This window comes from Cibotium barometz, chromosome 55 (assembly GCF_041138505.1).
Source record: "Cibotium barometz isolate CiBa-2024 chromosome 55, ASM4113850v1, whole genome shotgun sequence".
Lineage (NCBI taxonomy): Eukaryota > Viridiplantae > Streptophyta > Polypodiopsida > Cyatheales > Cibotiaceae > Cibotium > Cibotium barometz.
Genome location: NC_141100.1, coordinates 41,038,910 through 41,183,088, shown reverse-complemented (window position 1 = coordinate 41,183,088; position 144,179 = coordinate 41,038,910). Strand labels below are relative to the sequence as shown.

At 43.7% G+C, this 144,179-nt stretch overlaps 2 protein-coding genes across 2 annotated transcripts; both read right to left on the bottom strand.

The window, feature by feature from the left end:
- Window positions 1-40,719: 40,719 nt before the first annotated feature.
- On the bottom strand, window positions 40,720-115,404 carry LOC147607741 (aldehyde dehydrogenase family 3 member H1-like). The gene is made up of 10 exons (XM_086790208.1): window positions 115,096-115,404; window positions 95,911-95,979; window positions 95,536-95,632; window positions 43,788-43,994; window positions 43,450-43,565; window positions 43,115-43,219; window positions 42,758-42,930; window positions 42,504-42,594; window positions 41,302-41,451; window positions 40,720-41,166 (listed from the first exon to the last, which is right to left on the bottom strand). Exons 1-10 carry the CDS (start codon window positions 115,294-115,296, stop codon window positions 40,930-40,932), a joined length of 1,446 nt encoding a protein of 481 aa, XP_086646334.1. The 5' UTR covers window positions 115,297-115,404; the 3' UTR covers window positions 40,720-40,929.
- LOC147607742 (uncharacterized) lies at window positions 68,552-71,535 on the bottom strand. Its single transcript, XM_086790715.1, has one exon. The coding sequence runs from the start codon at window positions 70,763-70,765 to the stop codon at window positions 68,822-68,824; it is 1,944 nt and encodes a 647-aa protein (XP_086646841.1). The 5' UTR covers window positions 70,766-71,535; the 3' UTR covers window positions 68,552-68,821.
- Window positions 115,405-144,179: the final 28,775 nt, after the last annotated feature.

Genomic DNA, 144,179 nt, shown 5'->3' with positions numbered 1-144,179 from the left:
AGTAAAGCCAAAAGGATGGGAGAATAGCTCTAGGGTCATTCTAAGGGTCTCCATAATTTATTTGAATCAATCTTGGGGGTGAAGATAGAGCCAATATTGATGAGGGGACTAAGAATGGCTCTAGGGCTATGCATTTCGTAAGAGTCATGCTCCAAGATCTCTTATATTGGAGAAACGGAATGACTATATGGCTATTCTCAAATTTTTAGAGAATTGGTTAATGATTAGCCTCCATGATTCAAAAAAATAAACAAAGAGCCCTTTAGTTGAGCCAATATTAATGAGGGGATGGAGAATGGCTGTAGGAACATGCCTTTGGACATCTATTGCGTAAAAGGAAGGCCTTTGGGATGAGGAGAATGGCTCTATGACCAGTCTCTAATGGTAGAGAATGGCTATAGGTCCTTTATTTGGGTGGAGAACGTCTCTAGAGCCATGCAAGGCTGCTGGGATGCAGATAATGGCCCTAGGATCATTCTTTAACGGTGGAGAATGTCTCCAAGTCTAATCTCATGGTGGATAATGGCTCCATAGCTATGCCTTTGGACATCTAGTGCATCAAATGAAGGCATTGGTGGGGATGGAGAGAATGGCTCTAAGGGCATTCTTGGAGTCTTCATGATTTGCTTGAGTCAATCTTGTGTTGCAAAATGGCTCTAGGGCCATTATTGGGGTGGAGAATGGCTCTGGAGTCATGCATTTGGACAACATTTGCATACTAGCAAGGCCATTGAGATGGGGAAAGCCAATATTAATGAGGAATTGAAGAATGGCTCTAGGGCCATACCCTTGGTATGATTTATGCTCCAACGAAAAAGCTTTCACATTGGAGAGATAGAATGGCTCTAGGGCCATGCCTCAACAATGGAAGGACTCTCACATATTAAAGTCGAATGAATCTAGAGCCATTTTCTCACACAAGAAACGATGATCAAGATAATTAAGAGACTAAGAGACATATATTAATGATAGAATGTCTACGCTATAAATCAACATAGTGACAAAAAAAACTTTATGAAATTACACAAGTTATAAGCTAAACCATTAAAACAATGTTTCAAAAAAAGCATACATTTTTTCATTACATATAAACCAATACTTTCTATGATACATAATACATAATACTAGTCATTCTAATGGGGAGAAAAGATTTTTTGTCGAATTAGTAGAGCAATTAAAAAGTTATTATTTAGATGAAAAAATAATCAAGTCACTATCACAAAATAGATAACATGATTCAAAGTTCGTCTTCTTCTTCATCCGGAAATAGTCGAGCTGTCGTGTAAGAGAGTGATTGTCCCACTATTTGTGCTGTGGCGAGCACAATCTTGCCAAGTTATTTCATAGGGTATGAGGAGTTTTTAGCACATGTGATAGTGCCTCCTTGGAGAGAAGACCCAAGAGACTCAAATAACTCACAGTTAGAAGTAATGTGCTTGCTACTAGCACCATTGTCAAAGTACTTGACATGAGCATAAAAAATTGATAGGCATACATTATGAGAGAAGGATCGTAGTTGTAATGCACCATGAATGCTCAATCATCATGTGCATAATTTGTTGCATCCTTCTTTTCAACACTAGGTTATGTTGAATCAGCTGCCATGCCTGCATCTTTCTTATTCTTCTTCTCCAGTCTTTTCCTGCATTCACATGTAACGGGGTCATGATTTTTGCAATAGTTGCATTTTTCCTTTTTCTTAGGCTTGTCGCCCCCTATCTTTGCATCTTTGTCAAAAGACTGGGTGGAATCTGCCTTAGACTTTTAACCCCCCTGTGAGGAGGCTTAGCCTTTGCCTTTTTACTAGATAGGCATCAAAGGCTTGATCTCCAATATGCATAATTGACCTGTTTTGCCTAGACCACTCTTTCTGCAAAAGCACAGAAACTAGCTCATCAAATGTCAAGGCATTTGGACCTCCCTCTAATGATGGAGGCAAAATTTTGATACGAGTCTAGCAATGCATTGAGGACTGTGGGGACCAAAGAACTGTTAGGATATGTAAGAAAATACAAAAGCGAAAGTAGAATCTTCACAAAACAAAGCAATGAATTGCATAAAGAAGAGGAGAGTAAACTGTATTACTACTTGCAAACTTTTTACAAACTGATGGGGCTGTCCGCCCTCCCGTGCGCTTTAGTTAAGGAGCTTCAATGGCGATCTAGACTATAACATACCAACTTCAATAATAGTGAATTCACTCTGAAATTATGATCGTTTTTATCAAACTTTGAAAAAGAGTGATTTTTGCTTATTATTTCATAATTCCAAAAATGGATTTTGTGCGCAATTTTACCCTGATATAGTATTTACAACACTGAAAATGGACATCGAGAAGGGTATTTTTGAAGAAAATTAGATTTAATGATACCTACCAACTAGTGGCTTTCAACATTAATATCTAACTGACCGGGAGTCTGTTCGACAAACCGTCTACACCTGCACGATTAGGGAAGCGTCTCGGACATTTTCACCAAAATATTTTATCTTTGCCCCTCGAGCACAACAGACACACAAATCGGGGGTTTTTAAGCCCCTAGGATGGATTTTCTTGTTGGGAAACGTGTATCTAAGGGTCCCCCTAGGTCATTAAACACCCTAGGATGCCTAGCTCTACGGCCTCACCATAGACAGGGACCGCTCATACCAAATTTGGTCCAATCGTGCCCGACCTAGACTACTTGTACACCACATTTGGTCCACCCGAGCACCATGTGGACGGCACACAAGTGTTGGCCAATACATGTCGTACCCTTCAAGGACAAAGCGGTACCGCACCTTTTTCATGGAGAGCATGCACCGTAAATAGCCTGTGACCCTATCCATGCATGGACATGCGTGCCGTACACCCTTGCTTTTTGAAGTGGTGCATGCGGACCACAAGCTAGGGCTAGAAAAGGAGCATACCGTACTGTACTTGAAGGTACACGGTCGCTTTTCCACCCCACCCCAGGCCTATATAAGTAGAGGCACCCCTACCTTCATCTACAGTCTTCCAACCCCGAGAAGACCCTACTCGGGCCGTACTATCCATACCGTCGTACCGCCACTTTGTTGACAACAACCTTGTCCGTACCGTTGTATCGCCCTTACTCTCCAGTGGCTCAAATGCCTCTATCCGTACAATGTGAACTGCCATCTGCAACAACAACTCCATGTTGTGAGCTCTCCACAACAAGCCCTTGATGACCCCTAGCACCCTCCAGCAAGCCTCAATTCCCCACTCCACGTTTAGGCCCTTCTCCAGCATTCCCAAGGCTTGGTGTCCTAGACTTCTCCCCCTCGCCCCCGTTTGAGGAGACTTTAGGCTAAGAGGCCATCTCCCCTCTCCCCACTTCCTTCATCCCTCCACTTAAGGGAACCCCCTCCCCAAAGCCCCCCCCATATAAAGAGACTTTACTAAGGGGTTTTCGGATTAAGAAGTGGTTCATCCACGAGTCTTCCCCTCTTCATAAATTGAGTAAACGGGCTAGGAAATCGAGCACTGTTTCTTCCGTTCGGGGTCAGCATCCTTCGAGAGGCAACTTGCGTAGGGAGTATCATGGCACCTCGGAGACACCAAAGTACTGCCTCAAAAAATTTGCACCTAAATAGCGGAAAAGGAAGAAATGGCAAAAACGAAGGCTCCCCATCCCATGTGACCCAGATGGCGAGATGGCGAGTAGGCGAGTAGGAGAATAAGCTGCCTAGTTCTGAGGGCTCAAGCTAGCATGGTGATCATAGCTCGCCCTAGCGAATAGACATCCCTTTGAGGGGTGGAAGGATCAAGTAACGGGGCTTGAACAGCAACAAGCCGCGGCGATAGGTTGGCTTGAGTCCTTACTGGCCTGAACGATGAGGTGTATGGTCCCATAAGGTTTACCCACTTGTTAGAGTAAATTGGAAGGCTAAATTCTAGATTATTAGCAGGAATAAGAATAAGAGCATGGGCTCACTGGACTTCTTTTGTCGTTATTCTTGGATTTTTAAATGGCCATTTTCCACTGTATTTGTTGCACTCTAAGTTGTCCCAAAAATTAAGAATGCAGGAATTGTCCAATCTATTTTATCGCCCATGGGTGGCCGACCTTAGATACTTAGAGAACACGTTGTCCGTGCAAGATAGAGATACACCTCCCTAATCACACATACCCTCATATCTTGTAAGGTTGTGATGTTGTTAGTCAAGGATGGATTATGGTTTAGTTGACTATCAAAAAGGATTCCCCTATTGTAGGGGTGGGAACCTTACACTTAGTATTATAGCCTAGGTTGAGTTTCCTATCTAGGTGTTGATCTTCACAAGAATTGTTTTCTCATGTTTTTTTAATATGGTTGATTGTGGTCACCGTTGTTAAAGGAAAAATTACTAAAATTATCAAATTATTGAATGAATATAGGAGACGAAAGATGCCTACACTCGGTTTTTAGTCTTTCAGTGCATCTTTGAGGTGGCCTGTAACTCCTCAAACTTCACGTTCTACAAGATAGTGATGCAGATCTTCGAGAATCTAACACATCCTCATCCCACGCGTATCTAGAGAGGATGGAGTAGAGACCAACTTTGGATCCGTGGCTCCGGATACTTTTACATTCGAGCAACAAAATTGGAAACCTCACTACCGATTTGAACTGAACTCGTTGGGTCGAGAACTCGTTGGGTCGAGAAACTGAAGATGGTTTGCCTATTCTGGTTCATAGGAATCCGTATACCGAATAGCTGTGTGACCATAGATGGAAATCAATATTATAGAATCATTGGGTGTATGACAAAGTGATTCAATTTTTACCTGCCGATAGAGTGGTTATTATGGGTCATAGAGAAGGTGGTCTACCCCCCTTACCATCGGTTTATAGAGTTTTAGAGACCCTAGAAGAACCCCCATACTTTACCCCTATTGATGCCACGAGCCTTACCTATAGTTAGAGCACACCAGTCTCTCTTGTGAGAGAAATAAGACAAACTCTCTGAAGTCTTAAACCTTCGTAATAAATCTTGACTTTTTGGAATAAGAAATAAAGGGATTTCAAGTTTTTACTTTTGTATTGTGATTCTGAAAAGTCTTGTAATAATGATAACTAGGACGATCAGCTCCTCCTTCCAATGCCTTGTATATGCAAGTCTAGGAGAAAAATCTCCTACTCAAACAAATGTAGTCCCCCTCTTTCAAGGGGGAGGGTTGAAATATTGAGAGGATGTGGAATTTTGGATAGAAGTGATGGAAAACTACTTCTCAGCTCCAGTACTGTACCTGAGAACAATTCCATGCTCGCTAGGTTTCATCTCACTGGAGATGCCAAGCTCTAGTGGAAGCAGTGGTGCCTTACTACTCCAAGTTCATCACCCTCCACAAGTATGCCCCACCCATGCAAGTGGCCCGTTTTTGCCAAGGTTTTAACAAACCCTTGGACTCTCGCCTTGAAGCAATGAGGCCGACCACACTGCAAGATACTCTCATCCCGAGCAAGCCTCTTGTCAAAGAAATGAAGTTTGGAAATGCAAAATCCCAGAAGAGGTCTCACCCTGAGCCAAGCCTAAGAGGGTAGTTTTACAAGAAGCCCCAAGAAAACCCTCCCAACCACGGTCATGCTCGACCTATCAACCAGTATCCCCCCTCGCACTTATTCAACCTCTGTCAGGGAGCTCGGCATGCTTACACTGTAATGAACCCGGTCATTTCAAGCTCAATGCCCCAAGCTTGCAGGTTCCTTTCTGCAAGGTGGTCGGACAAATCAAAATCGTGGTGCTCCAAACCGCTGCCAAGGTGTGCAAGGTGGTGGACGTGGCCGAGGTCACGGAGCAACTACCCGCATGTGTGCTTTAAGTGAAGACCCAACCCTAGAAATTGAATAAGAATAGCATTCCACCATTCATGCAGTTGTAGAACACCAAGGACCCAACCAGCAATCATTTGCTATTCAAGCCCTATAAACTTATCATGGTAAACCTTTCCAACTTTTGATTGATTGTGGTAGTACCCATTCATTTCTTTCTCCAAGATGTTTAAGAAAGATACACTTAGATTATAAACCGTCAAAAGAAATGGTTGTAGAGTTAGCTAGCGGTAGTAGGGAGATAGTGTGTTTTCATTCTTTAGGAACCCTTGATTTTAAACTAAATGGTGAGAAAACTCATGGTTACTTTAGCTAGCGGTAGTAGGGAGATAGTGTCTTTTCATTCTTTAGGAACCCTTGATTTTAAACTAAATGGTGAGAAAACTCATGGTTACTTTAGAATCTTACCTTTATGCGTTCTTGATGGAATCCTTGGGATGGATTGGCTAATTTCCAATAACATCAACATTCATTGTACCCCAGGAACATCACCTTTAGGAATGACCAAGGCCAAGTAGTATTAGTCCAGGGAGAGTCAGGGAAACCCAAATCTTGAATAGTTAAAGCAAAATATCTTCAAGGGAGCACGTAAGGGACAACAAGTTTTCCTTATCAAGCTCAACAAGATGGATGAGCCCAGTAAAGAATCAGGTCCCTCCTAGCTCCAAGAGTTCTCCGACATCTTTCCTTTTAAGAGCTTACAGGACTTCCACCCCCATGGGAAGTCGACCATGAAATAAAGTTAATTCCTGGTTCTCAACCTGTTTCAAAGAGGCCTTATAAGATGTCTCTTCTTCCAGATGCCTTTTTATAAGGAACAGCTCCAACAGCTCATTGAGCAGGGATTCATTCGCCCTAGCAATTCCCCCTAGGGAGCACCCCTCCTTTTCCAAAAGAAGAAGGATGGCACTCTTCGCCTCTGTATTGATTACCGAGTCTCAATCAAGTCACTGTCTTCACAGACTTCATGGGGCCAAGGTATTCTCAAAGATAGATTTAAGGGTCTAGTTACTATCAGATCAGGGTCAAGGTCTAGTTACTATCAGATCAGGGTCAAGGAAGCATATATATTCCCAAAACAGCATTCAATACCCGTTATGGCAATTATGAATTCATTGTGATGTCATTCGGGTTAACCAATGCCCCTGCTACCTTCAATCGCCTAATGCAGGATATATTCTATCCTCCTTACTTGGATGAATTCCTCCTTGCCTTTTTTGACGACATCTTGATTTACTCCAAGTCGGAAGAAGAGCACAAAATTTATGCCAAGAGAAGTAAGTGTACCTTCTTTACTCCTCAAATCCCTGCCCCCTCCGCGCAACGAATTCGGGGGTGCTAGCAGCGGAAGTAGCACTTCTTGCGTAGGGCAGAGCCTCTCACTCGGGGCCTCGCCCCCCATGGATATCCACACAAGAGACTAATCCCTCAGTTCTTCCAAAACTAAACCCGGAAAAACTTCCCTCACCCAGAAAGCACGGGCGATTCCTCTAGGATATTTTTACTCTAATGTAGTCAATATCATCACTAACCAAACTGATCCGACCAAACCTGTAAAGACACTCGATCAGATCAAGGAAGAAACTTGCGCTTTGATCATAGAGACCAACGCTTTTTTCCTCATTGAGAGCCATTGATTCTTTTCCATAGAACAGTTTTTATCCGAGATTTACTTCATCTATCGTACCATAACAGAATTGAGTCTCATTTTAGGGATCCATCAGTCCATCCTAACCCCATCCCCAGTAGTCCTATGGGTTAGCCAACTGCCCAACCATTGTAGTGATGGGTTCCATTTAAGAATTTGGTTAGGTTTTGTCCTGGGTACCAGGGAAAAGAGTTCCCATGCCCCCTAGCCGGATATTCATGCAAACTTAAAACTAGTCACACCACTTACACACCTAATATGAAATTGCCTTTTTCACAGATCCAACTATCTTTAAAACAATCATTTAATGAAACCATAGTGTCACTAATCATAATCCTCCAAAATGTTCGGTTGAATCCTAATTTCCAATCATTCCTTCATCGGTGTACCTATGGCATCATTGGTAACCAGAACGCTCACCACCTGTCCACTCAGGGGCCTTTTCAATAGTTCCTAGCTCATAGTACTCGGCAATATATTCACTTATAAAAATCCAGATGGGAACTGCATTGAAGATCAGTAAGATCAACAAACAGATTCATATAAAAGAGCCATGGACTCATCCGTTGAGGATCAGTAAGGTCAATCAACCAGATCCATGTCCGAATTCAGAAAACAACTCTTACTCCTTGTTCCAATATCTTCCTCGACGCACGTGTGGGTATTGTCGGTGGCCCAGAGCCCGAGAACCGTATGGTCAGCACCCTCTAGGATCCTTCTCATGTGACCTAGCGCTTCACTCATAGGCCGCTTCCTTGGTCCCTCATCCACCGTACCAGAAGCTCACCATTTAAATTGAACCGAGGCTAGTCAACAAGACCTCGGCCGACCTTGCTACACACGAGGCATCCTCTGTTGACTCTCCGTCTGATCAGCACTGTTGCAACTTTATCAGTTAGGTCTCCATGACCTCATTCACAAGACGGTCAAAATGCTTCCCCAGCATTCATGACATAAAACAATCATTTAAAACAGGTCATAAATACAGTTTGTATTCCATTCACATTACATCTCATTCATTCACATCTATCCTGTTTCACATCACATATCATCCATTCACATCTATCCTAATTTACATCACATCTCATTCATTCACATCCCAATTCACAACACATTACATCACATCCACATCATGTCTCATTCATACACATCTCATCTCATTTATCCACATCCATCCAATCGTTCACATGTATGACTAACCACATCTATCCATACATTCATATCTATCACTTCACATCCACATATATTCATGTCACATCACATATCTTTACATCATATCACATTCTTTCACATACACATCCACATCAATTCTTCACATACACATCCACATCCATTGTTCACATACACATTCACATCCATTTTCATCACATACACATCCACATCCATTCTTTCACATACATCCACATCCATTCTTTCATATACACATCCACATCCATTCTTTCACATACATCCACATCCATTCTTTCATATACACATCCATTCTTTCATCCACATCCATTCTTTCATATACACATCCACATCCATCCTTCACATACACATCCATATCCATTCTTTCACATACATCCTTATCCATTATTTCACATACACATCCACGTTCATCTTCACATACACATCCACATCCATTCTTTCACATACACATCCACATCCATTCTTCACATACACATCCACATCCATTCTTTCACATACACATCCACATCCATACTTTCACATATACATCCACATCCAATCCATATCATACATCTACATCTTGATTCACATGACATCTCATCACATCACATCCATTCTGGCGTATGACGGTCCTTTAAGAAAACAGGGCTTCTAAGCAAGTTTTCAGTTTGATTTTCTTTTGAATACAAGGAGTATTTCTTGAATCGTATCCCCAAAACTCCTTGATCGGAATTCTAAATATCATACTAGAATTCCTCAAATTCTATAACCTTGATCCACATATCACTTGGAAGGGTTTCAAACTTAGTTTCAGATTTCGTAGAGTTTTGAGTGTATTTTTCTAAACTGGTCACACCTTCTTTCCCCAAAACTGACGAAAGAGTTTGGTCTTGGTCATACTCTGATTCACGGTTCGAGTAGGATAAGATTTTTCCTTCACTATCTTCCTCAAAAAGGTTTGATAATTCAGTTACTATTTTATTGAATTTCTTTCTTTGAATATTCACTTAACTGATTTTAAATTAATTACGAATTCTAATGAGGAATAAATTAATCATTTATCTGAGTATTTCGATCTCGATAGATCTCCTGAATTTTCTTTTTACAATTCGGGTGAGTATAAAACGATAGAAATTTCTCTCTTAGAGTATTTAATTATTCATTTATCATATACTTATAGAATTTAAACATAGAATTTAAGAGAATTCTAATTTTGATATAAAAATTCTTTATGCATAAAAATCAATGGGAATAACACTTTTATAAAAAATCCTTTTATACATCTTTTTAAAATCAAATTTAATAAGAATAACACTTTTAAAATAAAAAAAAATTTCTTTATGCATCTTTCTATGCATAAAAATAAAATTTAATGAGAATAACACTTTTGAAATAAAAATAATTCCTATATGCATCTTTCTATGCATAAAAATCAAATTTAATGAGAATAATACTTTTGAAATAAAAATAATTCCTTTATGCATCTTTCTATGCATAAAAATCAATTTTAATGAGAATAACACTTTTGAAATGAAAATAATTCCTTTATGCATCTTTCTATGCATAAAAATCAATTTTAATGAGAATAACACTTTTGAAATAAAAATAATTCCTTATGCATCTTTTGATGCATAAAAATCAATTTTAATGAGAATAACACTTTTGAAATACAAATAATTCCTTTATGCATCTTTCTATGCATAAAAATCAATTTTAATGAGAATAACACTTTTGAAATAAAAATAATTCCTTTATGCATCTTTCTATGTATAAAAATCAATTTTAATAATTAATATCAGTGATATCCATGCATATTCATTCATAGGTGAATATGTACATGGAGTAATTAGAATATTTCTTTTAGATGCAAAAATGGTGGGAATCACTCTTTTGGAATAACATAAAAATAAACTTTCTTTTTCACAAAATTCTGGAAAATTTTGCCATAACCTCCTTTGTATGGTTGCCTTTTGTCATTTTTATCATTCTATTTTAACTGAAATCAATCCAAATTAGATTCATAGAACTCTAATCTACACAATTTTCTAAAATTCAAGAGAGTAAACAATAAGAAGAGTTTAATTAATTCCTTAGTTAATCTTTCTAGGATTAAGAAAGTCTGGAATGTAAAGAAGAGAAGGGGTGGCCTTTTCATCAAGGCATAGCATTTGAATTTAACTCAATTAACTGCAAAACATAAAAATTAAGAAGACCATAGATTCTTCATTAAACAAGTAAGAAAATTAGCTTACATGGAGCTTGTAAGCTCTCCTTTGGCTTGAGGGATTGAGGGTTCTACTCTTGTTTGAAGCAAGAGTGGCCACCAATTCACTTTGGAGAGGATTAGGCCAAAAATAATTGAATTATTAAAAAATTCAATGTAGATGGCTCAGGACAGGAGAGCAGAGTAACAATGCATAAACACCATTAAGCTTTTACAAAGGGGGAGGCTTCTATTTATAGGAAAAAGTGAACCTCTAACCAAGCAAACTGATTCTAGAATTTTTCAGATCAGTTTGGTCAATTTTTTACCATTTTTGGGTCAGTTCAGGTTACTTTTTGGATCTAGATTTGAAATAGGAGAGAGGAGAGATGAGAATATCTCATTTTATTGATTAAAAATTGGGGGTAATGATGAGAAAAATGCGCCTACTTCATGAGGGGAGATCCCTACTCTGATGTCAAAATTCAGTTTTTTTATTCTTTTCTTTGGTCCTTAGTCCACTCTTCATCTTATGTGAGCATTTACTCATTTTTGGGGAGTTTTTCTTTTATTCTTCAATTTATCTCCTCCCTACGTTTGGATTAATCTTATTGGTCCATAGGAACCTTAATCCGAAATTTTTTAGAAAATCTGGACCCTTAGGCTAAGGTCTTTTGTGCACATTATAATTTATTTCTAATGCACCTTGGGAATTTCTTTTTGAACTTCTATTTCAGGGAAATTTATTTTAATAAGAAGGGATATTTTTCCATAGGATTATCTCTCTCCAAAATATTTTCTCTCTCTAGGCCAAACAGATAGAAATAAGATCTGTTATTATTCTGAAAAGGGGATTGATTATAGGGGAAGAAACTGGACATCTTGAGGAGCTGGGGAGGAATCTTACAACATAAGACAAAGAAGATGGGTTGAGATCCTACAGGAATATGTCTTTGACATCAAGTTCCGTCCCCCGGAAAGGACAATGTGGTAGTAGATGCCCTCAGCCACAAGTCCTTATTGAATGCCATTTCTATGCCAAATAACCCCATGCTAGAGAAGGTAAAGCAAGATTCACTTCATGATCAAGACTACCAAAGGATAGTGAGTCTAGTCCAAGGAGGAGCAACTATAGAAAGGGAGAAGAACCTCATGAAGGATTACACCGCTCATGATGGATGCCTCTAATTCAAGCATAGGTTGAGTATCGCTAAAGATCCCTCCCTAAAGAAGTTGATCCTGCACAAGAAGCTCATGATAGTCCCATAGTAGCAGGATACCCAAGTTATGCAAAGACCATGAATGCACTAAGAAGGAGCTACTGCTGCTAGGCAAGCCTGAAGAATGACACTCGTCACTATTTGAGACAATGTCTCTCATGTCAGAGAATTAAACCTGAGAGAATAAAGATGCTTGAAAACCTTCAGCCCCTAGATATCCCTCAAAATGAAGTCAAAATGCATCAGTATGGACTTTGTTACAAGTCTCCCCACTATACAAGAAGGATATGATTCTATCTTAGTAGTTGTGGACTTACTCACCAAGGTAGCCCATCTCATCCCGATGAAGAAGACCTTTAAGTCTTCTGACATTGCCCACTTGTTTGTTAGGGAGATCCTCAAACTTCATGGGTTACCAAAGAGGATAGTCACTGACCGAGATCTTAACTTCACTTCAAGGTTATGGACGTCCTTATTTCATGCCATAGGGACATAGCTTTACTTCAGTACTTCTTATCACCCAGAGATGGATGGCTAGACAGAGAGAGTCAATCAAGTCATAGAGGACATCCTTAGAGATTATTGTGGGCAAACCACGAAGATGGATTCAGTACCTTCCTCTGGTGGAATTTGCCTATAACAAATTGTACCAGTAGAGTATAGGCATGTCCCCATTCAAAGCACTATATGGGCAAGAATGTTTTGCCCCTCTAAATTTCTCCAATACCCGACCTTAAGAGTAGAAGCCTCTAGGGAAATGCTCGAAGAGATGGAGGAGCAAACCATGGCCCTTCGCCAAGAAATTAGAGCTGCCCAGGACCGAGCCCAGGATCGACAAAAGTAATATGCCGATATACAAGAAGATCTGAAAGAACCTTGAAGGAAGGAGATAAGATTTTCCTAAGGGTTTGGCCCAAGTGTTGCTCTTTATCGCTTGGAAAGTACAAAAAGCTCAGCCCAAGGTACTCTGGGCCTTATACCGTCATCAAGTGTTTGGGCAAGAATGCCTATAAACTTCAGCTTCTTGCACATCTCAGGATCCACAATGAATTTCATGTCAGCTTATTAAAGCCCTATGTACTTGGCCTTGATCATATTCTTGAGATGATGAACAAGTTGTAATCCCAAGTCAAGGAGTCTTTGAGTTGTTGCAACCTAGCAGGATTATAGAATCTAGAGAGGGAAACTCCACAATAGGACCCTTATAGAGCATCTAATCTAATGGAAGGACTACCCCGAAGAGGATGCAACTTGGGAAGATAAGTCTACCCTCATAAAGGATTACCTAGAGTTCATGTCAAGATGAGGACATCTTGATTTCTTTAAGGGGGAGAGAATGTAACATACCATCTTCAATAATAGTGAATTCACTCTGAAATTGTGATCGTTTTTATCAAATTTTGAAAAAAGAGTGATTTTTACTTATTATTTCATAATTCTCAGTCCAAAAATAGATTTTGCGCGCGATTTTACCTTACTACAAGATTTATAGCACTGAAAACGGACATCTTGAAGTGTATTTTTAAAGAACATTAGATTTAACGATGCTTGCTATAATTGGTGGCATATCCAGCATTAATATCTAACTGACTGGGAGTCCGTTTGATGAACCGTCTGCACTTGCGCGATCAGGGAAGTGTCCGGACATTTTTGCTGAAAATTTTTTTTCTCTCGGATGCAATGGGACACAAATCGAGGTTTTTTAATCCCTAGGAAACGGATTTTCTTGGAAAACGTGTACCTAAGGGTTCCCCCTAGGTCATTACATGCTTAAGATGCCCAACTTTGCATGTAGATACATTTTCATTCATAGAAATAAAGTGTTTGAAACACATAAAGACCTTTGACTTTGCCTTTAATGGATTGCCCAAAATGAACCCCTCACATGCATGCTTGATAGGGTTCTCAAGCAATGGTGACTCTAACACCATATCATAACTATTTAGATGTAACAAACTACTAAAATTCAAGTGACCAAGCCGAGCGTGTCATAGCTTTGCGTCACTCATAGCATGTGTGGCAGTAACTATACATGCATCATGTGCCAATCTCTCATATACATCTAACATGTACAACCCATGGCATAGTGTACCAGATGTAACAATGATATCTCCATCACTCCGCTCATGAAGCATGCACCTCTTTCATCCAAAAATCTAACAACAACCAAGTTTGCCTTAGCAATGGCAAAAACTAATAGTAGGTTCTTTTTTATGCCAAGTACATAGAGTACATCTAAGAGAGTGATTGTCCCACCATTTGTGCTGCGGCGGTGAGCACAATCTTGCCAAGTTCTTTCACAGGGTACGAGGAGTTGTTAGCACATGTGATAGTGCCTCCTTGGAGAGCAGACCCACCACGAGACTCAAACAACTCACACTAAGAAGTAATGTGCTTGCTAGCACCATTGTCAAAGTACCTTACATGAGGATAAAAATTTGATAGGCATACATCCTGAGAGAAGGATCGTAGTTGCAATGCACCACGAATGCCCAATCATCCTGTGCATAATTTTGCTGCATCCTTCTTTTCAACACTAGGTGTTATTGAATCAACTGCCATATGCCTGCATCTTTCTTATTCTTCTTTTCCAGCATATTCTTGCATTCACTCATGTAATGGGACCAGGCTTCCTGCAATAGTTACATTTTTCCTTTTTCTTAGGCTCCTATCTTTGCGTCTTTGTCAAAAGACTAGGCGGAATTTGCCTAAGACTTTTAACCCCCCTTGTGAGGAGGCTTAGCCTTTGCCTTTTCTAGACTAGCGGGCAAAGGCTTGATCTCCAATAGACAAAATTGACCTGTTTTGCCTCGACTGCTCTTTTTGCTCTACAAGATCACAAAAACTAGCTCATCAAAGGTCAAGGCATTTGGATTGCCCTTTATTCATGAGCCGAATGATGGAGGAAAAACTTTGGTACGAGTCGAGCAATGCATTAAGGATTGTGGGCAAGCACCAAAGAACTGTTAGGATATGTAAGAAAAGACAAAAGAGAAAGTAGAATCTTCACAGAACAAAGCAATGAATTGCATAAAGAAGAGAAGAGTAAACTATAATACTGCTTGCAAACTTTTTACAAACTGATGGGGTTGTCCGCCCTCCCGTGCACTCTAGTTAAGGAGCTTTAATGGCTATCTAGACTGTAACATACCATCTTCAATAATAGAGAGGCCTAGAGTGTCGGCCCAATTTAGTCCTCCTACCACTGGGGATTTGAGGGGTGGAAGGATCAAGTGATGGGGCCTGAGAGGGCAACAGGCCGGCTTGAGTCCTTACCGGCCTCAACGATGAGATGTATGGTCCAGTAGGATTTACCCAATTAGAGTAAACTGGAAGGCCGAATTCTAGATTATCGACAGGAATAAGAATAAGAGCATGGGCTCACTAGACTTCTTTTGTAGTTATTCTTGGATTTTTAAGGGATTGTTTTCCATTGTATTTGTTGCACTCTGAGTTTTTCCAATGTGCAAAGTTGTAATCAAGGAACTATTTTTTTAATGTCAAATAGCGTGGTAGGATAATTAGATAATAATTGATGGATATATCAAATGAAAGAGGGTGGATAGATGCCCCAATATGGCACTATCCTATGGCTGGGTGGACTCGATTAGTCGGGTAAAAAACTTTCTAAATAATTTGAATGACCATGCCACGTTAGATCTTTGGAATTTTAGATGCCGGACGATCCCATTTTAGAGGATCGGGCCAATGACCGTGCTTTGCGTTGATGGAGAAAAAGGCGTTGGTGTGAAAATCAAGAATGCTAGAATTGTCCAACCTTTTTGATCGCTTTTTACAGGTGGTCAACCTCCTTAGATACTTAGAGACCACGCTCCCCCTGTGAGATAGAGCTATACCTCCCTAATCGTACATATCGTCATATCTTGTAAGGTTGAGGTATTGTCAGTTAGTAGGAGATGGATTATGGTTTAGCTGACTATCATAGCGATGTCCATAGAATTCTCTATTGTCGGACAATACACCAACTCCATCTCTTCATCCATGATCTCGCGGGGACATAATGATGCTGAATCTCAATGTGCTTTGTGCGTGCATGGAATACGAAGTTCTTGGAAATCGCCATGCAACTTTGATAGTCGCATAGCAGACTATCGCTCCCTTTTGAGCAACTCCTATGTCTCCCAAGATTCTTCTCAACTAGACTGCTTCACATAAAGCAAAGCATGCTGCCTTGTACTCAGCCTTTCTCTGTTGAAAGTGCCACTATAGGTTGCTGACTACAAATCTAGACCTAAGCAAAAAACAATAACCATAAATTGACTTCCTGCTATCACAATCTAGACCCAAGAAAAAAACAATAAGTAGAAACTTGTGTGGGCAACAAAGTAGTCCACCATTAGCACAACAATACCGCAAGAGAAAGAAATCGGCAGGCCGGTCGGTGGCACTAGAGAGAAAAAATCAATGGTACAATATTCTTTAAAAAAGCTATAAGAAGGCTATTCAAAAGCTTTTTTTTCTAAGTTATGGTTTTAAAACCTTAAAACCTCTCTTAGAGGCTGTTCACATATAGCAATCGTGTGTTGAGAGAAGCCACATGGTGGCATTGCAGAGAAAACCCGATACATTCACGAGCACGAAGAAGCAACAACCATGCAAAGAATTATCGGTAGAAAAAAAAACAGCTTTGGAAGTTTTTTAAGAAGCATAGACTATCCAAAAAGATGTCACCCTATTTTTTGAGCAAACACAATGAGGAGCAAGAATCTACATCAACAAGTTTACCAAAAGAAATTCAGACGTCATCAACATCCGCCGGAGCTTTTTTAAGTGATTTTTAAAATCACAGTTGTATTTTTTGCCTTGCAAGATAAGCCATTGAAATTCTCGTCAACCCCTCTCATCCACCCTATTTGCTTTTCTTTAACCTTTCACTGCTTTAGAGAGTGAAGATGAAGCTCGTGAAGCTGCACAATATGAAGACAAAGTCAAAGAGTAACAAAAGAATGATAAAAGGGTGATGAGTATTATTGCTCAGATGGTTAGTCAAGGAATAATCCCACACATAGAACATTGTGAGATAGCTTATGAGTTGTGGAATACCTTGACCAAGATGTTTGTTGAAAATGTGTCAAGAGCCTGAAATATTCAACTTAGAGGAGAGTTGAACAAGATTGAGAAGAAGAACTTGTCAGTATTCGAACTCTTAGAGGTGCTATTTTACCACATTGTGTCAAGTCTCATAGGTTATCTTGGAGACTAGATTCAAGGACAAGAAATATAGCGTGGGCATAAAGGGTAGGCTTATCAAGATCTTTATGATGCAAATCCTACTAGTGCAGATGGTAGAGTTAGCTTTAAGATTGAATATGGAAGTCCCATAGTTACTCTTTTGAGATATAGGCTTAATTTATAGACATGATCTTAATATGTAGTCTTATATGTGATTTATGAATCAACTCTAAGTCCTAAGTCATAGAGGTTTTGTATAACTCTGGTCTTGGAGATGTATGTGGTGGATTTAGCACTATAAAGTCCAAGGGGTGCTATTTTACCACATGTTGTCAAGTCTCATAGGTTTTCCTAGATTTTGGAATCAAGGATAAGAGTTGCACCATTTCTTCATTTCTTCATGGAATTAAATAGTGGAGTTAACTAGAGCTCAATAAGTTAAGTCTTGAATATAGTAGAGTTATTTCTAGGATTCAAGTCTAGATTTACTGTTCTAAAATATAGATTCAAGTTCAAGATGTTATCTTAGACCCTATCTTATAAGGGTAGTTCTAAGATTGAAATCCTAGAGTTGTATGTGGTAGGGTCATATATGTTCTATTTTACCACATGGAGTCAAAGTCTCATACATTGTGTTTGAGCTTGGACTACTCAACGAAGAGTTGCATCATGGACTCTAAGGGTAATATTAGCTAGAGTTATATGACTGAAGTCTTGAGGATGCAAATGGTAGATTTTCCTCTAGGACTTAAGTCCTAGACCTTGTTATCTAATATGTAGACGCAACCTCTAAGTTCTATTTAAGACTCAAGCCTAATAACCATCAAGTTTAACATGAGTGGCTTCATCAAAAATCTTCAAAAATTTCCAAAAATTATCTAAATGGTTTCCTTCAAATTGTAATTTTTAGCATTTTGAAAGTTTGTATTTAGTGTGGCTATGTAAATACATCAAGGAAATGATGTTTGTAATAAGAGGAAGCTGGCACAGTCAAGGCCAAACACATGTAAAAGAGCTAAAACTTGGAATATGCACCCTCTATCACTTACTCTTGGGCGGTCTAATGGAAAATGACTTGGGAGTATAAAAGTCAATTTCCTCTGGTATTGTGCTCACATTTTTCATTTGTGCAATTGAGATCTTGAGTTCTCTCTATTCTTGCTCTTAGTTTCTCTCTTGCACTCTTAGCTTGTGAGTGTGTGTGTGTGATGCATGCTATTGCTAGGAATGGGAAAGGCAAGTCTATACTAGATTAGGGCTTCCATATCTTCTTTCTTTTTGCTTGTCTTGCTACTACGATAGCACAGCCATAGCTTTAGAGATGCACTTTGCACTCCATAACTTCCTACACCTAGAACCCTCCATTGGTGATGGCTATGCTACTACGATAGCATAGCCATAGCTTTAGAGATGCACTTTGCACTCCATAACTTCCTACACCTAGAACCCTCCATTGGTGATAGCATGAAAGTGTTCTCTGCTTGAGAAGCAACTCTTGGTACGTGGGAAGGGAAGCTCTTCAACGAGCTTGGCCATCGGTAAGATCCTACTACAACAAGAGCTTGGATTGAGGTAAGTGATCTAAACTTCGGCTTAATCGGCCGGGGAGTAGCCCCATGGCTTGCAAATCGCGGGTGTGTGTGTAGAGTTTCTTTTTGCCACCTGGATTAGTTGCTTGCCCCATGAAAAGTGTGTGATTTGAGTGCTTGTTTATAAGATTTTTGCATTTGTTGCTATCTTTTTCTTTTAAACATTTCATAATTAGGTGCATTAGAATGAATTAAGGAAGAAATTGCATGGTATTTTTTATTAGAAATAGCATGTAGATGCATTTGAGAAATAAATGTTGTGATTTTGGTGCTTTTTCATTGCTTCTTTTGGAATCAAGCAAGGTTAATTAGAGAGGTAACCTCGTAAAATTCATGTAGTTAGAGTTGCATAATCATTATAATGAGATTAGCATTTGAATTTTAGGCATCCTTAGGACTTAAATTAACATATGATGCACTTAATTTTAGTGTATATTCCTCAATTTTCGGTATTTTTAGTAATTTTTTTGTTGAGTGAGATTAGGAGCAAGATTAGAGAGATTGGTAAATTAAGAAGGCTCAAGAGATGAAAAATATGCTGTCATTGACTGCATTAATTTTGTTTTCCATTATCTTGAGCATTAGCATGATTAGAGTGCACAAAAAGCTAGATTTTCACTCCTAGGTGAGATTAGGAGCAAGATTAGAGAGATTGGAAAATTAAGAAAGCTCAAGAGATAAAAAATATGCTGTCATTGACTGCATTAATTTTATTTTTCATTATCTTGAGCATTAGCATGACTAGAGTGCACAAAAAGCTAGATTTTCACTCCTAGGTGTAGTCATTGGATATACTTTGGTACATAGATTGTGAGTGATTAGGTTCTGATGAAGACATTCTGTCATCAGCCCCCAAACAAAAACAAAACATGCACAATTATCAACACTCAAATCCAAAAATGTTGCCATATATATAGGCAGTGTGATGTGTGTGAACACACTTAGGACCGCGGGGGCACTTTTTCCCTCTTTAGGAGGTTTTTCCCCCGGCTTGTATATACGCCCATCATTCTAGGGCTAACTAATCTTTGAACATTGACACAATCTAATACACTTTGTGTTGTGTGCATTCTTGCTTCTTCTTCTCCAAGCTTTGTGTGCTTTCCTGCAACCCTAATTCCAACAATTGGTATCAGAGCAGGCATCGGCTCCCAGGGCTACGTCACCAGCACCCTCTGACTCACGTTCTCCGATTGAGGTGAGCTTTCACGACGAGCGCTTCCAGGTCCTTATACTCTGCAAATAAGCCCATAGGGCTTGGCGTTCTCAGAAATCGAATCTGAGGTCGTTTCGGGCTCCATTTTTGCATTTCAAGTTCTGCACAGGTGTTTTCGTCATTTTCTGCAGAAATTTCGACAGTGTAGTTTTCTGCAAAATAGGCATACGTATTCTATTGTGGCCCGTGCTACATAGCACGAGTTGTTTTTTGTTCAGTCTTTGCTTCATTACAGGTAGCTTTTGCATCAGTTTCAGTCAGTGGCCATGGCTGATAACAGCAATGATGTATTTCGCATGTTGTCCTACTGAAGACAAACTGGATGGAGACAGCAACTACCCACTTTGGGCATACATGATGCAGCATGTTTTGGTTGCAAAAGGAGTGTGCAACATTGTGCAGGGTACGGATGTACGTCCAGGTTCTGTGGATGTAGGATCTATCTTGAGGATGTTGCAGGTTCTAGCAGCTCTACTGTTGCTGCTGTTTTACCCACTGCTGAACAAGCTCGTTGGGATGGTAAAGATGCGCAGGCTCATGCCTTGATTGCACTTTCTGTCAAACGTAACATCACCCCACATATTCATTCAGTTAAAACAGCAAAACAGGCTTGGGATATTCTAGCTGGTTTGTATGCAGGTCGTAACGAGGCAAAAATCGCTTACCTGCGTAAAGAGCTAGAATTGAAGATTATGCAAGAAGATGATGACATGAATGTTTTTCTTGCTGAGATTAAAGATCTCAAAGAACAGTTGATTTCTGCAAGTGAGATTATTCCTGATCATTCTCTTGTGCAGACTGTTCTTGATGCTTTACCTGAGACATATCAGACTTTTGCTTCCACGTGGAGACTTCTTAATGAGGACAGACCTGATGCTGTCAAGTATGATACTTTAGTCAACAAACTCTTGCAAGAAGCGCAGTCTAGGAAAAACAAGGCCAGGCAGCGTGCAGTTGATCAAGCATTTATTGCTGCCCAGCAACAGAGAAGAAGTGGTAAGGCACCCCCTTCCACTGTTTCTTCTCCTATTAGTAGGTCTGCAACTTCTTCTCCTTCCACAGGAAGCAACAATAAGTCTGAGAAGGCTCTTGATAAAGGCAAGAAAAAGACCAGGTGCAACTATTGTAAGGCAAATGATCATGTCATTAAGAATTACCTAAGCTAAAGGCTAAAGAGGCAAAGAAGAAAGAGTCAAATGCAGCCACAATAGCGGATGCTTCTACAAATGCAGATTCTGCAAATGTTGTGCAGGATACAGAATGGGCGTTTAGCGTGTATTGCCAGTATGACCCATCTGTACATGATGCATGTTTGGCAGTTTCTGTTGACTCTCATGTATGGTATTTTGACAGTGGTGCTACAAAGCACATTACCTCGCATCGTGATATGTTCACTTCTCTTGAGGCTGTCCCTAATGGGAATACTGTCACATGTGCCAATAATGCTTCTTACCCAGTGAAGGGCATTGGTAAAATTATACTTACTGCTGCAAATGGCAGCGCTTTCACACTTTCAGATGCTTTGTATGTGCTAGGGATAAAGAAGAATCTATTGTCTGTCTCTGCGCTTGCTAGACTTGGACTTGTAGTCAAATTTGTGGATGACAGATGTACTGTTCATGATTTGACTTCTGGTGATACGATTATTGTATCTGGCACCTTGTTTCGTGGGCTGTATAGGCTCAATTCTTATGATAAGTGTGTGGAAGATTCAGCGAATGTAGTTTCTGATGAAAAGGCAGTTTCAGATGCAAAACTATGGCATGCTCGTTTTGGTCATCTGAACTTTGCTAGTTTGCTGCGTTTGCAGAAATTCGATATGGTTGCTTCATTGCCCCCTCTTGAGGCACCATTGAAACATGTTTGTGAAGGCTGTATTTTGGGCAAAATGCAGCGTTCTGCGTTTCCAAAGGATGGTTCTGTGCGGGCCACTCGCAAATTGCAACTTGTACATAGTGATGTATGTGGGCCTATGCAAACTCCATCATTTGGTAAACACTTGTACTTCGTGACTTTCATTGATGATTACTCACGGCATGCATGGGTATATCCACTGAAGGCAAAGTCCGAAGTGTTTTTGTGCTTCAAACAGTTTATGCTTATGGTTGAAAATGTATCCAATTGTACTGTGGGCACCCTCCGTTCTGATCGAGGGGAGAAGTACATGTCTAAAGAGTTTGATGCATTTCTGACTAGTCATGGGATAAAACACCAATGTACAGTGCCGTATACCCCTTAGCAAAATGGTGTTGCTGAGAGGAAGAACAGGTCACTTATGGAGATGGCACGATGTATGGTCAAGAGCCAAGCTTTGCCACATGCGTTTTGGCTTGAGGCTATCATGTGTGCTACATATGTACTCAACAGGTGCCCCACTAAGGCCTTGCAGTCTATTACTCCATATGAAGCTTGTCATGGTAGGAAGCCTTCTATTGGTCACTTGCGTGTCTTTGGTTGCTTGGCCTATGCTTTAGTGCCTGTGCAACAACGCAAAAAATTGGATGATAAGGCTGTCAAATGCATTTTTGTTGGTTACAGTGCTGAGAGCAAGGGTTACAGATTGTATCATCCGCAGTCAAAGCGTATCTTGATTAGTCGAGATGTTGTTTTTGTGGAAGATGCTGTGCAGCCTTTGTTATCATGTACCAAAGAGACAGGTGTGAGCTCTGTTTACAGGTGGGAATTCAAATGTAAGTCCTAATGAGGCAAATATTCAGCCTATGCAGATTTCAAACGACATCATAGATCAGCCTATTTCTGATGCAGATTTACAGGATGTAATTCATGAGGATAGGACTGAAAATGAGTAGGCTAGAGGTATACCTAAATGGCTGGTGCAAACCTTGCGTGATAGTAAGATTGATGCACCTATGACTAGTCGTACTCGTTCAGGTTTTCAGCATGCCTCTTATACATCAGATTGTTATGCTTTGGCTGTGTCTAGTATGTGTGAAGAGGAAGAACCTCTTTCATTTGATGAGGCACAAAATTCAAAAAATTGGTTGGCTGCAATGCAAAGTGAATATGATGCTATAATGAAGAATGGTACATGGTCTTTGTGTGATTTGCCTATTGGTAAAAAGGCCATTGGATGTAAGTGGGTTTTTAAGTTGAAACGAAAGCCAGATGACAGTGTTGATCACTATAAGGCTAGACTTGTTGCAAAGGGTTATGCTCAAGAAAAGGGCATTGATTTTGATGAGACCTTTGCTCCCACTTGTCGTATGACTACCATTCGTAGCATTTGTGCATTGGCAGCTCATAATGGTTGGAATGTACATCAGCTGGACATAAAGACTGCGTTCTTGAATGGAGATTTGCATGAGGAGGTGTATGTATCGCAGCCTCGTGGTTTTGTTCAAAGAGGGCAGGAAAACAAAGTGTGCAGGTTGAAAAAGGCTTTATATGGTTTAAAGCAAGCTCCACGAGCTTGGTATGAAAAGATACATGCATATTTGACTGCACATGGGTTTCAGAATAGTCCAACAGAAAGCACTTTGTACGTTAAACGTGTGGATGGTGTACATCTAATCATTGCTCTCTATGTCGATGACATGCTACTCATAGGACCAAATGAGAGTCATATTGCTGATTTTAAGGCTGATTTGAATGCCTCTTTTGAGATGTCAGATTTGAGGCATTTGCATCATTATTTGGGGATACAATTTAAGCAGTGTGATGGAGGTATTGCTTTGTGTCAGACAAAGTATATTGAGACATTGTTGCGGAGATTTGGCCTTGAAGACTGCAAGCCTATTGCTACTCCAATGGAGACAGGTTTGAAGTTGTCATCATGATGCTGGAGATCACTTTGATGTCACACTCTATCAGACAGCTGTTGGTTGCCTCATTTATGTATGCATTACGAGGCCGGACATTTAGTTTGCAGTCTCACAGGTGAGCAGGTTTATGCATAGCCCAGGGTCTCAGCATTGAAAGGCAGTTAAACGCATCTTTCGCTACTTGAGTGGCACTATACATCTTGGGTTGTTTTATCCCAAGGGGGGATCGTTGCCGCCAAATTTACATGCTTTTTCAGACTCAGATTGGGCTGGTTGCTATGGCACAAGAGTGTCCACAAGTGGTTTTTGTTTCATGCTCGGTAGCTCATGCATATCTTGGTTGAGCAAGAAGAAACCTACTGTGGCCACTTCTAGTTGTGAAGCTGAGTACAGGGCAGCTTTCACAGCTACGGTTGAGTGAGTGTGGCTCAGACGGCTTATGGCTGATTTGGGTGTTGGATAGGAGTCTGCCACCTCTATCTTCACTGACAGTCAGAGCGCATTGGCAGTTGCGAGAAACCCAGTTTTTCATGCTCGCACAAAGCACATTGAGGTGCATTATCACTATGTCAGGGAGAGACTCTCAGCAGGAGAGATCAGCTTGGCCTATGTGCCAACACAGGACAACCTCGCCGATCTTTTCACAAAGGCACTTCCTCGTGAGAAGTTCGAAGCTTTCCGCAAAGCTTTGGGCTTGCTCCCCTTTGTGGATTGATCTACTTCGGGCATGGCACTCCCCTATACATGAGTGCCAGCTCTCGTTCACACCATCACTCCCAGGGGAGATTTGTTGCCATATATATAGGCAGTGATGTGTGTGAACACACTTAGGACCGTCGGGGCACTTTTTCCCTCTTTAGGAGGTTTTTTCCCCCGACTTGTATATACGCCCATCATTCTAGGGCTAACTAATCTTTGTACATTGACACAATCTAATACACTTTGTGTTGTGTGCATTCTTGCTTCACAAAGGCACTTCCTCGTGAGAAGTTCGAAGCTTTCCGCAAAGCTTTGGGCTTGCTCCCCTTTGTGGATTGATCTACTTCGGGCATGGCACTCCCCTATACATGAGTGCCAGCTCTCGTTCACACCATCACTCCCAAGGGGGATTTGTTGCCATATATATAGGCAGTGATGTGTGTGAACACACTTAGGACCGCTGGGGCACTTTTTTCCTCTTTAGGAGGTTTTTTCCCCCGGCTTGTATATACGCCCATCATTCTAGGGCTAACTAATCTTTGTACATTGACACAATCTAATACACTTTGTGTTGTGTGCATTCTTGCTTCTTCTTCTCCAAGCTTTGTGTGCTTTCCTGCAACCCTAATTCCAACAAAAAAATGGTGGTACCAAGTGTCATTCCTATGGACTTCGATCTACATTGGTTGCAATACATAGAGGAAATTGATACTCACCACACTTTTGCAAAAGCATGGAAAAAAGAGCTTAATTCTGTCTTTATTTGAGCCAATGCAGTGGCTATCCCAAGAGATATTAAATCAGTTGACTCTGAGAGATTAAAGGTATCTCGATCGACAAGAAGAAGAATAAATAAAGCCAAAGCTGAAGCTAAAAGAGAAGCAAAACTTAATCGGCTCAAAGATCAAAAGGAAGAAGATGATCTTCGGAAGGTTCTGGAATATTTCAAATCTTATAACATTGGAGACCGGATCATCCACTTTGAAAAGAATAAGAGAAGTGCACGTGGTGAGTCACATACATCTTATGATGGCCCCGCTGAAGTCACTGAAGTGAATCTTTTTGGACCTAGAGAAGATCCTAAACCACCAGTGTACATTGCAAAGGATCTCACCCCAGAGCAAGAGAAGGATCTGATAGCCTTAATCAAAGATTTGGAAGATATTTTTGCATTGAAATACACCAATATGAAAGGTATTCCACTAGAAGTTGTGAAACATACAATTCCTCTTGTGGAAAATGCTAGACCTTACAAGCAAAGACCCTACCAAATGAATCCGAAATATGGTAAAATGGTTCATGATGAAGAAATTCCAAAACTAATTGATGCAAGATTCATTTATGAAATTGAGCACACGGAATGGGTCTCACCAATAGTGGTTGTGGCTAAAAATAATGGGAAGGTCATAGTGTGTGTTAACCTCAAAAGTGTTAATGTAGCAACAATCCATGAGACCACTACCCATTGCCTTATACAAAACATGTGTTGGAACAAGTTGCTCTACAAAAGAAGCTTATAGCTTCTTAGACGGTTTTTGAGGCTACAACCAAGTCACCATTGACCCTGCATACCAACACAAGATAGCTTTTGCCACAGAATGGGGAACATATGCATACAAAGTTATGCTCTTCGGCATAACTAATGCACCGAGCACATTGCAAAGACTAATGTGTACGGCCTTCAAGGATTTTCTCAAAAAATTCCTAGAAGTATTCATGGATGATCTATGTGTGAACTCCAACTAGAAGGAACACCTAGCTTGTCTAAGGAAAGTGTTTAAATGATGCAGGCTTTACCACATCGCATTGAACCCACTCAAATGTCAATTTTGGGTTCAACATGGTATCATCTTATGACACATTATCTCCAAGAATGGCATTTTTATAGATAATAGTGAAATCCATTTGATTCTAGAATTGTCACCACCCACAAACTACAAGGGTGTACAACGATTCATGGGACGTGGGATATTATAGAAGATTCATTTTCCTTTATGCTATCTATGCCCAACCGTTGTATAAAATACTTGATGTTTTTTAATGGAGTGAAGAATGCCAATGAGCTTATGAGAAGCTAAAGAAAGCACTAGCAAGTGATCCAATCCTCAAACCTCCTAGGTGGGACATTATCTTTCATGTCCACATTGATGCCTCAGCTTTTGCTATAAGTTGTGTGTTGGCACAACCAAGTGAATACAACATGGATTTTCCTGTAAGCTTTGCTAGCCAACAACTCAATGATGCCGAGTGCAACCACACAACTACTGAGAGAGAAGGTTTGGCCATGGTTTATGTTGTCAAAAAGTATAGACATTGTCTTCTTGCAAACAAATTCGTATTCTTTGTTGACCACCAAGACTTTCTCTACTTGGAAAATAAACCATGTGCAACTGGTCGTATCACGTGATGGTTGTTGATGCTAATGGAGTTTGACTTTGCAATAATTGTCTGAAAGGGATCTGTGCATGTACATGCTGATCACTTGTCAAGAATTCCAAATGGAGAACCTCCAATTGGGGTTGATGAGATAATCTTCCATATGCTCCTTTGTTCAATCTTGAACTTGTTCCTAAATGGAGCAAAGATATCGCACATTTTATTGCTAACTTACTATCGACATAAATCTTATTTGATAAATCTGAAGCTAGAAAATTAATCAAAAAGGTTGCATCCTATCAATTGATAGCGGGAATGCTTTACAAACAAGGACGAGATGGGATTTGAAGAAGGTGTGTTCTCAAGAGGTATAACTCCAATCCAATAGCATGAAGCTATCGTGTGAAATTGTAGGTGAGTAGATATAGACCTCTACACAAGAGACCATAGCCTAAGCCTCCCCCAAGCCTCCCCCAAGCCTCCCTTGAGTGTGCCCCATGCCCCTATTATATAGGAGGGCCCTCAACAAGTGACTCTTGACTCTCCATTTCCCATGTGTGACCCTTGGATGCCTGACCCTAACCTTAACCCTAAAGGTTAGTCCTAACCCATGCTCACAAGCCTAATGTGGGTTAGGCTCCTAGGATATGCACACATAATGTGTATATAACATACTTCCCCTCTCTTAAAACATTGCACTCTTGCAATGAAAAGAAGGAGAACTGCACTAAATAATATCAACCGACTCCTAAGTCGAATCCTCTATTTCCCTATCTTTTTCCTTTATTTTAACCTGAGGGATTAGTCAACTACAAAGTTTCCTTTCCCTAAATTCAAGTACCTTATCAGGTTCATGTGTGGAACATAGGATAAATCTTCAAATTCAACGAGTTCTTGAGGAGTAACTGTGTTATCCTCACCTCCCAATTTCTCTTTTAATCTATCTGTCAGGACTATGGTCCTACGGAAGTCGAACCCTAGCATAAGTTAATAGCTTTCGGAGTCTCGAGAGTATTATTAGTGCTAGCGGGGTTCAGGGGTTAATGGGCGTTAGGGTTTGGTCCATGTGTGTACACATCTAAGTTAGCACGGCTCTTAAGTAAGATGGGCGGCCGGGCTAGGAGGTGTGGACACAGGCCAGGGTTTTGGTATAAAACCCAACGAGAAACCCTAACTCGTCATTATATGGTTGGGAGGTGAACCGACTTCCACCCTCTCTTCTTCTCCACGCCTAGGCTATGGCGGCTTGAAGAAGATGCAGCCGTAGCGGAGGCGTTACACTGGTATCAGAGCTAGCGGCGACCGGCGTGACCTGCACGAGAAAAAGAGCTCAACGCTGCAGCAAAAGAAACGAGCGCCGCCGCCCGTACGGTGACCTGCACGAGCGCAGCCTACACGCGTCCGCGTGAACAGCCCACAGTGAGCGCCGCCACCTACCCGTCGTCCGTACAGTGACCAAGGCAGACCGGCAGTCCTCGAAGGCGATCGGTGAGCGATCGTTGGCGCGCCGTTGGCGAGCGCGCGAGAATTCTCCCTTACTTGAGTGGCACAAGGGGGAGGCTTCACCATCCAAGGAGTGGGGTTTTGAACCCACAACCTCAAGCTCCAAGGCAAGTGTGCTAGCCACTTCACCTTTTCACTTGTGTTGTTCTTCTCTTCAAAAGAGCTCTACTTATTCTTTCAAGGGAGGACACAAACTACAAGGAAAGTGACACAAACTACAAGGAAAGTGACCTTTTCACCTTCAACTTTCCTTCTTTCAATTTGTGAGAGGAGTTTTCTATGCTCCAAGTTTGGAAGTTTTTGGTGGACGGATCTTCAACGACATGCTACATGCAACACACTTTTTTGCATGCATGTGTTGATTGACGACTCAAGTGGTGATTTCTTCTCGATTTCCGTGCATGCAAGCGGAATTCTTCTACGATGCTTCAATTGGAGTTCGCTTTTGAAGGTAATCCGTTCTCTATTTGTAAGCACGTGCATACCATGGCCTCAGCGGAACCGTCTCATGTTCACTTCGATTTTGAGAATGATATGCATGATGTTAGTGAGGCACACCCTTTGGGTGGTGGTGTGGGTGATTCGCGACGACAGGCCGTTGCGCCTGATCGGGATGACAACATGACCGATGCCGAAGGGGGTGCGAGTCCAATAGATGATTATGGTTTGGTAGACACGGTAGAGTTTGGGCGTCTCACTTCAAGGGTAGTTGCACTTGAGCGCACTATAACAAATGTCAATACCAATCTCACAAACATGAGCACGCTTTTTACTGAATTTATGGCTCGTTTTGCAAGTGGATCGGCGGCAAGTGGAGGGCCTATTCCGATAGTTATGCCTCCTCTTGTTCCAAATCCTATAGTAGACTCTATTGCACCATCTGCAACGCAGGAAGGGGCTATGTTGAAAAACGTGAAGCCGCCTGTGTTTAAGGGAGAGGAGCGCGATCGTAACAAGGATGCGGTCCATACATTTTTACACAAGTGGACGGACTTGCATCGCTTACGCCGCACTCCCGCTGCTGTTATGGTCACTGAGACGAGTCTCACACTTGAAGGTAAAGCCTACAAGTGGTGGATGAGTCTACCTATTGAAACTCGCCCTAAGACTTGGGAGGAGTTTGCGACAGCATTTAAAAAGGAGTTCTTACCACAAAACGAGAAAGATCGGAGTTGGACAGCCTGGGACAAGTGCAAGATGGAAGGTCTTACACTTAATCAGTATGTGTCCAAATACCGTGAAGTCATTCTCAAGCTAGATGGTTTGGACGACTTTCAAAAGGTTCGTGGGTTTGTTAGAGGCCTTGATAAAGAATATCAGGCAAAGGTTAAAACCCAATATCCTAAAACTTTGGAAGCGGCTATCCAAAGTGCCCTTATCTTTGATGACACCATGGATAAGAAGGGCATGGATAGACCGGCCAAATTCAATGGCTCGCAATTTAATGCTAATAAGCGTAAACTTGCCAGCAATTCTACTGAAAACACAAAGAAGTCTAAAGGGTCAAGTGGTCCGTTGTCTTCACAAGACTTTGAACGGGCCAAGAAGGAGAAACTATGTTATCATTGCTTAGGTAGTGATCATGAGAAGAAAAATTATCCACAGTTGCCTCGCAAGAATAAGGATAAGGAGAAGGTCAAGGAGAAGGCTGTACAAATGGTGCAAACACTTCCCTTGGATGCTGATCCTAAGTATTCTGCGGTAGAGGTTTCGCACACTGCCGAGCTGCATGAGTGTAATCTCACTGCATCTATGTGGCAAGAGACAGTTGGACCACATGATTTGGTCCGTATGCATGGCTCCATTTATGGTCATCGAGTACGTATTCTCATTGATGATGGTGCCACGCACAATTTTTTGAACTATGCATTAGTTAAGAAATTAAAGTTGCCGGAGACAAAGAGTTCTCATCGTTATGTGGTGTCCACCATTCAGGGGGATGATCACGATGTGTGGGATACTCTAGTACGGCAAGTGCCTGTGTTTGTGCAAGAACACACTATGGTTCTTGACTTCCAAGTGATGAATATGTCTCGTGCGGATGTCATCTTAGGACGGGAGTGGTTATATGGGTTAGGGTCATCACTCAAAAGGAGTTATGAACATAATACGTTTACGTTTGAGGCCAATGGTAAGCATGTTTTACTTATTGGGGAACGTGATGTACCCCCAACACCACTCATATGTAATGCCGAACTCTCTTTTTTGGAGCATAGTAATCAAATAGAAGAAGTCTATTTTTGTTATTCTGTGTCTCAAACTAGTGGGTTTGATGTGCATGATGTTTCTTCTTCAAATGAATCTTCCTCAGCGATGCCTTCTTTCTCTTTACCTTCTTCTAAAATCTCTTTAAATAATCTTAAGCAACCAGTTAATGCTTTGTCTTTGCAACAACTGTTACAAGAATTTAAAGATATTTTTCCTAATGAATTACCAGAGGGTTTGCCACCCGAACGAGCTTTGCCTCATCGCATTGATGTCGTTCCGGGCACCAAACCAATTAGTAAGCCATCGTACAGGCTTAGTGCGACTGAAGCAGCTGAGGTGGAACGTCAGCTTGCTGACTACCTTAGTAAGGGCTTCATTCGCCATAGTGCTTCACCATGGGCATCGCCCATTCTTTTGGTGAAGAAAAAGGATGGATCCATGCGCATGTGTGTGGATTATCGCTCCTTGAATGCGGTAACCATTAAGAACAAATACCCGCTACCTAAGATAGATGAGTTGTTTGATCAACTCAACAGTGCGAAGTATTTTTCTAAAATTGATTTACGTTCAGGATATCATCAAGTGCGTATTAACGCTGATGATATAACCAAGACTGCGTTCCGAACTCGCTTTGGACACTATGAGTTTTTGGTTATGCCGTTTGGGCTTACTAATGCCCCGGCAACGTTTATGACGCTTATGGATAGCGTACTAAGGCCGTCCTTAGGCAAATTTGTCATTGTCTTTCTTGATGACATTTTGGTCTATAGTTCGACTTTAGAAGAGCATTTGGAACACTTACAAAAAGTTTTTCAGTTACTACGCGAGAATGCACTTTACGCGAAAGAAAGTAAGTGTGAATTGCTCAAGGATAGCATACAATACCTAGGTCATGTAATTTCTGCAGACGGAATTGCTATGGATGCTAGTAAGGTTGATGCTATTATGCGATGGCCAACACCTCGAAGTAAGGAAGAACTTCAAATCTTCTTGGGAATGGCAGGATTTTATCGCAAATATGTGAACGGTTATGCAAAGATTGCCGCTCCCATGACTGATCAATTGAAAGGTGCGGCAATTACCTTTCAATGGCGTGAGGAGCAACAACGTAGCTTTGATAAGCTTAAAGTTGCTTTGGCTACAGCTCCCATCTTGGCAATTGTGGATCCTCAAAAACCATTTGTGATTGAAACGGATGCCAGTGCTAAGGCAGTGGGTGCGGTTCTCATTCAAGATGGTCATCCTGTTGCCTATGAGAGCAAGAAGCTCAATCGTGCTCAACAAAACTACTCAGCTTACGAGCGTGAGCTCTTTGCCATCATATATGCCTTACGAAAATGGCGACATTACTTATATGGTGCACAATTCGAGCTTGTTTTTTATCACGAAAGCATAAAGTGGTTTATGAACCAAACAGATTTGCAGGGTCGAAAGGCCAGATGGGCTGAGATCCTTCAGGAGTATGATTGCAAACTACGCTATCGCAAAGGACGTTACAATATTGTAGCTGATGCCTTGAGTCGTATGCCGGAGATTAATTCGCTGCTATTCACAGAGTTGAAAAGCGAATTGTTAGAATCTTTACGAGGCAAATGCAAGCAGGATTCAACATACTCAAAGGTGTGGAATCATGTTCAAATGAGGGGTCCCTCTCACTCAAACGGTAGTGTTTCCAGTTCTTCCACACATGGTTCTTCTTTATCACAAGATGAACTACAGCGATGGAAAAACTTTTCCATCGATGATGGATACTTACTCCACAAGGGGAGAGTTTGTGTTCCATTGGACTTAGACACTAGGCGCCAAATTCTTTTTGAGTGTCATGATAGTCCAAGTGCAGGTCATGCGGGCATTCGCAAAACGTATGCTCTCGTAAGAAAGCATTTCTATTGGCCTGGACTTCACAAGGATGTTACTGACTATGTTCTGCAGTGTCAGAAGTGTCAAGTGAACAAAGCAGAACGTCTTAAAGCTGGCGGGTTACTGCATCCATTAGAGATTCTTGACGGAAAGTGGGAAAGTATCTCTATGGATTTTATAACGGGCTTGCCCACAACGAATCGTGGACATGATGCCATTTGGGTAATCGTGGATCGATTAACCAAGCTTTGTCGGTTTGTGCCTACTAAGAAAACAGTTACAACTCCAGAATTGGGACGCCTTTTCGTGGAGAATGTTTACCGACTTTATGGCCTACCATCCAATATTGTCAGTGATCGCGATCGCAAGTTTAACAGCCATTTTTGGCGAGCAGTATTCAGTAAGTTGGGTACTATGTTGAACCTTAGTACAGCTGATCATCCGCAGACAGATGGTCAGACTGAACGGGTTAATCAAGTGCTGGAAGATATGCTTCGGGCATATGTCAGCAAAAAACAATCTGATTGGGAGTCTTATTTGCCTATTCTTGAGTTTGCTTACAATAGTGCAAAGCATGTCTCGACAGGCTTTAGCCCTTTCATGTTGATGTATGGTTTTCAGCCACGTTCACCAGTGTCTCGGTGGGACTGGCGAATGAGAAAATCAGTCAGGTTAAGGATTTTATCCAAGACCATATGGATATGTTGCGCCTTGCACGATTAAATGTTCGTCAAGCGCAAGATCGTTACAAGAAGTTTGCGGACCAGAAACGTAGGCCACTTCACTTTCAAGAAGGTGATTGGGTGTTTCTGAAGGTACCAGAAAACTCCATCAGTTTAAAAACGGGTCCCGTACCAAAATTGTCGCCCCGATTTTGTGGACCGTTTAAGATACTCAAGAAGGTGGGCCCAGTAGCCTATAAACTTGAGTTACCAGCACATTCCAAGGTTCATCCCATCTTTCACGTAAGCCGTTTGAGGAAACGCCTTATGGGTCATGAAAGGCCGGTGGATGATTCTTTCTTGGTAGAATATGTGGAACCCCCAATACTGCCTCATGAACCAGAAAGAGTATTGGATTATCACATGTTACGTACTCGCCACCAAGTTCGGAAACAAGCTCTTATCAAGTGGAAGGACCGTCCAGAGGAAGGCTCCACTTGGGAAAACATTAGTGTCATGAGGAAACGTTTCCCCACTTTTGTTTTCGAGGACGAAAACTCTTTTCGAAGGGGGGAGTAATGTCAGGACTATGGTCCTACGGAAGTCGAACCCTAGCATAAGTTAATAGCTTTCGGAGTCTCGAGAGTATTATTAGTGCTAGCGGGGTTCAGGGGTTAATGGGCGTTAGGGTTTGGTCCATGTGTGTACACATCTAAGTTAGCACGGCTCTTAAGTAAGATGGGCGGCCGGGCTAGGAGGTGTGGACACAGGCCAGGGTTTTGGTATAAAACCCAACGAGAAACCCTAACTCGTCATTATATGGTTGGGAGGTGAACCGACTTCCACCCTCTCTTCTTCTCCACGCCTAGGCTATGGCGGCTTGAGGAAGACGCAGCCGTAGCGGAGGCGTTACACTATCGATATGAAAGACTCGATGAACTCTAACAATTGGAGGTAGTTTTAGTTCATACGCAACCGTTCTAATGTATAACTCGAAATTGATCACAATATCTAGGAGATAAATTCGAGGATTTTCTTTTTGACAAAGTTTGAAAATCTTTATGAACTTTTAAATAAACCAGTGCTCCTGGTTCAAAAGACCAAGATGAGCATCCCCTACCAGCATAAAACCATGCCCTATCTTGAGCACTCCTGATAGAATCCCAAGCTTCGATCAGCATTTCCTACGTATCACACAAGAAATCCCTCGATGCATCAAGCTCGATGTCCTTTTAAGACAGACATCAATAGATGCCCTAGGTTAAAACCTATACATAAGCATGAACGGACTAAAACCAATAGCCGTATGTTTAAAACTGTTATAGGCAAATTCCATCATTGGAAGACATTTTTCTCAATTTGATGATTTTCTAGAGACATACGCACGAAGCATATACTCTACAATCTGATTCATACGCTCTATTTACCCATCAGACTCTGCAGCAATTCACATTCAAAGTAACCTCCTCGTTGTAAACCATCTGGAATAAAGTAAGAAAACATGGCATTATAACAGCAGAATCCAAGGATTCATCGGCGCCTGGACATACCCACATCTGCATATGGAATAATCGACGTCCCAAGTTACCCATATCAACATTAGAGATTCATCAGCATCTCAATGAGTCACATATGTTCATCCGTAAACCATCAGGTTGACTATATAAAGCACCTAAAGTATGGAACTAGAGAAAGAAATGCCAACAAAGAATCCAATTTTCCTTAATCCGAACACAACAAGATAAACTCGTTGAACTCTTTTTTTTTTTTAATCAACAAGTGAATATGCCGACGAGATTACCCTCACATCAAAACATGCAGGCTATAGATAAAAGAAGTTTATCTAGAGAATGCCCACACTATAACTTCTAGTGAATTTAGAAAATGAGATTGTCTTTAAATGTTGAGGTCAACATGCTAAGCGATGTAAGCAAAGCAACAATCTTGAGCCCAAATTATCCCATAAGATAATATATGTGAGGGATCACTAGCGTCCCATACCACCATGATACACCCAAACAATTTGAAACTCCCTAGTATGCCGTCTAGGAAAATATGAATAAAATCCTATATAAAAGGAATAAGATGGCCTTATCTAGACTTTCACATACTAAAACCTGTCTCTATATACCTGAGACTACATCAAGGAATAACCCTTATCGAGTACATCATTAGAAAAGAATTTCGAATTATTGACGCCTTTCTAATGATAACTACCCAAAACACAATAGAAAAATAACTCACCAGCAACTAGGTATCCGAGTTGGAATATGTACAAACGTACAAGCAATATACTCCAAAATTATGTGCAAAAAACGAAGGTAAATGCAGTTGATCATAAAAATCAATGCATACCATCTAATAAACATTAATCATGCCAAAAGAAGCATTAAAATTGGTGGCTAACTCATCAATCTTCGGAGTATTATATGAACGTGGTGTCGTTCAAGCAAAACTCCAAAGTAAGTAAGTGAAACACATGTGTGTAGCACTCAATAAGAAAACTCTAGACACAAAACCCTAGACACAAGTGATCTAGGCAGAACGTGATAAGTCCATATAGAACTTAAAAAACATCCAATAAAATCTACCAAAACAAACAAATCAACTAACCCATGATAGAATTTGTCTTAAGCTTAAGAAATTAAGCACAAATCACACTTAAATAAGTGCAAAATAAATTATCATGAAAAAGTGTCAAAGGTGAAACACACTTTGAACGCAGATTATAGCCATCAAAAGAAATTAAGGAACATGTCCAAAAAGAATGGCTAAACAATGGTAAAAAATCATGAAAACATCGTTTAGAATTAATCCAAACATATATAGCTACTAATACGAGGTACAATCGTATTAATAATATGCGAATAACCCGCATCTATCTAATGTTAGCACGAGGAAACGTACTTCAACATTAAATAACCCTCAAAAATATTAAATTCTCGAGAAAAAGAATTATCATGAATGGTCACGGGTGCCCGAATGGACACACCACATGCAAAACACCAACCCCGCATTTTCTCAAAATTTAAAATAACCTTTGTCTAATTTTCATGAATTTCTTGAAATTTTTAATTAGCCCCGAACGCATTTAGAATACGAACGGTCAAAAAATTTCAGAATTCCAATGGTTTTCTCGGAATACAGAAAGCCAAAAGTTTTGGGACAATGAAAAGACAAAAAAAAAATCAGAATGTGAAAGGTCAAAAGTTTTCGGAATACGGAAGGTCAAAAGTTTTTTCGGAATTCGAAAAGCCAAAAGGTTTCGGGAAAGTGGAAAGCCAAAGGTTTTCCGAAAGATGAAAAGCCAAAAGGCACCAAGCAAAAAAATTCCAGAAATTCTCAAAGAATTTTCTTTTCTTAAATTTTAATTTTTCTCTAATTTTTAGGCTTTTTCTCCAAGCTTTTTTTAAACAATTTTAAAAGCCTTTTTTAATTAAAAAACTCATTTTATTAAAAATAATTTAAAAAAACAATTTAATAAGCTTTAGCTAAAGCTTATATTTAAAAAAAATAGGGGGGTGGCGATTTTTTCGCCGCCTGCACAGCGAAACCGCCCCCCTCCCGGGCGGGTTTGCGCGCAAAAGATTCAGAGAGAGAGAGTGTGAAAAGACTCCCTCTCTCTTCTCCCCTCTTTCCTCTCCTTCTTCTCCCTTCCATTCTCTCTCCTCCCATCTCTTCTCTCTATTAACAGAGAGATTAATTTTTGATTAATTTTATTAATCATAATTAACTCTTAATTATGATTAGTATTAATAAAAAATAAATTTAAGAGTATTCCATGCATCATCATGCTGTCCCCTACTGAATTTCAGTGGAAAGTCAGCAGAAATTTGATCGCATACTCGCGAAAAAACCATAAAAATGCTTTAAAATTTTCTATAAAAAGTAGGAAAAATTTCTAGAAATTTAGGGAATCCATTCTACCAAAAATATCCATAATAAACTATGTGGTATTTTCGTAAAAAAATTCCATTAATGCTTATTTTAAACCATAAAAAATAGAGAAAAATAGCGTTAAACTCACGAAATTTCCCCGTAACGTCGATTCATCCATTGAATAGTAGTAACGCGCATTCCAATCGCCATATCGACGATCCACGTGCAAATCATCAACAAAATAATATTTTTATTAGTAAATATTAAAAGACCACCTAGCTACATGGCCCACCTTGGTTGACAGTTGGGCTAGCTAGACATGGATCTCATTAGGCCACCCACCCTCATACCATCTACAACAACCATTACTAAATTAAATAATTCTCAATCCATGATCGTCATTTGTTTAGAAGAGGAATTTCTTGTTAGACCTATGTTGTGCCAGTTTTATGTGACCCTCGTAGGTACATTGAAAGAGAACATCATCCTCAGGAGGAGATGGATCACGGCCATGGATTGCACTGGTGAAAGAGGACCGCAACACTTGAGCTCCCCTTTGGAATGATTATTGTACCCTGGATGAATGAGGGCACCCTTATCTCTATTCATCATGCTATGAGATCCGAACATAACACCCTGTCGCGCAGATAAGATGTAGGCTAACATGGTTTCACCCGCTCGACCTAAACTAAGGCTCTTTGCCACCTTACCCACTCAAAATGGCCACTTAATCTTTAAAAGAAAATGATGTAACATATAAAGCAGCCTTACCATGCACTTAATATCAAATAGAGAAAGTCTACGAACTTAGCATACATTGTTGCTTAAGACTAGTAATAGAGGTCGGACCATTTTTAAGTTTGGCCAACCTAGTGTAAAAATTATATATGTCATTTTTTACAATAAGCAATACACAATCAGTCCCTTACAATAAATTGCTTATGAACTCTCCTTCTTCTCTATTCTTGCTTGCTTATATGCTTTTGAATTCATGCTTGGGACTTCCTTGAGGGTACTCTTAGCCATATGGGCTTCTCTCTCAGAGATGGATCAAGGGAGTTTCATGCATGTATCGTGATGCCCACAGTAGAGTGCTCGCTTGCGGTGATAGAGGAGAGCGGTTTCAGATTTCTCGCTCAGTACGGTAGGGCTTCCCCTTAGCCCCCTATTATTATATATCATAGTTGCAGAGGCCATGAGCATCTTTCTCCGCTCCACTGCTGGTATTTCGAGCATGGAGAAGCATGAGATCTTTTTTGCAACAAAGGCTTCCTAGGTCTTTCGATGAGGCTGACCGACAACCTATTATGTGGAACGAGCTCATTAGGGATGAGGTTGGTCGGCCACTTGGTGCATCTCCTTATATGCAGTGGTCAGGATGGGAGAGATGTGCATACACAGTTCTTGCTTGGAAGACCTTTAAGAGTCTTCCGGAGGATCGAAGAGCTGCATCCATTCAAAATCTTAGGAATTTTCGCATTCGTATTGATCAGATTGATGCAGCTATTCCACATGAGTGGCTTTCTAGGACCTTTCATGGAGACTATCATCCGAATTGGCTGTGAGTTTTTTCGATAGGCATACTTCTGCAAGTCATTGCTCTCCCAGGCTAGGAGGCTACAGATTGCATCATTTACTCTATCATGCCTAGCGGGAGATTAAGGAGATGTAGTATGGAGGAGATCATCCCAGATACTAGGCTTAGTCCAATGAGGATTGCTGATCGTTCGAGGAAGCATTGGTTGTGGGAGTGGATTGATGCCTTCAATCCTTTGAAAAGCCCTCTTGTTCTGCACAGGCGAAGCGCGTGATATTTATGCGGGAGTGGGGCCATGGCGTCTTCTTTTCCTCTAGTACCATAGGTCTTAGATGACATCATGATGCTCCTCAGTGGTTGAAATCACCTTACATATTGGAGTGATTCTTTTCGGGCTTATAGCTGTTATTGTTGTATGTTTTTCTCGTACTTAATAGAAGTCTCTTTTTGAAGAAAAAAAAATCATGCTTGCTAGATGTGAATGGTTTGATCAAACGGAGTGAGAACATGACGAATGAGCTAGTGCACCCATATGGGAAGTTACACATTACGGCTCTAAGGAAAAACCCGACGACACATGCTTTGGCAAGGCTAAGATAAGCTCTTGAACACTAAGGATATGAAACTCCTCTTAGGTCATACATGGAGCACCTCTCTCTCTCTCTCTTCGAATAGCTCATTAGACCTTGTGGGATTAGCATACTGTTTTTATCTATCTTTGATGTTTTGCCTCTGATGTTCCATCTTATCTAGTATTTGTTTTGATACCTCAACCCTGAGCAACGGATCTAACCAACGAGTCTTGGTGATATCTTTGATGTTTTGCATATGATGATCCATCTCATCTAGCATTTGTTTTGATACCTTGACCCTGACAAACGGGTCTAACCAAGTCAGTGTGGGGCAATCCTATCCATAGAGCGCCTTGAGACTCCTAATTAGACCTCCTAGGATCAACATACCATTTTTATCTATCTTCGATGTTTTACATCTAATGATCCATCTCATCTAGCATTTGTTTTGATACCTCAACCTTGATCAACGGGTCCAACCAAGTCAATGGTGTGAGGCAATCCTATCCATAGAACACCTTGAAAGGGCTCATCTCGCGCGAGATAAGAGAGAACCACTCTTGTTAATATTATGTTTTGTAACAAGCGAAATGTGTTCAAGTGCTTAATGATATATTTATAAGAATGGATAGCCATACTTACGGAAAAAGACTAAAATGGAAGCTAACACTTGTAATGTACATAGTCTAGATTAGCAACGGATAGAGAATAAGGCACCACAAGCATCCTGTGGGCAGCCACCTCATTTGCAGCTATATGTACATAAAGAAGGAAATCTATATAAAGCAATTTTAAGAAATAAAGAACAATTAGCTCTATCGTGCAAAATGTGTGTTGTTTGTGTTCTAAGCTTTCATGCTTGCTTCTTTCCTCTACATATGAGTGGGAGAGGAGCTAGCGTTTTGAGAGTGAGTGTCTACGACTAGTCTTCTTCTCCTTAACAATCTTCTTCCATCATATGCACAAGAAATAGGCTATGCATGGTAGTGGAGGACTAGAAGAGAGATTTCCATTGCATCACTTATCTACCTTACAATGGCCTCGGCAAAGTTACACCATTGATGGTTAACTACATCTCTAACTTTTGTCAACACAGAAGCAGTGTCATTGGCTCTTTGGTAAGTTCTCCAAGCAACCCTCGAGTATCAAGTCTAAACATCTTTGGCACGATTCCTAGGAAGCGCCATTGAGCCTTAGTTGGTTTGGTATTTTCCATTGGGTTCTGGTAGACTTTTAACATTAAACAGAGCTTGCAGAAGCTACTAATTTTTGGTGTGTTGAATTTGCACTTCTTATCAAGGTAAATTGTGATATAAGCTTTATAAAGAGGGGTGTGGTAGGAGAGCTAGGAACCATGGTAGAGAGGAAAGAAGACACTCTCACCATAACTGGGCAAGGATGACTAAAATGAGGAACACATTCTAAGCAGGATATCATTCAGACATCTGGGACAAACTACACGTGTAACCAGTGTAGAATGTCTTCATTTAACATGACGACAGAGCTGTTGGGAATGTTCAATAATTAAGGAGAATGTGGTACAGACAGTAGGGATTGAAAAACACTGGGAGCAAGATCAATCAGCATAATGTTGGACTTCCAAAAAGAGATATATATTGAATTTTCATAAAGTTGCGATATGCAATTCTATATGGTCTGTTGTAATGCATGAAGTTAATCACAGATTCAGTAAACTGAGATACATAACACTAAACCTTATCTTTAAAACTGACTTAGTGATGACTTTTCTGAGTCAATCGGCAGCTACTACCGTTATTTCTTGAGGCCAACAACAAACCCTTTACTTTTTCAGCCCTAACAAAACTAGCAGCACTCTGAGATAGTCAAAACGAATTATACACCTCAGAATACTTTGCTTCGCTGGTGTGTAAGGAGGATAACGAACCGTGGCATCACCCCACAAGGCTCTATACACAACTGGCTTCATGTGGCTGAAAGTGTCAAAGCTATATTTCCCATGATAAGCTCCTGTTCCGCTCTCTCCAATTCCTCCAAAAGGGACCATGTTCAGACCAAACTGCAGTTTAGAGATGCCCTTAATATTTCACATATATAACATTCTACTTTTCTAATCATAACCCAAGTCCCAAAAAATAAAGAAACCTATATATTCGCTACAGGAGCATGAAACAAAATAGCCTTGCCAACTTACGTGTATAACTGTATCGTTTACAATGAGGGATCCAGCAGATGTTTCATTGAGCACTCTGCTCTTCAGATCTTCATCATTTGTGAAGAGATATAAAGCTAACGGTTTACCCCTTGTGTTCACAAAATCTATGGCTTCGCTCATTGTTTGGATCTGTCCAAGCATTCAATAACAATTAATGATAAGCTTGAGAAGAGAAGGAAACGGCAGCAATACGCTTCTTCTAAACAAGAGAGAGAGAGAGAGAGAGAGAGAGAGAGAGAGAGAGAGAGACTTTATTGGTGCCAGCAAAAGACCCGAAGGGCCAGCTATGATGATTAGACTAAAAAGTCTGAACATGGAGAGAGATTGTATTGAAGATCTATGAAAGACCCGGTCTATGCCAACAATGAAATTATGATATATCTATATATATATATACCTAGATGAATCCAAGAACATGCCCAAATTCACCTTTTAGGAACGTCCATGTTATATACTCGTGGTAATCAGCCCACAAGACTATATAACTATCGACTCCATTATGCATAGTATGGACTAGATACTACGGCATCCCCACTAACGTCATCAGTGCCCAATAGTGGGTGTAGAACGTTGTATCAAGATATGCTCTCACACACACACACACATAAGAGCATATATTCACACAAAGGCCTTCGTACTGAGTTTCTGTCAAACCTCCGAAGATGCAGGGCAAACTCAGCCATAATGAAGCCTAGCACTAAGGGAAGTAGCAAATAGAAAGAATTAATACAGCAAATAAGTAGTTGATAGGCAAATGCACCGCTAAAGATAGAAAGAATTAGCACAATATCAACTGGCTGCAACTCAAATGAAAACTTCACAATGTGAAATCTGCATGTCCGCTAATATGGCTGAATTATATACCTAGATGAATCCAGGAACATGCCCAAATTCACCTTTTAGGAACGTGCATGTTATATACTCATGGTAGTCAACTCCATTATGCATAGTATGGACTAGATACTACGACATCCCCACTAACGTCACCAGTGCCCAATAGTGGGTGTAGAACTATGTATCAAGATATGCTCACACACGCACTCCACACACACACACACATAAGAGCATATATCATCCATGAAGAACTGGATGTCAAAACTTGAAGAAAAGAAATACATATACCAAAGAAAAAGGTGTTCACGTAGAGAGAGAGAGAGAGAGAGAGAGAGAGAGAGAGAGACCGTTACTATCGGGAGTATTGGGCCAAAGATCTCTTCTGTCATAACTGCGGCATCCAATGGAGGATCAAGCAAGATGGTTGGTTCAATGAAGCTGTAAGAAAGAAATCACGACTGAAAAGAAATCTCTATGCATGTGCATTTTGCCAGCACCATAACCTTGCATAAGTTTCCTTACTTTTCTTCATTAAGAAGAGGAAAAAGGAAAAATGTACATAGCCAAGCTAGCAATGAGTCGAGGAAAATTTGGCTCATACAGTGTTTTGTCGTTGCATTGGCCACCGTAAACAACTGTTTTAGCTGTGCTTGGATCCTCCAAATAGGCTTTCAGACGTGAAAAATGGCGTGTATTCACAATTCTGGTAAGATCAGAGCATTTCTCCAAATCCGTGCCATAGAACTCCTTCAATGTTGTTGTCAGTACCTTGATCTTCAACCAAAAATAAACAGAAATAAGCGAATATAAACTTTGAGTCTGTGTGCCTACATTTGCATGCAAATATCAAAAGCCACACACAATCAAACGAAGATCGTGGCTTTGCCACCACAAGCTGGCACATACTCAACATAGACAAGGACATATCTCACACTAGCTACTTCGACATATAGCTCACCAGCCTCTGGGCAGCTTTCTCTTCAACAAGAATGTAGTCAGGAGCAAGGCACGCCTGACCACAATTGATCCCCCACTTTCCACTAGCAATTCGCCTTGCTGCAACCTAACGACGATTGCAAATACCCAAGGCATCATGATATAAAAATAATAATAATTACCATTGTATAGGACTGTCGAAAGGATGGAACTCGATGGAAACCTTTCTCCACTCAAAATTTATCAAATTTAAATGTTTACATGCAAGGATGCTGTATGATGTGAATCATTCACCCTGAGCAAGAACACAACTTGAACAGCTAGAAATGCAGCAATATTGGACCTGAGGGAATTCACCTCGAAATTTACTGCAGAATCCAGTATTGTTGGACATTTCCCACCAAGTTCCAATGTAACAGGCGTAAGATGCTTTGCAGCAGCTGTCATCACGATTTTTCCTATTTGGGTACTGCCTACACGAGAGTACACATGCATTTCCACTTTGTTAGGGTGGCACTGTATGTACCAAGGAAATTACAATTCTGTATGTACCAAGGAATGCTTGGAGGAAACCGAAATTCAGCAGTTCTTGTCCATAGAACCTTTCACACTCCATATGGAAACCAAGGAGTGCCAAAAGGCCTACCCACTACTCACAAACAGCTTGCAAATATCTTGAACAGGAATCTGCACACCTGTGTAGAAAATTTTATCCCATTTCTGTTTCAATAAATCCTCACTCTCGGGAATGCCACCCTCCACCACTTTAATTGCATTTGTGTCCAAATACAATGGAATTATTTTTGCAAGTAAAGTCGATACTGCAGGTGCAACTTCTGACAACTTCAACACAACAGCATTCCCTGCTGCAATTGCTCCTATTAGGGGGTCCAACGCCAGCACTACACAAAAAAGTAACCATAAAAATTTACACATCGTCTTGGATGAAACATTACAGCAAAAACAAACATTAGAATTTACACCATGGTCCATGTCAAATTAGATGAAGTATTATCTGAGGTGCAACAGCTGCAAACAATAGCAAATGACCTTTACAAAGGTTAAAAATAATCTCATTGATCATCTCCGCAGCTCACAAAGAGTTGTTCTATTTAAGCAGGAAGGGCAGAAAATCACCAAAAAGAGGCTCCCCTTACTACCCCTCCTGCCAACAACCCATGTGGTTTTCGTGTTTTCTAGACCCATTGTCACAAGGCATTGTTGGGTTTCATGCTGTGTATGCACCCAGGGGAGTGCTAGTGATCATCAGTAGGTTACTGGGGCACTTTTTACTTCAGTTAGTGGAGGTTTTTTCCCCCAGTTTAGCTTAGTTTCACTTATAAAGATTTATAAGTGATTTGGTCCACCTGGCACAGTTTATGGCCGGACCATGTGAACACACTTTTAGGTCACATCTTTTATGTGGCTATTGTACTTCATTTCATCATTATCAATATATGAGCAGTCGTGTTCCTCTCTCTCACTCTCACGCCTACTGTTGATGTGCCTTCCAAAACCCTAACCCTAACAGCCATTTCCCACATTCTGGTATCAGAGCAGGTTGGCCTGCCCTGCCCGTACAGTTCCACGCCATCAGCTGCCTTCGCCTGTCCTGCCCATACAGCTGCAGCTCGCCAATCAGTTGTTCCGTACCCTGCAGCTACGTACAGACAGTCGCCTCATCAGTGCCTCATCAGTGCCCGTACAGTAAGTCGCCTTCAGCTGCAGCCACTCCATCAGTTCGCCTGCCCATACAGCTGCAGCTCGCCATCAGCTGTTCCGTACCCTACAGCTGTCCGTACAGTTCGTCGCCTAGCTGTCCGTACAAGTCCTCGCCACCAGCTGTCCGTACAGGCCCTCACCAACAGCTGCCCGTATTGGTTCGCCTGCACTGCCCGTACAGTCCCTCGCCATCAGACTGCTCTGCTTCGTACACTGCTCTGCTCCGTACAGCAGTCTACTCCGTACACTGGTCGACCAGCACCTGCTGCATATACCTGCAGCACACCAGCACCTGTCTGTCCATACAGGCAACAACTGTTCCGTACAGCAAACAGCAGGCGACCAGCACCTGCTGCGTATACTTGCAGCTCCGTACAGTACCTGCAGTTCCATACAGCCGACCAGTACTTGCTGCTGTTCCGTACAGCCTACAGCCGGCAAAATCTTTTGGGTAAAAATTTACAGCTTTACATGTTTTGAAATTTGGGCGTTTTTCCTGTGAAAATTTTTCTGGCAGATACAGAGAGGTTTTCTTGCAAAGAAACCTCTACAGGCTTTCGCAAGGCTTTGGGTGCAAAAATTTTGGGCATTTTTTGGGCATTTTGACACTGTGTGAGCCACCTTTGTTGCTGTACTCAGTCAGTGGTGCATTGTTTTGCACATTCAGAGGATTGAGAGTGCAAGCATATTTGGGTCAGTTGTACTCAGTGGAGTACAGTTGCTTTCAGGGTTGTTGTTTTTGGGTTTTTTGATACACAGGTACAACATTGTGCACTGGCATAATGGCAAATCAACAGCAGAGTGATGTGTTCACATACTTGTCTAAGGAAGACAAGCTGGATGGCATGAATTACTCCTTGTGGAGTTTTATGCTGAGAAATGTGCTCGTGGCAAAAGGTCTTTGGGATTTTGTTAGTGGTGATGAACCACGTCCAGGTCCATTGGCTCCAGAGACTCCTCCCCAAGGGGGTGCTCGTGGAAGAGGACAACAGGCACAGGCACCAGGTCCGCCACTGCCTGTTCAAAGAACAAATGCTCAGAAGACGTGGGATGCCAAAGATGCACAAGCCTTATCACTTATTGCATTGTCAGTACAGAGGTCTATTATACCTCATATTCGTTCAGCTGGCTCTTCACGGAATACATGGGTGACTTTGGAGCAAATGTATGCTGCTCGTAATGAGGCACGGATCTCATTTTTGAAAAGAGAGATGGAAAATCAAAAGATGCATGAAGGAGATGAAATGTCTAGCCACTTGAACAAGCTGCAGGATTTGAGAGAGCAACTCATCAATGTGGATGAGATTATTCCTGAGACACAGCTTGTATCCACCATCTTAAACTCTTTGCCAAGATCCTACTTGGCTTTTCATACCTCTTTGAACCTCAGCATGAGGAATGCTATTGAGCCCCTAAAGTATCAGGAACTTGTTGCTCTCTTGTTACAGGAAGAGCAAATCAGGAAGAACATGAACATGAACACAAGTGCTGAACAAACATTTGTGATAGGTCAAAAAGGGAAAGGCAAATCTCAGCCAAAGAGTTCAAATCAAAATTCAAGTGATGGTGGTTCATCTCAGGATACCAAGAAAGGTGATGGACAGCCCAAGAAGAAGGGCAAATGCCATTACTGTAAGAAGCCAGGTCACTACATCACAGAGTGTAGGAAGAGGATTGCCAAAGAGAAGGCGAAGGAATCCGGGATGTTTGTAAATGATGCCTCTAGAGCTCCTCCGGAGACTGCTTCCTTTGTTGAAGACAGGGATTACTGTTTCTACACATGCAGTTATGATGCCTCTTGGTCTTCACAGGCACTCAGTGTGACTGAGCATGCATGTACTTGGTATTTTGATAGTGGTGCTTCAAAGCATATAACATCTCGGAGGGATTTGTTTTGTAATGTATGCCCTGCCCCTATTGGCAAGACCGTTCAGTGTGCCAATAATGCTTCATATCCAGTTCGTGGCATTGGGAAGATTCAGCTCACAGCCATTGATGGCTCTATTCTTCGCCTTACAGATGCCTTATATGTACCAAGGATAAAGAAGAATCTGTTGTCCATTTCTTCTTTAGCACAGTGTGGTATGCAAGTCAACTTTGATGATGACAAATGCATGGTCAGAGACAAAGCTAATGCTTTAACCTTGATGCTTACTGGTACATTATGTCATGGACTCTATCAGTTGGATGCATTTCAGCCAGTGGATTAGTCTGCTTATAATGCATTTACTCTTACTCCAGCTATGGTTGATGCGGAGTTATGGCATGCTCGCATGGGGGATGTAAATTTTGGTAGTCTTATGCTTATGCAGCGACATAACATGTTGACAGACCTACCTCTTATGGAGAAGCCTCCAGATCACATATGCGAAGGATGTATTTTGGAAAAAATGCATCGGTTTTTCTTTCCACGTGATCAGGCTCTACGAACAACTGCAAAGTTGCAGCTTATACACAGTGATCTTTGTGGTCCCAAGCAAACGAAGTCATTAGGAGGTTGCTTCTATTTTGCTACATTTATTGATGACTTCTCTCGTATATGCTGGGTCTATCCGTTGACACAGAAATCACAGGTATATGATCCATTTTTGGCCTTTGTAGCACTTGCTGAAACAGAGTCAGGATGCAAGGTTAAGACTCTCCGTTCTAACCGAGGGGAGGAATATGTGTCACACATGTTGAATTCCTTTCTTGAGAGTAGAGGTATCAAGCATCAGTATACTACTCCTTATACTCCACAGCAAAATGGGGTTGCAGAAAGGAAGAATCGGTCACTCATGGAGATGGCCAGATGTATGTTAAAGGCAAAGAAACTACCACATGTCTTTTGGGTGGAAGTTGTTATGTGTGCTTGTCATATTTTGAATCGATGTCCCACAAAGGCATTGGTTTCCATTACTCCTTTTGAGGCTTGGCATGGCTGCAAGCCTTCGGTATCACACTTTCGTACTTTTGGGTGTCTTGCATATGCACACATACCCAAAGAGTTGAGGAGGAAGTTGGATGATAAAGCCACAAAATGTATTTTTGTTGGGTATAGCCTTGAGAGCAAGGGCTACCGGTTATATGACCCACTATCCAAGAAGATATTCACTAGTCGGGATGTGATTTTTGATGAAAAATCAGAATTATCCATGGCTAGTTATGATGCAAATTAGGCTGAAAATGATGTGTTTGAAGGCCTACTACCTATGGAGTTTCATTCCACAGTTGGTGATCCAACCCATGAGGGTGCAGGGCAGCCAGCTAATCATGAAGGTGGTGCAGAAATTCAGCAGGAGATTGAGCCAGAAGTTGAGCCACATATGGGACAACAGGCTCCACAGGTCAGACATATACCTAGATGGTATTTGAGGACATTACAGGACAGCCATTATGGCAGCCAGTTTACAGGATGATGATGAGCCTGATTCATTTGTGGATGCACGAGACAATGTGCATTGGAACAAAGCCATGCAGGATGAACTTGATTCTATTAAAAAGAATCAAACATGGGATTTGGTTGATCTGCCCAAAGGCAAGAAAGCCATTGGTACTAAGTGGGTCTATAAGTTGAAAAGACATGCAGATGGATCCATTGAAAGGTACAAAGCCCGTCTAGTTGCAAAGGGCTATGCACAGAAGAAGGGCATTGATTATGAGGAGACATTTGCTCCTACATCCTGTATGTCGACACTTAGGAGTGTCATTGCATTGGCTGCACATCGTGGTTGGGTTGTTCATCAGTTGGACATCAAGACTGCTTTCCTACATGGGGACCTCGAGGAGGAAGTTTATGTACATCAGCCCATAGGTTTTGCAGAACATGGTCATGAAGGGAAAGTATGCAGGCTGAAAAAGGCCTTGTATGGTTTGAAACAGGCTCCACGAGCTTGGTATGCAAAGATAGATGCTTTCCTGCTCACTCAAGGTTTTGTGAACAGTCCATCAGAAGCCACTTTGTATGTAAAGAAAGAAGAGAAAGATCTGCTGGTCATCAGTCTTTATGTAGATGATCTTTTGCTCATGGGATCAAATAATGATAAAATTGCAGCTTTTAAAGAGATACTGCAACAGACATTTGCCATGTCTGATTTGGGGCTCGTACACTACTATTTGGGCATACAGTTTGTGCAGGATAACAGAGGCATTGGGTTGTTGCAATCTCGGTATGTTGCTAAACTTCTGGAGAAGTTCAAATTTCAGGATTGCAAGCTTATCAGCACTCCTATGGAGCCTGGGATGAAACTGTCACTACAAGATGACAGTATTTTATTTGATGCCACTACATATGCTCAGGCTGTTGGGTGCCTTATTTACTTGTGTACTACACGGCCAGATATTCAGTATGCCGTATCTCAGTTGAGCAGATTCATGCACAGCCCGCGATTGTCACATTGGCAAGCTGTGAAGCGTGTATTTCGGTATTTGCAGGGTACCTTGTCTCTTGGATTGCTTTATCCTGAGAGGAGTGACATGCAGCTATATGCTTACAGCGATTCAGATTGGGTTGGTGATTTTGATACTAGACATTCCACTAGTGGAAATTGTTTCTTTCTTGGCTCTTCATGTATTTCATGGCTAAGCAAGAAACAGACCACAGTGGCCACTTCGTCTTGTGAGGCAGAGTACAAAGCAGCCTACACTACTACCGTTGAGTGTGTCTGGCTGCGTCGTCTTATGACTAATATGGATATTTCAGTGGAGGAGCCTACACCTATCTATACTGATAGTCAGAGTGCCATTGCCGTGGCCAGGAATCCTGTGTTTCATGCTCACACGAAACACATTGAGATTCACTATCACTTTGTTCGGGAGAGACTCCAGGCAGGTGATATCAGTCTGATTTACTGCCCTACAGATCAGAATGTGGTAGACATCTTCACCAAGGCACTACCACGTCCAAAATTCGAAGCATTCCGCACTGCTTTGAATTTGTTTCCTTTTGGTGGATGATGTACAGTGATCACATATCACTCCAGGGGGGTTTGTTGGGTTTTATGCTGTGTATGCACCCAAGGGAGTGCTAGTGATCATCAGTAGGTTACTGGGGCACTTTTTACTTCAATTAGTGGAGGTTTTTTCCCCAGTTTAGCTTAGTTTAACTTATAAAGATTTATAAGTGATTTGGTCCACCTGGCACAGTTTATGGCCGGACCATGTGAACACACTTTTAGGTTACATCTTTTATGTGGCTATTGTACTTCATTTCATCATTATCAATATATGAGCAGTCGTGTTCCTCTCTCTCACTCTCACGCCTACTGTTGATGTGCCTTCCAAAACCCTAACCCTAACAGCCATTTCCCACAGGCATGACTAAGAACATGTTTCCACATGGTTGCCTGGAAAAGAAACTGTACATATATCTAGCATACATAAAAGAATGCCACTGTTTAATTGGCACACTTGACATGGTTGCTAATATTTAGATGAAAAAAACCCTACATTTTTTGAGCAACAAACATGATTCACAAAACCTCCTACACACATCTTGCTTCATGTAAGGTGTAAGCCCAACGGGGCGTGCCGTGACAGACTCAACCACGTATCCAAAAGATAATCATAGAGAGAGAGAGAGAGAGAGAGAGAGCGGGGAGAGAGAGAAGGGAATAGGGATCTTGCACAATACACCACACTGAGCGGGGAACAAGCCTCGTCCCCTTTCAGGAATTTATTCAGGAACAATCCACGGACACGCTGGCCAGGGTCAATACAAAACAAACAGATATGCCGATGTACGATATCCAAGTTGATGTCGATGTCGAGGCACACGATCTCTGATGCCGAGCACACCACGGGGATGACCCACAAGTATCTCTCACCGGGCTAGTACCAGATCCAATATCCAATATCCAATGAATCCAAATCCAAGTCCAAGTTCCAGATCCAAGTCCAAATTCATATCCAAGTTTGCACACGAAGTGCACAGGAGATAGGTGTAGTTAATGTAGTCTATGAGACTAGTTGAGGGTTCAGAGCCCAACCTCGTGTAGGAAAAACAGCCCACAAAGGATGCAAAGGGGTGTATGCTTAGGACAAGGAACACATGGTAACAAGACTCCCTGTCAGCGACACGGCGCACAAGCACAGGAGGTGGCAGCAGATCTTGCGTTACGATGGCTGTACGGAGATGGCGGCCAGACAAGGCGCTGACAAGAGGACAGTGCAGCAGCTCCAGGCAAGGGCAGAATATCAGCACCGATGTTGGCTGCTTTGGTGACTCAGGCGGCGGCTGGCATACAGTAAGCAGCAGCAGGAGATGGCAGTGGTGCAGAGAAGTGCTGCTGCCTGCTAGGCAGCAACTCTGGGCAGCGCTGCTGAGGAGGAGCAGGTGGCGCTGCTGGTTGAAGCAGACGGAGCTGCTGGCGGCACTGGCTGAACCCAGGCGGAGCTGCTGGAGCAGGGCAGCGCTCCTGAGCAGAAACTGATGGAGCAGCTGGTGGAGGAGCAGCGAGCTGGTGCTGAAGGCGGCACACAGGTCATGATGGCCAGGTGGCTGATGTGGTTCAACGCACAGGAGCAGCAGTAGAGCAATAGCAGCAGTTTGTTGAGGATGATGACAACGAAGAGGATGATCTCCACGATCTTGATGAAGTTGATGATGGTGAACTCCAAAGCTTGATGATGGTTGTCGCCCCTTCAATGATCTTGTTCCTATTGCTACAAGAGAGGTTCAAGCCTTTTTATACTTGACTTTTTGCCAAAAAGTGATGCTTTTGCTTTGCTTTTGCCTTTTACTTTGCTTTTGGTCTTTTACTCTTTGCTTTCCCCTTTTACTTTTTAATAATAAAATATTACTCAACTTTTGTCAAAGTTCTTTAGCTTTGCTTTTCTAACTTTAGAGCCTTGCTTTTCGACCCTGAAGTTGCTTTTTGAAAAAACGGCTTTTAGCTTTTTAGTCCCGCTCATTCTCCTCTTTCCAATGGTGCCATTGGCTCGTGGTCAATCCCATTTGACTTTTCGCTTTTTCTTGCTTTTTGACCAAGGCTGGTGCTTTTTCTTAATCAAACCTTATGGACCCTGTTCCCATGTCTTTTCCACCTACCTGGTGTCCGAGTATGGGTTTCATCATGTGAAATAGAGCTATGAGGACCAAATAGTTACATAAGGTGTCACAATCCTCTAGAGATCTGTGCCATGCAGAAGGATTTCTTGGAGCATGATGAATTCACTCATGTAAAAGTTGGTGACTTTAATGAGTGATTAGAGTCGGTGACTCTAAGCCAGTAAGAAGAGTTGGTGACTCTGACTATTGTAGTTATGCATTCATGCAAGGGTTGGTGACCCTAGTGTCTGCATAAACTCATGAAAGAGTTCGTGACTCTGTTCAGTGAGTATGTTAACTCATGGAAGGGTTGGTGATCCTGATGAGTTAGTTGGGCTCATGCAAGGGCAATGGCTCTAGTGAGTACAGCATTTGGATCCAGCATGGGTGGTGCGGCATGCCCATGGTCGCGACAGTTTTTGTGTACAAGATGGCAAGTTGGGAGATTTAATCCAAATTGTCGCACACAAGCATTTGCCTGTGAAGTGCACTTGCATGTGTGACTTGTTTTGTTTGCCTGGACATGGCATGGTATTTTGCCTGTGAATGTCCACGGGCATCAGAGACGCCTGGACACCACATGGACGCACATGTGCACACCTATTTGGGACTAAGGCGGTGAATTTTTTGTATTTTGCAGGTGGTAAGTGTACACACTCAACCTTATTTAATTATTATTTCTTTGTTTACTAAAGTCTATGGTTGCAGGTTCACATTCATTAAAGTTTGGGCAGACAAACTTATATTTTATAAGAGTGTTCACATCGGGCTGGACTATTTTAATAAACCGGGACCAATTATGAGGTTTGGGCACCCGGGCACTAGACTCTTCCATCCCTGATGGATCCTTCAATACAGGCTCCCCTATCATGGAAGGCATTATATATCCTCCACTGATATGAAAGGTCCAACCAATAATATACACGGTTGATCTTCTTGGTTTCTTGAAGAGGTCCGTATACCATCATTCCCTGACTTTGACAATCCAAAGATAAAATCCATAACAATACGCTCCCATAGAACATTCAATGGGTACAATAATCCTACTAGCTTTTGTCGATCAAACTTTGACCTTCTAACAAAACAATCTCGAACATGTTTTTTTTGCTAGGCCAATAGTAATAGCTTCTCCCAAGCTTGAGTTGTAGTCACTTTTGGCTTCAAGTCCTTTCTTACACATAAACAAGTTTACTTCATAAAAGAGTCTTTCTTGATGACAAGAAAAGTCACAAAATTTCCATTCTACAATCTCTTCCAATACAATCCTTGAAATCTTCATCTAAGACTTTCATAGGCCACACCATGGCCCTCATGGTACAAGACTGCTCCAAATGCAATCTCCTCTTGACAAACTTCTTGGTAGGATGTCAATCTGATGATCTTTCGATCTGTCTGGATTCTTGCTTTGGCTTGCCAACAATTTACAGCCATATGTCCCTTGTTTCCTCATTGGAAACACTTCCCTTCTTTGGCATATTCTTCATGTTGCTCGAGGGACAATCTTCTTCGAAAGAGTGGGGGTTTGTCCCCATCTTCTCATGAGAATTGGCTCTTGATGGGGATCGGTCTTTAAAATTCTTCCTTTCACATGGATCCCGATTGTCGTTCTTTGTCTTGCCATCCATCCAAGGCATGTACAAGGCCTCCACTTGCAAAGCTTTGTCTTGAGTTTCTTCCAATGTTTTTGGTCCCGCCATGTAAAGTGCTTGCATAAACTTAGGTTGCAATCCATTGACAAACTTACGCATTTCGATTAGTGATGGAATGCGGATATAAGAAGTAAACTTCAAAGAAATTGCTGAAAAGTTGTTAAGGTATGATGCAACATTCTCGCCAACTTTCTACTTTACCTCATCCCATTCCTTCTACACATCAACTTCAAAGTTTGCGGGTAGAAACTTCTTATTGAACAAAGTCTTGAAGTCGGTCCACGTCTTCGGCTTGGTCCCTTCTTGTTAGCCACCAATTCAAGGTGGCATCCTTCAAATGCATACGAACCATGCAAAGCTTTGACTTTTCGAAGTAGTCGTCACCTCCAAAAGCAGCATCAAACTGCTTGACAAAGGATAAAGCTTTCTGGTATCCTGCTTTTCATGAAAAGCACCAAACTTGACACTCTTCTCTCCCGACTTGAAGTCCAGCTTGCCGGTCGATGTAGTCTCCTTTGCCTTCCTTTCCCTTACCTGTCCCAAAGAAGCTGCAGCTGAGAAAGCAGTCCTGGGAATAACCTCCCTAATTCCTTCACGAGAAACAGACCAAGTAGCTCTAGATCCTTCTGCAATGGTGACTCCTTTGGCCCGAAGATAGGCCTTTGGCTTCGGTGGCTCGATCCTTGATGAAATCTTCAAACATTTGAGCCCTTCTTTGGCCATGTTCCCTCTTGGTTCTCCAAGCAAAGACTTCTTCCTCTCTGAGAAATCACTTGAACTGTTAAAAGTCATGGTACTCTTCTAATGACCCTGGTTCCCATCCTAAAGTCCTCGATCAGCCTCATAGTTGTTCCCTTCATTAGGTCCTTTTTATCCCTCTATTCTTGCCATGGTTCTGTCACCCCAAGAAAGTTTCTTCAAGAGAAATCCTGCTCTGATACCACTGTAAGCCCAGCAGGGTGTGCCGTGACAGATTCAACCACATAATGATAGAGAGAGAGGGGAGAGAAAGAAGGGTATAAGGATCTTGCACAATACACCACACTGAGTAGGGAACAAGCTCCGCCACCTTTCAAGAATTTATTCAGGAACAATCCACGGGCACGCTAGCCAGGATCAATACAATCAATGAATACAAAACAAACAGATATGCCGATGTAGGATATCCAAGTCAAGGTCAATGTCGAGGGACGATATCTCTGATGCCAAGCACACCATGGGGATGACCCACAAGAAACTCTCACCAGGCTAGTGCCCGATCCAATATCCAAATCCAATGAATCCAAGTCCAAGTTCCAATCCAAGTCCAAATCCAAGTCCAAGTCTAAATCCACCTCCAAATCCAAACCCAAGTCCAAGTCCAAGTCCAAGTCCAAATCCAAGTCCAGATCCAAATCCAAGTCCAAGTCCAAATCCAAGTCCAAGCCCAAGTCCAAGAATCACTCTCTCATCCCATGAGTAATCTCCACAACTCCTATAGCCTTGTCAATAAAGAAAACAATGTAAAAGTTCTGTTTGGCAAGAAAACTCATATAAAACCTGTTTTAATGGTTTTCCGGTGATAAAACCTCCAAAAAGCAATTTTTAGGTTTTTGGAACAGTTTTAGGGTTTTTGAAATTTTCACTCCGTATAGCTCCACACATGTCCGTACAGCTCCATGAATGGGAGAATTAGGGTTAGGTTTTCATGTGTGGGAGACATACACAGAGAGAAGAAGGGAGAGAGAGAGAGAGAGAGTTGTGGAGATAAGTCAAGTCAAGATTTGAGTGTGTGACTCCCCTATCACACATGTATATTGCACTAGTACACATAGTGCACTTAGTACATTAAAAGTACTAAGTGTACTATGTACTATAACTTATGGGCTTGTACACACTATAAGGGTGGGCATAATGCCTTTACCCCAACAACCTCCCACTTAAAGGCAAAGTGCCCTTAAGTAAAGGAAAAGAAAAATCAGCATGTACATGATAATATACAAGGCCATATCAAGGCTGAAACTGGCCTCATCCAATGCCCATCAAGTGTCTGCAATGAGCAAACCGCTCCGGAGGCAAACTCTTTGTCAACAGATCAGTCGGGTTGTCATCCGTATGAATCTTAACAAGCTGAATTTGCTTGTTCTCTACCACCTCTCTGATGAAGTGATACTTCACATCCACATGCTTCGTCTTTGCATGAAAGACAGGGTTCTTTGCCAACTGGATGGCACTCTGACTGTCACAATGCAACAATGGAATATCCCCTGTATAACCCAAATCAACCACTAACCGAGATAGCCATAATGCCTCCTTGCAAGCCTCTGTGGCTGCAATATACTCGGCCTCTGTAGTAGATAAGACAGTGCACTTCTGCATCCTGGATATCCATGACACAGCACCTCCTGTGAATGTAAACACATAACCGGTAGTAGACTTCCGGTTATCTGGATGACCGGCATAATCCGAATCCGTGTAACCATGCACTAATGCATCCTGTTTGCCAAAACAAATGCACATATCCCGTGTGCCCTTCAGGTATCTCATGACACCTTTCACTGCTTCCCAATGCTTCTTGCCAGATTTGGCCATGTATCTAGAAACCACTCCCACTGCAAATGCAATGTCCGGCCTGGTAGCAACCATGGCATACATGAGACTGCCACAAGCTAAAGCATACGGAATCTTGGCCATATCACCCCTGTCTCTATCCGACTGTGGGCTGTCCATAGCACTGAGTTTCACATATGGAGGCAAAGGAGTACTAGCTTTCTTCCCCCCGTCCATATTGAACCTCTGCAAAACTTTGCCAATGTATTCCTTCTGAGACAAATACAACACATGCTAATTTCTGTCCTGAAGTATCCGCATACCCAAAATGTGATTTGCATCACCCAAATCCTTCATATCAAAGGTTTGATGCAGCCTCTTCTTCAAGGCATCCATCTCTTTACGAGATTTCCCGGAAATCAACATATCATCAACATACAAGATGAGGATCAATAGACTGCCATCCAAAGCTTTCTTGGTGTATAAGCAGTGATCTATGTCACTTCTCCTGAAATCCTGTGATTTCATGAATGTATCAAATTTATGATACCATTCCCTTGGTGCCTGTTTGAGCCCATAAAGACTCTTTTTCAGCTTGCATACAAGCTTCTCCTTTCCATTCACTGCATAACCCTCTGGCTGTTGCATATATATCTCCTCATGGAGATCACCGTGAAGAAAAGCAGTCTTCACACCCATCTGAATCAAATCCAGATCATCATGAGCAACCAAAGCTAATACAGCTCTAAGTGTGGTCATTTTGACCACTGGAGAGAAGATCTCATCAAAGTCCACACCATATTCCTGCTTGAAGCCCTTAGCACTAACCTGGCTTTGTATCTTGGCTTTGCATCAGGTGCAACTTTGAGCCTGCAAACCCACTGGCATGGCAAAACCTTCTTGCCTGTAGAATGCACCAACTTCCATGTTCCATTTTTGTGCAGAGAATCCATCTCTTACTTCATGGCACGCTCCCAAAGAGCCTTGTCTGCCCTCTGTAAAGCCTCCTTATAACATGAGGGCTCCCCACAGTCAGTGAGCATCAAGTAGTCAACCCCTGGAACAAACCTGTCAGGGGCTCTGGAGGGTCTTGTGGACCTCCGTACCCAATGACCATCATTTGCAGGTTGCTGTCCAGCCTGCATATCACCTATTGGTGGCTCCTGTTCCATGCCATAAGGCTGAAATATCATACCCGGTATCTCCTCTAACTGTGGGATATCCATAGGGATATCTTCTGCCATCTCTGGCTGTCCATTTGGACCATTTTCAGCACCATTTAAGGGCTGGTTTTGCTGCTGTAATGGCTGATTTACAGCCCTTGGTTGTTGTCCATGATGTCCATCATCATCAAAGATGACTCTGCCAGGCTCCTGTTGCCTTGCAGGCTCCTTATACATGCATGTTTCATCAAAAATGACATCATTGCTGCGTATAATCTTTCTATTCACTGGATCCCAAAGTCTATACCCCATTTCACCTCTGTCACCATATCCTAGGAATATGCATTTGTGAGACTTAGGATCAAGTTTGGTGCGCATTTCGCTGCGTATGTGCACGTACGCAACGCAACCAAACACTCTCAAGTGCTTGTATGACGGAGGCTTCCCTGTCCATACTTCTTCTGGCACTTTCCCACCAAGCCTCGTGTTAGGTGACCTATTTATAAGAGGAACGGCTGTCATAACAGCTTCAGCCCAAAAACCATGAGGTAACGCAGCATGTGACAACATAGAACGGACCTTCTCCTGAATGGTCCTGTTCATCCTCTCTGCTGTCCCGTTTTGTGGAGGATCATAAGGAGTAGCGAGCTCCCTCTTGATGCCTTTAGCATCACAAAAGTCCTGAAACTGTTTGGACATATACTCTCCACCATTGTCGGAACGCAAAGCCTTCAGTGTTTTGCCAGTTTGATTCTCAACAAGAGCAACAAACTTCTCAAACACTGAGAATGTATCACTCTTTAAACGAAGAGGATAAACCCACACCTTGCGTGTGGCATCATCAATAAATGACACAAAATATTTTGCCCCTCCCAAAGAAAGCTGAGGCATCTCACATACATCTGTATGCACAAGCTCTAAGTGAGCATCTTTCTGTCCAAGAGCTTTGTTGTGGGGACACTGGAGTTACCTGCCATATATACAATGCTCACAAAACTGAAAACTTGAAAACTTTAGAGAAGGCAAGTAACCAAAACGAGACAATTGCTCCATTCCTTTGACACTCATGTGTCCCAACCGGCTATGCCACATAGAGATTTCCGGCAGCTCGGTTGCATTTACATTAGCATGGTGACAAACACCTGCATGCATGAAGTAAAGAGTGTCCACCTTAGAGCCTCTGGCAACAACCAGTAAGCCCTTACTAATCTTCCACTTTCCACGACCAAATGTGGTAACATAATCAGCATCATCAAGCTGTCCAGTAGAAAGCAGGTTCTTCTTGATCTCAGGCACATGCCTGACATCATGGAGCATAAGCTGTGAGCCATCTGAAAACACAAGCCTCACATCACCTCTGCCAAGAATCTTGCATGCATGGTTGTCACCCAAATAAACTACTCCTTCATTGCCAGCAGTATACCTGACAAACAAGTCTCTGCAACCTGTGACATGAAAGGAGGCACCTGAATCAATGATCCATGAGTGCATACCATGACCATCTCCTGTAAGAAGTGAATGGGCATCAAGTGAAGACGTGAATAGGACCTCATCCTCACTGTCACCTGCATGTGACACATTGACTTCTTCAATCTTGACTCCACTTTTGCCCTTTGGCTTTACATCTTTGGCTTCATCTTTGTCTTTGTCCTTTCCTTTGCCCTTTTCCTTTTGATCATTCTTCCATTTGTAGCATTGCTTTTTGATATGTCCCTTCTTGCCACAATAATGGCATTCCAAGTCCTTTTTGGAACGAGACTTGCTCCTTCCCCGTTCTTGGCTTTTACCCCTTTGCTGGGATCTCCCACGTGCATTCATTGCATTGGACTTTCCAACAGAGTTGTTCTTCCTGTTCATCTCTTCTTGAAGAAGAGCACCCTCAACATCTGCATATGACAGCATAGCATTCGAATTGCTAGTGGCTGTCCTGAATGTGTCCCAACTTTCTGGCAAAGTGCATAAGAGAAAGGTGGCTTTGAACTCATCGTCCATTGCCAACTTTTGATTTATAACTTGGCTGACAATACCATTAAACTCATTTAGATGGGCTGCCATAGACGCCCCTTCCTTCATTTGAAGACCTATGAGTTTCTTCAACCAATACACTTTGCTTGAGGCACTTTGCTAAGCATACAAGTCCTGCAATCTTTGCCACATTCCCCAATTCATCCATATCTTCCCACTCTTCAGCAGTAAGAGAAGCGGGCATTACACCCCTTTCTTTCATAGGCTTGTGCTGCTCCTTCTGGAGCAACACATTATAGCACTGGGTTTGCCAAATATCATAGTTATGTGAGCCTTCAAGCTTCTTGATGTGAAGCAATGAAGAGCTCTCACCTGTGGTTGCCATAGCAATATGCAACCTGTCAATGCCTGACTCCCTGCAAAATGTGCAAACACTGCACTAAAAGCACACAAAGTGCTCACAGTTGTTCTCCCAAAGTTTATCTCCCACTGCGGAAGCACGAATGCAACTCTACTCCCACTGTATGTGATAAAATCACCAAAATCTGGTTGCTGCAGATTTAGGACAGCACCTTAAATGTGCTCTGTTCCCCTTCCAAAGTATTGTACAGCAGTACTAAGTGCTCTGCCAAAACTTGTACAAAGCTGTACCAAATCTGTACCAACAGGTACAATAGCAATAAATGCTCTCCTGGCTGTCCAAATGAGTGAAAATCAGACTTTTACAGTCCTCACCACTGCATACAACAGTCCTGGACTGAAATTGAGCAAAAGCCCCTTGACTGCATGTGGATCTCTGAGGATTCAAAGCATAAAAGTCTTGCCTGCTGCTTTTCCAAGCTCAACAAGCATAAAATCTTGAAAAGCCCCTTGATTTAAGATCAATTTCTAATCATACATGGTACATTAACGCACATGAAGGCATCCAGAGTCTTCGCAATGCTTTCCCCTGGCCACATATACATCGAATACATAAAAGCCCCTTGATTTACAGGCACATTGAGTGCTTGACAGGCATCAACACATTGCCCAAAGCATTGCCAGTGCCTACATGCAAATCAACCCAATCGGCACAAAAGCCCAAAGCATTGCCAGTGCCTGCATGCAAATCAACCCAATCGGCACAAAAGCCCTTTGATCTGCACTGCAATTTCCTGCAATTTTGCCCGAATGTGAAATTTCTCACATCATACAGCATGTATGAATGCTTAATTGCACAATTACATCAAAAGCCCCAAATTTTGACATCCAATTTCCTGCAAATTGATCCTAATTGTGACCAATGTCACCCAATTTTGCCAATTTTGCTCAAAATTTGAGCAATTTGGCACCTGTACCTGCTCAATTGATGATTGTACCTGCTCAATTGCAAATCCCAAAAAAAAATGGAGATCTGCAGCGATCAAGAGGAGCTGGTGTCAACGATAGACCAAAAAAATGGAGGCTGGTTGAGGCGTTTTCGCTATAGACGCCTGATTTGCTGTGAGCGCTGCTGTTACGCCTTGGAGAAGGTGACGAGGAGCGAAGCGAACTTGCCCAGGGCCAGCGCTACACGCGATGGCCCTCACGGGGACATGCTTCACGGGGACATGTAACGCCGCCTCCGCCTAGTAGCCTTACGCCTTGTGGCTAACGCTCGACTAACGCCGCCTCCGCCTAGTAGCCTTACGCCTTGTGGCTAACGCTCGACTAACGCCGCCTCCGCCTAGTAGCCTTACGCCTTGTGGCTAACGCTCAACTGACTGCGCCACGTTCGTGTCCTTGCGCTTCTTCTCCAGTCGACTTTCACTTCATAGTCAGTCGCTAACTGACATGCCTTTAGCCACTACAAAGGTCTGTTGCAGCACAACGTCACCTCCGCCTCTCTGCTAAAGGAGAAAAGGCTGCCCTCGACTCCTTGGTTCAACAGCTCTGCGCACAGGCAACTTTCATCGCTGCAATTCTGCTCGTAGCTCTTCCACAGTCGATTTCCAGCTCTGCACCCTTGAGAACAAAACCCTAAAACCAGGGCTCTGATACCAGTTGAATGGGAGAATTAGGGTTAGGTTTTCATGTGGGAGACATACACAGAGAGAAGAAGGGAGAGAGAGAGAGAGTTGTGGGAATAAGTCAACTCAAGATTTGAGTGTGTGACTCCCCTATCACACATGTATATTGCACTAGTACACATAGTGCACTTAGTACATTAAAAGTACTAAGTGTACTATGTACTATAACTTATGGGCTTGTACACACTATAAGGGTGGGCATAATGCCTTTACGCCAACACTCCATACACGCGTCCGTATCGTCCATGCATATGCCCATACAAAGGGCTGACCATACATCTGAAAATCAAGTTGGAGAAGGTGTTCATGGAGAAGTAGAACCTCTCCATGATCATAATGATGCCCACACACACACTCCATGATCTCCTTCATGATGCTACAAGAGAGGTTCAAGCCTTTTTATACTTGAAGAGGGCTCTGCTTTTTGCCAAAAGCTTAACCAAGCTTTTGTTTTTGCCTTTTTCCCTTTGCTTTCCACTTTATAATAAAATATTACTCGCTTTTGTCAAAGTTCTTTAAATTTGCTTTTCTTTTCTTTTTTTTTCCGAGAAAAAGATCCTTCAATTAGTTAAAGAAAAAAAAACAGCCACAAAGAGCTAAGTACAACCACGAAGGGCTAAATACAATCTCGCCTCATATAAGGGCGGGAAACAAGTGATCATAAGAGGAAGAGATGCTTCTCCTCCGACTGGCAGCTCTATGAGAAGAAGGCTATCTCATACTGAAACCGGCCTTCAGAAACTGGACGGGCGGTGAAACAAACACTCGCACACAAAACACTTCATCACCCATGAGAACCTGGAAAAAGAAAATAAACAGGGAAGCTAGATTGCTCCTGCAAATAGTACAAGGACAACGAATGGCCCCAAAACGCAGTGGCGCCCCTTGCGGTATTTCTTTATTTGAACAAATATGAGTACAAAGTACAACTTGTCGAATCCTTTACCAATAGGATCATTTTTTAGTTTTCACCCACGACTTCCACATGAGTGCTTAGCAAGCCTTACCCCATGTCTTCTGCGTCAAGAGCCATTCACAAAATCTTAAACCTTGATCTTTGTCTTCAAAAAGCCCTCAAGCTAAGTGTTCGAGGACCTCGGTACACATTCAAGGCTCAAGACTCGCCAGCCGGCACCTCTCATGGCCTTAGATGTGTCCCATGATCCAAGTCCTTCCACTTACTAACCAAGGCACTTTTCAGAACATTCCTTGCTCTCTTCGTAAGGAGATGAAACCGGCTTTCAAAACAGCTTCCATCGTGGCCTTCCCATGGAGTGTTTTCTAAACCAAACACTGTAGCCATCCAGACGAACAGATTTGTCTTCATAAAGGCTCACGCTGTAGCCCTCTGTGCGTCTGACCATGAAAGGACCCTGTAATCTGCCTCTTAGCCACATCTCGCCTTCTCAGTCACAGTCCCGAGAGCATAGATCCAGAGAGCACCGAGCAGCCTCTCAAGCTCACAAGGCCCTGTGCAACTCTAGCACAAAGAAGATGAAGGCTCAAACGAAAGGGGGAGCGAAAGTGATGATGACGATGCCGGCATGTTCTGTGCTGCAGAAAAACTGCCCGCCTGGTTGCTTCCACACATGCAACCTCCACCAGCACATGGCCTTAGCCTGACTGCTTCCGCACATACTTTCACGTCTGCCAACACCTGGCTGTTATGCGGCTGTACGCCCAGCCCCTGCATCGCCTTCCCAAACATGTGGTACGCTTTCTTGGACTTGCTTTTTGGCGACTAGCTGCTGCCGTGCATCCCCTGCCCAACACCTTCTCTCAGCCTTTGCGACTGGCTGCTATACAGTCACCTCTGTTGGCTGCTCCAAGACAAGAGGGAATACCCAAATCGCCGCCAAGGCCACGACCAAAACCCAAGAGTTCGCCACACCTGCAGACCTGCGATCCCAAGGTGATGTGCCACACGACATGCGCTACACCTCACAGTCGACTCTTTTATAAACATGCGATTCAAATCGCTTTTCTCCAAAAAGCCAAAAGCAAATATCAAAAACGTATGACCCCATACTAATAAAAACCTTATAAACTTTAAAATTCCTCTTTTTTCCCTTTCACACTTGGGCTGGCCACACACATGGGTTTCTTTCTTGATTCCAAGCTGATGCCCTTCACACTGAGCATCCCGTGCCCGTGCTCGTGCCCACCTGCTTGTTGTCCGGAGGGAAAAACACAGGGTCGTAACATAACCCCCTCTTGAAAAATAGCAAGCGTCCTCGATTGCACTCAATAGCACAGTAAACATCCAAAAGATTCCCCATATGACCAAAGCAATGCCCCTCCTGTGCATCTGGGTGATGAAACAATCATCCTGGACAATAAGGCCACACTGTCACGTCGAAGTGACAAACAACTCTTGCTTGTTCCTTCAGAACCTGCAACAAAAGTCTAAAACCAAGTAGAAACACGTTATCTGTGTTAGCCAAAAACAAAATGAAACTGGCCTTCAAAAATCTCACGGGCGGTGGAACAAACACTCGCACACAAAACACTTCATCACCCATGGGAACCTGGAAAAGTAAAACAAAGAGGGGAGCTAGAATGCTCCTGCAAATAGTATAAGGACACCGATTGGTCCCAAAACGCAATGGCGCCCCTTGCGGTATTTCTTTACTTGAACAAAATTTAAGTACAAAGTACAACTTGTCGAATCCTTTACCAATAGGATCCCTTTTAGCTTTTCACCCAGGACTTTCCAAATAAGAACTCTTGTTATCAGCAAAGCATTCCATAAAGAAGGCACACCTGTACGACACCTCCCTGCTTGAAAAGGTCTTCTCCATCTCAACCATGGATCTCACGAACCCTTTCCCAGACAGCAGTAGGACTGTACCAAACCATATGTCCTTCCCTATAGTCACAGCTTGCATGTAACCTCGAGAAAACTATAAACTGTTCACATGAATCCAGAGACATGCTTTCTTCACAAAACCAAAGACCTGTATTTAATAAACCATAGACCTGTATCCATAAACCATAGGCCTGTATCCTCGATACCAAAGTCCTGTTTCTTTACGAAAGACTAATGTCTTGTTTCCATGACAGATAAATCCTCATATGCACCATCGATCACGATGCCAAAAATCCAGAGAGAGAAAGATAGAGGACGTGTCAAGCAATCCCTGAATACACATGAGTCCAAGACGAAGAGCAACACACCTCTCTTCCAAGAACATCTTCCTGTGCATACATAGCCTGATCCTCTGTATCCTAATCTCGTAAACAAAAACCTGCTACGAAGAGAGAGAGAGAGAGAGAGAGAGAGAGAGAGAGAGAGACCCAAGCTGACTGCTTCCACTCATGCAGCCACCTGGCGTAGAGAGCCTCCCATCTGACACTCGTCTGCCTGCCCAATTGTCTACAGAGAAACTCCTACCTGACGCCTACCTAGCTGCCCATTACTGATAGTAGCCCTTAGATATAGTCGCCTGGTCGCTTTTTATCGGTAGTAACCCATGCTCAACCACCTGATCACCTGCCTGACTGCCCATGACCTACCTGGAGCCTAGGGGCAGCAGCACCTTGTTGTAGACCATGCGCATCAGCACCCTGTCAGCGCCCAACAGCAGCAGCAATCGCTCCCAGCAGCAACACCCGACGGTGGTGGCAGTAGTACCCGATGGTGGTGGCAGCAGTACCCGGAGGTGATAGCAGCAGCAACAGATGGCGGCAGCAGCAGCAGCACCTCATGCGCAGTAGCTGAAGCACCTTAGCAGCGGCGGCAACAGCAGCAGCAGTCGCCTGTGGCTCCTACGCAACAGCCTCACCCGCCACCTGGTGGCCGTATGCGCAACAGCACCCAGCAACGGCAGCGCTCAGCGGCAGCTGCACTCAAGGGATGTGCCCGTGAAGACCATCCAGCGACCTCCACATGGCGACCAGCACACGGCCATTCTCTTGAACTCACCACCCCAAATTTGATGCTTGTTCACACTGTCCATCTCGTGCCCGTCCCCGTGCCCGCCTGCTTGTTGTCCAAAGGGAAAAACACAGGGTAGTAACATACCCTCCTCTTGAGAAAATAGCAAGCATCCTCGATTGCACTCAATAACTCAGTAAGCATCCAAAAGAGTCCCCATATGACCATAGCAATGCCCCTCCAGTGCATCTGGGTGATGAAGCAATCATCGTGAACAATAAGGCCACACCGTCACATCGAAGTGACAAACAACTCTTGCTTGTTCCTTCAGAACCTGCAACAAAAGTCTAAAACCAAGTGGAAACACGTAACCTGTGTTAGCCAAAAACAAAACCATGTATCATTCTACATATGACAAACATATGCATGACACATATATGCATTCGCAAACAATATGCTCCTCAAGATGCTCTACCCACTCCAAAATAACAGTCTCAAGGTTGCTCCACCCATAGATATCCCGCGGGACCCACGACTGATGGTACAGCATGAGCATATGAAAGCATTCAATGCATCTAAACTATACATCCACGAAGTACTTCCCACATATGTCCCTCTTGATGCTTTACACACTCTTACTTATGGCCATCCCTCAGGAGCCACATTTAGTGATACACCATGAACATGGTAAAGTACCTGATGTATCATACCAACATACCTGCATCTCATCCTGACACATCCAGAGTATTACCCATGTATTCCCAAGCGTACGAGGATCCAATGGCACCAGAATACCATAATACCTCGGAAAGTGTATAAATACATGCACAGATAGAGTTCAATCCATATATATCAATGAACCAAACCAGCTCTAGGACTGCTCGCAAGATTTATGCCCTCCATAGAGTCTCGAAGTGTTAGCTCAGGTTGTCACTGACTTTAAGCTCAACCAAAACATGCCATTCCAAAGGCAAAAACCATCTCTGTTACCCATAGATGCAGATAGAGTTATCCATGGTTGCAGTTATAGTTCATGGTGCGGCCGACTGTGAACCATACGGATACCCAACTTTACCATCTCATGTGACTAGTACACAATATCATAGAAGTCCCATAAGTGTTGGGGTAAAGGCGTTATGCCCACCCTTATAGTGTGTACAAGCCCATAAGTTATAGTACATAGTACACTTAGTACTTTTAATGTACTAAGTGCACTATGTGTACTAGTGCAATATACATGTGTGATAGGGGAGTCACACACTCATGCCTGATGAGTTGACTTATCCCCACAACTCTCTCTCTCTCTCTCTCTCTCTCCCTTGTTTCTCTGTGTATGTCTCCCATGAATGAACTCTAACCCTAATTCTGGTTTACTTCCCATCAACTGGTATCAGAGCAGGTTATTTTTTCTAGGGTTTTGTCGCTGCAGAGAACAGGCGTGTGCTGCTGTACGGATCTGCGTGCTGCATCAAAATTTGTCTCTGGTCGCCTTTGTGCAGTGCTGGTTACTGGTCGACTGTGTGACCAGTCGCAGGCAGGTGGGTTGAGAGAGCAACCAGCAGCGTGGACTGCCCCAGCTGCCCAGCAGCCAAGCGAGGGCTGCCCAGCAGCCAGGCGGGGGCTGCCCAGCAGCCAGGCGGACTGCCCACTGGCGCTAAGCGAAGACATCAGCAGCCAGGCGAAGCGTGAGCGAGCGCTGGGCGTAGATGCGCTAGGCGAAAGCAACACAGGCGAAGGCGGAGGTCGAGTGTGAGCAGTCAAGCGAATACGTCAGGCGAACGTGAAGCGAAGGCTATCACGTCATCTGCAGTTCAGCACTACTAGGCGAAGCAAAGTTGGCGCTCAGCAGCGAGTAAACCAGGCGAAGCGGGTGGCCCTTCAGCGTGAGTAGGAGGCGGCACTCAACAGGCGAACACGACTATGACATACCCGTAGCGCGAAGAGGAGTCGGGTCAGCGTTTTTTTTTTGGTGCTGCGCTCCATTGCAGCTCGCCATCACCTTCTGATCTCCCACTAGTGAAGCGGCCGATTCTTGCATCAAATGATTCTTGCTACAAGCAACCATCTTCTTCTGGCCGCTCTGCACTCCTTTGCAATCACGCAGGCCCTCAAGGTTCTCACCACTTGAGCACCTGGATCATATTGCCCATTTCTGCACAACAGCAGCAAAAATTCATCAAACACAATTTTCCTGCAACAAAAAGAAAAATCAGAAAATTACAAGGTATTTTCCTCAATTTTTTTGGGGATTTGCAATTGAGCAAGTACAATCAACAATTGAGCAGGTACAGGTGCCCAATTGCTCAATTTTTGAGCAAAATTGGCAAAATTGGGTGACATTGGTCACAATCAGGTTCAATTTGTAGGAAATTGGATGTCGAAATTTGGGGCTTTTGATGTAATTGTGCAATTAAGCACTCATACATGCTGTATGATGTGAAAAATTGCACATTTGGGCAAAATTGCAGCAGATTGCAGTGCAAATCAAGGGGCTTTTGTGCCGATTTGGTTGATTTGCATGCAGGCAATCGCATTTGATGCTGTGGATAATGTGTTGATGCCTTACAAGCACTCAATGTGCCTGTAAATCAAGGGGCTTTCATGTATTTGATGTATATGTGGCCAGGGGGAAGCATCGTGAACACTCTGGATGCCTTCATGTGCGTCAATGTACCATGTATGATCAGAAATTGATCTTAAATCAAGGGGCTTTTCAAGTTTTCATGCTTGTTGAGCTTGGCAAAGCAGCAGGCAAGACATTTATGCCTTGAATCCTCAAAAATCAGCTTGCAGTCAAGGGGCTTTTGCCCAATTTCTGTTCGGGACTGTTTTATGCAGTGTACAGGACTGTAAAAGTCTGATTTTCACTCATTTGGACAGCCAGGAGAGCATTTATTGCTATTGTACCTGCTGGTACAGATTTGGCACAGCTTTGTGCATGTTTTGGCATGGCTGTACACTGTTTTGAGTGACCAAAAGGTTCAATTTCAGCTGCTGTACTTGCCGGTACAGGTTTGGTACATTACAGGTGAGCACTTAGTACTGCTGTACAGTGCTTTGGAAGGGCAAAAGAGCACATTTAAGGTGCTGTCCAAAATCTGCAGCAACCAGATTTTGGTGTTTTCATCACATAAAGTGGGAGAAAAGTTGCATTCTTGCTTCCGCAGTGGGAGATAAAGCTTGGGAGAAAAACTGTGAGCACTTTGTGTGCTTTTGGTGCAATGTTTGCACATTTTGCAGGGAGTCAGGCATTGACAGGTTGCATATTGCTATGGCAACCACAGGTAAGAGCTCTTCATTGCTTCACATCAAGAAGCTTGAAGGCTCGCATAATTATGATATTTGGCAAACCCAGTGCTACAATGTGTTGCTCCAGAAAAAGCAGCACAAGCCTATCAAAGAAAGGGGTGTAATGCCCGCTTCTCTTACTGCTGAAGAGTGGGAAGATATGGATGAGCTGGCAAGATCTACTACTGTGTTGCAGGAAACGTTTCCTGGTAGGAAACGGCAAGACCCAGGAAACGTTTGGAAACGCCAAACTCAATTACTAGGAAACGTCGGGGGTAGACTCAAGTTCAAGGTTAAAAAACAGAAGTACAAATATATCTTTTTACAAAAAAATTAAAGTACATGTACAAATTCAATTATTGATCGGTAAGCACCATTAAAAGATGAAAAACAAAGCAAAACAATGGAAGACCATCATGGCTGAATTTCATTAATCAATCATTCTACAAGATAGAACTTGTTTACATGGGAAGTACACCTTCATCTTCAAACTGATCCTCAAAACACTCATAGATAGAATCCTCCTCTAATACATCCCATGCCTGGCATGGACCTGAAGAATACGAGGGCTCTTTCCGTGATATGAGCCTAAGATTACTGTGCACAAAGACCAAGTCATCTGCCTTCGTATGACCCAGCCGGTTCCGCTTCATGGAATGTATGAAGCCATAGGTGGACCAATTTCTCTCACATGCTGAAGCGCTAGATACTTGAGATAAGACACGAATAGCCAATCTCTGTAACATAGGAGTACCTGTACCATAGTTCTCCCACCATGCAATAGGAGAAAGCTTTTGCATGTCCGCTAAAGCTGAAGACTCTGCAAAATCCCCCTGTAGTCCAATGTACTGTGACAATTGTGCTTTGTACTCTGTCTTCTCATCTTCATCTTTGCCCACCCTATCCAACGTCTTTCTCCACCCTTTCATCAGATCCTTGTCCTTGTATGGTCGCTTCATAAACCACATTGGGTTGAGGACATAAGCTGTTGCATGAAGAGGAGAATGAAGCATTTCCCAACGCTCTTGTGCAAGTACCCGAATCTCCTCGTACTCGTCATTGCCATCTATGTATTCTTTCAATATCTCCTTGATTTTCTCTAGCATCTGATCAATGCCCTCATAAACCGTACCCATGACCGGTTCATCTCTATCCACCATACGAAGCATTGCCATGACCGGCCACAAGACCTTGACATACTTCTCTATGTCCTCCCAAAAAGGAGTAGACAAGAGTTGCATCTCTATGTGCAAAGCATACTCGTTGTTTCTCTTCCATGCATCCCACTCCTCGCTTGTGACCAGCTGCTTCAAGGGACTCTTCACCTTCACCAATCTCTGCAACATCATGAAGTTTGAAGCAAATCGAGTATCACCTGGCCTAATGAGCTTGAGCTTGGAGTGTTTGCTGAACATGGCCCTTGTTGCATCATGATTCGAAATGAACTGCTGGACTTCTTTGCCTTGGGTGATAGCTCGATCCATCCACTCGATTAGGACCAAGTCCTTCAGTAGAAGATTCAAGCAATGAGTTGCACATGGTGTCCAAAAAATATGGGGATATGCTTGCTCCACCAAGTGACCTGCAAGCTTGCAATTGGCAGCACTATCCGTAATTACTTGCACCACATTGTCCACACCGACCTCCCTAATGATGTCCAAAAGAGCTTCTGCAATAAACTCCCCTGTTTTTTGGCTCCCGGATGTATCAATGGATCTCTTGAATACCACACCTCGAGCACTGGAGACAATAAAATTAATCAAGGGCCTCTTTGCGGTGTCTGTCCATCCATCAGACACAATGGAGCACCCAAAGTGTGGCCATGAAGCCTCTACCCCCGAGAGATGACTCCAAACCCTGTCTTTTTCCTTGTCCAAGAGTGTGGTGCGAAGCTTCTCATAGTTTGGGGCTTTGTAACCCTTACCAAAAGACGCTATTGCACCCACCATGTCATGAAAATAAGGAGACCGTGCATAATAAAACGGCATACCACATGCATAAAAGCATCGAGCAACGGCCTCATCTACTTCCTCTCGAGATGCATTCTTGAACATACCTTCCACGGACGGTTGCATTGTAGGCTTCTTGTTGACTAGATTGTTGCCAGTCTTTTGCTTCTTGATAGCGCTCTCATGGTCTTCTCGAGTCATGTTTGCTCGATTTTCAGTCGACACCTTGCAGCACACTTGGATGCCTTGGTTCTTGATGCCGAGTAAATGGGCCCGTACTCGTGGATAGGAGCCTGCAAAATTTGTTTTGCAAAAAGAACATTCCCATTTCTTGCTGCCCCCCTTTCCGAATGCTGCATTCTCAGTCACATACTTCCACAATGGCTCGGGAGCATGAGGTGCTTTAGGCTTGAAGGGCGTGATTAGGGGGACCACAGAAGAAGAAGAAGAGAACATGGTTGAAATTGGAAGTTAGCAAAAAAGAGGGGCTCTTCTCCTTCTAAGCTTGCAAGTTTGCTCCAATTGAAGCTGTTTCGAACAAAGCCACTCAGGGACAGAAACTGAATTGATGCATTTGCATTTTAAGGCTCTATGGCGAATAGCATCTGCGAGAGTAAGGTGGTATTTAGGATCAAGGGGACACTTGCAAGGCTCGAAAATGATCCTTCTTGGCGCACAGTTAAAGCAAATGCATGGAGGTTGGGGTGCACAGTTTAAGCAAAGGCAAGGGGGCTCCTCCTGTGCTTGCATGAAAAGGGGTGGGAAGGGGGGAGAGAGAGAGAGAGAGGGGGAAGGAGAGAGAGCTGTGTGCGCCTAAGTTTCTCACAGAGAGATAAGTACGTTGCAGGCTGAGATAGCTTTTTTTTTTTCTAATTCTATTAAAACGGCGCTTTTTAAAAAAAACCCACAAACGGGCTTTTTAAAAAAACGGGCTCCTCGTTTTCATTTACTCTTGCGTGGAATGCTCTGGCGCGCTGTGCGCTTGTGGTTTCATTAACGCTGCGCAGAGTCTATGCAGGGAGGCGAGTCGATTTTTATTCATTTTGGGCTCCGTTCGTTTTTTTTTTAATTCGCAGCTCTTTTCGCTTTTTGGCCTGCCACGTGTCTTATAAATTATTAAACACTACATTCAAACGTTTCCCAGCCGTTTCCCCCTATACGAAACGGCTGGCAGCTGGGGAAACGTGGAAACGACGTTTCCACCCCTTCATCCCACGTTTCCTGCAATGCAGATCTACTATCATGTTGTTTGTGTCAGACTCTTTACTTTTCAGCATTCGTGAAGAGAAGACAGCTTGGGGAATGTGGCAGAGATTGCAGGACTTGTATGCCCAACAAAGTGCCTCAAGCAAAGTGTATTGGTTGAAGAAACTCATAGGCCTTCAGATGAAGGAAGGGGCGTCTATGACAGCCCATCTCAATGAGTTTAATGGTATTGTCAGCCAGGTCATCAATCAAAAGTTGGCAATGGACGATGAGTTCAAAGCCACTTTTTTGTTATGCACTTTGCCAGAGAGTTGGGACACATTTAGGACAGCCACTAGCAATTCGAATGCTATGCTGTCATATGCAGATGTTGAGGGTGCTCTTCTTCAAGAAGAGATGAACAGGAAGAACAACTCTGTTGGAAAGTCCAATGCAATGAATGCACGTGGGAGATCCCAGCAAAGGGGGAAAAGCCAAGAAAGGGGAAGGAGCAAGTCTCGCTCCAAAAAGGATTTGGAATGCCATTATTGTGGCAAGAAGGGACACATTAAAAAGCAATGCTACAAATGGAAAAATGATCAAAAAGAAAAGGGAAAAGGCAAAGACAAAGAGAAGGATGAAGCCAAAGATGTAAAGCCAAAGGGCAAAAGTGGAGTCAAGATTGAAGAAATCAATGTGTCACATGCAGGTGGCAGTGAGGATGAGGTCCTCTTTACGTCTTCACTTGATGCCCATTCACTTCTTACAGGTGGTCATGGTATGCACTCATGGATCATTGATTCAGGTGCCTCCTTTCATGTCACAGGTTGTAGAGACTTGTTTGTCAGGTATACTGCTGGCAATGAAGGAGTGGTTTATTTGGGTGATAACCATGCATGCAAGATTCTTGGCAGAGGTGATGTAAGGCTTGTATTTTCAGATGGCTCACAGCTTATGCTCCATGATGTCAGGCATGTGCCTGAGATCAAGAAGAATCTACTTTCTACTGGACAGCTTGATGATGCTGATTATGTTACCACATTTGGTAGTGGAAAGTGGAAGATTAGTAAGGGCTCGCTGGTTGTTGCAAGAGGCTCTAAGGTGGACACTCTTTATTTCATGCATGCAGGTGTTTGTCACCATGCTAATGTAAATGCAACCGAGCTGCCGGAAATTTCTATGTGGCATAGCCGGTTGGGACACATGAGTGTCAAAGGAATGGAGCAATTGTCTCGTTTGGGTTACTTGCCTTCTCTAAAGTTTTCAAGTTTTCAGTTTTGTGAGCATTGTATATATGGTAGGCAACTACAGTGCCCCCACAAGAAAGCTCTTGGACAGAAAGATGCTCAGTTCGAGCTTGTACATACAGATGTATGTGAGATGCCTCAGCTTTCTTTGGGAGGGGCAAAATATTTTGTGTCTTTTATAGATGATGCCACACGCAAGGTGTGGGTCTATCCTCTTCGTTTGAAGAGTGATACATTCTCAGTGTTTGAGAAGTTTGTTGCTCTTGTTGAGAACCAAACTGGCAAAACACTGAAGGCTTTGCGTTCCGACAATGGTGGAGAGTATATGTCCAAACAGTTTCAGGACTTTTGTGATGCTAAAGGCATCAAGAGGGAGCTCTCTACTCCTTATGATCCTCCACAAAACGGGACAGCAGAGAGGATGAACAGGACCATACAGGAGAAGGTCCGTTCTATGTTGTCACATGCTGCATTACCTCATGGTTTTTGGGCTGAAGCTGTTATGACAGCCGTTCACCTTATAAACAGGTCACCTAACACGAGGCTTGGTGGGAAAGTGCCAGAAGAAGTATGGACAGGGAAGCCTCCGTCATACAAGCACTTGAGAGTGTTTGGTTGCGTTGCGTACGTGCACATACGCAGGGAAATGCGCACCAAACTTGATCCTAAGTCTCACAAATGCATATTCCTAGGATATGGTGACAGAGGTGAAATGGGGTATAGACTTTGGGATCCCATGAATAGAAAGATCATACGCAGCAATGATGTCATTTTTGATGAAACATGCATGTATAAGGAGCCTGCAAGGCAACAGGAGCCTGGCAGAGTCATCTTTGATGATGATGGACATCATGGACAACAACAAAGGGCTGTAAATCAGCCATTACAGCAGGAAAACCAGCCCTTAAATGGTGCTGAAAATGGTCCAAATGGACAGCCAGATATGGCAGAAGATATCCCTATGGATATACCACAGTTGGAGGAGATACCGGGCATGATATTTCAGCCTTATGGCATGGAACAGGAGCCACCAATGGGTGATATGCAGGCTGGACAGCAACCTGCAAATGATGGTCATTGGGTACGGAGGTCCACTAGACCCTCCAGAGCCCCTGACAGGTTTGTTCCAAGGGTTGACTACTTGATGCTCACTGACTGTGGGGAGCCCTCATGTTACAAAGAGGCTTTACAGAGGGCAGACAAAGCTCTATGGGAGCGTGCCATGAAGTCAGAGATGGATTCTCTGCATAAAAATGGAACTTGGATGTTGGTGCCTTTGCCTGCAGGCAAGAAGGTTTTGCCATGCAAGTGGGTATACAGGCTCAAAGTTGCATCAGATGCAAAGCCAAGATACAAAGCCAGGTTAGTGGCTAAGGGCTTCAAGCAGGAATATGGTGTGGACTTTGATGAGATCTTCTCTCCAGTGGTCAAAATGACCACACTTAGAGCTGTGTTGGCTTTGGTTGCGCATGATGATCTGGACTTGATTCAGATGGATGTGAAGACTGCTTTTCTTCACGGTGATCTCCATGAGGAGATATATATGCAGCAGCCAGAGGGCTATGCAGTGAGTGGAAAGGAGAAGCTTGTATGCAAGCTGAAAAAGAGTCTTTATGGGCTCAAACAGGCACCAAGGGAATGGTATCATAAATTTGATACATTCATGAAATCACAGAAATTCAGGAGAAGTGGCATAGATCACTGCTTGTACACCAAGAAAGCTTTGGATGGCAGTCTATTGATCCTCATCTTGTATGTTGATGATATGTTGATTGCCGGGAAATCTCGTAAAGAGATGGATGCCTTGAAGCAGAGGCTGCATCAAACCTTTGATATGAAGGATTTGGGTGATGCAAATCACATTTTGGGTATGCGGATACTTCGGGACAGAAATCAGCATGTGTTGTATTTGTCTCAGAAGGAATACATTGGCAAAGTCTTGCAGAGGTTCAATATGGACGGGGGGAAGAAAGCTAGTACTCCTTTGCCTCCATATGTGAAACTCAGTGCTATGGACAGCCCACAGTCAGATAGAGACAGGGCTGATATGGCCAAGATTCCGTATGCTTCAGCTTGTGGCAGTCTCATGTATGCCATGGTTGCTACTAGGCCGGACATTGCATTTGCAGTGGGAGTGGTTTCTAGATACATGGCCAACCCTGGCAAGAAGCATTGGGAAGCAGTGAAAGGTGTCATGAGATACCTGAAGGGCACACAGGATATGTGCATTTGCTTTGGCAAACAGGATGCATTAGTGCATGGTTACACGGATTCGGATTATGCCGGTCATCCAGATAACCGGAAGTCTACTACCGGTTATGTATTTACATTCACAGGAGGTGCTGTGTCATGGATATCCAGGATGCAGAAGTGCACAGCCTTATCTACTACAGAGGCCGAGTATATTGCAGCCACAGAGGCTTGCAAGGAGGCATTATGGCTATCTCGGTTAGTGGTTGATTTGGGTTATACAGGGGATATTCCATTGTTGCATTGTGACAGTCAGAGTGCCATCCAGTTGGCAAAGAACCCTGTCTTTCATGCAAAGACGAAGCATGTGGATGTGAAGTATCACTTCATCAGAGAGGTGATAGAGAACAAGCAAATTCAGCTTGTTAAGATTCACACGGATGACAACCCGGCTGATCTGTTGACAAAGAGTTTGCCTCCGGAGCGGTTTGCTCATTGCAGACACTTGATGGGCATTGGATGAGGCCAGTTTCAGCCTTGATATGGCCTTGTATATTATCATGTACATGCTGATTTTTCTTTTCCTTCATTTAAGGGCACTTTGCCTTTAAGTGGGAGGTTGTTGGGGTAAAGGCGTTATGCCCACCCTTATAGTGTGTACAAGCCCATAAGTTATAGTACATAGTACACTTAGTACTTTTAATGTACTAAGTGCACTATGTGTACTAGTGCAATATACATGTGTGATAGGGGAGTCACACACTCATGCCTGATGAGTTGACTTATCCCCACAACTCTCTCTCTCTCTCTCTCTCCCTTGTTTCTCTGTGTATGTCTCCCATGAATGAACTCTAACCCTAATTCTGTTTTCTCTCCCATCAACAAGCAGATGTACTGTCAGCCTCAGTACCTCAAGTGAATACAAAGATGTCACCAAGCGACTCCTAGATGAAAAACAGAGCCTGTCTAAAACAAGGGAGTGGAGGTGCTACCCCCCTCTTGAGCATCAGGCAATGCTCCAGACCCATGCTCTACTGAACCTGAATGAGCCGTAGCAAGAGTCGGCTCCAACTCAAAGGCATCAAGATAAAGCTGCAATACCTGAGGTGAATCTGCTAAGTGACCCTCCTCCATCCACTTCGCATCCATCGGTGACCAGTTCTTGAACTTCGCAATATAGCGACGGGAAACTTTACCTCGTACCTTTCTTTCCTAGTGTGCCAATATCTGCTCGGAAATAAGAACCTCATCAAGTTCCTCCGCTTCCATCTGAGCCTCATCTAATACATCCACAAGCACCCAAAACTTGCTAGCACTCCACCCAAGTGGTAAGCACAAGTTCCTGATGAAGCATAGTAGATCACCACTGCTAAACATAGAAAGAAGCTCCCTTCCCAACCCATGAAGCCTCCGTCAAGATACCACTGGTTACAAAATGTCGAAAGCCATAGCCTTTAACCCATGTTTTGCACCATAACACTTCAACTGCTTCTTGTTCCTGACTGACTACTACTTGTCCTTGGTGTCTTTTCTCTTGAGCTTCATCTTTAGCTTTTGCTCTTCACCTCATATAGACAAAGACTCATAATCCTGCACTTCCTTTTCACTTTCCACATGTTGAAGCTTTTGATGTGACAGCCACGGGCTCGCCTCCTTGAGAAAGTAGACGATATCCCGACAATGGAACCATGAAACCGGCCTTCAGAAAACCTGCCGCGCGGTGGAACAAACACTCGCACACAAAACACTTCATCACCCATGGGAACCTGGAAAAGTAAAACAAACAAGGGAGCTAGAATGGTCCTGCAAATAGTACAAGGACACCGATTGGTCCCAAAACGCAGTGGCACCCCTTGTGGTATTTCTTTACTTGAACAAAATTTGAGTACAAAGTACAACTTGTGGAATCCTTTACCAATAGGATCCCTTTTAGCTTTCCACCCAAAACTTTCCAAATAAGAACTCTCGTTATCAGCAAAGCATTCCATAAAGAAGGCACACCTATACGACACCTCCCTGCTTGAAAAGGTTTTCTCCATCTCAACCATGGATCTCACGAACCCTTTCCCAGACAGCAGTAGGGCTGTACCAAACCATATGTCCTTCCCTATAGTCACAGCTTCCATATAACCTCGAGAAAACTATAACCTCTTCACATGAATCCAAAGAAAATCTTTCTTCACGAAACCAAAGACCTGTGTCTGATAAACCATAGACCTGTATCCATAAACCATAGGCCTGGATCCTCGATACCAAAGTCCTGTTTCTTTACGAAAGACTAATGTCCTGTTTCCATGACAAATAAATCCTCATATGCACCATCGATCACAATGCCAAAAATCCAAAGAGAGAAAGATAGAGGACGTGTCAAGCAATCCCTGAATACACATGAGTCCAAGACGAAGAGCAACACACATCTCTTCCAAGAACATCTTCTGTGCATACATAGCCCGATCCTCTGTATCCTAATCTCGTAAACAAAAACCTGCTTGCGAAGAGAGAGAGAGAGAGAGAGACCCAAGCTGACTGCTTCCACTCATGCAGCCACCTGGCGTAGAGAGCCTCCCATCTGACACTCGTCTGCCTGTCCAATTGTCTACAGAGAAACTCCTGCCTGACGCCTGCCTAGCTGCCCATTACTGACAGTAGCCCTTAGATATAGTCGCCTGGTCTCTTTTTACCGATAGTAACCCATGCTCAACCACCTGATCACCTGCCTGACTGCCCATGACCTGCCTAGAGCCTAGGAGCAGCAGCACTCTGTTGTAGACCATGCGCATCAGCACCCTGTCAGCGCCCAACAGCAGCAGCAGTCGCTCCCAGCAGCAGCACCCGGCGGTGGTGGCAGCAGCAACAGATGGCGGCAGCGGCAGCAGCACCTCATGCGCAGTAGCAGCAGCACCTTAGCAGCGGCGGCAACAGCAGCAGCAGTCGCTTGTGGCTCCTGCTCAACAGCCTCACCCGCTACCTGGTGGCCCTATGTGCAGCAACGCCCAGCAACGGCAGCGCTCAGCGGCAGCTGCACTCCAGGGATGTGCCCGTGAAGACCATCTGGCGACCAGCACCACACAGCCACCCTCTTGAACTCGCAACCCCAAACTTGATGCTTGTTCACACTTGTCCATCTCGTGCCCGTACCCGTGCCCACCTGCTTGTTGTCCAAAGGGAAAAACACAGGGTCGTAACACAAAACCGTGCATCATTCAACATATGACAAACATATGCATGACACATAAATGCATTCGCAAACAATATGCTCCTCAAGATGCTCTACCCACTCCAATATAACAGTCTCAGGATTGCTCGCAAGCCTTACAGCCATAGATATCCCGCAGGACCCAGGATTGAAGGTACAACATGAGCATATGAAAGCACTCAATGCATCTAAACTATACATCCACGAAGTACTTCCCACATATGTCCCATGGCTATCCCGCAGGAGTCACACACAATGATATGAACATAATAAAGTACTTGATGTATCATACCAATATACATGCATCTCACGACAAAATCCAGAGTATTACCCAATGTATTCTCAATGGTACCAGGATCCAATGGCACCAGAATACAAGAGTACCTCAAAAAGTGTATGCACACATGCAAAAATAGAGTTCGATTTGTCCATGAACCAAACCAACTCTAGGACTGCTCGCAAGACTTATGCCCTTCATAGAGGCTCGAAGTGTTAGCTCAGGTTGTTGCAGACTTTGAGCTCAACCAAACCATGCCATTCCAAAGGAGACTAACTCCACAAATAGCATCATCTCAATATCCAATTGACCGATCGTGTGGTCAAGAACAGCTAGAACCATATGACAAAGATCAATCTTCCTCAGTCATACCTTAGTTCCAAAAGGCAAAAACCATCCATAGTTGCAATTATAGTTCATGGTGCGGCCGACTGTGAACCATACCCAACTTTACCATCTCATGTGACTAGTACACAATATCATAGACGTCCCATAAGTAGATGTTCTGTCAGCCTCAGTACCTCAGGTGAATACAAAGATGTCACCAAGCGACTCCTAGATGAAAAACTGAGCCTGTCTAACAAGGGAGCGGAGGTGCTATCCCCCTCTTGAACATCAGGCAATGCCCCAGTTTTGCTGAGCCTGAATGAGTCGTCGCAAGAGTTGGCTCCAACTCAAAGACATCAAGATAAAGCTGCAATACCTTAGGTGAATCTACTAAGTCACCCTCCTCCATCCACTTCGCATCCATTGGTGAATAGTTCTTTAAACTTCACAAGATAGCGACGGGAAACTTTACCTTGTACCAGTATCTGCTCGGGAATAAGAACTTCATCAAGTGCCTCTGCTTCCAACTGAGCCTCACTTGATACATCCACAGGCACCCAAAACCTGCTTGCACTCCACCCAAGTAATAAGCACAAGTCCCAATGAAGCATAGTAGATCACCACTGATAAACATAGAAAGAAGCTGCCTTCCAAACCCCATGAAGCCTCCGTGAAGATAACACTAGTGACAAAATGTTGAAAGCCATAGCCTTTAACCCATCTTTCGCACCATAACACTTCAACTGCTTCTTGTTCCTGACCAACTACTTCCTGTCCTTGGTGTCTTTTCTCCTGAGCTTCATCTTCAGCTTTTCCTCTTCACCTCATATAGGCAAAGACAATCAATCCTGCACTGTCTCCTGTACTTCCTTTTCAACTTCCACATGTTGAAGCTTTTGATGTGACTCTTATGAAACAACCACGGGCTCGCCTCCTTGAGAAAGTCGACGATATCCCGGCAATGGAACCATGAAACCGGCCTTCAGAAACTTGACGGGCAGTGAAACAAACACTCGCACACAAAACACTTCATCACCCATTAGAACCTGGAAAAAGAAAACAAACAAGGAAGCTAGATTGCTCCTACAAATAGTACAAGGACACCGAATGGCCCCAAAACGCAGTGGCGCCCCTTGCGGTATTTCTTTATTTGAACAAATATGAGTACAAAGTACAACTTGTCGAATCCTTTACCAGTAGGATCCTTTTTTAGTTTCACCCAGGACTTCCACATGAGTGCTTAGCAAGCCTTACCCCATGTCTTCTGCGTCAAGAGCCGTTCACAAAATCTTAACCCTTGATCTTTGTCTTCAAAAAGCCCTCAAGCTAAGTGTTCGAGGACCTCGGTACACATTCAAGGCTCAAGACTCGCCAGCCGGCACCTCTCATGGCCTTAGATGTGTCCCATGATCCAAGTCCTTCCACTTACTAACCAAGGCACTTTTCAGAACATTCCTTGCTCTCTTCGTAAGGAGATGAAACTGGCTTTCAAAACAGCTTCCATCGTGGCCTTCCCACCGGGTGTTTTCTAAACCAAACACTGTAGCCATCCAGACGAACAGATTTGTCTTCATGAAGGCTCACGCTGTAGCCCTCTGTGCGTCTGACCATGAAAGGACCCTGTAATCTGCCTCTTAGCCACATCTCGCCTTCACAGTCACAGTCCCAAGAGCATAGATCCAGAGAGCACCGAGCAGCCTCTCAAGCTCACAAGGCCCGGTGCAACTCTAGCACAAAGAAGATGAAGGCTCAAACGAAAGGGGGAGCGAAAGTGATGATGACGATGCCGGCATGTTCTGTGCTGCAGAAAAACTGCCCACCTGGCTGCTTCCACACGTGCAACCTCCACCAGCACATGGCCTTAGCCTGACTGCTTCCGCACATACTTTCACGTCCGCCAACACCTGGCTGTTACACTGCTGTGCGCCCAGCCCCTGCATCGCCTTCCCAAACATGTGGTATGCTTTCTTAGACTTGCTTTTTGGCGACTAGTGCTGCCGTGCATCCCCTGCCCAACGCCTTCTCTCAGCCTTTGCGACTGGCTGCTGTACAGTCAGTCACCTCTGTTGGCTGCTCCAAGACAAGAGGGAATACCCAAATCGCCGCCAAGGCCACGACCAAAACCCAAGAGTTCACCACACCTGCGGACCTGCGATCCATGGATCAAGTCTAGGAGGGAAGGCTGAAGTCGCCTACTGATGACCTTGGCCAAAATCTTGTAGGCCGTCCCTATAAGGGTGATGGGTCTCCACTGCCGGATCTCCAATCTATCACCACCCTCCTTGGGAATCAAATGTATCAAGCCCTCTGTGAGCCTCTCTAGCATGGCACCTATGAGCATAATTTCATTGAAGGCGGCGTGAAGGCCACCTTCCATGAGGTCCCAATGGTGAAGAAAGAAAGAAACAAGAAGCCCATCTGCCCCCAGGCGAAGAAAGAAAGAAACACGAAGCCCATCCGCCCCCGGGCAAATAACAGGAAGCCCATCCGCCCCCCGGGCAAACAACAGGAAGCCCATCCACCCCCGGGCATTTGCCCCTAGGCAATGCCTTCACCACCTCCGCCAGCTCCTCTGCAGTGAAAGGGGTCAATAAGAAAGACCAAAGGGAGGGGGAACCACCTCTCTCGTGTGCCTCCAGACTCTCGCGCGCATCCATCACCTGGGGGGATAATGGGGCACCAGTGAGAAGAGACCGGAAGAAATCCGTGGCAATGGCTCTCACCTATGGGGGATCAGAAACAATAGCTCCATCTTGGCCACGTAGCCTGCAAATACCGTCTCTCCTCCTATGTGGGCCGGCTATCTCAAAGAAGTCTCCCTGTCACCGGCCTAAGTCTAGCATGAAGCCCTGGCATGGTATCTATACTCCACCCTCTTCTCCTCAATGGACCGAATCTCTGTGCGGACGGCAGCGATCTGACTCTCAATCCACGGGCTGTCTGGGGAGCTCTCCTGAAGACGCTGTAAAGAGGCTAGGCCCCTCCTCAGCCTCCTCTCCTACTCCCGAAATCCCTCCAATCTACTCTGGGCTGCCTCCTATAAGAAAATATTGACCTCCCCAAGGCCATAATCCAAAGTGCACGCTGCAAATCCTGAGGAGAAGTCCGGACCCGCCCATATCTGCTCAATCCGGATACAAATCTCGGGGTCCTGAATGAGGCTGTCTGGAATCCTGGAGCTCGCATGTCTGTCATGCCTCCAAGGGTCCTCTAGGGATAGAATAACTAGGGCATGATCTGAAAATATAGTGCCAGCCAAAATACCAACCATGCCTCCATGGCTGCAAGCCCACTTGTCAACATAAAACCTGTCCAGTAGAGAGAGGTTGGGGCCAGAGCTCCACCTATCCGATTGAGAGAAGCTAAGACTCCCAGGGCTATGCCCAAACTCTGGATGATGCCAAGGGTCCTATCCCCTAAGAAGTACTCCATTCCTGAGACTGTGGCCGTGCCACCTCCTAGTCTGTCCTCTGCTGCCTCTATCATGTTAAAGTCACCACCCATGCACCAAAAATCAGCCTAGGGCAGGGCCTATCGGACAGCGCTCCAAAAGATAGCTCTACCTTTTTTTTTTTTCCGAGAAAAGATCCTTTCATTAGTTATGTAAAAAACGCCCGTAGGGCTACAAAAGAGATCTCTCCTGCTCCTAACAGAGAGAAGAGCAGTGAATACATCATGGCAGCCCGGGAGACTCTCCCTAGGTGCTGCAAAATACAAGCATCAGTCTAAAGGACTGAGCGGCTAAATCATACAATGGGGGGGGGAAAGAGCCAAACAGGTGGCCTGTAGTGCCAACGGGGGGATCCCGTGTGTAGGGTGTAGAACGGGCCGCAGCGCCAAGTGGTATGAAAGGCCTGGCGCCGTAAAATCGCCTCATCCGAGTCTCCCCGGATGCGGTCGTACTGTCCTCGCAGGGTGTGGATCAACTCCTGCCAAATCCCCCGAACAGTCTCTGCTGGTGGCTCTAATCTCCCCTCAAAGGCCGTGAAGCACCGGGCCCTCCAGGTGAACCAGATGGTGAGGCTGCTGAGGAGCTCCCATCGTAAATCCCTCTCCTGTGTCCAGCTGGCGGACGAGAAATCCGGTGCCGGAACCAGGCGAGGCTGGCCCCTAATAAATCTGATGGCCTGACTGCCCTGCTCCATCTCATAGCCCAAAGCAGGCCCTGACGAAGTCGACCAAGCAGCGGCACCCCACGTAAACATACCCTCTGGAGAGAGGGGGGCTAGAATACGCAGCATCCGCAGCCAAATCTGCTGTGCCTGAGGGCAGTCCCAAAGGCAATGTCTCTGTGTCTCCATAGGGTGGCCGCATCGGACGCAGGCCGCCGGAAGACCGCTGTAAACAAGCCAAGTGCCAACTGCTGAGCCCCTGTGGGCGACCAGCCACTGAAAAGCCGAGATCCTGCGGGCCTGTCGACTAGCCCAGAGCCGAGCCCAGAAATCCTCCAGGAACTCCTGTGATAGTCCCTGCAATCGCCAATGCCCCGCTGCCGCTGGAGAAACCGTCCTCCTCGCCGTCAAAATATGCCGTCCCAGTCGAACAGTATACTGGAAAAATGTGATCTCTGTGGCCTCAAGGGATGCATAAGGATCATGCCACTCGTACTCTCCGGGGTCCCACTGTAGCCGGGCCAAGGGGCACGCTGCATATGCCCATATACGCCAATCCGGGAGCACGTCAACAGGGTCGGGGTCAATATGCCACTTCCGAGAAGCGGCAGCCACTACCCGAATCCTCTGAAAGGTGCACTCTGCAACCAAAGGCGACTCCACCTCCACTCTCTGGAGTCGGCCCTCATCCTGAATCTCATAATAGAGGCATCTGCCATCCTCAGTGCTAGCTCTGACAGCAATCAGGATCTCCAACTGTGTAAAGGCTCCCATCCACCGTGGGGCCACTGGCTCGAGAGGTGTGAACCACTCCTCTGTAAGTGCCTCCTGAATATCATCCCTCATAATCAACCCCCCTCTGAAGTGACTCAGCCTCTCCACCTGGGTCTCCTCTGGTAGACTGCAGAAAGCCTGCCAGTCTCCAAAACTACGAGCTGGGCCTGCCGCTAAAGGTCCCCAGGCTAGACGAGGCCGAGAACCCAGCATATGACCCTGCTCTGTACGAACCGCTGGGCTCCAGATGAGCGGCTGCCTGGCCCGCTCCTCAACACAAGACGGAGGCCGCTGAGAGAGCCCCGGTCTCAGCAGCTCCCAAGCTTTCAGGATACTCAAAGCAAATATGTCCTCCCATCCTCTACTGAGGCCTGTCCTCCTCATCTCTATGAATATCCAGCGAATCTCTGGTGCCCAAGTACCCCCTGCAGGAGGCGCCCGGGCCTGCAGTCGCTGCAAGAGGAGCTCTTTCCAAGGCTCAGCGCCTGGAAGCAACCCCCGAACAATAAGCTTCCCCAATAAGGCTCTACTCTGATCGACTGGATCTATAATGCCCAAACCGCCCTGAGCCAGCGGAAGTGTAATAACTGCCCATGCAACCTTTGCCCGAGCTGGCTGACCGTCCCGCCCAGACCACAGAAAGTTCCTGATCAGCCTCTATACCTGGCTGATGCAAGAGCTCGAGAAAATCCAGCAAGACGTAATGTACCACATAGTCGCTAACAGCACCTGATTTGCCACCACCACCCTCCCAGCCAAGGATAGTCGAGCTGTACTCCAATACAATAGCTTCTTCCGAATGCTCAGAAGAAGCGGGGCAATCTGCTGCTCAGGTGACAAATCGAGGCCAATCTGGCATCCCAAATACCGCACTGCTGTGCCGGGAGGAATCCATCTAAAACCGGGGTCCGGACTCCATGCCGGAGTGGGAGCACTACTGATCCAAAAGGCCACTGTCTTGCGCCAATTGATCAATGCTCCCGAAGCTGCACTAAAAACCTGGAGCGACTGCTCTGCCCGAATAAGATTGGCCTCTTGGCCATGCAAAAATAAGCCCGTGTCGTCTGCAAACTCAGCATCAAGCAAATCCTCCCCCCGGACTGGGAGCTGAAGTCCTCTCAAACCAACCTCCTCTGCCGTCAAATACATACTCATAGCCTCCGCAAAGAAGAGAAAAAGGAAAGGGGCGAGAGGACACCCCTGACGGACTGATCTGGTCAGCTCAAAACTCGGCCCCCGACCTCCTGCAATCAGCACCTGGCTGCGAGCTGTGGAATACAAAGCTGCCACCCCTCTGATCCATCCTGGCTCAAAGCCCAGGCGTAGCATAGTGCCCTCTAAGAATCCCCAATCAACTCTATCGTATGCCTTCTCAAAATCGAGAAGCATCACGACCAAGTCCTCGCCAAGAAACCTAGCTCGGGCCGTCGCCTCCCAGAAAGTAAAGATGTTGTCAAGGATACTACGCTCCTTGACAAATCCTGTCTGAGTAGCATGAATCAACTCCCCCAGGAAGGGCTGGATCCTCAAACTCAAGGCCTTTGCCAAGACCTTGTAGACAGTATTGAGGATCGTAATAGGCCTCCAATGCCGAATATCATCTGATACTCCCTCTCCCTTGGGGATAAGATAGATCAAGCCCTCGGAAAAGCTCTGCGGCATCACCCCAGTGTCCAAAACATGCTGAAAGCCCCTGCGGAGGCCTGGCCCCAAAAGGTCCCAATAGCGCATAAAAAAGGCCGGCGTCAGTCCGTCCTCCCCTGGGCAACTATGTCGCGGCAGGACCCTCAAGGCCTCGGCAAGCTCAATCTCTGACAGAGGCGCACCTAGAACTGTGCGCATATGGTCTGTGACCCTCCTCTGCACATGGGTCCACACAGTCTGTCTGCATACATCTCGATCCTCAGTGGCTGGCTCCGCTGAAAGCAAGTCACGATAAAAAGCAGTGGCAATGGCTCTGATCTCCCCGAGCTCAGTAGCTATCGATCCATCCGGTCTACCAAGCTGGCGAACCCCTGCTCGCGCATGACGGGGTCCAGTGATCTCAAAAAACTCCCCAGTCACTCTATCACCAAGCTGCGTCCACTGAGAGGCCTGACGACGATAGTAAAACTCATGTCTCTGCTCCTCTGCCTCTCTAACCTCCTGGCGTGCCTGGCTCAGCTGAGACGCCACCCACTCACATGCAGGCTGCTGCTCCTGAAGGCGCTGTAGCGAAGCAAGGCTGCGTCTCAGCCGTTGCTCCCGCTCGCGAATCTCTCCCAGTCGTGTCAAAGCTGCAGCGTGTAGAAAAGAGCTAAGATCAATGAGTCCCTGGGCACACTGGCCCGCTGCATCCTGGTCAGAGCACTGACTATCATGCCAGATCCTCTCAATGTCCTCAGCGAGACTAGGGTCTGCAAGTACCCTCTCTGGGATCCTCAACTGCAAGCTGGGCTCCCGTGTCCCCTCCTCCAAAGTCAGTATAACTGGCGCATGATCTGAAAATGAGGTGCCAGCAAGAATGCCGACGGAGCCCCCTCGCTCCCCCAACCAATCGCCCACATAAAAGCGATCAATCCGAGATAGATTAGTCCCTCCCTGCCGGCGGTCCGACCGAGAGAAACTAAGACTGTCCTGAGACCGGGAGAAAGCCCCATGCTGCCATGCATCAGTGATCCTCAGTGTCATACAAAACCGGTCCCAAGCTGCAAGCTCCGTGCCGTGCACTGTAACATGACTGCCTCCCACCCTATCTGCCGGGTCCTCAAGCATGTTGAAGTCTCCCCCAACACACCAATGTGCGGCCTCTGGCAATGCATCTGTAACCTGAGTCCAGAACTCTGCTCTGGCACTAGCATGATTGGGCGCATAGATGTTGAGCACACCCAATAGCTCATCATGCATCCTCAGAATGACATACTGTGCTCTACCAGGCACAATGATCCCTCGATCCACAATGGCCTGCCGCCATGCATCTGCAATAACCATGCATACTCCTCCCTGTCCACCCAAAGGACCAAACCCTGCAGACCAGAAAGTGTCCCATCTACCACGCATCACCGAACCATATCTTCGGATCCTGCTCTCACCCAAGTGGTGCTCCTGCATCATCAGAATGTCAATGCTGCCACCAACCAGGCATCTCTGTAGCTCCTGCCTCAAGCAGCCTCGATAGCGTATAAAGTGTGCTCCGCCAAGGCCCTGTACATTCCATGAGATGATCCTCATGGATGTCCTACTGAGGTGGATGCTGTCTCAGCCGTGCGGCGGGCCTTCGCAAGCGGCTTGGATGGAGAGTAGTCCCCATCCGAACGGCTGCGAGTCTGCCCACCCGGTGTACTGCAAGAATCCCGGATCAGGCGCCAGTGGCTGTGACCCATGGCGACTGCCTCCTGCTCTGACATAGTAACCTCGTGAATACTCACATATCCTGGGTCGCGTGCCAAATCTGCAACTATCCGCACGACCAAATGCCGAATCCCGGATGTATCCACACTCCCGGGATCCAAGACAAAATGAGCCAACTCCCAAAGTCGGCCTAGCACATCTGTAACCTCCAAATCGCTCATGTGATGAGAAAACTCAACTGCCTGAGTCTTCAACGTGCTGAGAGCGAGCTCTAGAGTCCACTCCCGGTCACAAGGTCCACATAGAGGGAACGAGAAGGCCACCGCTGAGTCTAGTGCCTCCTCCCCGCGGGCCGGAGGTATCACTACATGCACTCGGATGGGTGCTGGCTCATGGGGGCCCTCTGCTCCAAAAAGCCGTGTGAAGGTATAATCAAACGCCGCCGAGCGCTGTCGAATGCCGAGGCGACTCAGCCGACTGCGGATAGATGAAATCCGTGAGGCCCTAATCGGCATAGGTCTCCTCTGTGATGCTCGAGCGAGGTCAGTGCTCAGCGCCCTCCGGACTGCAGGTGAGCGCCAGGGAGCTGCCAGGACCTCCCGGGAAGGCGAGGCGGGCGGAGGGGGAGGAGGGGGAGGCGAGGGAGGAGGAGAGGGAGCCGCTGCCGAGGCCGGAGCGGGGGCGGGAGGAGGCGATGGTGGAAGCGAGGCGGTGGGAGGGGATGGGTGTGAGGGAGGTGAAGGAGGGGGAGCTGGCATCTCCTGGTCCTCGGTCGCTGCAGGGGTCTCCTCCTGAAGGGGAGCAAATCTGTTCCTCACGGGAACCCAGTGAGGCTGAGACTGTGGCTGCTGCTGCAGCGGTACCTGGGCGTGCTGCTGTGGCTGTCTCCCTCGACGGCGCCCCTGTCCAGGCTGCCACTCCGAGGTCTCTGTGGCCTAAGCAGGTGTCCCTGAGGCAGCCTGCCGAGCCGAATCTGTGGGCGGGCCATCCGTGGCCTGCTGCTGTGGTGAGGGCCGAGGTCTCCTGCGAGGGCAGGCCTTGGCCAAATGACCGACCTGCCTGCAAATGAAGCACTGGTTCGGGAGCCCCGAGAACTCCACTCTCTGATCTATCCACCCCCCCCCTATCCTAGGTAGCTGAATGACCTTAGGAAGGGAGGAGATGTCAGATACCAACACTCTGACCGAAGGTAGCCCAGCTGCTCTGGCCACCACTGAAGCTGCTGAGGGGCCCGTCTCAAGAACCGAGCCCACCAATGCTCCGAGCCTGGAGAGGAGCGGAAGATACTCCCGGCGGAGACCAGGGAAACAAACTGTAATATGGAAGAGGCGCTCTCCCTGCTCCGCCGCAGCTGGGTCAAATCCATGCTGCCAAGGCCTGAAGAAAGCCCGAACACCCCTGATATCCAGAGGACTCATGGCAAGGACCTTGGCAACGCTCTGGGCGGCCTCGAACTCGATCTGATAATGTCCCCGGCCCAAGAGCTGTACATCCAGGATCTTGCCCACATCTGCAAGAAGGCGAGCCTGAAGTAGATCCCTGATCTCCCCTCTGCTGGGGCGAGTGCCGACTATACGGCAGATGGTGGAGTGAGCCTGAAGGCGTTCCACCTCTGCGGTGAGGCTCGCTTCCTCTTCCGGCGAAAGAGAAAGCCTGATGGGGATGACCTCGGGGGCGGGCGAGGGGGCTGCGGAAGAGTCCCTCTGAGGCGAGGCGGGAGGAGTCTCCATCAGAGTCTGAAGCTCAAGCGAAGGCGAGGCGAAAGCGGAAAACCTGCAAGAAGCGGGCTGCACACCAAGAGGCGGAAGGACGGATGACGATGAGGAAAAAAAACAAAAACCCCCAAGGGGTGAAAAGCAGCACGACAGAGGAGGGAGGGGGGGGGCGGCGAAAAAAGGAGGAGAGGCCCAGAGGGGGGGGGGCGGCGACAACGCGAGGAGGAGGGGGGCGGGGCGCTGCTGAATGGAGGCGGGCGTGAGGAGGCGAAGAGGCGGGGGGGTGAACAGGCGGCAGCGGGGGGGGAATGGCGAACAGGCGGCAGCGGGGGGGGGATGGCGAACAGGCGGCAGCGGGGAGGGAGGGCGAAATGGCGACGAGGGGAGGGGGGCGAACTGGCGAAGAGGGGGGGAGGCGCAGCGGCGAGGAAGGAGGGGGGGGCGGCGCAGCAGCGAGGAAGGAGAGGGGGGGCGCAGCGGCGAGCTGAGGGGAGCAAGCGGGGGGCGGAAGGAAAAAAGGGCGCGAGGAGGGGGGGGGAGCGAAGGTGCGCAGAGCAGGGTGGAGGCGGGAGCTTCAGCGAGCGAATCCAAAAGATAGCTCTACCTGCAGCCGCATTCAGGCCACCAGGGCCATAAATGTTGAGGAAGCCAACGCTATCCTCTCCAATCAGAATGGTAACCCATTGAGCACGTCCTGGAACTACGACTCCTGATCCTGTTCACAGACGACAGAAGCTGTTCGTCGCTGACAGAGACACACTCCTCCCTGCATCCTTGAAGGGCCAAAGGATGGAGACCAAAAACTATGACTCCTGCCTGGTAGAATCTTCCCGCAACGGCGGGTACGCCCCTCGGTGAGATGATGCTCCCAAAGGAAAAGAATGTCAATAGATCCCCCCACCATAGCTCGATGCAGCTCTCCTCTAAGGACGCCTCGTCTCTAAGAGCATTGAGGCTCCCCTAAGCCATGAATGTTCCATGAGACAATCCTCGTATCAATCTCTGTGTGAGACAGAACTACCCGAACTGCCCTCCACTCCAAGAGTCTTCGGCTCGGGCTTAGAGACGGGGAAGAGTCACAATCTGTCCTGGTGCGGAGTCGCACCAAGTGGGCGTGGATCCTGCCCTCCATGTACTGCCACTCTGCAAGAGCGCGAGAGTATGCATACTCCGTGCTGCATCGATCACAATGGAGGTATCTATAAGAGGGGGGAGGAGGTACTACGAGAGAGGTATGCATGAACACAAAAAGCAGTACCTCCAGGCTGGAGGTCAACATCTCCCCTCCCTCGTCTCTGTGGGCTGATCCACCAAGCTCCATCTTGGCCAAAGACCATAGGTGAGTAAGAACGTCGGTGATCTGGAGATCGTGCAGATGATGCGATAGCTCAACTCCCTGATCCTGAATGGTAGCTGCCACCGACTCTGGATCCCACTTTGACTCAGGGGCTGCAATCAAAGGGAAAGAGAAGATCATCGCGCCATTCTTTGGCGTGGAGGGTCTGGAGTGGTGGAAGACCACACATACCCGAATAGGAGCTACGGTCTCCTCGAACCTATCTGTCCTTCCGCGTCGGAAGACACCGGAAGAAAACTATAATCCGCAGGCTGCCCCAAGATCCGCGGGCAGGTGCTGTGATAAGTGCTCGAAACGGTTCTCTAACAGAACTGAATCCTCATGCATGTTGCCAGCTCGGCGCGCACGGCGGCGACGCTTAGCTCTAGTGCTTGGCCGACGACCGGGAAGGGGGCCAACCGTCCGCCACTCTCTGGCTGATGGGTCATCTGTGGTCGGAACCTGGTGCTCCGCGGCCTGGGAACCTGCTCCTCCCTCGGCCCCCTCATGAGGATCTGAGTGGAAAGTGGGAGGGGGGACCACCGGGAGCGGTTGCCTAGTCTGACGCCGAGGGCAAACTCTGGCTAGATGACCCATCTGTCTGCAAATAAAGCATTGACCTGGAAGGCCGGAATACTCCACTCGCTACATAATGGGATCGCCCCAAAGACTGGGAATAGATATCATGTGAGGCACAGAATCCGGCAAGGCAACACAAATGTGGAGAGATGGAATCCCGGTTGCTCGTGCGAGGGCCGAGGCAGTGGTTGGGGGGGAGGGCTTCGATGGCATCACCAATCACCGAGAGAAGAGGAAGGTATTCCTTCCTGAGACCTAGAGAGCAGACTGTCACGAGAAAGCTTGAAACTCCAGCTAATGGGTCGGATGCCAGGTTGAAGCCGTGTTGCCACCGTGCAAAGAAGGCCTGGGCTGTACACAGTGCAACGGGGCTCTACTGCATGACAAGATCAAACGCCACTGGTGAGTCGAACTAAACCTGGTAGTAGCCGCGCCCCAACGGATGAATATCTGCGATCTTTGCTGGCGCACCTAGGAGGCTAGCCTGAAGAAGATCTCTGAGTTAGCCACACGTGGGGCGGCTACCAACAATCTTGCATACCAGAGCGGAGGCCTCTAGGGATGCTACAGTCGTAGCGAGAAGCTTCAAATCCGCTTCGGAAAACGAAAGGCATGTAACAACGGCCTCGGTCGGGGGAGACGGAGCGGCTGCCGTGGAGTCCTGGGGGCAAAGACCAGAAGAGGCCGAAACTTGCTGAGAAAATGAAGAAATGCCCACAACCTGAGGGCGCTGCCGGAGGAACAAGGATGGGCTAGAGATGGCAATGAAGAAAGGAAAGGAGGGGCGGAGGGCACCCCCCCCCCAAAAAAAAAAAAAAGAGGAGGAAAAAAGAAAAAAGGAAAAAAGAAGAAAAAAGAAAAAAGAAAAAAGAAAAAGAAAGAGAGGAGGAAAAAATAAAAAATAAAAAAGAAGAAAGAAGAAAAAAGAAAAATGAAAAAAAATGAAAGAGGAGGGAAAATGAAAAAAGAAAAAAAGGAAAAAAGAAAAAAAGAAAAAAAGGAAAAAAGGAAAAAAGGAAAAAAAAGAAAAAAGAAAGAGAAGAGGAAAAAAGAAAAAAGAAAAAAGAAGAAAAAAGACAAAGAAAAAAGAAGAAAAAAGAAAAAAGAAAAAAGAAAAAGAAAAAGAAAAAAGAAGAAAAAAAGAAAAAAGAAAAAGAAAGAAAAAAGAAAAGAAAAGAAAAGAAAAAAAAGAAAAAAGAAAAAAGAAAAAAAAGAAAAAGAAAGAAAAAAGAAAAAGAAAAGAAAGAAAAAGAAAAAAAAAAGAAAAGAGAAAAAGAAGGAAAAAAAAAGAAGCGAAGGGCAGAGGGGCGGACGCAGAAAGAAGTCAAAGGAAGGCAGCGCAGGGAGGAGGGGTGGCGCAAAAGGAAAAGGGGCGGGGGTCAGAGGCGTCGAATGGCACTAGCAAAACGTGGGGGGGGGGGTGTCAGGCAGGCAATTTCGAAAGGGAGGCATAGGCGGGCAAGGGCGGATAAGAGGGTGCAATCAAGCAGAGCAAGGGTGGGGTACAGGCACAAGAGGGGGAGAAGAGGGGGCCACATGAGGCGAAGGGCAAGAGAGGGTTGGCGAAGGGGCGGAGCTAGGGCAAGAGAGGGCTGGTGGGGGGGGGCACCAGAGCAGCGACGCAGAGCAAGAGGGGGGGGAGCGCAACTCGCTCGACCGTCGTGTGCGTGTTTTCAAGAATCCTTAAATTTGCTTTTCTAACTTTAGAGCCTTGCTTTTCAGCCGTGGAGCTGCTTTTTGAAAAAGCGCCTTTTAGCTTTTTGGTCCGGCTCAGTCTCCTCTTGCCAGTGGTGCCCTTGGCTCGCGGTCAACCTAGTTTGACTTTTTGCTTTTTCTTGCTTTTTGAACAAGATTGGTGCTTTTTCTTGAGCAAACCTTACGGTCCCTGTCCCCATGCCTTCTTCCACTTTTCTGGTGTCCGGGCAAGGGTTCTATCATGTGAAATAGAGCTAGGAGGGCCAAATAGTTACACCTTCTCAGCATCCAGCGGCACGGTCCCTTCTTACAAATAGTGATGGCGAGCCCACTTGGCATTATAGACCACCTGTGTGGTTGTTTCCACTCCCTCCATTGTATGAGATAGCCTTCTCCTCCTAGAGCGGCCAGCCGGAGCAGAAGAGAAGAGCATCCTCCCTCTTTTTTGCACATCTTGACTCTCATTTGAGGACGAGTTTGTACTTAACCACTATGGCTGTTTTTCTCGGCAACTAATAGAAGGATCTTTTTTCTAGAAAAAAATATCATCGCCTCTTTGTCCTCCATTGGTCTAGGGTAGCTCTAATACCGATTGTCAGTGATTCTCGTGACATAATCCTTCCAAGATCTCCAAAACACGGGACAAGCACAAGATTAATCCAGATTAAGGTTCTGTAAGCTAGCTCAGCACCCAACCATAGATCCAGTAGGCACAAGATTAATCCAAATTTAAGGTTTTGTAAGCTAGCTCAGCACCCAACCATAGATCCAGTAGACACAAGATCCCCCGCCCCGAGCATAGGGGCTTAGGCTCCGTCCATACAAACTCACACCAGTCAACCCTGGCGTCCCATACCACCAAGACCTACTCTAAGGAGCCATCCATGGTTGTTTGCATCAAGGATGGACTATCGAGAGTGGATTCCATCCATGGTCTAGGCACATAAAATCTTGTCACATAACAATAGGAGGCTTTTCTGCTGAGCACATCTGCAACCACATTTTCTTTCCCCGGTCGATATTTAATTTCAAAATCAAATTCCTGCAGGGTCTACATCCATCTCCTTTGACGCATGTTGAGATCCCTTTGGGTGAAGATCCACTTCAGACTTTGATGATCGTCACATCAAGGTGAACCTCTGTCCCAAAAGATAATGTCTCCACAACTTTAGAGCATACACTATTGAGAGTAACTCCAAGTCATGGACGGCATAATTTCTCTCATGTAATCTGAGTTTTCTGGATTCATAGGCCACTGCATGACCTTCCTACATAAGAGCACCGCCTAAGGCAAACCCACTGGCATCAGTAACTACCTCAAAGGGTTTGGTAAAATCTCGTAATTTAATATATCCACTTTATAGACTCATCCCACTTATATAGTCACTAATGAGTTCCAAATAGCTATAACTTATGGGATTATTAACTTATGAGCCGTAGCCACTATAATCAACCTGTTGTACTAATCTTTTAAGCCCCCTAACCCACGGATTAGCCAATCTAACCCTCAGGTTAGCCTCAAGCACATAACATATTACCCGTCTTATTAAGGTTAGATCGGAGAAAAATTAAGGTTTGGGAAGAGTCAGATTTGGGTATCTTGTTGATCCAAAGTTTCTAGTTCAACGTGCATTTAGAAGATATGATTAGGTATGTTTGCCCATATGTTCTTCGAGCATATGGACCACATGGAGGCCTGCCTGGACAATCGGCTCGCTGCCCAGCTTCTCAAGCTCTGTCAGGAGTTTGCCAAGGCTCAGCAAGGCCACCTGCTGCTAGGAGCTTTCAATTCTGCATTTATCGTTGCACATCATGCGCAGCAAGAGGGTAACGACTTCGACCAGGAGGTGGAGCAGCAGTGTGGTGAGCACATATGGAAACATCATCCCCGCTCACATCAGTTCAACTAGTGAGGGAGTCGCCCTCACAATCAGCATTTGGATGGATGTCGCCAGTGGTTCCCTTCCAGAGATTCGATTTCACAACTTTTGTGTTCTACATCCCCAATTCGTCGCAGGTGCCACAAGGATTCATGATTCATCTCTCATGCCACCAGAGAGTGGAACCAGTTATTGAAGCTGCTCAAACCTCCCAAGTTCAACAGGGAGATGGATGGTCAAGTGGTGACTAATTGATTACTGGACTGGGGATATGTCTTCCACCCTTGCTGCAACATGTGGTTTTGTTGCATTTCAGCTTCCTCTTGTCCAGAAGGCACACATAGGAGTTGCGCTTTTGTGGTTGAAAGATTGTGTGAAGCATTATGAAGTGTAGAACTGGGATGACTACCGCTAAAGCAGTCTCAAAGGAATTTACTCCCATGGATTACCAACATGGATTGCAAAAGCAATGGGAGAATTTTCAATAGAGCAAGGCAAGCCGGTAAGTGACTATGTGGCCCACTTCCAAAAGCTGCTACTTCTGCCCCATACGACTGTTACTTCCACGGAGCAAATATAACATTTTGAGGACGGCTTCCATCCTTGCATGTTCGTATGCAACAGCCCTAACGGTGTTCGTATTGCTACAATCCTCAAAACTCAGGCATTATCATTTTTTGCTCCGGAGCCTGTCCTGACAACTGTCCAATTTGCACCTGCTCATCACACATGAATCCTCAAAATCTGTTTTGCATTAGGAGGAAATTATGTATGTAGTTCTCACCAATAACTCATTAATGCATCCCAAGTCAACTAAAGAGAGATTCATATATTAAATCCCTGTTTGGTATGTGCCCAGTTCTTAAACTATTTTTGCTCTAATGCTAATCAAACCTTACAAAATCAGTTATAGTAGACTAATAATGGCCCAAACTTGATCGATCAAGTTTCACAAACTACAGGTAAGCGTGGGATCAAAAATGGGCCATGAGACTCCGGGAATGCTATAGTAAGTTATTCTCTGCCACTGTGTATTAAGCTCTGAAGCAATCTTTCATCCCTTCAATACAGCTCACATTTTAATTTAGCCTATCTAACCCAAGGCCATATCTGTGTCCACATGCATGAACCGAATTCTCCTCCTCTATGAATTCTGATAGTGATCTGCCTAGTCACGCCCATAAGCACATACACCAACATAAAGAATGCAATGACAAGGAGCAGAAAATGAAGAAGTGAGACGATGAGACTAGACATATCATACTGATACCATCAAGGTCGCATGATCACAGCTCATGACTTAAAGAGTCATCCTAAAGATGTTTTACATGAAAGTCCAAAGTTCATCTTCAACCAATCAAATTTCAAAACTGAAACGCTTACTTATTGGAAAATTCCAAGTTGAAAAGATCAGCACAACACCGAGAGGCTCTGCAATAATTGCACCAGATGCAGGTTGCACTGGAAGAGGTAATGACACCTGCATACCCACAAAACCTACATATAAAGCCACCATTTGAAAATTTACCATCAAAGCATTATTTGTCCTACAAAAGGAAAAATTTAAATTTAAATTAATGTCCCTGTATCCAAGAAAAGACAAAAGAAGCAAAAGATGCATCATTCACGGCTGCAATAATATGCAGTATGAACCAGGTGTTCAGCTTTATCTAGCACTTGTGCTAGTAGCCTATTCCTACTTAGCATTCTCTAGCTACTTGTTTGAAGTTAGCAAAACAATTGAAGCAAACACCTGACCTTCTGTGGCTTTGTCCACTTCTTTAAGTTGTCCCTCATCATTTTACAGGAATTCATGAGAAGTCCAGTCTGCGGACAAGCAGCAATACAGAAGTTGGAAAAGGCTAAGTAATAGTTGATTATCAGCAAGCTGAACCATCAAGAAACAAAAGAGAACTTGATACAGGACATGAAGGGCACAAAAACTGAGAAAACTTAAACATTTCAACACCATATCACACTTAATACATGACATGAATGCACAAAAACTCTGCTATGTTAGCACCATGTTGGCAGTGCAAAACATTGCTTTTGAAAATAATTGGAAAGTGTGTCAGATTAAGAAACACGGAGTTGGCCCTTATCAGATTACATCAAGGAGCAGTAACACTAGAAATACTTGATTATCAGGAAGACTAGAACCATCAAGATAGCACAACTTAAGTGCCCAAAGAAAAAAGAAGAGGGTGCAAAGGGTAAATCTCAACAAAAGTAAGTGCATTCCGTACAGAATATGCCCTTCCCAAGTACTTCAGAGATTAAAGAAGTTGAGATTTACCAGAGAATAGCACACATGTGTTGCTTATCATCTGCTATGTGGAAGCCTACTTTTGGACCCCATGCTTCAACATGTTGATGAAGAGTTGTCTTCAAGAGTTTTGATAGTGGAGTTGATCCACACTCTTGTGCACCACCAAAGGGAGTAGGTGGTGCTTGCGGACCTAAGCAGAGCTCGCACTGCAGGAGGTAGGTTTCAAAGGTGACATTTGTTTGAGATGGGCATTCTTCTTCTGAGAGTCCCAAGCATGGTGATGGATGGTCCCCTTTGTAGGTGGAGGTGGTCATACACTCTTATCTTCCAACTTGTAGGTGGTGTCAGGTGGCTCCTTACACTTGGCATGGCTGCCCACAATCTTGTGTGGTCATGCATGTGGGCAGCCCACATTGATTGATGAGTAGGGCGGCCTATTTATAAGGTGTTCGCCCACTTATTGATGAGTGTGGACCTGCATGTTAAATTTTAACACAAACAAACTATAATAAATTAATGGCTATAGCAATACTTACCACCTATTCCCACACACAAAAACTCATCAAATTCAAGCAATTCATGCGCACACGATCAAATTCGGCTTTTCGATAATTTGGTGTGCCCAGTAGCAATGTCTGGAGCCTCACTCTGGGGACCGGATCTCAGTGCCGCAGCTTGGAAAATCATAAAGATAAACCAAGTGATAATACTTTCATGTATGATCAAGAGTAAGCCATTTGTACCACATGAGATTGTGTCAGCAGAGTTTGGAGCAACCCCCTTGGTCATAGATGCCCTCTTCAAGACCATCACTTACATTTGCCATGTGTACACGTACACACTTGACAATGACCAGCTCCTCCCAAGAGGTTGGCCCTAGAGTCCTCCATGCATTTAAATCGTGAGGGGCAGGATAAATCTAGATCTTGGTACTCTCACATAATTAGCTCGTTTGAGCGACATGGCCTTCGGTTGGAATACCTCCTTCCCCTTCCAGTACAGCCTTGATTACCCATTTCCGGATCTCTCACCGCAAGAGATAACTGTCTTATTAGGCTGGACCCACTACGACCTACACCAACCAGACATGGATATCCCACCGGAGCTCACAACAAACCTCAATTACTTGGGGGGGGGGGGGGGGGGGGGAAGAAGAAAACAAGCAAACCTCAATTTTACAAAGCGCACTTTCTACAGGTTTCCAAGGATAGGTTTATTGAGAGCCCAAGGTACTTACATAGGCACATGTCACATACCATATAGATTGCCATTTGCCAGCTATCTCATTGCCTACAAGTTGAGTCCGGTAGAGTGGAGGGTATTCCATGAGAGGCACAGATATGAAGAGTATGCATGATTGGGGAGGTGGAGACACAGAAGCACTACTTGTTTAGAGGCCCATCCTATTATGAGATCCGGGAAAAAATTCCAGAGACTTTTTCAGAATGGTTTTGACCCTCTTTCACAGGTTATGCATTGTGAGGATCAGTGATGTCTGGAAATGTACTTACTGGAGCTCCACCACCACCAAGAGCTCATATTGAGACAAAATTCAGAGAGGTGTGACACCTCCCAGACCTTCATCACAAATTTCTTTGGGTCAGAACCACCCGACTGAAACTCAAGCATGGGGCTGATACACTTAACTATTAATGCAGATTAAATACTTACGGATGGCCAGAGCCACATTCACAATAAAAACTTGAACCACGAACTGTAGAAGAAAGAGATATGCAGAAGCGACGCCATATTAGAACCGGAATGGGGCCCTGACTCTCTTTCTCACCCACTGCCCCCCTGCCCCCCCTTCCTTGGAATATTTTATTGCCAGGGAGTATTTCGTATGTACAAGCCTAGAAAAGAGAATAGATGAGACAACGGAGACACACAAACCCTAATTGCTCTCATTAATCCACCTCACACAACGTAGAGAAGCTCCATAAATAGCTTCCTTCTCCTTCACTAAAATCAGCACATTCTGCAAGTGATAAGTTGACACATAACATAACCTAGTATCAATGTCCACACACACTTGGCCAGTTGGGCACGGCCATTATTGTCTTCACACTACTAGACTATTGTCGACACACCTAATGCTATCCACCAGCTGTCGATGAGCTTGCGTTCTCAACACTGAGACACTCCCCCTCAAGCTCACCATGTCCATCTCATGTACTCCAAGTCTGTCTCTGAAGTAGTCTTAATTCTCTTTACCAAGTGATTTGGTAAAGTCTTCACATATGTTAACTCAATCTATCAATCTAATACCTTCTCCACGATGAAATGATATGTTAACTCAATCTATCAATCTAATACCTTCTCCACGATGAAATGATAATGGACCGCTATGTTAGCACATACTAGGGTAACCTAACAAATTTTGATTTGTGGCAAGGTTACACTGGAAAAGATTTGAAGACCAGACATTGGGCCGCTATGTGCCCCACTTTGCCACATCTAAAGCATTTCCCTTGTGGTCGAGTTGTGTTTTCCTTTGTACGAGTTTGGAATTCCCTCAGCTTCATAGGCTGAAACCTATTCTTGGAGTTCTCACGCTTCTCAAGTACCCAAGACTTTTGATCTCCGATACGGTCTTTTTCTTTGGTTCATCTACCATGTAGACTAAATGCATCAAATCTTGGACATACATTCGGATATACATTCACAAAATCTCAAATGTTGTCATGCAAACCAGCCCGATACTTTCTTAACTTAGACTTCTTAGAAATCTCTTTAAAAGGAGTAGTCTTGAGATATGCATCCCAAAATTTCTTGTTGTAATGATCAAGTGTCTCAGTTGATTCCATCCACAATCTAATTGCTTTTTGAAGTCTTTTCATTTCTCAGGTGATGTTCTCTCAACCATGAGTGCACCCCACCATGCATTGGCTATCTCCGTAAGATGTAAACTAGCCATGCAAGTCTTGGATGACTCCGAATAGTTTTGAATTCCTTAGCTTTGCACTTACCTTTCTTCCCTTTCTGTCCATGCCGTGGAGAGGGTGACCTAGAAGGGGGAAAAGAAGAAGAAGAAGATGAGGAAGATGAAAGGCTTGATGAAGAAGATGGGCTGCTGGACCTTTTCCAACCATGTCGACTTCTCCCACGATAAGAGTGGGCTGATTTCGAATGGCCCCTCTTCCTTCCCCAAGAAGGTGGAGGACTGGGTGATCTCTTTGATGAAGACTTTTGATTTTCAGCCGCATTCTCCTTTGTTGGTTGCTCATCCCCTTTCTTCATTTGCTCGATCAAGTCGGGATCTTGGAGAATAGTGTCCAAATTGGTCATAATTTCTTTGACCGTGTGGATTCTTGGGTCTTCTTGGGTTTGCTTTCCACTTTTGGTGGCTTGGTCCTCTCCTTGGTGGGGAGTGCTTCTCATTGCTTGAAGAAAAAACAAAAAGCAAAGCATGTAAAGATCGTTATCCCTTGTAGGAGAGATATATAACCTTCGTTCTGATACCGCTCTAACAGGCCTTTGTAAGGACTATTGCACGGGTACTTAGCTTAGCTTCAAGAAAACAACAATTTCACGTGTAAAACCTTGAGAAAAATCTGAAAATAAACAAGAGAGAGAGTAGAGAGAAAGAAAAGAAAGAAAGATTTTATTAACGTCTTCTAAAGGCCAAAAAACGGCCTATGAGACAACCTGTGTACATCATCATCACGTCTCAATGGACATCAAATGGATACAAAAGAAAAAAAAGGTACAAAATACAAAATGGATACAAAAGAAAAACAAGGTACAAAGTACTCTATAATGTGGAGATAAATCTCATACAGGGCTCTGGTTAACTACTGTGGGATCTGCAGATACGTGTCTCCCTCGGGGCTCCTGTAGCTCTCCCTGCCTCGATCTCTAGAGTGTGTGAAGCTACCCGATAGTAGTGTGCATGGCATGAGACATATATACATCCACGTAACCCGGTCTCTACACAAACCCATCCTCTGTGAGCTGTAAGAAATGATCGTGGTAGTGCTGCCTCTTCACATGAAGAGGCTGTGGAGAATCAATCTATGTATGACGTGTGTATAGTTGTATCAAATCCTGACGTATCAATCGGTTCCTCTCCACACGAGAGAGTCTCATGGTCGGATGGTCCTCATCATACTGAAATGGAGGGAGCTTGTCCATACTCATCCCATGTAGTGAAAACCACTGTAAAACCTCTGCATACCATGACTATCGCCCTGATGCTGCTACTCACTCTGATGACTCTAGGGCCTGTCTCGGTAATCTATCTGGGGGCATGTGCCTAACCCACTGAATAAATGTCACTGTTTGAAAGAGTGCCTCCACTAGCATGGACGAAGATGCAAACTCTGCCAAAACTATCTCATGTGGCGTCGAGGTTTTACTATGAATCATCCGTGAGAATATCTGTGGGTGCTCTAAACCTCGCCACCCGCTCGCTGATAGTCTTGGAGCCCAAATGGGGGATGCATACATCAAAGCTGGTGTGACCATGGTATCAAAAAGCCATCCCTTTGTACGGGGTTCCTCAAAATGCGCCTGGTAACATTGTCTCTCAAGTAAAGCTAAAGCTGCATACCCTCTGGCTACCTTGTCTCATGGAGAACCTCCCCGCCACGCTAGTAAAGGTGACACCCAAATATACATATGAAGTCACTAAATCCACACACCTCTCCTGGTATATGATATGGGTGGTCTCTTGCCCCTGCTTCTTGGTATTGAAAACCATAACCTTGGTTTTACCAAGATTGACCGTCAAGCCCAATGTCATTTCCACAATCACATGTGACTACCAAGTCATCCACATAAATCACAATCACCACCATATTATTCTCTCATTATCCAATGCTAATGAGATACTTGCTAATCCTGTCACTCCGTACACGTGGTGCCTGCTTCAACCCATATAATACCTTCTTCAATCTACATACATGTGTGGAAAAATCTGGGTGTACATAACCCTGTGGCTATTTCATAAACCCCTCTTCTTGCATCTCTCCATTCAAGAAAACATTCTTTTTTTTTCCAAGAAAAGATCCTTTCATTAGTTAAAAAAAAACCGCCCACTGGGCTACAAAAACCATCTCCTGCTCATAAGAAGGCAGAGCAGAGATCCAATCAAGGCAGCTCGGGAGACTCTCCCTAGGTGCAAAAAGATACAAAGATCAGTACAAATAACTGAGAGCTATATCATACAATAGGAGGGGGGAAAAGCCAAACAGGTGGCCTGTAATGCCAGTGGGGGGTTCCCGCGTGTAGTGTATAGAAGGGGCCGCTGCGCCAAGTGGTGTGGAAGGCCTGGCGCCGCAAGATCGCCGCATCCGAGTCGCCCCGGATGCAGTCATACTATCCGCGCAAGGTGTGGATCAGCTCCTGCCAAATCCCCTGAGCAGTCTCTGTTGGTGGCTCCAGTCTCCCCTCAAAGGCCCTGAAACACCGGGCTCTCCAGGTGAACCAGATGGTGAGGCTGCTGAGGAGCTCCCATCGTAAATCCCTCTCCTGTCGGACAAGAAGTCCGGTGAAGGAACAAGGCGAGGCTAGCCCCTAATGAATCTGATGGCCTAGCTGTCTGCTCCGTCTCGTATCCCAGAGCAGGCCCTGACAATGTCGACCAAGCAGCGGCACCCCACGTATACATGCCCTTTGGAGAGAGGGGGGCCAAAATGCGCAGCTGCGCCTGTGGACAATCCCATAGGCAGTGTCTCTGTGTCTCCAAAGGGTGGCCGCATCGGACACAGGCCGCCGGAGGACCACTGTAGACAAGCCAGGTGCCAACTGCAGAGCCCCTGTGGGCAACCAGCCACTGAAAAGTCGAGATCCTGCGTGCCTGTCGGCTAGCCCAGAGCCTGGCCCAAAAATCCTCCACGCACTCCTGTGAGAGTCCCTGTAGCCGCCAATGCTCCGCTACGGCTGGAGAGACCATCCTCCTCGCAGTCAAAATATGCCTCCCCAACCGAACAGTGTACTGGAAAAAGGTAATCTCTGTGGCCTCGGGGGACGCATAAGGATCATGCCACTCGTACTCGCCAGGGTCCCACTGGAGCCGGCGGGCCAAGGGACGCGCATCATATGCCCAAATGCGCCAATCAGAGTCCACACCTGCAGGGCTTGGATCAATATGCCACTTCCGGGAAGCGGCGGCCACTACCCGTATCCTCTGAAAGATGCACTCTGCAACCAAAGGCGACTCCGCCTCCACTCTCTAAAGTCTGCCCTCGTCCTGGATCTAGAGGCATCTCCCATCCTCAGTGCAAGCTCTGACAGCAATCAGGATCTCCAACTGTGTAAAGGCTCCCATCCACCGTGGGGCCGCTGGCTCGAAAGGCGAGAACCACTCCTCAGTGAGTGCCTCCTGAATGTCATCCCGCATGATCAGCCCCCCTCTGAAGTGACTCAGCCTCTCCTCCTGGACCTCCTCTGGGAGACTGCAGAAGGCCTGCCAGTCTCCAAAACTACGTGCTGGGCCTACCGCCAATGGTCCCCAGGCTAGACGTGGCCGAGAACCCAGCATATGACCCTGCTCAGTGCGTACTACGGGGCTCCATATGAGCGGCTGTCTGGCCTGCTCCTCATGTCTCAGCAGCTCCCAAGCTCGCAGGATGCTCAAGGCAAATCTATCCTCCCATCCTCTACTGAGGCCTGTCCTCCTCATCTCTATGAAGATCCATCGTATCTCTGGTGCCCAAGTGCCCCCTGCTGGAGGAGCCCTAGCCTGCAGTCGCTGAAAAAGAAGCTCCTTCCAAGGCTCAACGCCTGGAAGCAGCCCCCGAACAATAAGCTTCCCCAATAAGGCTCTACTCTGATCAACTGGATCTATAATGCCCAAGTCCCCCTGGGCCAGCGGAAGAGTAATAACTGCCCAAGCAACCTTAGCCCGGGCTGGCTGACCGTCCCGCCCAGACCAAAGAAAGTTCCTGATCAGCCTCTGTACCTGGCTGATGCAAGAGCTCGAGAAGATCCAGCAAGACGTGATGTACCACATGGTCGCTAAAAGCACCTGATTTGTCACCACCACCCTCCCAGCCAAGGATAGCCGAGCTGTACTCCAATACAAAAGCTTCTTCCGAATACTCAAAAGAAGCGGGGCGATCTGCTGCTCAGGTGACAAATCAAGTCCAATCTGGCATCCCAAATACCGCACTGCTGTGCCAAGAGGAATCCATCTAAAACCCGGGTTTGTGCTCCATGCCGGAGTGGGAGCGCTACTGATCCAAAAGGCCACTGTCTTGCGCCAATTGATCAATGCTCCCGAAGCTGCACCAAAAACCTGTAGCGCCTGCTCTGCCCTCTGAATATTGGCTCCTAGCCATGCAAAAATAACCCCGTGTCATCAGCAAACTCAGAATCGTGCAGGTCCTCTCCCCGGACTGGGAGCTGGAGTCCTCTCAAACCAACCTCCTCTGCTATCAGATACATGCTCATAGCCTCAGCAAAGAAGAGAAAAAGAAACGGGGCAAGAGGGCACCCCTGACGGACTGATCTAGTCAACCCCGTCCTCCTGCCATCAGCACACCTGGCTACAAGCTGTGGAATATAGAGCCGCCACCCCTCGAATCCAAACTGGCTCAAAACCCAGGCGAAGCATAGTGCCCTCTAGGAAACCCCAATCGACTCTATTGTATGCCTTCTCAAAGTCGAGAAGCATAACGACCAGGTCCTCGCCGAGAAATCTAGCTCGGGCCGTCGCCTCCCAGAAGGTGAAAATGTTGTCAAGGATATTGCGCTCCTTGACGAATCCTGTCTGGGTAGCATGAATCAACTCCCCAAGGAAGGGTTGGATCCTCAAACTCAAGGCCTTGGCCAGGACCTTGTAGACAGTATTGAGGATCGTAATAGGTCTCCACTGCCGAATATCATCAGACACTCCCTCTCCCTTGGGGATAAGAAAGATCAAGTCCTCTGAAAAACTCTGTGGCATCACCCTAGTGTCCAAAACATACTGAAAGCCCCTGCGGAGGCCTGGCCCAAAAATGTCCCAATAGCGCATAAAAAAGGCAGGCGTCAATCCGTTCTCACCAGGGCAACTATGGCGCGGAAGGACCCTCAAAGCCTCAACCAGCTCATCCTCTGAAAGAGGCTCACCCAAAACCGTGCGCATATGATCTATGACCCTCCTCTGTACATGGGCCCACACAGTCTGTCTGCAAGCATCACGTGCCTCCGTAGCTGGCTCCGCTGAGAGCAGGTCTCTATAGAACTCTGTGGCAATGGCTCTAATCTCCCCGGGCTCAGTGGGGGCTAACGAGCCGTCCTGTCTCCTGAGCTGGCGTACACCTGCTCGAGCATGGCGGGGTCCGGTAATCTCAAAGAACTCCCCAGTCACTCTATCACCAAGCTGCGTCCACTGTGAGGCCTGGCGATGATAGCAGAACTCATGTCTCTGCTCCTCTGCCTCTCTAACCTCCTGGCGTGCCTGGCTCAGCTGGGACGCCACCCACTCACATGTAGGCTGCTGCTCCTGAAGGCGCTGGAGCGAAGCAAGGCTACGCCTCAAGCGGCGCTCCCGCTCTCGTGTCTCTCCCAGCCGAGTCAAGGCTACAACGTGCAAAAAAGAGCTGAGCTCAATGAGTCCCTGGGCAAACTAGCCTACTGCATCCAGGTCAGAGCTCTGGCTATCATGCCATATCCTCTCAATGTCCTCAGAAAGACTGGAATCTGAAAGTATCCTCTCTGGGATCCTCAGCTGCAAGCTGGTCTCCCGAGTCCCCTCCTCAAGTGTCAAAATAACTGGCGCATGGTCGGAAAAAGAAGTGCCAGCGAGAATGCCAACGGAGCCCCCACGCTCCCCGAACCTGTCGCCCACATAGAAGCGATCAATCCGTGATAGATTAGTCCCTCCCTGCCGCCGACGATCCGACCGAGAAAAACTAAGACTGTCCTGAGAGCGGGAGAAAGCCTCATGCTGCCATGCATCAGTAATCCGCAGTGTCATGCAAAATCGCTCCCAAGCTGCAAGCTCCGTGCCGTGCACGGTAACATGACTGCCTCCCACCCTATCGACCGGGTCCTCAAGCATGTTGAAGTCTCCTCCGACACACCAATGTGCGGCCTCGGGCAATGCATCTGTAACAAGGGTCCAGAACTCTGCTCTGGCACTAGCATGGTTAGGCGCATAGACATTGAGCACGCCAAAGAGCTCATCATGCATCCTCAGAATAATATACTGTGCTCTACCCGGCACAATGACCCCGCGATCCACAATGGCCTGCCGCCATGCATCTGCAATGACCATACATACTCCTCCTGTCCACAAGGGGCCAAACCCTGTAGACCAAAATGTGTCCCATCTGCTAGGCATCACGGAACCATATCTCCGAATCCTGCTCTCACTCAAATGGTGCTCCTGCATCATCAGAATATCAGTACTGCCCCCAACCAGGCATCTCTGAAGCTCCTGCCTCAAGCATCCACGATAGCGTACATAGTGTGCGCCGCCAAGGCCCTGTACATTCCATGAGATGATCCTCATGGATGACCTGCTGAGGTGGAGGCTGTCTCAGCCATATGGCGGGCCTTCGCAAGCGGCTTGGATGGAGAATAGTCCCCATCCGAGCGGCTACGAATCTGCCCACCCAGTGTGCTGCAAGAATCTCGGATCAGGCACCAGTGGCTGTGTCCCATGGCAACTACCTCCCGCTCAGAGAGAGCAACCTCGTGTATACATGGGTCACGTGCTAGGTCTGCCACTATGCGAACCACTAAGTGGCGAACCCCGGAGGCATCCGCACTCCCGGAATCAAAGAAGTGAGCCAGCTCCCGGAGTCGGCCTATCACGTCTGTCACCTCCAGATCGCTCACATGGTGAGAAAACTCAACTGCCTAAGTCTTCAGCATGCTAAGAGCAAGATCTAGAGTCCACTCTCGGTCACTAGTGCCACAGAGAGGGAAGGAGAAGGCCACCGCTGAATCAAGTGCCTCCTCCCTCGGGCCGGAGGTATCACCACATGCACTCTGATGGGTGCTGGCTCATGGGGGCCCTCCGCTCCAAAAAGCCGTGTGAAGGAGTAGTCAAAAGCCTCCGAGCGCTATCTAGCATCGAGCCTACTCAGCCGACTGCGGATAGAGGATATCCGTGAAGCCCGAATCGGCATGGTAGGTCTCCTCTCTACGGAGCTCGAGCAAGGTCGGTGCTCAGTGCCCGCCGGACAGCAGGTGAGCGCCAATGTACTGCCAGGGCCTCCCGAGGAGCTGAGGCGAGCGGAGGGGGAGGGGGGGGGGGGAGAAGGGGTGGGGAAGGAGCCGCTGACAAAACGGGAGCGGGAACGGGAGGAGGCAAAGGCGGAAGCGAGGCGGGAGGGGGGGACGGGGGAGGGGGAGGTGGGGGCGAAGGAGGGGGTGCTGGCATCTCCAAATCCTCAGTCTGCACTAGGGTCTCCTCCTGGAGGGGAGCAAAGCTGTTCCTCACTGGAACCCAGTGATGCTGAGACTGTGACTGCTGCTGCATCGGCCTCTGGGCCTGCTGCTGTGGCTGTCTCCCTCTACGGCGCCCCTGTTCAGGCTGCCAATCCGAGGTCTCCGTGGGCTGAGCAGGTGTCCCGGAGGCTGCCTGCCGAGCCGCATCTGTGGGCGGGCCATCGCGGGCCTGCTGCTGTGGTGAAGGTCGGGGTCTCCTACGAGGGCAGGCCTTGGCCAGGTGGCCGACCTGCCTGCATATAAAGCACTGGTTCGGGAGCCCCGAGAACTCCACTCTCTAATCAATCCATCCCCCCCCTATCCTAGGTAGCTGAATGACCTTCGGAAGGGAAAAGATGTCAGGAACCAAAACCCTGACCAAAGGCAGGCCAGCTGCTCTAGCCACACCACTGAAGCTGCTGTGGGGCCAGTCTCAAGCACCGAGCCCACCAATGCCCCTATCCTAGAAAGGAGCGGAAGGTACTCGCGGCGGAGTCCAGGGAAGCAAACTGTGACATGAAAAAGGTGCTCTCCCTGCTCGGCCGCTGCTGGGTCGAAGCCATGCTGCCAAGGTCTGAAGAAGGCCCGAGCGCCCCTCATGTCCAAGGGACTCATGGCTAGGACCTGGGCCACGCTCTAGGCTGTCTCGAACTCGATCTGGTAGTGTCCGCGGCCCAGTAGAGCTGAACGTCCAGGATCTTGCCCACATCTACGAAAAGGCGGGCCTGGAGAAGATCCGGATCTCCCCTCTGCTGAGGCGAGTGCCGACTATACGGCAGATGGTGGAATGTGCCTGGAGGCGTTCCACCTCTGCAGCGGCGATGCTCGCTTCCTCTTCTGGCGAAAGAGAAAGCCTGATGGGGGTATCCTCAGGGGCGGGCGAGAGGGCTACGAAAGAGTCCCTCTGAGGTGGGGCGGGAGGAGCCTCCATCAGTGTCTGAAGCTTTGTCGAAGGCGAAGCGTAAACGGAAAGCCCTGCAGGAACCGAGCTGCACAAACGGCGGAGCGGGGAGGGGCGGAGGGGAAAGAGCCGAAGCCGGCGGAGGAGGGGGAGAAAAAAGGGGGGCGGAAAGAAAATTACAAACAAAGGCGGCAAGGGCGGGGGGGGGGGGTGGCGCGAAAAAAGAAAGAGCCGTGGAGAGGGAGGGCTGGCGCGAACGAGCAGAGCCGGGGGGGGGGGCGCGCGAAAGAGCACAGGCGGGGGGGGGGGGGGGGGGGCTGGCGCGAATGAGCACAGGCCGCGGGGGAGGGAGCGCGAATGAGCACAAGCGGCAATGAACAGAGGCGGGGAGGCGCTAAAGAGCAGAGGCGGGGGAGATGCGAGGGCAGATAGGAGGCGGGGAAGGGGGTGAGCGTGCAAGCTGCAGCGCGAGCAGGGGGGGAGCGGAAGCTTCAGCAAGCCCAATCAACTCTTTTCAAGAAAACATTCTTAACATCCATTTGATGCATTTCTTGCAATGAAAAGAATCTAGGGTTGCACTCATTAGCATGGAGTACACGTGCTGCCTGCTTGTTGTTATGTGCAAGACATGTGCAAGTTGATCCCAAGGCTAATCCTTGAGATGCAACAAGATAAAGAACCAATTTTGGACTTCATTATGCAGCTATAGCAGCTAGCTGTTGGAGCTATATATAGCTAGCCCTAACTCACTCTAGGTCTTGCCTATATATATGTGACTTGTGACTAATATGATTCATTCTTGTGGAGCGTATGTAGTGTCTCTTGTCTCGTCTCTCTCCCTCTCTCAATATAGTATCAGAGCGATTCTAATCATAAGGGAAGCATCTACCTCTTCTTGTTCAATTTATGATTATGATTTCATGTCTTACAAGATTGATCTTTGGTAATAGTTTTGTGTAGGGCTGATTGGTTCTTTGATTATATGTTGCCTACATGATTTTATAGCTCCACTTGTTGTAATTAGAATTGTTTCTTAATCGCGTCCTTAAAACCAAAACCAGGTGATGGTGCGTAGATGGTACAGTGCTGGTGAATCCTATCAAAACGGTTTGTCAATCGGAGTTCTGAGTCAAAAGTTAGGACAGTTCAAGCAAACTGCATCTAAAACAGTAAAACAGGTTCTTTGTGAGAGCAAACAGGTAGTTGTCTCTGAGTCGTAAGCAAGATTTGATTGTCAAAGCTTTCCGTGAAAGCTTCAGAGACGGATGCTTGCTGTACAAGCTATAATTAGATACAAAACTTGTCGTGCAAGTTGCGTCATAACGCGGTGCTTTTTCTTAACGCGGTGCTTTTTCTTATTATTATTTTCATCTTTTATGGACCTCTAAGTTTGCTTACGTGCATAAGACACGGGTCTCCACTTTTAGAGTTCTAATTTGTTCACGTGTATTCTTTACACGATCACTTTATGCTCGTCGCTGGTGCATGCCTATTTTTGGCTACGTTTCTCATATCTCGTACATGGTCTACAAGTTATGCAATCTTATCTTGTACGTGTTCTCACAACCCGACATGGCAAACACCATACTTGTTAACGGATTTCCTTCTGGGCAGCGTTCTGTTCCTCTTTTCCAAGGCCAAGGATTTCCTGGTTGAAAATACAAGATGCTATTAATTTTGGAAGGAGACGAATTGGTAGATATTGTTCTTGGTATTCTTGCATGCCCTCCTCAACCTATTGATCCACTTCAGAAGAATGATGTTATTACCGAAGGTTCTATTTTTGAACAGTGGAAAATTGATCATGCACACTGGATTCGTCGTGATAAGGCTGTTCGTCGGTATATACTTTCTGCCCTTAACGATTCATTCATGCTAGATGTTTATCCGTTATCCATGTCATATGCTATATGGGACTATCTTATCACTATGTTTAAGAAGAAAACTGTTACAGAGATTCTGTATCTCCATAATCTTCTCAACAAGCTTCAATTCAAGGCAAGTACATCCATGTCTAGTCACATTGAATCATTCAAAGGTATTATGAATCAACTTTCTGCTGTAGGGGATCCTATTCCTCGAACTCAATTGGTTACACACCTTCATGATACGGTGAAGGATCCTTTGTATGATAATATTGTCACTATATTATCTAACAAGGATGGAATTGACTTTGAGCATACATGTATTTCTTTGATTGAATATTCTCAACATCATGATCGTCAAACGTCGGTAACTCATGAAACGGTCATGATTGCCCAAGAGTACACAGAATCAGAGACAGCCTGTGCTGTCCGACGTCCATTTCAGCAACGCCCTTCTTCCTCCTCCCAATTTACATCTCGTGGCTTCCAAAGAGGAGGTAATTCTTCTCGTTTGAGATTTCCTCAAAAGCGTTGTTCTTATTGTGACAAAACTGGTCACTTGGGATCTGAATATTGGGCACGAGAGTACAATGAAGAACACGGTATTACAAATAAGCAACCTCGTTTATCAAGGGGTTCTTTCTCTTCTGCAACCTGTGAATATTGTGGGAGCACAAGGCATTCATCCAGTCGATGCTTCAAGAGGCGTTATGATGAAGCTCGAAATCAAGCTTATGCTACTCAACAAAATCCTCATGATGAAGACAATCTTCATCAAGAGGCTAATTTGGTTCATTATAATGTCTCTCCAGAAAAGGTACTACATGTTCGTGATGGTTCTCTCTTTATTGTTGATTCTGGTGCTACTGGCAACATGACATCAATTGCAATGGTTACACAATTATCATCCAATTCCTATCAAGAAAGTGGTTTATCTTGCTGATAATACAACTTGCCAAGTAATGGATATTGGCGACTTGTATTTGGAAACTTCTTCCTCAACCAAAATACTGCGAGGAGTTTTATATGTTCTTAATTTACAAAGAAACTTACTTTCTGTTGCGCGGCTTGTGGATCTTGGTCTATTTGTTGGATTTGATAATACAAAGTGTCGCATCAAAAAGGATGGCACCACTATTGCGGTTGCTCCTCGACATGGTAATCTCTTTGAACTTTCATTGAATGAGGATGTTATAAATGTTGTTACACCTCTAGGAGATCCGGATTGTAAGCTATGGCATCATCGGTTTGCTCACTCAAATTTCTCAAAGCTTCTTGATATTCATCGTCATGATCTTGTGAGAGGTATGGACCTCAAATCTCACCCGCATATGGGGATATGTGAATATTGTGCTCTAGGCAAACATCATCGTAAGCCATTTCCAATGTCTACAAATATTCATTCAAATAATCTTTTGGATCTCATTCATACTGATATTTGTGGACCCTTTCCTCCATCCAAGTCTTGCTACCGTTACTTCATTACTTTTATTGATGACTATTCACGATATACAAATGTCTTTTTGCTACGGCATAAATCAAAAGCATCGGACACATTTAAGAGGTACCAAATATCTGTGAAGAATCACACTGGTCAAAGAGTCAAAATTCTTCAAAGTGATAATGGTGATGAATATATTTCCAATTTATTTCATGATCATTGCATCAACCACGACATCCACCATGAGTATACCATTCCATATTCTCCCCAACAGAATGGAGTTGCAAAGCGAAAGAATCATACAATTTTGAATGCAATCAGATGCATGCTTATTCATTCTGGATTATCTCGCTCTTTTTGGGCAAAAGCAGTATTGACGACCGTTTTTGTTCAAAATCATCTTCCAACTACTACACCTTCTAGTAAGATTCCAATCACAGCTTGGACAGGTCAAACTCCTTCTATTGCACATTTCAAAGTCTTTGGGTGTATTGCTTATATTCATGTCCCAAAAGAGACATGACACAAGCTAGAACCTTTAGGTTTGAAGGTTATTTTTATTGGTTATTTTTACAACTCAAAGGGTTACAAGTTTTACGATCCAAGTTCTCAAAAGGCAATTGTTAGTCGAGATGCTATATTCAATGAGCAATTGATGGGAGGTTCGTGGTCCACACATGATGCTGATGATACAAAAACATTACTCACTTCGTTTCCTTTTCTACTTTTGGACAATGATTTGCATGATGACAACACTCTTTTGATGGATATTGGAGACAACACTCTTTTGGACAATGATTTGCATGATGACAACACTCTTTTGATGGATATTGGAGACAAGTCTATTGATGTTCATTCTACGGTTTCAAAGGAGACTGCTACAGATCTTGATATCTATGTTGATCTTCCTATTGAACTTGAGCACGGTGCAAATCATGTATATGATGATGATCTTGAAACCTTTAATCATATATTGGCTGTTTGTGAAGATTCTTCAACTTATGCAGAAGCTATGTCCTCTCCACAAAAGGAACAATGGAAGGAAGCCATGGAAGCTGAATATGAGTCTTTGATCTCGAAAGGTACATAGGTTCTTACCAATCTACCTTCTGATCGTACTCCTATCAAATGTTAGTGGGTTTACAAGACTAAAACAAAGGCAGATGGATCCTTTGATAAATTCAAAGCTCGTTTAGTTGCAAAGGGATGCTCACAAATTGCAGGGATTGACTATCATGACACTTTTTTACCCGTAGTTCGTAGTACAAGCATTCGAGTACTACTTGCTTTTGCAACTCAGTTTGATTTGGAAATACATCAAATGGATGTTAAGACGGCTTTTCTTAATGGAGACTTAAAGGAGGAAATATATATGGAGCAACTTGAAGGATTTACAATTCCCGGACATCTTGTATGCCAACTCCACCGTACTTTGTATGGACTAAAACAAGCTTCACGATCATGGTACATCAAGATTGATCAATTTCTCACATCTCAGGGGTTTATTTCTTGCTTCTCTGATCCAAATCTTTATATCAAGCGCAATGTGGATAACCATTTTGTGATATTGGCCCTTTATGTTGATGACACTATACTTGTGTCTAATAATCTATCTTTCATGCAACAAGTAAAAAAGGTCTTATCCTTAGCCTTTGATATGGTGGATCTTGGTGACATCCATTCATGCCTTGGTATTCAAGTTCAAAGGTATCGTCACGATGGTATTTTGCTTCTTCGTCAAACAAAGTTTATCCAAGATATTGTTCAAAAGTTTGGATTGGCTATTGCACATTCGGCAAACACACTCTGTCTTGCAAGCTCTACTAGGAGTACTTCTGCAAATATTGAGGCTGAATCATTAGCTTTAAATCAACCCTATGCTAATCTTGTTGGTTATCTTCAATTTATGGGCATGAGCACTCGTCCTGATATTCTGTTTGCAGCAAATCTGTTAGGACAATACTTGTCCTCTCCATCTACAAGACATTGGTCTCAAGCTAAACGTGTTTTGAAGTACTTGAAGGGCACTGCAAATTTCGGACTTATATATCGCCGTCAAGAAGACATATCTTCATCAACTTCTCTTAATCTTTTGGGTTATTCAGATGCTGATTGGGCAAGCTCTAACTTGTCCATGCGATCCACCAGTGGTAATTGCTTCTTTATCAATGGCTGTTTGGTATCTTGGGCTAGCAAGAAACAACGCTGTATTGCAGTTTCTACTACAGAGTCTGAATATGTAGCTGCATCTTTAGCAGCTCGTGAATTGGTTTGGCTGATATTGGTCATTCTCCTTCCTCAAGCACTCCTCTTAGATGTGACAACCAAAGTGCTATTAGTCTAGCCAAGGACTACGTGCAACATAGCAAGTCCAAGCATATTGCGGTTCATTATCACTATGTTCGACATGAAGTAAGGAAAGAAGCAATAATGGTAGAACATTGTCCAACTGATCAAATGATTGCAGGCATTCTCACCAAAGGACTCCATGAAGCTCGGTTTACACTTTTGCGATCAGAACTTGGAGTTGCGGCGGCCTCTCTTTTTGGAGATTAGCACATCTCACGTCATGTCAATTTTGTCTAGACTTGTACATAGTCTATAGACTTTAGGACACTTCACACATTACTTCACATCATGCACATTTATTCTTTGTACTTTGTATATAGAAGCACATTGCACATGGACTTTAAGGTGGCATTGTACATTTATATGTAGGAGCTCAGGTTTTTCCCTTGTGCTCCCAAGGGTTTTTTTACTCGCAGCTGGTGGAGACCTTTATTTGAGTGGGGGTGTTGGAGCTATATATAGCTAGCCCTAACTCACTCTAGGTCTTGCCTATATATATGTGACTTGTGACTAATATGATTCATTCTTGTGGAGCGTATGTGGTCTCTCTTGTCTCGTCTCTCTCCCTCTCTCAACACTAGCTTAGGCAAGGAAGGCATTGGGAATGGACCAAGAGGACTGTCGGCCAACAATGAATGAGAAGCTTGATTATGGAACTACAGCAACTAGCTTAGTGAGAAGAACTGGTGTCGATTGCAGTAAAGATATGTTTGTGTCTAGGGAGCTGGCCGACAGAAACAGGTCGGCCAGCTCATAATTCCTTCAAAGGCCTATATATAGCATTGGCTAGGCTCTTGGTCATTCATTCACTCCTCTAGGGAATAGAATCATTAGATTAGAACTCTATGAGTCAAACCTTTTGAAGAGGCAGCCTATGGCTACAAGATTTGTACATCCTTGATGTCATGTGCAAGATATGTGTAGGCTGATCCCAGGGCTAATCCCTAAGACGCAACAAGAGAAAGAACCAGTTTTGGACTTGATTATGGAGTTACATACTGCCAACATCATGGATTCCATCACGGAGTTTGTTATCATCGAGAAGCAATTGATCTCTTTGGGAAGCAAGGCCAATTGGTCTCTTTGGGGAGCAAGGCTACTGATGAAGACTTTGTTCATCGGCTCCCTGCCAAATTGCCCGAAACTTTCTCATCTTTCAATTTGTGGAGGATAGCAGGAGAAAAGCCCACCATTGGATGATTAACCAGGCACAAAATCTTCAAGGAGTGCCTCTTGACCTTCATGTAGCTTTGCAACCACCCTCTAAAGTAAGGACACAGCAAAATGACCTAATTTTTATTGGAAGGATCTTATTACATGTTTACATCTCTAGCCGCTGAAATGTTGATGTACTTACTTTCAACCTTTGGTTGGATCCACATAACTATCATTCTTTCCCGACATAGCTAGCCATCTCATATTCGGAGGTATTAATATGCAGATTACTTGACACGGGCCAGCAGAGACAGACACACGTGACAGCCACATAAGAAGATGTCGTGTGCCTAATGAGAGAGGCACTGGGGAAAGTCAGTTGCGTATAAGAATGAGAGAGAGACGTAGTAGATTCTAGCACAACACAACAGAATGAAAAAAAAATGAGGAAGGATACGGATACACAGACAGAAGCGGCATGCAAGAGGTGTTGGGGGGCACGGGAATCGCCATGATATAGCATATCCATTAAGCAGGAAGCTTAATGCAGAACGACCTTTGACAAAGCGACGTCTAGTTTTGAAGAGAATTTGCATACCTCGGTACAGAAGGCTTCAAAGGCAGACTTGCCGAGGTCTTGTTGGAGGGCATGGTTGATCTCCGCCTCCCGCTCATAGAAGAGGGCGGCGATGGCGTCCAGCTGCTGCAGCCGCCACTGCAGCGGCCGCGTTCGCCCGCTTTTGAAGGCTTCGCGCGCTTGCATGTTCAGGGAGGCTGCCCCCACCCCGTCCTCTCCCATTGCAGATTGCAAATGTCCTATGTGAGTTTCTTCGCCCCTGTACCACAAATCAATCCGATATACACGTTGAAGTTCGTGACTTTGACCTCTCCTCAGCTAGCAGAAGAACCTTCTTTTTTCTCCCTTGTAATAATTATATACTAGTTGATTACTTGCAGCAAGTGCCATCTTGGCCACAACGTATGTTCTTGTTAAGCCCACACACACACACAATTATGTACTAGTTCTACTCTCGCGCGCTATTGTTGTCCACCTGTGCGTAGTTTGGCCCTTTGTACACTGCTGCCACGTGGCTAGAGGAGGAAGAGAGGAGATGCTAGAAAGATGTAGATGTGGATGTATGGATGTAGATACGGATGTGGATGTATGAATGAGGATGTGGAAATAGATGTATGCATGTAGATGTGGATGTATGGATGTGAATGTGGATATGGATGTAGATACGGATGTGGATGTATGTATGTGGATGTGGATGTATGAATGAGGATGTGAAAATGAATGTATGCATGTAGATGTAGATGTGGATGTATGGATGTGAATGTGGATGTGGATGTGGATGTATGCATGTGGATGTGGATGTATGGATGTGAATGTGGATGTGGATATGGATGTATGCATGTAGATGTGGATATTTAGTGTCTCTATCACACACTATGTTAAGTGGCAAGCCATGTATCTTGAATACATTCTCCATGAATTGTTTGGAAATTTGAGATGTTCCAAATGTGATCTCAAAATCAATATCAACAACCACAAATATTTGATCCCATCCATGCTAAGTCTTGGGAAGACCCATAATGAAATCCATAGAGATGTGGATCCACTTCCCATCTAGAATGGGTACTTTGAAGTTCATAATGACCAATTTCCTGGGAAATGGATTTTGGGACTATGTTAAAGGAGACAACGAGGAGCCTCCAGAACTGCCTAAACAGAATGCTACTCCAATAGAGATAAACACATTCAAAGAATCAAACTAGGGTGCAAGGAAAGTCATGTATCAGCTTTTAGTGAGTCACTATGATTGGGCATATACAGGATGCCAACACTCCATCAATTATATGGCAAAACCTGGTGAAGATATTTGTCACGTAGGCTGTAATGCCTGTGGTGACCGACGGATGGCCATGTCCGGGGTTCAGTGGGAGAGGATGCCCATGCGGAGTCATGGGCGACCAGGCTAGTGTGGACGGCATGCCACACACTATATAGCCTGGGGGATGAGGGGCAATCCTCATTCTTTCTCTATGGCTGGGTGGTGAGCCAGAGGCCGTCCCCTCCTGTGGTAACGCCCGTAGCGGCGTTACGGAAATGTAACACTGGTATCAGAGTGTGGTTCGATCGGATCGTCAGAGTCCGCGCGTGAACGGGGGACCGGAGCCCACTCAATGGTTTTCGACCATTCATCTCCTCATCCTTATCTCCAATGGAGTGTGTGGAGGGAGGCGGCCAAGGAAGAATGGAAGGGAAGAATTCACTCTCTCTCTCTCTCTCCCCGTCACACACAGCAAGCAGCATCGCAGGTAAGCAAAGCATCTCGTTTTGTTTGTTTTTCTCTGCGTTGAAATTGTCTGCCAAAGATGCGTTGAAGCTGTGTGGAAGGGGGGGCGCAGACCCGAAAGCGTTGAAACACACGACTGTGTGTGGGGGGCGACACCAGCCCCACGACCTGCAAAAGCAGCGCAGCATAGCGCCTGCTTTGAGGTGGGGCGAAGAGACCATGGAGCGCCTGCTTTGACGTGGGGCGAAGAGCAGCCCCACTGCGAAGATTAGCCCCACCAGCCCCACGGCTGCGTTGAAGAGCCTGGGGGGGGCCGACTTGCATTGAGTGGGGGGGCGAAGAACAGCATTCAGTCCCATGCGTGAAGAGGAAGCTCCGTCGTGTAGCGCAGTTGGCTAGCGTGTAGGTCTCATAGCGCGAGAAGCCAAAGGCCAGGCCAGCCAGGCCTAGGCGGCCAACCAGCCAGGCGGACCACCGGCGGCCAGCCAGGCGGCAGCACCGGCCAGCCCCAACGGCGGCGGCGGCCACCGGACAGCCGGCGACAAACGGCCAACCACCAGCGCTGCAGGCACCAGCGATAGCAGAAAAAAAAAAAGAAAAGAAAAGAAAAGGGTTAAAAAACCATTTATTTTTTTTAAATATATTTTCATTATTCATTTTTATGAAATTAAAAATGAGAAAATTTCAAACGAATCCTCTCTCGGATGATGAGGGAAAGATAATCCCCGCAAGGGATAATCTCGGCAAGGCACAACGTCTCGATCCTTTTTATTTTTGTTATGAAGACTCTGGGAGCGTAGCCTCGCCAGATTTCAATTTACACTTTTGCGAACGTCGTCTTGCTAGAGTCAAAGTTTTTGTTCGGACAAATTTGTGTTTGTTTAGTAGTGACAAACAAATGTGTTCTTCTGTAGACACACCTTCTCTCCAGTGTCACCACTCAGATCTAGTCCGGAGTGACTTGGTCCTAGTTCGAAGTGAATTGAGGGTAGCACATGTGGTGATCACACATTTGGTTTAGAGAGACTGAATTTAAGCTGAGCATAGACTTAGTATTGACCATCAAAGTCACGTAGTTTGGCTATAGTGTAAATCTAAAACTGCGGTGTGTTTTACTTGGCCTAATTGAGCCGTAGTGCTCATAACCCTTCACAATCTTTTAACAGTTGCTAGAAGATTGTGATAAACTTTGGCAAATGAGAACCATGTACAAGCGCAGTCTTGATGTGGTTATGCCTTGTGTCCAAACAAGTTGCTTACTGTTTGTAGCAACAAAAGGCCTTGGCCCGTAGAGGCAAGCTGGCCCTTGTTGGTAGTAACAAAATAGTGTCACTACTTGGGCCTAGAGAGTAATGACTAAGTTTAATTTAGTCACGTAGATTGCCTTATAGAAGTAATCCCTAAGGTGTGTATTACTTGGGATAAAAAGGCTAGCAGTGCTGCTAGCAGGACTCAATTGAATGGTTTATCTAGGAGTACTAATCTGAGGGATTAGCATATGCCTAGATAATAATAGCAGATTTAGGATTGATTTGTAGAAATCAAAGGTAAATCTAAAGGGGTATAGTCTTGAGATGTAATGCTCAATGCCCTTATACAAGTTGATCGAAGAGAACTGTTCTTAAACTTACTAGCATGGTTTTCTCTTCTTTTTATTGCCATGCGTCGACATCCCACTGCTCGAGAGTTTGTGGTGATCTTTCGAGGGAGGAAAGAGCCTTTTTATATGTCACATCAATTGGTTTGGTGGTAATTTGATGGTATGGGACATCAAATTCTCACGGAATCGATTGTAGTCTTGGTGGAATGGGACGCCAAGGCTTGTGCATGTAACTTGACTCTTTGGCAGGTCTGTATGTACACTTGTCTGTAGTGATAAAGTGTGTAAGATAAAATTTGAACTTTGAAAATTACCAAATATAGCCATAAGTTGGGATAAAACCCAGTTACAAAGTTCGGAGAAGCTCTAGGTAGCAAGACCATGATGGTGTACTAGTGCTAACAGAGTGATTTAGTTTCGGAGTGATCTAAATCTAGAGGTTAGCAGTAAGACTAGTTGGGTTGGACAGTTTCATGCATGGGGGACGCCCTATAGCATTTTGCAAGTGTAGTCTTGCCTATGTTCAACATAAGTGTGCGATTGTGAGCACATTTTAGTTGCTACCATATGAATTTGGGAAATATATTACTTTCCTACATAAGCAATTGTAATATTGCATGACATGCTATTTTGCTTACAAAGTTCATGTGCGTGTAAACCCTATAAGTCGTATGACCCCTGGGGAATGAGTGGAGCATTTCTAGGATTTAATAAGGTTTTACATGGCAATAGTGAGTGTATCTCACTCCAGACAAGCCTGGTTGTTGTTAGTATCGGATCCGACATATGAAGTGTACATAAACTCGGGCTAAGTTAGGATAGGAGGCTAAGCCGAAGAGCTTAGTGGTAAATCCTACTATATCTGGTGAGTTTTGACTTAACCGGAGTGTTAAGAAGTAAACTCAAAGTTTGGGGCTGAACTGGAGTGTTCGGAGGCAGACATATCTTTTGTTAAATCGGAGAATTTAGCAAAAGATGAGCTTGGGGTGAACCATGGTACCCAGGAAAAAAGCTCTTCACACTAAAATAGTGCACAATAATTTTAGGGTGATAAAAATCTATCGCAGGAATGTTTTACAACTTTCCATAGATGATAGATGAAGACCATGTACTTTACGGAGTTAAAGTACATAGGTGGTGACTTCGGCGCCACATTTTTTGTAGGAAGTCACCAGTGGTGTGGTTAGGTCAGCCGAGACTCCACAAGACCTATGCACTAGTTTTTAAGTTGACCTCTATTAAGGACGTCCAAAAATTCGTGTTGTAATACCAGAAATTGTACTGCAATGTGCAATGGAGGGGTCAATTTGTGTAGTCACTTCCTAGCAGCAAGTGACTTAAGCATCTTGTTATAGATGGTTGTATATGGTACTCCCACTCGGGGGAGGCACGCCATTGGGTACGGAGTTACTCACAGACTAGTATGGAGCTACTAGTGTGATGATAGTGGGTACATAGTTACTCACTACTAATACATAGCTGCTAATAAAATTAAGATCCTCGAGTGAAAGATACTCTAGATCAACATTTTAAATTACCGAACCACAATCCATGAGTATCGAGGTACTCATAATGTTGACGTTGCTCAAATCGAGGGACTGATTTGTTCGATGGTATGGAATAAGCAAGGAGAATGGAGTAACTTAAAAGTTACACATCACTAGTCCTAGTGAGTTGTCGAGGTCATCCGTAGTTTGATGATCCCCTCTACCTATCAGATAACATTCAATTTTGCAAGCCCTGGCATTTAATCCGTAGTGATTATGAGTTTGGTGTGAGATATGGTTATGAAGTTCTTACAAGAGTACTCGTTTATTTGCTTGTCATTGGTTATAGCTTGGTAGAGATTGCCACCTGTGATGGGTAGGTAGCTTTGCCGCTATAATGAGGAGGCAGCAAATAATGTTCTCATAGTTATACTTCATACCAACACCAAACAGGGATAGGATGATATTCCTAAATTCATCATCACGAAGTACTGTGATGTTTGCATTTATATTGAATGTATGATATAATGAGACATTGGGCTTGTGTAGTTACCACAATTATCTAGCAACCTATGGCTTCGCAGCAAGCTCAGTCATTATCTGTGGATTGATAATGTGGTTATTAGTAGTTTGGAAAATTTTCTTGATAGATGGTACAACCCACCCAAATGAAGGGTAATAATATGCAACAATGAAGCACTTTGTTACAAGTGTGAAACCACTTATCTGTTGCAAAGCAGTTTATCAATAGTACCACCATATGTGCGTAGACACTAAACTACATCTTCGTTTTGCAAGATGTTTAAAAGTTTCTTGAAGGACTCAAGAATATAACATATGATATTAAACATGGTCTAGATTTGTTCTTGCACCTATGACACTAGCGCGTAGTCCGCTTGAGAGTAGAGTTTTTGAGGACAAAAACCTTTCTTGAGGGAAAGGAGGGATATCCTCAAATATCACATAAACTCGAATAGTTGTGTGAGTCCAGACAATACTTGAAGGGATGTGTCTGGTAATAGCAACAAAGAGTTGTAAGTGATTGGATGTAACTCCAGACACCCGTAGTGGTGCAAGAATCTTTATCAAACATCTCCACATACTATATGGTCTACCCGCAGATATAGTATGGCATAAGAGATAGGAAGTTTGATTGTTATATTTGAAGGGAAATTTTCAAAACTTACATTTACTCTGAGTTAGAGTGGAGTTTAACCATCCGTAGATTAATGGTAGTTAGAAACTCAACAAGATTCTAGAGCATATGCTTGTGCAATAATGTTACTCTAAGAGAGAAAGTATCTCTCAACTTTGGAACTAATCCTTGTGATGCATGATTAGATTGGCTCTAGTTTATTTCTCCTATGGCCGTAGAGCTTTCCAAGGAGAAGTTTTAACAAGTTGGTGATGCAACATGGTAGCGTAGTCTACAAATATCTAGTAGCATAGTCTAAGAACTTGCGCTACTAGAGTGCTCTCCAGTACATTAGCTTCTGTGCTAATGACATGATGCAAAATCAAGGTATGAAATTTACCTTGGGGTTTTGGTTGAAATACCAAATCACGGCTTGCGTGAGTACTACTAGACATTTGCTTACCAATGACTTTCCCAGTTAATGGCACGTCGGATTGCCCGTAGCGGCAGTCGAGCTCGACCGGACACGTGGGAGAAATATGCTAATTACTCCATTGACGAAGGGTACTTACTTTACAAGGGTAGAGTATGTGTACCAACTATTGGTGACTTTCGGGCCCAAATTCTTAAAGAAAGTCATGATAGTCCTAGTGCGGATCATCCTGGGATTCAGAAGACCTATGCACTAGTAAAAAGACAGTTTTATTGGCCTAGTTTGTTTAAGAATGTCCAGACTTATGTGCTGAAATGCAGTAAGTGCCAGGTCAATAAACATGAACGTCTTAAGGTGGGAGGACTACTCCATCTGCTGGAGATTCCTCAAGGGAAATGGGAAAGCATTTCCATGGATAACTCAGTGTGGGTGGTAGTGGACAGTTAACTAAAATGGCAAGGTTTATTACCACGAAGAAAACTGTTAAAACGCCAGAGTTGCGAACTATTTATTGAATATCTCTACAAACTATATGGCCTGCCCGCAGATATAGTGTTGGATAGAGATAGAAAGTTTAACAGTCATTTTTTGATGCAAATCTTCAAAAAGTTGGATACTACTCTGAGTATGAGTACGGCAGATCATCCGGAGTTTGATGGTCAAACTGAAAGAGTTAACCAAATTCTAGTGGATATGTTGCGTTCTTATGTTAGTAAGAAACAATCAAATTGGGAAGAATATTTGCCCATATTGGAGTTTGCTTATAACAGCTCCAAACACTCAGCGACTGGATTTACACCATTAATGTTAATGTATGGATTCCAGCCGAGATCTCCGATGGCTGTAGGCCTAGAAAAGGAGAAGATTCAATCTATCAAGGATTTCCTTGAAGATATGAATGATATGCTCAGTGCCGCACGTGAGAGCATTCGTAGCGCTCAAGATTGCGCTAAAACTTATGCGGATAAAGGACGAAGAAAGGTGACCTTTGCAGAAGGTGACTTTGTATTCCTCAAGGTTCCTGCGCAGTCAGAAACCATGAAAACGGAAAAGTGTGATAAACTTTCTTCGAGATATTGTGGTCCTTTTAAAATCCTTAAGAAGATTGGGGACGTAGCATATAAACTTGAGTTACCGGAGAGTTCTCAAGTCCATCCTGTCTTCCATGTCAGTGAACTGAAGAAATCAGTTCACGGGTTAGAGAACGTAGTTTCTCAAGAGATTTTGGTGGACTTGATAGAGGCATCAAAGATACCACATGAACCTGAAAAGATTCTAGAGTATTCGTGACAGACAAACCCCACATAAAGTGTACCAGGAGGTACTTGTTAAATGGACAGATAGGATTGAGGAGGTGGCAACCTGGAAACGCCGTAGTGCAATTTCCAAAAGGTTTCCCCAGTTTGTTTTCAAGGACGAAAACTCTTCTTAAGGGGGGGTAATGTCACGTAGGCTGTAATGCCTGTGGTGACCGACGGCAGACCGGATGGCCATGTCCGGGGTTCAGTGGGAGAGGACGCCCATGCGGAGTCATGGGCGGCCAGGCTAGTGTGGACGGCAGGCCACACACTATATAGCGTGGGAGATGAGGGGCAATCCTCATTCTTCCTCTATGGCAGGGTGGTGAGCCAGAGGCCGTCCCCTCCTGTGGTAACGCCCGTAGCGGCGTTACGGGAATGTAACAATATTCCAGACAAACACAAAGGCAAGGAAGTTGGATAGCTAAAACAGGAGCTACATATAGTGGAGAAGAAGAACACGTCCATCAATGAGTATGCATTAAAGATCAAGGGTGTTGTTGAATCCCTTAGATCTATCAATGTCTTAGTGGGGAAGATGATGACTTGGTGAGTGTCTATTTGAATGGGCTTGGCAAAGAATATAAGTCATTCAAGACCTCTATTTGTTGGCTGTAAGGAAGAATGTTCCCAAATTTGGAGATTTGGTGTCTATACTAATTATAGAAGAGAAGTCTTTGGGTGAAGACTCTTCCTCCCAAATTAAGAATACTTTAGAACAAGATTTTACTTAATACAGGTAGAGGTCGTGGTCAAGGCTAAGGTGGTGGCCATTTTGGGAATTAGAATTATAGACAACAATAGTCCAATGATTCGCACAGTAGCAGCAAACACACACAGGTGGAAGAGGTTGATCTCAAGGCAGGGAGAGCTAGAGAGGCTGAGGCAATTGGCAAAGATAACAATCAGGGTTAAGTTCAAAGGATTGCTTTTATTATGGCAAGCCATGTCACTTTGCAACAAAATGTCGTAATAAGAAGCAGAGTGACATAAAAAGTGACAGGTTGTAGCTAAAAAATTATGTGTCTTCAAGCAAGCAGGCTGAAGATAGATGTGAGCAGTTGTTTGTTATGCAGCACGTTGAATTCAGTGTTGTAGATGTATCCACAAATGGTGATGATATATGGTAGATGTATCCACAAATGGTGATGATGTATGGTATATGGATTCATGAGCCTCTAACTACATGACCTATCATGTTGGTTTAGAGATGTAATACATTTTAGAAAAACCATGTTATGTAGAGATGGGGGATGACACGGCTCATTCTATTACTCACATTGGGAATTGCCACTAGCTATACAAGATGAAAAGATAAGGCACTTGGTTGATGTACTTCATGTGCCTAATATAACAAAGAATTTGGTTATGTAAGATGGCAAAATGAAATACTTGGCTGATGTACTTCTTCATACGCCTAATATAACAAAGGATTTGGTTTTTATTAGATAGATGATTGAGCAGGGTTTACAGGTATGCTTTAACCTTGAGGGCTGTTATGTTGAGGACTTCAACAATAAATGTCAGTTAGTTGCAAAAGGCAAAAGAGTGGTAAGAATGTTTACTTTGGATGTAAGCATGCCTAAGGTGAAAGCTACCATGTTTTTATAAGGTGCAAGTGTTGTGGTCGATATAGATATCTGGCACAAACATATTGGCCATGTGAATGAGTAGCGATTAAAGTCTATGCAAAATTCAAAAATTGTTACAAGTTTGCCAAAGTTTAAGGTGGAGGGAATGCATAAAGTATTGAAGCATGTCAGTTTGGAAAGCAAACAAAGAATCTATTTCCACATGACAAGATTGTAAGTGAGCACTTGATGTAGTGCACCTTGATGTATAGGGACCAACAAAGGCAATATCAATGATGGGAGGATGTGTCGTTACTATGTATCTTTCATTGATGATGACCACATAAGGAAGGTGTGGATCTATTTCATGAAAGAGAAAAGTGAAGTGTTTACTCACTTTCAGAATTTCAGAATGTTGGCTAAAAAGCAAACAGGTTTGTAGGTTAAGTTCCTAAGGTTGGATGGAGGGGGAGAGTATTTCTCCGATGAGTTCAGTGAGTACTTGTTTGCGAAAGCATGGTTGAATTCAGAGGCAATTCACATGCAGGTGCACTTTGCAGCAAAATGGTGTTGCTAAGAGGAAGAATAGGCACCTACATCCACATCCACATCCACATCCACATTCACATCTATACATCCACATCTATATGCATACATCCACATCCACATCCACATTCACATCCATACATCCACATCTACATGCATACATCCATTTTCACATCCACATCCTAACTCATCCCATACTCATTCTTATCACATCTCATATAACTCTTAACTCATCCTATCATATCTCATACGCAATCCTAATATCTATTTATAGAATACAAGAGAATTCTTATATTTGATATTAAATTTCTTTACACATTTATTTATGCATAAATTCCATTTTAAGGAGACTTAACACTTTCGAAATAAATATCAATCTTTTATGCATCTTCCTATGCATAAATTCATTTTAAATGAGGATGACACTTTTGAATAGAAAATCAATTCTTTAATGCATCTTCCTATGCATAAAATCAAAATTGATGAAAATAACTCTTTTGAACTAAAAAAAGATTTCTTTATGCATCTTTCTATGCATAAATCCAATTTAGTAGGAATTACACTTTTAGAATAAAAGAATTTCTCTTATGCATCTTATTTATGCATAAAATCCATTTATGATGAAAATCACACTTTTAATATAAAAATTATATCCTTTATGCATAGGTTTATGCATACAATTCATTTATGATGAAAATCATTCTTTTAATATAAAAGAATTTCTTTTATGCATCTAATTTATGCATAAAATTATTTATGATGAAAATCACTCTTTTGAATTAAAAATAAAATTCTTTATGCATCTTTCTATGCATAAAATAAGAATTAATAAAAATAACACTTTTTGGATTAATCTAAATTCTTTATGCATCTATCCATGCATAAATCCAATTTAGTAGGAATTACACTTTTAGAATAAAAGAATTTCTCTTATGCATCTTATTTATGCATAAAATCCATTTATGATGAAAATCACACTTTTAATAAAAATTATATCCTTTATGCATAGGTTTATGCATACAATTCATTTATGATGAAAATCATTCTTTTAATATAAAAGAATTTCTTTTATGCATCTAATTTATGCATAAAATCATTAATGAGATAAAAATCTCACTTTTATAATAAGTATTTCTAGTATACATTTTTCTATGCCTAGAATGAAAATTAACCCTTTAAGAATACTCATACGATGGGGATTACTCTTTTTAACATAAAATTTAATTACTAGAAATCCTCTTTTTCTTAATTCATCAATTATGCATAACATAAAAATCAATTTCTCCACGATTACAATAAAATTCTTTCAATTAATCTAGGATGATAATTCCTAGAATATGGTAGGAAGTCCTCTTTTCATACTTTGAATGAAATTATTTTATATGTAATTTCTATAAAAATTTTGCCATAGCTCTGTTACTATGACTGAAAAATCTCAATTATTTTAAGGGATAAAGCTTAGCATTAAGGGAATGATTAGAATGATCCCTAATTGGATCATTAACCCATAATGGATTGAATCATCAATATTTATAAAATACATAAACTAAAAGCATAGGGGGAAGCCATTAATCTGGTCTCAAGCATAGATTAATCTTGGATTAAGGAAAAGCTTTATGAAAAGCTTCATTTGGATTGAGAATAGGTCATGAGTATGACCATTTCTTGAGTGAGAGAGAGAAATTACATAAAAACCATTAGAATTAAGCATAAATGGAAATTTATGTAATTCTTTACTATCATTCATCAATTAACTTCAATAGCATTCATTAATTTATTTAATTCTTTACTACCATTCATCAATTAACTTCAATAGCATTCAAAAACCATTCCAATTAAGCTTCTCAAGCTTGAGAGGGGTTGAGAAGAGAGAAACATTGAGAAATTATAGAAAAGATCAAAATTCACCATTTATCTTACAAATTGCTTATTCTTTGTTCACGGTAGAGGCCCCCAACCAATCAATTGGTTTAGTATGTTGATGGAGCCACCAATGGGGATTGAAGAAAGAGGGAAGCTCCAATTTCTTCAATTTGGAGAGAATTTTAGAGAATAGTAAAAATTAGCATTATTTCAGCATAATTCTAGTATAGTAAAATTCTCCTATTTTTTTCAAAGGACTCATGTTCTATTTATAGGAGAGGGAGGCTCTAACCAAGACTAACTGATTTCTAGAATTTTTTAAATTTCAGTTTGGTTGAATTTGGACTAGATTTGGACCTAGTTTGGTTCCTTGATTCGGTTGATCCAAGAGAGAGGAGAGATAAAAATATCTCAATTTTTGAAGATTTAAAACTCAATTGCACATGTGAAGTAGGCGCCTCATTCATGAGGGGGAAATCCCCATGCAGAGGTGTCAAAAATGCATCATTACTTCTAAATATCACCCCTTTTTAACTATTAGCCTTGTCCTTAGTCAACTCATCATCTTATGTGAATATTTACTCATTTTTCGGGGATTTCTTTTACAAATTGGATTTATCTTCTTCCCACACATGGATTGATCTTATTGGCCCATAGGAACCTTAATTTGAAATTTCGAAAAAATCTTCACCCCTAGGATAATGCCTCTTGAACCGATTATACTTAATTTCTAATGCACCTTCTGAAAATCTTTTTGAACTTCTGTTTTAGGGAAACTTATTTTAATAATATGAGAAATTTTTTTATCTAAAAATATTCAAAATCTGAATATTCTCTCTCTAGAATATTTTCTCTCTATGTCAAAATAGGGAGAGACAAGATCTTTTATATTTCTAAAGAGGGGATTGATTACAGGGGGAAGATGCTGGACATCTTGAGAGCCTGGGGAGGAATCTTACATTCTCTCCCACTTGAAAAACGCGAGATACCCTCATCTCGCAAATTGGGAGTAATCCCGCAAGATGCAAGAATATGAGACTAAGAGAAAATTTAATTAAGAGAGCAACCACCAAGAAAAGTCTCAAAGAAAGTAAGACTCAAGACAAGAACAAAGATTTCAACTTTATACACTCTTGGAACATATACAGCAAAGATAGAAGAACTTTTTACAATTCAATAAGCCCATCCATCATATGGTCACAAAAGCAGCACTCACAAGCGGCACACATATAAGGTAACTCATCTATGGGAATAATTCGATCGGTTATTGCAGCACCTACCTCATTGGTATGAGGTGACCTAATAAAAGGACCTCTAAGAGGCAAGCCAAAAATGGAATAAAGGCATATCTTCTGGTGAGGAAGAAAACACGCAAGTAAGAAAACCCGCTCAGAAAACCCACCATGCCTTGATCTCATCACGCGATAGTATCGGGGACCCAAACCCAAAGCTTCAATAACCATAGCCAAGCGGACATTGTTACGAAAGTGATGCTGACCCCACGGTGTTACCCTAGTTATGTCTCGATAGGTCCACCATTTGGTGTGAGCTACAGAAGTTCCCAAGTGAGGGAAAAGTAAGCGCTCATACAATTCTATAAAATCCTTCTTCACAGACTCGCTTGCATCTTGAAGGTGAGAAATCATCATGGATAAAACCAAGTCCTACTGCCAAGCCATAAAAGAGATTAAGAAAGAAGGACATTGATGGAAGTAAGATTACTGCGAGCGACATAAGATTACTGCGAGCGACAAGTAAGAGTTACGACTTATATAAAAGAAGGAACTAGCGTAACCTAGAAGCCGACGGTGTATCTTACCACCACTGAAGTTTTACCGTCTTTCCATGATTTGGGCTTGGCACATATTTCTTTAGAAGGCTTACATGAAATACATTATGAACTTTGAGATGAGGAGGTAGAAGAAGCTCGTAGGCTAAGTCACCTACTTTCTTTGAAATCAGATATGGCCCACAATATCTGGGGGATAACTTCTTATACTTCCCAAGAGATAAAGAACTTCTTTTGGGTCGTACTCGAATGAAGACCATATCTGCTTCTTTGAATTCTCTGACTGTCCTCTTCTTATCTGCATACTGCTTCTGTCGATCCTGGGCAGCTTTTATATGTTTATGAATTGCCTGCATCTGCTGCTCCATGTTGTCAAGCATTTGTCTGGACATCTCGACCCTAATCAATGGGTCGGACCTAGTTAATGGAGTTAAGCAATCTTGTCCATACAGAGCTTTAAAAGAGCTCATCCCAATACTTCTGTGATAAGAAGCATTGTAGGCAAACTCGACTAGGTGTGCAGATAGCTTAGCCACTTCTTGGGTTCCCTGCCACAACATGACCGAAGTATATCTTCGATTACTTGGTTTACCCTGATACTCTGCTGGAGTATGGATGAGTGAGAATTGTCGGTTAGCCCTTGGTTTTCAATTGTAGCATAGATCTGTCCTTTTTCCTCTTCTACTACGTCTGAAATTGCGACTGCTCTGGCTGCTGCAGTCTGAGGCAGAATTCTTTCTCTTTGGTTGCCCCAGTTCTGGAAAGGAGTTCTGAGGTTATTCTGGACAGAGGCAGATGGATGAGCTGGAGTTCTTCTGGGGTTACCCTGGCTTGGGCGAGACACACACCCTGATTAGATTGGTCTCTGAATTTGGGGTTCTTGACTTCCCTGTGCCCTTGACATGGCAGGAGTCGGGCAGTCTTTTAAAACTGATGACCAAAACCTTGGCATCCAAAACACCGGTTCTCACTTTTGAACTCATCGTTCTGAATCCTTAAAACAGGTGGGGCTCTTGAGAAAGTATTCTGGGGAAAGGGTCTTCCTTTTTAAACAGAATCGTTCTTTTATTTTAGAGAGGGAATAATTATAAGATCAGAAAGGGAGGTTCTTACTTCTGTATGCCTCGAAGGCTGGGGGAGGAATCTTACATTCTACCCCACTTTAAAAAATGCGAGATGTCCTCATCTCGCAAAGTAGAGGACAACTCTTTTTCTTAAGATCCAATTTATTCTGGGGTTCCTTATATTCTAGTCAACCCAACAGAATACTGGGATAAATATCCCTTATATAGAACTCATCATTAAATAACAATTCATTCAGATCATATCATTCATATCTTTAACACGATAATGGTCCATTAAACCGAAAAATTTCTTTCTGAACTTTCCTCTACGGGAATTTCAGTCAAGCAAGTTCTTAATTTGTCATCCCTTAACTTGATCTACCGTGTCAAGTGTTAACAGTAGCAATTTGACAGCACAATCCACTAATCTCATAGTGATTTGCTGAAATCATTATCATCATTCTAGTTATGAATATCATCACAGGGACTCGTCCCATTCATCCTCATTGTGGTTTCGCTCAGCTTATTACATTTCAACCAATTTTCAGGGATCATAATTTTTCAATCAGAATCCAAATCATCTCATCAGTTCTTAAACAGAATTAAAAATCATATCAACCACATTTGAAATCATCATCTGGATAGCATTAATGCTTATAATTTCAAGTCTTAGATTTACTCGTATATACTGCCGGTAAAGAGCTGCAGTTATACCCTCGTCGGTATATACGGGTAGTCATGATACTTGGAACTATAAGGTAAATACCATCATGTCTAGGCCTCAAGCAAGTCAGGGTTCCATACAATTGCGGTACTTCTATTTGAAGACCCAATTACTAATTTACGAATTTTCAGTTTGAATATCAAATTGTATGAATTATATCACACAATTACAACTTTTTTGTGCTTCTTGATAAATTTTTGACATATTTGGCTTCTCAGTTGATCTTTATTAGTCAATTCGCTCTGATACCAACTGTAGTGAATGTGGATGTGGATGTGGATGTATGGATGTGGATGTGGATGTATGGATGTGAATGTGGATGTGGATGTATGCATGTAGATGTGGATGTATGGATGTGAATGTGGATGTGGATGTGAATGTATGGATGTAGATACAGATGTGGATGTATGTATGTGGATGTGGATGTATGAATGAGGATGTGAAAATGGATGAATGCATGTAGATGTGGATGTATGGATGTGAATATGGATGTGGATGTGGATGTATGGATGTGAATATGGATGTATGGATGTGGATGTGGATGTATGGATGTAGATACGGATGTGGATGTGGATGTATGAATGAGGATGTGAAATGGATGTATGCATGTAGATGTGGATGTATGGATGTGAATGTGGATGTGGATGTGGATGTATGGATGTGTATGTATGAATGCGGATATGGGATTGGATGTATGATGTGGATGTACGAACATGGATGTGAATGTAGAATAATGAATGTGAAGGTGTATGTGAAATAATGTGTCGTCGATATGAGTGAATGGATGAGAATGAGTACACATATGAATGGAATATGGAATAAGTAATGTGGACTGAGGAGGGATAATGTGGAAAGACAAGAGTTCGATATAGAAACTATATTTTGTGACCTGTTTGTATGAATGGAATGTGGAATAAGTAATGTGGACTAAGGAGGGATAATGTGGAAAGACGAGAGTTTGATATAGAAACTATATTTTGTGACCTGTTTGTAGATGACTGTTTTATGTCAAGAATGCTCGGGAAGCATTTTGACCGTCTCGTGGATTAAGGTCATAGAGACCTAACTGATAAAGTTGCAACTCTGCTGACGGAGAGTCAATGGAGGACGTCTCGCGTAGCAAGGTTGACCGAGGTCTTGACCAGCCTCGGTTCGATTTAAATGGTGAGCTTTCGGTACGGTGGATGAGGGACCAAGGAAGCGGCCTATGAGTGAAGCGCTAGGTCACCTGCGAAGGATCCTAGAGGGTGCTAACCATACGGTGCTCGGGCTCTAGGTCGCCGAAGATACCCACACGTGCGTCGTGGAAGATATTGGAACAAGGAGTAAGAGTTGTTTTCTGAAACCGGGCATGGATTTGGTTGATTGACCTTGCTGGTCCTCAACGGACGAGTCCATGGCTCTCTTATATGGATCTCTTGATTGATTTTGCTGATCTTCAACAAGGATTCCATCTTGATTTTTATATGTGAAAATATTACCGGGTACTATGAGCTAGAAACTATTGAAAAGGCCCTTGAGTGAACAGGTGGTGAGCATTCTGGTTGCCAATAATGCCATAAGTACACTAATGAATGAATGATTAGAATTATGGATTCAACCAGAGATTTCGAGGATTGTCATCAGTGACATAATGGTTTCATTAAAGGATTGTTTTAAACTTAGTTGATGCTGAGAAAAAGGCAATTTCATATTGGGTGTGTAAGTGGTGTGACTAGTTTTATGTTTGCATGAACTTCCAGCTAGGGGGCCTGGGAACTCTTTTCCCTGGTACCCGGGACAAAACCTAACCAAATTCCTAATTGGATCCCATCACTACAGTGGTTGGGCAGCTGGCTAACCCATGGGACTGGATGGGGTTAGGCTGGACTGATGGATCCGTAAATCGAGACTCAATTTCTGTTATTACGATAGATGAAGTAAATCTCGGATAGTAATTGTTCTATGGATAGGAATCAACGGCTGTGCCTCTTGATGGGAAAAATAGTGTTGATCCCAATGATCTAAGTGCAAGTTTCTTCCTTGATCTGACCGAGTATCTTTATAGGTGCACTCGGATCAACTTGATCATTCAGTAATGGTCTTGACTACGTTAGAGTAAAAAGTTATCCTGGTGGAAACGCCCGTGCTTTTTGGGTAAAGGAAGTTTTTTCGAGTTCGATTTTGGAAAAACCGACGGATTAGTCTCTTGTCCAGATATCGGTGGGACGAGGCCCCGAGTGTGGGACCTTGACCCGTGCAAGAAGTGTTACTTCCGCTGCTAGCACCCCGAATCCATTGCGTGGTAGGGACAGGGATCTCACAGGCCTGGGAACTCTTTTCCCTGGTACCCGGGACAAAACCTTACCAAATTCCTAATTGGATCCCATCACTACAGTGGTTGGGCGGTTGGCTAACCCATGGGACTGGATGGGGTTAGGCTGGACTGATGGATCCGTAAATATTCAGATTTAAATTCTCTCCAAATTGAAGAAATTGGAGCTTCCCTCTTTCTTCAATCCCCATTGGTGGCTCCATCAACATACTAAACCAATTGATTGGTTGGGGGCCTCTACCATGAAGAATCAAGCAATTTGTAAAGTAAATGGTGAATTTTGATCTTTTCTATAATTTCTCAATGTTTCTCTCTTCTCAACCCCTCTCAAGCTTGAGAAGCTTAATTGGAATGGTTTTTGAATGCTATTAAAGTTAATTGATGAATGGTAGTAAAGAATTACATAAATTGATGAATGCTATTGAAGTTAATTGATGAAAGATAGTAAAGAATTACATACATTTCCATTTATGCTTAATTCTAATGGTTTTTATGTAATTTCTCTCTCTCACTCAAGAAATGGTCATACTCATGACCTATTCTCAATCCAAATGAAGCTTTGCATAAAGCTTTTCCTTCTCTCTCTCACTCAAGAAATGGTCATACTCATGACCTATTCTCAATCCAAATGAAGCTTTGCATAAAGCTTTTCCTTAATCCAAGATTAATCTATGCTTGAGACCAAATTAATGGCTTTCCCCTATGCTTTTAGTTTATGTATTTTATAAATATTGATGATTCAATCCATTATGGGTTAATGATCCAATTAGGGATCATTCTAATCATTCCCTTAATGTTAAGCTTTATCCCTTAAAATAATTGAGATTTTTCAGTCATAGCAATGGAGCTATAGCAAAATTTTTATAAAAATTACATATAAAATAATTTCATTCAAAGTATGAAAAGAGGACTTCCTACCATATTCTAGGAATTATCATTCTAGATTAATTGAAAGAATTTTATTGTAATCATGGAGAATTATGTTTTTATGTTATGCATAATTGATGATTTAAGAAAAAGAGGATTTGTAGTAATTAAATTTTATGTTAAAAAGAGTAATCCCCATCGTATGAGTATTCTTAAAGGGTTAATTTTCATTATAGGCATAGAAAAATGTATACTAGAAATACTTTATTATAAAAGTGAGATTTTTATCTCATAAATGATTTTATGCATAAAGGATATAATTTTTATATTAAAAGTGTGATTTTCATCATAAATGGATTTTATGCATAAATAAGATGCATAAGAGAAATTCTTTTATTCTAAAAGTGTAATTCCTACTAAATTGGATTTATGCATGGATAGATGCATAAAGAATTTAAATTAATCCAAAAAGTGTTATTTTTATTAATTCTTATTTTATGCATGGAAAGATGCATAAAGAATTTTATTTTTAATTCAAAAGAGTGATTTTCATCATAAATAATTTTATGCATAAATTAGATGCATAAGAGAAATTCTTTTATTCTAAAAGTAAAGTTTCTACTAAATTAGAATTATGCATAAAAGATTGATTTTTAATTCAAAAGTTTTTCTCATTTAAAATGAATTTATGCATAGGAAGATGCATAAAAGATTGATTTTTATTTCGAAAGTGTTATTCTCCTTAAAATGAAATTTATGCATGAATAGATGCATAAAGAAATCTTATATCAAATATAAGAATTCTCTTGTATTCTATAAATAGATATTAGGATGTGATAAGATGCGTATGGGATGTGATAGGATGAGTTAAGAGTTATATGAGATATGATAAGAATGAGTATAGGATGAGTTAGGATGTGGATGTATGAATGTGGATGTGTATGTATGAATGTGATGTGGATGTGGATGTGGATGTATGGATGTAGATACGGATGTGGATGTATGTATGTGGATGTGGATGTGGATGTGGATGTATGGATGTAGATACGGATGTGGATGTATGTATGTGGATGTGGATGTGGATGTATGTATGTGGATGTGGATGTGGATGTATGTGGATGTAGATACGGATGTGGATGTATGTATGTGGATGTGGATGTATGGATGTAGATACGGATGTATGAATGAGGATGTGAAAATGGATGTATGCATGTAGATGTGGATGTATGGATGAGAATGTGGATGTGGATGTAGATGTATGGATGTAGATATGGATGTGGATGTATATATGTGGATGTGGATGTATGAATGAGGATGTGGATGTATGAATGAAGATGTGAAAATGGATGTCAGGGTGCAGCGGAAGTAGCACTTCTTGCACGGGTCAGGGTCCCACACTCGGGGCCTCGTCTACGGATATCCGAACAAGAGACTAATCCGTCGGTTTTTCCAAAATCGAACCCGAAAAAACTTCGTTTACCCGGAAAGCACGGGCGATTCCACCAGGATAACTTTTTACTCTAACGTAGTCAAGACCATTACTGATCAAGCTGATCCGACTGCACCTATAAAGATACTCGATCAGATCAAGGAAGAAACTTGCACTTGGATCATTGGAATCAACGTTTTTTTCCCCATCAAGAGGCACAGCCGTTGATTCCTATCCATAGAACAATTACTATCCGAGATTTACTTCATCTATTGTAATAACAGAAATTGAGTCTCGATTTACGGATCCATCAGTCCAGCTTCCAGTCCCATGGGTTAGCCAACCGCCTAACCACTGTAGTGATGGGATCCAATTAGGAATTTGGTTAGGTTTTCCTCCGGTACCAGGGAAAAGAGTTCCCAGGCCCCCTAGTCGGAAGTTCATGTAACATAAAATTAGTCACACCACTTACACACCCAATATGAAATTGCCTTTTTCTCAGCATCTAACTTTAAAACAATCTTTTAATGAAACCATTATGTCACTGAGATGACAATCCTCGAAATCTCTGGTTGAATCTATATTTTCAATCATTCATTCATCAGTGTACTTATGGCATCATTGGCAACCAGAACGCTCACCACCTGTTCACTCAGGGGCCTTTTCAATAGTTCCTAGCTTATAGTACCCGGCAATATTTTCACATATAAAAATCAAGATGGAATCTTTGTTGAAGATCAGCAAGATCAATCAACAAATCCATATAAGAGAGCCATGGACTCATCCGTTGAGGACCAGCAAGGTCAATCAACCAGATCCATGCCCGCTTTCTGAAAACAACACTTACTCCTTGTTCCAATATTTTTCACGACGCACGTGTGGGTATCTTCGGTGACCCAGAGCCCGAGCACCGTATGGTCAGCACCCTCTAGGATCCTTCGCAGGTGACCTAGCGCTTCACTCATAGGCCGCTTCCTTGGTCCCTCATCCACTGTACCAGAAGCTCACCATTTAAATCGAACCGAGGCTGGTCAAGACCTCGGTCGACCTTGCTACGCGAGACGTCCTCCATTGACTCTCCGTCAGCAGTTGCAACTTTATCAGTTAGGTCTCCATGACCTTAATCCACAAGACAGTAAAAATGCTTCCCCAGCATTCTTGACATAAAACAGTCATTTACAAACAGGTCACAAAATACAGTTTCTATATCGAACTCTCGTCTTTCCACATTATCCCTCCTCAGTCCACATTACTTATTCCACATTCCATTCATATGTGTACTCATTCTCATCCATTCACTCATATCGATGACACATTATTTCACATACACATTCACATTCATTATTCTATATACACATCCATGTTCGTACATCCACATCATACATCCAATCCCATATCCGCATTCATACATACACATCTATATCCACATCCATACATCCACATCCACATCCACATTCACATCCATACATCCACATCTACATGCATACATCCATTTTCACATCCTCATTCATACATCCACATCTACATGCATACATCCATTTTCACATCCTCATTCATGCATCCACATCCAGATACATACATCCACATTCGTATCTACATCCATACATCCACATCCACATCCACATTCACATCCATACATCCACATCTACATGCATACATCTATTTTCACATTCTCATTTATACATCCACATCAACATACATACATCCACATCTGTATCTACATCCACATCCACATCCACATCCACATTCACATCCATACATCCATATCTACATGCATACATTTATTTTCACATCCTCATTCATACATCCACATCCACATACATACATCTACATCCGTATCTACACCCATACATCCACATCCACATTCACATCCATACATCCACATCTACATGCATACATCCATTTTCACATCCTCATTCATACATCCACATCCTCATACATACATCCACATCCGTATCTACATCCATACATCCACATCCACATCCACATTCACATTCATACATACACATCCACATTCATACATCCACATCCCAACTCATCCCATACTCATTCTTATCACATCTCATATAACTCTTAACTCATCCTATCATATCTCATACGCATCTTATCACATCCTAATATCTATTTATAGAATACAAGAGAATTCTTATATTTGATATAAGATTTCTTTACGCATCTATTTATGCATAAATTCCATTTTAAGGAGAATAACACTTTTGAAATAAAAATCAATCTTTTATGCATCTTCCTATGCATAAATTTATTTTAAATGAGAATGACACTTTTGAATTAAAAATCAATCTTTTATGTATAATTCTAATTTAGTAGAAACTACACTTTTAGAATAAAAGAATTTCTCTTATGCATCTAATTTATGCATAAAATTATTTATGATGAAAATCACTCTTTTGAATTAAAAATAAAATTCTTTATGCATCTTTCTATGCATAAAATAAGAACTAATAATAATAACACTTTTTGGATTAATTCTTTATGCATCTATCCATGCATAAATCCAATTTAGTAGGAATTACACTTTTAGAATAAAAGAATTTCTCTTATGCATCTTATTTATGCATAAAATCCATTTATGATGAAAATCACACTTTTAATATAAAAATTATATCCTTTATGCATAGGTTTATGCATACAATTCATTTATGATAAAAATCATTCTTTTAATATAAAAGAATTTCTTTTATGCATCTAATTTATGCATAAAATCATTTATGAGATAAGAATCTCACTTTTATAATAAAGTATTTCTAGTATACATTTTTCTATGCCTAGAATGAAAATTAACCCTTTAAGAATACTCATACGATGGGGATTACTCTTTTTAACATAAATTTTAATTACTAGAAATCCTCTTTTTCTTAATTCATCAATTATGCATAACATAAAAATCAATTTCTCCACGATTACAATAAAATTCTTTCAATTAATCTAGGATGATAATTCCTAGAATATGGTAGGAAGTCCTCTTTTCATACTTTGAATGAAATTATTTTATATGTAATTTTTATAAAAAATTTGCCATAGCTCCGTTGTTGCTATGATTGAAAAATCTCAATTATTTTAAGGGTTATAACATTAAGGGAATGATTAGAATGATCCCTAATTGGATCATTAACCCATAATGGATTGAATCATCAATATTTATAAAATACATAAACTAAAAGCATAGGAAAAAGCCATTAATTTGGTCTCAAGCATAGATTAATCTTGGATTAAGGAAAAACTTTATAAAAAGCTTCATTTGGATTGAGAATAGGTCATGAGTATGACCATTTCTTGAGTGAGAGAGAGAAATTACATAAAAACCATTAGAATTAAGCATAAATAAAAATTTATGTAATTCTTTACTATCATTCATCAATTAATTTCAATAGCATTCATGAACTTATGTAATTCTTTACTACCATTCATCAATTAACTTCAATAGCATTCAAAAACCATTCCAATTAAGCTTCTCAAGCTTGAGAGGGGTTGAGAAGAGAGAAACATTGAGAAATTATAGAAAAGATCAAAATTCACCATTTACCTTACAAATTGCTTGATTCTTTGTTCACGGTAGAGGCTCCCAACCAATCAATTGGTTTAGTATATTGATGGAGCCACCAATGGGGATTGAAGAAAGAGGGAAGCTCCAATTTCTTCAATTTGGAGAGAATTTTAGAGAATAGTAAAAATTAGCATTATTTCAGCATAATTCTAGTATAGTAAAATTCTCCTATTTTTTTCAAAGGACTCATGTTCTATTTATAGGAGAGGGAGGCTCTAACCAAGACCAACTGATTTCTAGAATTTTCTAGATTTCAGTTTGGTTGAATTTGGACTAGATTTGGACCTAGTTTGGTTCCTTTTTGATTCGGTTGATCCAAGAGAGAGGAGAGATAAAAATATCTCAATTTTTGAAGATTTAAAACTCAATTGCACATGTGAAGTATGCGCCTCATTCATGAGGGAGAAATCCCCATGCAGAAGTGTCAAAAATGCATCATTACTTCTAAATATCTCTCCTTTTTAACTATTAGCCTTGTCCTTAGTCAATGTTGCCATATATATAGGCAGTGATGTGTGTGAACACATTTAGGACCGCCGGGGCACTTTTTCCCTCTTTAGGAGGTTTTTTCCCTCGGCTTGTATATACGCCCATCATTCTAGGGCTAACTTATCTTTGTACATTGACACAATCTAATACACTTTGTGTTGTGTGCATTCTTGCTCCTTCTTCTCCAAGCTTTGTGTGCTTTCTTGCAACCCTAATTCCAACAATTGGTATCAGAGCAGGCATCGGGGCAGGGCTACGCCACCAGCACCCTCCGACTCACGTTCTCCGATTGAGGTGACTTTTCATGAGCGTTCTCAGAATTTGCATCTGAGGTCGTTTCGGGCTCCGTTTTTGCATTTCAAGTTCTGCACAGGTGTTTTCGTCATTTTCTGCAGAAATTTTGACAGTGCAGTTTTCTACAAAACAGGCATACGTATTCTATTGTGGACCGTGCTACATAGCACGAGTTGTTTTTTGTTCAGTCTTTGCTTCATTACAGGTAGCTTTTGCATTAGTCTCAGTCAGTGGCCATGGCTGATAACAGCAATGATGTATTTCACATGTTGTCTGCTGAAGACAAACTGGATGGAGACAGCAACTATCCACTTTGGGCATACATGATGCAGCATGTTTTGGTTACAAAAGGAGTGTGGAACATTGTGCAGGATATGGATGTACGTCCAGGTTCTGTGGATGTAGGATCTGTTGAGGATGTTGCAGGATCTAGTAGCTCTACTGTTGTTGTTGTTTTACCCACTGCTGAACAAGCTCGTTGGGATGGTAAAGATGCACAGGCTCATGCCTTGATTGCACTTTCTGTCAAACGTAACATCACCCCACATATTTGTTCAACTAAAACAGCAAAACAGGCTTGGGATATTCTAGCTAGTTTGTATGGAGGTCGTAACGAGGCGAAAATCTCTTACATGCGTAAAGAGCAAGAATTGAAGATTATGCAGGAAGATGATGACATGAATGTTTTTCTTGCTGAGATTAAAGATCTCAAAGAATAGTTGATTTCTGCAGGTGAGATTATTCCTGATCATTCTTTTGTGCAGACTGTTCTTGATGCTTTACCTGAGACATATCAGACTTTTGCTTCCACGTGGAGACTTTTGCTTCCACGTGGAGACTTCTTGCTGAGGACAGACCTGATGCTGTCAAGTATGATACCTTAGTCAACAAGCTCTTGCAAGAAGCGTAGTTCAGGCAAAACAGGGCCAGGCAGCGTGCAGTTGATCAAGCATTTATTGCTACCCAGCAGCAGAGAAGAAGTGGTAAGGCAACCCCTTCCACTGTTTCTTCTCCTATTAGTAGGTCTGCAACTTCTTCTCCTTCCACAGGTAGCAACAATAAGTCTAAGAAGGCTCTTGATAAAGGCAAGAAAAAGATTAGGTGCAACTATTGTAAGGCAAATGATCATGTCATTAAGAATTGCCCTAAGCTAAAGGCTAAAGAGGCAAAGAAGAAAGAGTCAAATGCAGCCACAATAGCAGATGCTTCTACAAATACAGATTCTGCAAATGTTGTGCAGGATACAGAATGAAAATTTAGCGTGTATTGCCAGTATGACCCATCTATACATGATGCATGTTTGGCAGTTTCTATTGACTCTCATGTATGGTATTTTGACAGTGGTGCTACAAAGCACATTACCTCGCATCGTGATATGTTCACTTGTCTTGATGAGGCTGTCCCTAATGGGAATACTGTCACATGTGCCAATAATGCTTCTTACCCAGTGAAGGGCATTGGTAAAATTATGCTTACTACTGCAAATGGCAGCGCTTTCACACTTTTAGATGCATTGTATGTGCCAAGGATAAAGAAGAATCTATTGTCTATCTCTGCGCTTGCTAGACTTGGACTTGTAGTCAAATTTGTGGATGACAGATGTACTGTTCATGATTTGACTTCTGGTGATACGATTATTGTATCTGGCACCTTGTTTCGTGGGCTGTATAGGCTCAATTCTTATGACAAGTGTGTGGAAGATTCAGCAAATGCAGTTTCTGATGAAAAGGCAGTTTCAGATGCAAAACTATGGCATGCTCGTTTTGGTCATCTGAACTTTGCTAGTTTGCTGCGTTTGCAGAAATTTGATATGGTTGCTTCATTGCCCCCTCTTGAGGCACCATTGAAACATGTTTGTGAAGGCTGTATTTTGGGCAAAATGCAGCGTTCTACATTTCCAAAGGATGGTTCTGTGCAGGCCACTTGCAAATTGCAACTTGTACATAGTGATGTATGTGGGCCTATGCAAACTCCTAAACACTTGTACTTCGTGACTTTCATTGATGATTACTCAAGGCATGCATGGGTATATCCACTGAAGGCAAAGTCCGAAGTGTTTTTGTGCTTCAAACAGTTTATGCTTATGGTTGAAAATGTATCCAATTGTACTGTGGGCACCCTCCGTTGTGATCGAGGGGGGGAGTACATGTCTAAAGAGTTTGATGCATTTCTGGCTAGTCGTGGGATAAAACACCAATGTACAGTGCCGTATACCCCTCAGCAAAATGGTGTTGCTGAGAGGAAGAACAGGTCACTTATGGAGATGGCACGATGTATGGTCAAGAGCCAAGCTTTGCCACATGCGTTTTGGCTTGAGGCTGTCATGTGTGCTGCAATGTACTCAACAGGTGTCCCACTAAGGCCTTGCAGTCTATTACTCCATATGAAGCTTGGCATGGCAGGAAGCCTTCTATTGGTCACTTGCGTGTCTTTGGTTGCTTGGCCTATGCTTTAGTGCCTGTGCAACAACGCAGAAAATTGGAAGATAAGGCTGTCAAATGCATTTTTGTTGGTTACAGTGCTGAAAGCAAGGGTTACAGATTGTATCATCCACAGTCAAAGCGTATCTTGATTAGTCGAGATGTTGTGTTTGTGGAAGATGCTGTGCAGCCCTTGTTATCATGTACCAAAGAGACAGGTGTGAGCTCACGGAATGTATTTGATACGTTGTTGCCTCTCTTTACAGGTGGGAATTCAAATGTAAGTCCTAATGAGGCAAATATTCAGCCTATGCAGATTTCAAACGACATCATAGATCAGTCTATTTCTGATGTAGATTTACAAGATGTAATTCATGAGGATAGGGCTAAAAATGAGCAAGCTAGAGGTATGCCTAAATGGCTGGTGCAAACCTTGCGTGATAGTAAGATTGATGCACCTATGTCTAGTCGTACTCGTTCAGGTTTTCAGCATGCCTCATGCATCAAATTGTTATGCTTTGGCTGTGTCTAGTATGTGTGAAGAGGAAGAACCTCTTTCATTTGATGAGGCACAAAATTCAGAAAATTGGTTGGCTGCAATGCAAAGTGAATATGATGCTATAATGAAGAATGGTACGTGGTCTTTGTGTGATTTGCCTATTGGTAAAAAGGCCATTGGATGTAAGTGGGTTTTTAAGTTGAAACGAAAGCCAGATGGCAGTGTTGATCGCTATAAGGCTAGACTTGTTGCAAAGGGTTATGCTCAAGAAAAGGGCATTGATTTTGATGAGACCTTTGCCCCCACTTGTCGTATGACTACCATTCGTAGCATTTGTGCATTGGCAGCTCATAATGGTTGGAATGTATATCAGTTGGACATAAAGACTGCGTTCTTGAATGGAGATTTGCATGAGGAGGTGTATGTATCGCAGCCTCGTGGTTTTGTTCAAAGAGGCAGGAAAACAAAGTGTGCAGGTTGAAAAAGGCTTTATATGGTTTAAAGCAAGCTCCACGAGCTTGGTATGAAAAGATACATGCATATTTGACTGCACAAGGTTTTCAGAATCGTCCAACAGAAAGCACTTTGTATGCTAAACATGTGGATGATGTACATCTAATCATTGCTCTATATGTTGATGACATGCTGCTCACAGGACCAAATGAGAGTCATATTGCTGATTTTAAGGCTGATTTGAATGCCTCTTTTGAGATGTCAGATTTGGGGCATTTTGCATCATTACTTGGGGATACATTTTAAGTAGTGTGATGGAGGTATTGCTTTGTGTCAAATAAAGTATATTGAGACATTGTTGCGGAGATTTGGCCTTGAAGACTGCAAGCCTATTGCTACTCCAATGGAGACAGGTTTGAAGTTGAGTCTTCATGATGCTGGAGATCACTTTGATGATGTCACACTCTATCAGACAGCTGTTGGTTACCTCATTTATGTATGTATTACGAGGCCGGACATTCAGTTTGTAGTCTCACAGGTGAGCAGGTTTATGCATAGCCCAGGGTCTCAGCATTGGAAGGCAGTTAAACGCATCTTTCGCTACTTGAGTGGCACCATATATCTTGGGTTGTTTTATCCCAAAGGGGGGATTGTTGCCGCCAGATTTGCATGCTTTTTCGGACTCAGATTGGGCTGGTTGCTATGACACAAGAGTGTCCACAAGTAGTTTTTGTTTCATGCTCGGTAGCTCATGCATATCTTGGGTGAGCAAGAAGCAACCTACTGTGGCCACTTTGAGTTGTGAAGCTGAGTACAGGGCAGCTTTCACAGCTACGGGAGTGTGTGTGGCTCAGACGGCTTATGGGCTGACTTGGGTGTTGGACAGGAGTCTGCCACCTCTATCTTCACTGACAGTCAGAGCGCATTGGCAGTTGCGAGAAACCCAGTTTTTCATGCTCGCACAAAGCACATTGCGGTGCATTATCACTATGTCAGGGAGAGACTCTCAGCAGGAGAGATCAGCTTGGCCTATGTGCCAACACAGGAAAACCTCGCCGATCGTTTCACAAAGGCGCTTCCTCGTGAGAAGTTCGAAGCTTTCCGCAAAGCTTTGGGCTTGCTCCCCTTTGTGGATTGATCTACTTCGGACATGGCACTCCCCTATACATGAGTGCCAGCTCTCGTTCACACCATCACTCCCAGGGGGATTTGTTGCCATATATATAGGCAGTGATGTGTGTGAACACTTAGGACCGTCGGGGCACTTTTTCCCTCTTCAGGAGGTTTTTTCCCCCGGCTTGTATATACGCCCATCATTCTAGGGCTAACTTATCTTTGTACACTGACACAATCTTGTGTTGTGTGCATTCTTGCTCCTTCTTCTCCAAGCTTTGTGTGCTTTCCTGCAACCCTAATTCCAACAGTCAACTCTTCATCTTATGTGAGTATTTACTTATTTTTAAGGGATTTTTCTTTTATTTCTTCATTTATCTCTTCCTTAGATTTGGATTGATCTTATTGGCCCATAGGAACCTTAATTTG

Excerpts from the sequence above, each read along its gene's own strand:
- LOC147607742 (XM_086790715.1), bottom strand. The coding sequence starts at position 70,765 with ATGTTCTCTTCTTCTTCTTCTGTGGTCCCCCTAATCACGCCCTTCAAG.
- LOC147607741 (XM_086790208.1), bottom strand. The coding sequence starts at position 115,296 with ATGGGAGAGGACGGGGTGGGGGCAGCCTCCCTGAACATGCAAGCGCGC. Across the intron at positions 95,980-115,095 it reads TTGAAGCCTTCTGTACCGAG|ACTGGACTTCTCATGAATTC; the intron begins GTATGCAAATTC and ends GCTTGTCCGCAG. Across the intron at positions 41,452-42,503 it reads CAATACTCCCGATAGTAACG|ATCCAAACAATGAGCGAAGC; the intron begins GTCTCTCTCTCT and ends ATGCTTGGACAG.